The following is a 131,952-nucleotide window of genomic DNA, read 5'->3' as shown; positions in this document are numbered from 1 at the left end:
GAACCCCAGCTGGTGACTAGAGAATCACCAGAACGAGGACAAAATAATTCACCAGCAATAAACTCAAAAATGTATGAAATAAAATCACTAAAACTAAACTTACAGAATTTCAAGAAAAAACGTTTCTTCGCTCTCTGCTTTATTTTTTTTTTTTTCCCAGACAACTTTGTAAACACTGGTTATTATGTGTGTCATCGCTGCTGGACTAAGGGCTTGTCCAGGGTGTACTCTGCCTCTTATCCAAAATTCCCAATAAGAAAGTACCACACACTATATATACTCAGCATGTTATCCTAAACATCTGGGCTCCATAATGATTCAACCTGTGTGAAAAACAGGTTATGGGTCTACTCAGCTAATGCAAACGTGTGTGAGCCAGAATATACGTTTGTCTAAATCGTTTTTTTTCCTCTTTAATTTGAGACTTTAATCTTGAAAATGTGAGATTTTTTGCCGCTTGGAAAATTACCCCCACCCCCCATTTTTCCACATGTGACAATTTGACACCTTCAACACATCCTTCAAAAACAATATGTGCTTTTTTGTGATCTTTAGTGACTTTTTCACTCATGGTTCGGTTTTGGTAAGACTATGATTTCTACCTGTCATAATATCAAACAAATTGTAACATGGCAAACATGGTCCCATATCTGATCTATTGACTCTTTGCAACAAGCTTCGCTGCCATTTTCGACCATCTGTCTTTTACCATCTATTGAGGCAACTTCAACCAATCAGCTCACTGAATCATCAAAGAGGAAACACAATTACAAGTAGAGGTTAGCGAGTCATTAGTCATATGATTTTTGTTGTATTGGTCAGAAAATATGCAGATAAAACCCCCAAAATATGCTTCTTACTATTGTGACTCCTACAACATCCGGAGTGCCTCCTCACACGATGCTAATTGGCTCAAAGCACGTAGCTCGATGCCTAGCAGGATGGATTTGTGGGAGTTAATGATTTTGCATATCTCGTGAGAGTCCAAGTCCCTTGCAAAGTAAAAAAAGTCCTGTCCTGACCAAATGCATTTATGTACGCAGCCACACGAGGGAACCACTTACACAAACACCAAATAGCGTGATTGCTATATTGTGTACCAATAGTATCGTTTGCTCTTTGTTTGATATCTGTTTATATACACTGCACATCATTTTCACATGAACATTTTTTAAAAAGGGTGTTTTGAAGCATTCCAGCCTCACAACACATTAACAAGACTAACACAGTAAGATGATTTATGAACTAAACCATACCTCAAAAAATAAACAAGTAGACCACAGTTGTAGTTGAAACAAGGCTTAATGTGCAAAGCTCTGTAAGAGGCTCTCAGAGTATCAGTATTTTTTCATGTTCTGGTTCAGACCCTTTTCAGCAGCTGCTGTCCAGGCCTTCTGCTCTCAGCTGAAGACTATGCTGCCCATGTCTTAGCTCTTGTCAGATGTTGTGCAACACTCAGCAGCAGCTGGCAGAGCCACGCAGCCCCAACAGAGACGTTCTCAATGATGATTTATTAGTTCAGAAGAAACACGAGGACACGATCGCTGTTAGATCACGTTTTCTCTCTGTCTCCATGTGTCTGTCTACCGGTAGATTTACTGCTGCTAGTGCAGCTCCAGGACAGCAACAGAGTTGCTAGCTTATGTCTTCATCACAGACAGGAAGGAAGGAGGAAATTGAACGAGGTGAGTACTGAGCATTATGTGAATGGGAAAAAAAAATCCTTTTATCGCCGAAGAGGCTGAACACAGAATAGAAGAAGAGGACAGAAAGTGATGATGTGTAAATGTACGACTTCATAAACAGTATCAGTACAAAGAGAGGAGAACGGCAAACAACAAGGTCAACAAAAAATGATGCAAATATCAAAAATACGCTGTGAACAGATCTCTGATAATAACAGCAGAGAGGCACTAATGCAGCAGCAGGGCTCCAGGCCAGAGGGAGTGCTAAGTGGGATAAGCTGAATAAGTCTTACTTTCCACATGGGAGAAGCTGATCCACTCCAGACTGTTCTTTTCCATTACAGACATAGTGAGTTGTGGCATTGGTGCACTTAAAAAAGTTGAAGCGACCACTCAGGCCAACCAACCATAGTGTAGCATTCCTCTTTCTGCACAGTCCTGCAGCTGCATCTGTAACACAGAGAACAAGAAACAAATCGATCGATCACTAATACATGATCCACCTACAACAAAAGGGCTGTAATATTCATTACACCTCTGGTGCAATGGCACCAAGGTCCTCACACAAAAATGACAAAATAATGATGATGATCTCAGGGTATATAGACAGTCAAAGTACACAGACAGGAGTGAAGTAGACCATCACTGCACATTCATTTCCATTCACTGTTCAATAAGGCTTAAAAACACCTTGCTTATGGTTAGAAAAAAGTCATGCTTTGGGCATATTCTGAGAATCTAATCAGAAATATTAAGACTATGATTAATAAAAATCCTAGTATGAAACTAAAGTTGTGGTAAAATGAGTGATTCTATGAATCTGTCCTTTAATATGGGTTTCATAAATATAACTACATTATGATATAAATTAGTATTTATTTTTTAAGACTTTAGTATTCCAACTTGTAATTGTAAAATTATGAATCGCCATGATGCTTGTTTGACACAAAAAGCAGAAAAAGGAAGTGCCAAAGCTGTAGTTCCTTGAATGGCCACTTAAAGGTAGGGTAGGAGATTTTGAAAACTCAGGCCCCGTTCACACTGGAGAAAGTCATTCCAGCTAGAGTAGGATTGAGCCCAGACAGCCTTTAAGCTGGATGTGTTCAGACCTATTTTCAAATCTGGCTAGCACACACTTGTGTCCGCACTCAATCCGGCTTCATCCAGCATGTTTGCTGTCCTCCAAACCACTAGGTGGCGCCTCGTAACATACAGACTCCGTTCAGGCCGTGTTAGGACCGTGTGTGCATCGTGCGGAAGTAGTATGTCACTAACAGGAAGTAGCATGTTGCTAGCTGGATTCGCTAGCCACATTTGCGTTCACACCTGAGCCACATTTGAGCCACCTCTCGTGGGTGGATCTAGCCGGATTGAAATCAAACTGGATACTGCCGGATTCGAGGTGTTCACACTAGGCCCGAATCCCACTTCAGCCAGATTTTTTTCCCCAGTGTGAACAGGGTATCAGTGAGAGTCAGCCAGATTTCAAAGTAAACACACGCCCCTTTCTCTCGGAGCTCACCCCGAAGCCACGCCTCCCAATCACATGGACGCGCATTACCTGAAGACAAGCTGCGGTCTGTGACTTCGGCCATCATGCATGTACCTCTCTGGTGTGCGCAGAGCAGGAAGAGAGTGACAACCAGCCAACTCTCCGTGCAGGGTCCAGAGGATTGGCTGATGTTTTTAGCGTTTTTTTATAGCTTCCAAAATGATTCATTCAAACTACTGGTTAAGGTTAGGCATTAAAACAAATAACATCGTACAAGGAGATTTGTTCTCTTCTGCCATCGCCAATTTTGGTTACCATCGTGACAAGTCCAACCCCCATGAACAGACAATGACTAAATATCAACCTCATGTTATGTTTCCCTGGTGAGGATGTATATCGGAGGGGGAGACAGATATAAAGACTTTCTTTCCCATGAATTATTAACAAAAATCCCAGCGCCAACATGTGTATTACTTCCTGCCAGTGTTAGCATACAGTGCACATATAGTGCAGTGTTTATAGCCAGTCAGTGATAAGCAGACATGTTTCCAAACAAACGGTATTTGTAGTTAGCTGCTACTCTGCTAGCTGCTGATCTGGTGGTGTGTGAGGTTCGGCTGCAGCCATCTGTGTTCCAGCTGTGGAATAATATCTCACTCTGTCTCTCCGCTGCTCTCTCACTCTCTCTCTGACCCCTCCCCTGACAGAGGAGAGGCGAGCTGAGCTAAGTGGTGCAGAGATGCTTTATGGCTTGAAAAAAAATCATCTCTGAGGACCCCAGCTCACTGACAACTTATTAACTTTACCCTTGTCGCAAACACAGACACATGAACTCTATTTGTAGTATTTATTGTAACACTGCAGCACTGACTTTCATTGTTGGTAAGATCACTGTTAAAATATTGCCTCAGTAAAAGTTAATATATCTGATATTTATTATGTTTCAGGAAGGACAATTATTCCATTTTATGGTGGGAAATAAGGGAAAATGATGGCAAGGTGAAAGTGTCAAAAAGTGCAGTTCCTCATGTGGCCACTTGAGGCTACGTCACAAGTCAGCCAGTCCTCCTGGTTTTGCTTAATTAAGGATATGACCGATTTGGCTGATAGACAGCTACTGTCTCAAATCTGAGTTTCCTGTGCCTGGCCATCTTAGCTCCGCCCACATTCCACCATGTTTATGAGGGAGTTTGACCAACGCAGCCAGTATGCAGATGGGCAGCCCATCCTCAATGTAAAAATGTAACACGAGGTGGGTATTTTAGTCCAGTGTGTGTCTATTTCTCTATGACAACATTGGATAGCACAGCCATCATTTTGTAGGCATATATGTAACCATGTGTCGTGTCTGGGGGATGTATTATCAACCAAATGTGACATTTTTTCACAAAGACCTGAAGACCTGATGGGTCATGGAAGGTTCTTTCTACATATAGAAAAGGTAATGGTAGTGAAAGGATCTAAAATGTTTCTGAACACTATATTTTTACATCCTTATGTCAGATGGCAGCTGTAATTCAAATCTTGAAGCAGCTGAGAGCCAGACAGGTTCCCTACATAATTTCAACAAATTTTCTCTTAATTGGTTTGTCTGAAAAAATACAGTGTTGTTGTCAGATTGTTTAAAGATGTATGGCTTGGGACCAATCATTTTATGTTTAGTGTTGTGATTGTGGGATGACAGAATCACTCAGAATCTCAGATTACATTGACTTTTCCCTTTGCAGTCAAGAGATTCTGCTAAAAGGTGGGACAATGAAAAACCTGCGACACAGATACAGGGAACAACTGCTCACAGTCTATTAGTGAAATCCCCTTTATGCACATTTTTCCGTAGGTTCACTTAACTATTCAGCAGCCAGAGCTATTTATTTTAAAGGGGGAGAACGGACTGAAGCAGAGCTACAAATGAAGAGTATATTAGATTTTTAAATGTGACACTGATATCTGAAAATACAGTTTCCACTGACCACAAGAAACATAGTTCAAATTTACTCATATGTAATGCAATTAAATCAAATCAGTCACAACATTGTCTTTTTTTTTAAACACGACTTGGGGCAAATGTGATAAAAATGGAGTCAGGCTGGGAGGATGTGACCATGTGACTATTACATTGAGTCACAGCAACATGCTAGAGTTCAACAGGAAAACTGCTGTCAGGCTCCCCCTGTGTATAGCAGACACAATGCCACTGTAGTAGATACTTGTTGCAGCGGGAGTCTCCCCATAAATGATGTTATGTCACTTCATACCTTAAATAACTCGGCTTACCAATAGAAACTGAGTGGGCAACTTCATGCTTCACTTCACAACCTATAAGCTCAAGCATCACTACTAGTTCAATACATTCCAGTGGCAATACTGCCACATTATGCTATATTATGCTACATCTAAATGTAAAAGTCAGCTGCTGGCTATCTCCACCTTAGAATGGCTATAAAGACGCATCCTGACGTACAGCAGCTCATGTGTGTTCCTACATAACAACAGAAGTGTGGTGCAGGTGCTGCAGACCCACTCAGGCTATGGACCATTAGGAGCTTTTATGAGCTGATATGAATCAAAAATGATTTTTAACCTTATTTGAAATGAAAACAAAAACAACTGCAACACTAGCACACCAGCAGATCATGTTGTAATCATGTTCCTCAGCAGCTATAATCCAGACAACTAATGAACCTCACTGTGTGGCATATTTTAATAAACAGACGATTTATTAACATTGACATTTATTTTTATTCTCCTATAAAGCACCCACAGAATCCGACCATAGCCTCAGTTTTTCCACTGCAATCTCCACTTGCCACCTCCACACAATTTCCTGAGTGTAGCCAACGCGTGTCTATTTGTCAGCATCCCCACAGCCTTTAATCTAATAGCATAATGTTTTTAAATAACGCCCTGTTTCAGACAAATGTTTCTGCAGCTACTGGAAAAATGTGGAATATTTATGATGATATGAAGCAAATATTGTTTCTGCATTGTGTGCATTGGCTAATAAGATATCCATATATTGGTTGGGCACATTGCACCTGCCAAATTATGCAGGTATGTAACTAATAAAACCTTTTAACAAAAGTTTGTTTGTATTAGTTTACTCATAGAGTAGGAATTACATGCACTTTGTTGCAATAATACATGGTCATTTCAACCTGCCATTCATTTCCACACTAAGTCTTAGTCAGATGTCTTATACACAAACCTGATACGACCCTACACACACCTGTCCTCTGAGCCGTCCAGCTGATATTTGTCTTCAGTGGTATTCAGTGGATACTGCATCATGTGTTTTTCTACAACAATGTTTCATAATGAATAACCTTTTAAAGAAAGATGGGCTTTTCTTGCAGACAGTCAGTCAGTCTGAGGCGTATGTTTGTTGGAATGCTTTGTGGAAAACCAGAGGTCCTTTTGTTTTCTCAGCAAAGCAGCAGGAAACGTGAGCATCCAGCCAAAGCTATAGGTCAGACTCATTAAGGCAGCACTCAGCCTCCTCAGCTTCTTCTTCATAAAACTGCCGGCCATTCATGTTGCAGGGTCAGGATGTTCCTTTCTTTAAGACACCTTTTTTAGATTAAAAGACCTTTGAAGCTGCTGGTGTGCATGTGTCTGGTGCTCTGTTTACACAAACCATGATTGTTACTTATACCTAACCGAGTACTTTTAATGCCAAAAGCTCCACACGTAGTTTTAATAACCATCTCTAACATCAGCACTTCTAATATCTCAGCCAACCTATTGTACTGAGGATGCTTTCAGTCATTGTTGTTCAGGTTTAGGGAACAAAATTATTTGGTTATGGTTTGGGTTAAAATATAGAATAATACCCAGGGTTACAAGACCCACTCCAAGACCTCACGTTTCTTTTTCTTGCAAGACTGGATTCTCACTGATACTGTATTGGTTTGATGAAAGACAGTGGGCAGTTTTACAAAGCTTACAGTAGAAAAGAGTGTGGCCAAGGTTCAAGTTTAGGCCCACTGACATTCTGTAATCTTGACTTGTATTACCGTATGTATTTATAAAACGTTGTATATTTTTTGTATTTGTCTACAGGGTTGCAGCTTCAGTTTGTAGGTCTGGTAGTCTAAGTTGCATGTATATATAAGAAACCTTTCATGCTCCGCTCTGTCTTTGTTTTGGCTCCTTCGCTTCCCTTGCTTTGCTTTTGTGGAGTCTTCTCAGTGCTGACTGCATTCCTTGCATACTGTAGGCTACATCATGGAAGATTCATTACAAATCATTGTTCTTTGTACATCCAGGTCAGCTGCTTCTTTTTAACCTCCCATAGATTAAAGCACTGGATCATATTCATCTATAACTCCATGTCTGCAGCTGCATTGAGTCCACTGTTTATCTTGCAGCATATAGGAGCAGTAGTTCCATATCAACAAGAGGAAGAGAGTGTTTACTCCTACAATGTTACAGCACAAAGCATTCCAACAGAGGGGACAGTGTAAGAGAAACCTGCACACACACACACACACACACACACACTGTGTGATGGATCGCCTGTTTCCGCCGCATTGGTGATCTGGTCTTAACGCGCGCAGCATGCTACTTACCTGAATGTCCGCGCGCCAGGGCGTGCACGTGGAGTTTAATTTGCAATGGACTTCACCAATCGGCCACCATTCATCATCTTTACAATCATCAGCAGGTAAAGCCCGTCTCTCTCTCACACACACTCAAAGGTCAGCCACTTAACCCGCTTTAATCACAGGCGCCATTAACATCATCACGGTATTATGTGGAAATCAACACCGAGACATAAACTTTCTGTCACTTTCATATTTCACACTAACATGCTTCAATTACCGCGCAGCCCTATCAGCACAGCGGCCGTTCCAAACATCGAAATCAGCGCGCTTTATAACACTTTATAACTTTATAACAACCTATTTTCATTTGAACCATTCAGAGCTTATACCGCGCCAGTTGGTCAGTTTGGAACGTTTTAATGTCTTTAAGCGGCAGCCATTTATCCCCGTGTCTACTTTCTTTCTAAACAAAAATATCTCGCATCTTACAACAATAGCCCAAAAATCAGATTAAAAACGCAGGCAGCAGAAGCAGGATACAGATTTACAGAAAATTACCTTGGCTATTATAATTATTGATATTATTATTGTTATCATATTGTTATATTGTTAATTACTTCATGCCCAAATTTGTACAACGTACAAATAATATAATATAATATAATATAATATAATATAATATAATATAATATAATATAATATATAAAGGGAAACAAGGATATAACCTATTTAGGCCTATTGATGTCACGCGGACTGACAGGCATGAAAGCATTTGTTTTGTTTCATTATATTTTCTATATAACATAAACCTATATATATTATATAGGTTATAATATTTAGACTACTATTATGCGTAATATTAACGGCTATATATTTTATTGTATAAGGCTATTTATAAAAAAGAGGATAAACAAGACATTTGTAACTGAAGGGACTCTGCTGTGTTCTCCCGTTTGTTAAAATATTTCATCTTTCCTTCCCCTGACGGCCCGGTCCATGCACAGCTCTGATTCTGTATTCAATTTTATTTTAAACAGTGAATTAAATGTAAAAAAAATGACGCACACACTGTAACAGCCAAATGTTCGCATACTTCAAAAAAAAAAAAAGGATTATATCAGATTGGACCAGGTCATAGAGTGTATTTAGGATGTATACATTAATGTGCAATGAGCGGCCTCATGTCTTGGCTGGAGAAGACACGCTCTGTTTAATTTCCTGTGAAAAACAAAATGTCTACAATAATAATAAAATACTTCACGTTTTAATGGGGCATGGACTACAGGCCTTAGGCCTCAACACGCACTGCCGCGTGCAGCCGCACAGTCATTACAATAAACTGTGAGCGCACAGAGCCGCGCGCTCCTGAGTATCATCGGTCCTGTGGAGCCAGGCGCGTTCCCGTGCCGCGTTTAAAGCCTTAATCGGAGTTATTTAGTTATTAAGGCACTCTTAGCTGTTATTCATCACGCACTCGGTCTCCGCGCTGGTCCCGTCGCCCCCTGCTTTCTGTCTAAAAACGGTGAAATGGATGAATCGGAAGCCTGATAGTAAGTCCGAGTCATTAGAGGACACTGCTGCTGCTGACGGCACAGACATGAACACCATTTTAAGGTGAAATGTACACATTTAAAATACGTACAATTTCAGGAGATACCAAAGCAGAGGTGATAAAACCATTCAGTATTTCCAGAATTCAGATTTTGGGAGACGTCTTGTTTCATTTCATTGTGAAATAAAATAAAATAAAATAAAATATAAGGTCACTGTCAAGTGCAGCAACAGTGAGTCCTACACTGCTGTGTTGGCTGTGTTCGGGCTGTATTCGGGCTGTGGACCTACCTTCAGTCCTGGGGGTTGTCAGACTGGAGCCAGTGCAGAGCTGAGATCTGTGCAGAGACAGCCTGGACCAAGACTGACAGACCACGGACACACACTCAACTTTTCAACCACAAAACACAGGCACCAAGGACGCTTTGCAGATAAATCAAAGAGTGGAAGTACACAACACACAGCCATGATCCAGACTCACACTGTCGTCAGTACAAACTCCACTGTGTCTGCACGGGTTTGTTTGCTCTGCTTGGAATAAATGCTTCTCTGCAAGTCCTCTTCCAATAGTGAAACATAATGTGTGGACAAGCATCACTGCAGCACCGACACATGGACGCTTCTGTTTGTATCTATTGTGTTCATCCAAAACTATACAAACGAAAAAAATAATGTATTATTATAGATCAATAATTCAAAATAACATAAAACATAACATAAAAAATGAACATTAAACCATAACATACCATTTCATTTAACATATGTTAGTTTTACTTTTTTTAATAAATACATTCTTTTTAATAACTAGAATGAACAATATTAACAAAATATTTATTTTGAAAATAAAAAAACTTTAGTCTCATTGTATTAGAAAATAAATGTGAAAAATAAAACATAAACAGATATATACAGTATGTATGAAGAACATGACGTCCATGGCAGAGATGAAGGGCCACATGCTCCCCTCTGCCCCGAGGACATTTCCCTGATGTCTGCAGGTAATAAATCCCGTTCACAGGAGCCACAAGGAAATGGCAAATACATTAATAACAAATTTAACACAAAGTCTCTTTTTCTTGTTTTTTATACATGATTTTTAAAATGTTCTTTTTATATATTTAATGTATTTATTGCTGCCAGTCTTACCCAGGTGGAGCTTTGTTTTTATATACAGCACATTGACATCACCCAGAATGCTGCCTAATGCAATAGCACAATGTCACAGAATTAAACATACAGTTAATATTTGTTTCACTTGGCGCTATAAGCTCCTCCTGTTTGGGGAATAACAAGTGAGTGTGATTCCTTTCACACAAATGTGTGTTATAAATATTTCACATATTGGATTTCTATTGTATTTTCTGACCAGTATGTGTGTGGAAAGATTTAAGCCTCTCTTGTTATCTGTTAGTCTTATGCTGCCTGTGTGCTGACTCTTACCCTCACTTTCTCTCTGTTTCCATGTGTGCTTGTATCAGCATTCGTGTGTGTGTGTGTGTATGTAAGGGATATCCTCTTGGCCTTGGGAAAAAAAAAATCAGCGTGCGACAGACTGACAGAAAACAGACTGCGGCATAGAGCTTCCTCTCAACTAATGAATTCCTGATCACATTTACACACACACACACACACACACACAACCCTTTTTAGCTGCAAACCAACATATCATAATGAAGTTTCTTTAAAGTCAGTGGAGTGTTAGTCACAGTGCAAAAGGCTCTATTAAATTCACAGACTAACACACACGTTCATACTGTAGTGTAGGCTAGCACGCTTTCTTCATTGCTTTCTTTATTGTATGTCATTTATGTATAAATCTGACGTGTGCGTTGCTACATTTAGTTATGGCTCAGGCAGAATTCAGGAGATGAAAAAAGACAGCTCGTATTTATTTATCATGTGAGGAGGCCATCAGAGGCAGGACCGGTGTGCGGCTCTCCTCTGACCAGCAGGGGGCAGACTAAATTCCTCCTGAAATTCACTGGATGTGAACTGAGAGTTAGAAAAATGCTACTCTGCAGTTTTAGGAGAAGTCTAAGAGTGATGTTTTCTGTCATTAGTGCTTCTGCATGAACTGAAGGTGTGAAGAACTAGTAGCTTTTAGAAGTCTTCTGTGCACCCCTTGTGCATTTGTTCAAGAGATTTAAATATTATGAAGATTATTGTCATATGCAGTTGACAATAATTGGAACCAGTTACCAATCTGGGTCCGAGAGGCAGACACTGCCTCCACCTTTAAGACTAGACTTAAAACTTTTCTGTTTAGTAAGGCGTACGGTTAGCCTTAGACCTAGTGTGTAGCACAGCTATGCTGCTCTAGGCCTACGTTGTCGGGGGGCACAAACATGATCCACTGAGCAGTTTCCCTCTCACCCTCTAACCTCTCCTTTTCTCTCCTTAGTCTGGCTCACACTGGTCTCAAGACCTGGATGATGACCTGCAGTCCGGCCCGTGAAGTCTCTCTTGCTTTACGTTGTCGGGGGGCACAAACATGATCCACTGAGCAGTTACCCTCTCACCCTCTAACCTCTCCTTTTCTCTCCTTAGTCTGGCTCACACTGGTCTCAAGACCTGGATGATGACCTGCAGTCCGGCCCGTGAAGTCTCTCTTGCTCTACGTTGTCGGGGGGCACAAACACGATCCTCTGAACACCCTCTGACCTCTCCTCCACTCTCCTTAGTCTGGATCATACTGGGTAATATCGTCTCATAATCTGTGTTAACTGTCTTCCTTGTAGTTCTGTGCCTCGCTCTCGCTCTCTCTCTTTGCAGGTCTCAAGACCTGCATACTGACCTGCAGTCTCTCCTGTGCTCATCGACTTCACTAGCCCCTGCTGCTCATCTTTACTATCAAATTACTATTCCTACTTATGGACCGACGATATATATAGATATCATTACAATATATCACTGTTTCATCTTGCTGTCATGTTTGCTCTGTACTGTATCATGTTTGTATCATGTTTGCTCCTCTCTCTCTCTCTCTCTCTCTCTTTCTCCTTCATCCTCTCTCTCTCTCTCTCTCTCTCTCTCCCTCATCCTCTCTGACTAGCAGCAGGACTGGTTCCCCCTTAAGTTGACGGGTCCTGCTCAAGGTTTCTTCCTCTTAAAGGGAGTTTTTCCTTGCCACAGTGCTCTTAGGGGGGTTCCTGTGAAGCGCTTTGAGACAATGTCTGATTGTAATATGTGCTATATAAATAAAACTGAATTGAATTGAATTGAATTGAATTGAATTGAATTGCAGTTAAGTTTATCTGTGCAATAAAATTATTTCTTTGTTATTCCCAATAAATGCTGCCACATTAAATACATAAATAAGAAAAATAAAAGAAAGAAACTAAAATAAATTGTTGGAAATGTAGGAAAACTAGTTTGTGTGTAAGGGTATATTAAATGCATCAACTTGCTTTGAATGCAGTATTTTAACTGTGGCAGACGCACATCATGTCATCTGTGTGACATGTACAGTGGCTTTGAGACCATTCATCCATCTATCACAGTGTATAGCTCATCTAAACTACAGCGTGTAGGGCCAGCAGGCATAGACACAGTCACTTGTTGATATGGTGACAGCCACAGGCAGAACAGGGCTGATATGCTGACTTTTGGCGTAGGCTGATACATACTAGTTATTCATGTCATGAAGTCTGTTGGCTGTCTTCCTTGTCGTTTTGTGCCTCTCTCTCTCTGTCTCTCTGCAGGGGTCTCTGCCTCCAGACCTGCATGCTGACCTGCAGTCCGCCCCTGATCATTCCAGTGCTTATTGCCTGCACCGGTCTCTGTTGTTTATCTTTGTTTTATTAGCATAATTAACTTAATATATATCAGGTGCAATGTAAACACATTCGTTTTAATTACCTGCCATGTTTGTCCTCTGATGTTTGCTGCATCTTGACTCTTCTCACTGCCAGCAGGAAGGTTCTCCCTTTAGAGTCGGGTCCTGCTCAAGGATTCTTCCTGTTAAAATGGAGTTTTTTCCTGACACCGTTTGCCGTTCAGCGCTTGCTCAAGGTTCACACTCTGGGTCTCTGAAAAAATACATAGAGAAAATTCTAATTGTAAAAGACGCTGTATAAATAACATTGAATTGGACTGAATTATTTCCTGAACCCACTTTGTCCTGTACTAGTGGGTCATGGGGAGGCAGGAGCCTGCAGGCCGTGTACCCCAGTGGTTTTGAGACCTCTAAAAAAAACAGGCAGAAAAATAAAACACAAACAAAACTATGAAAAAAAGGGACTATTTATTTACAGAACGTAGAAAATGTCCGCTGAAATTCTTTTGGGTATTAAAAAAACCAAACACGGTTCTATATAGTATAAAGGTTGTTGTATAGTATAAAGAATAAAGTACCTTGGGCTCATATTTTAAAATCAATATCTGGCCTATGATGAGTGCGTACAGACTCCGCAGGTGCCTACAGGTTTGAACCCAGAACCTTTCTGTGGTGAATCTTGCTGTGAGGGGACAGCGCTAACGACTGCACCGCATGCCACCCTGCAAACTGTATTAACAGATGGACTGAGCACTACAGAGAGCGTAAGACTCTGTGCCTGCTTGCCTTTCTCATCTCGACCTGTGCAGACACACACACTTTCTTTCAGTGATTGAAAAATCATTCATGTGCTTCCTCAGTGTGCACACTTGTACAGTTGCTAAGGAACAGCAGGATTGTGTCGAGATATATAAAATGGGCTTCAACTACCTTGCACATCACTCCACCTAGCCTCCAACACTGGGTACCATGCATTAATCAAGCGGCAACATCCGGGGCTCCGACTTGAAGCCAGTGTGGAAGTGGTAAAACCTGCAGTTCATGCCACAGCCACTAGGGGCTGGCTCCATTTTAACTCCCATGTTAAAATGGCCGACTTCACAGCAGAAGTAAACATGTTTACAGCCTGGTTCAAAAAACCATTCTGGTCTCAGTTGATAAGTTCCCTTCTAGGGTCAACTGTATTTTTTATAACTCACCCTTGTTAATTATATTCAGACTTAAAATGATGCATAAGTATCGGAGTGAGCTCTTTGAGTGACAGGCGGTTGCCATACCCCAGCTCCACACACGCTCCCCCACTTTGTCCGTATTTGGAGTTTTGCGGCCTGTAACACTGACAGCACCTTTTTTGTCTGTTTAATATTTAGGATTTCTATACACATCTTGTTAGTTCACATATCTTGGTCCATAACATTATGTAAGTGTCTGTAAGTGGCACCTGCAGAGGAACTAAAAGAAAATCTCCAAACAGCTGCAGAGATGTGATTGTGGTTGGAAGGGTGCACCTACTATTAGCACTGTCAGTATTAGCAGTTGGAAACAATTTGAGCCAGCAAATGTATTTAGGATGATCCTGTAATGAGCCTGCTAACTAGATTCCTGGCTCCTGGGTTGAGGAACTACTCACTTCATGTTGGTTTTCACATGTTTGACTCAAAATGTTAATTTTTATTTATTTATTTATTTTATTGTAGGTTTTAAATCTATGTACTGAGTATGACCCAGGGTCACACAGACTCACAGAGACACAGGCACGGTCAACAAGAAGCTTCACAAAAGAACAATGGAATTCCGTACATTTTAATATGATCATTGCATTGCAAAAGAAACCACACAAGCTAATGCTAACGTCAGTGACGGTATGCCCAAATCAATGATTATTTTATTATAAGTTGGAGGACTGATCAAACAGGGTTTTATGTCAGGGCCTGTAACTTGAAAACATATCAAAGAGTCTGCTAATAAAAGTGCTTACAGCAGAACATAAGTTTAAATGCAGAGATGTGAAAGTACCAGGATTATGTTTCTGTTTGAAGTCGCCTCACACACACACAGTATGTATACGTGCAGAGCCATGAGGCCACACACACACACACACTCAGAATGTTTAAGAGGCTGGTTAGTAGTAAGCTTAATGGTCTACTTACCTAAACTGGTCACACAATAAATCCTGCACTACAAAAACGTCATTTTCAGCTGGAGACACTAAACGCAACATCACCTCAGGCTCATGTTGGAGAATCCCAGCAGATCCCTTCTTCTTCCAGTGATCAGAACAACCTCAGTGGGACAAATGTGTCTTCAATTTACCCTCACTCTCTAACAAAGAGCCTATAGATCTTTTATAGTAAGTGTGAAGTCAAAAGAAAATTCATTTGCTGTTGCATGAATTACATTGTTGTTCTATAACCAGTGTAAACCTCAAAACAGCAGAAAGGGAAATAAATCTATTCTGCTTGTGAAAGTGTCCTTGGTGTGCTTGTGGTCTGGGAGCAAACAGATCCATCACATCCCTTGGGTAAGTAAATGCAGATCATATGGTAACCAAAGCACATACAATGCCAAGACAAAGCCTGGTCAGAAGTCAGCAGTCTGTGGTGTTTGTATCCTCTATGTCACTTCATAAATGCTTGTGTACATACAATTGTGTCCTATTATATAATGTAAAGACACTGAAGTGCAAATTGACTGGAGTTCGTGTATTTTCACACGTATTTCAAAAATGCAGGGTCCAAAACTGTAGTTCCCACTGAGGCCTCTGGGGGGATAGCTCTAAAAAAAAGTCAATCTCCATAGACCGCATGTTAAATGTCTAGAGAAACAGTTATGGTCTTAAGTTTGGATGAATTTCTATATTACTCTGCATTACGTTACATTGGAGGGACTGTTTCAGTTGCTGCATGGTTCTAAGATGGCTCAGCATTATAAGTGTGTGACAACTAATTGCCTTATCACCGTGGCAACCAAAAAGGGTAATAAGAGATGGGGTAATTTTGTCTCGTGAGATGCATTTAATGTATGCAATCTAAACCTAATGCCTTCAGTAAAGGATAGAATGAACCAATGAGGACATGAATCCAGTGTCTTGGGTGAATATCTGGAGGTTGTAAAAAATTAACCAATTATGTCATTCATGTGTGAAGATATGTACATTTTTGTTGATTGTAGATTCAATAGACACAATGATTAAAAAGAATAACAAAACTCAAGTTAACTGATTGTAAAAATAACAAAAACTGTTTTAATGTTTAAATTGTAGCTTTGATTCTCTCACACCAGATATATGAGGTCATCACTTGGAGCTTTTCCAAGAACCTTCACACAGCTCCCACATATGCTGAGCACTTGTTGGCTGCTTTTCCTCCAGTCTCATTCCAAAGCATCTCAGCGAAGATTAAATCAGGTGAATGTGGAGCCCCGGGTCTGATGTTCAAACAGGTGTGTTTTTGGCTCATTATCCTGATGAGAAATAACTGCTGGTCCCACTGAGATGGAACCAGATGTTGTGGTAGCCATTGTGCATTAATAGCCAAAAGTGTCATCACTGCTCCACAGCTCCACCTTCATGCTTTACAATCCAACAGAATGCATTCACCATCCCTGAGCCTCTGGTCTAGCATCCCATCCCTGCATGTTCTACCCAGTAGCCTTATCAAGACTAACAGGACAATGTGTCATGCAACTTTATTTATTTTCACCTATTTATTCATGTCTATTTGAAGTAAATCTCTTCAAATAGACATGTTTACTATTATATTGTCTTTGTGTATCCACTGATTCATATATGGACCCGAGAGACAGGCAGACAGACCTTAGACATAATATGTAAGTGTGCATCTCTGACATGGAGGTCTGCACGAAGCACTGCACACACACACACACATACACACGCACAGGGGGATGCATCAATTACATCCTGACTAAAATTCATTTAACCTTTTGTTTCTTGAGCCAGAGACACGGGGCCAGGGCCAGAGGGCCAACCAGGACACAACAAACACACACACATGCATACCAACAAAAGCATACACACAGACACACACAGGCCTGCGGTACACGTTAAATGAATTAACAGCGGTCCAGAACCTAGTCTGGACATCGTCACCGAGGCATCTGGTCAGGACTGCTTCTCTCTGCTGATGTCTCTCTTATTTGTCTCTTGTTTACCCTGCATTCTACAGATAAGAGGTCTGTCTAGAAGTCTTTAAACAAGCAGAACCGATGCTGCCTCATAAACATGTATTTTTTAATTCTATAAAACAAAAACAGTAGAAACATTTCCTTTCTTAGATTACCGGTATTCCAATGTGAATATTACCTTCTTTATTGTTACAGCTACCTATTAATATTCTACTGACCGTACAATAATGTCGAATCAATAGGGAAAATAATATCTGATCATTTATATATCATGACTCATTGTTACTCCTTATAGTAAACCACTGTAAATTTCAACATTGATTTTGAACTAGAGAGTATCACAAGTTAAATCTGAGTAGGTAACTAAGCAGCTATCTTTGTGTGTTTGTGTGTAGTGTATTTTCTGGATACATTCCCTCATATTCTCTGAGAAGTCTGTCTAGAGATGATTTCATCGTTTCTGCAGTTTCTTTGGCTGCTTTGACTTTCATAACTGCTGGCGTCTAAGCTTTCTGTCTGCTGCTGTTACAATAATGAGAAAGTAAAACTATTGAGACCATGTTAAGATTTATTTCTATTGTCATATGATTGTACCTCCTGGTATTTTTATGCACATGGGTAATTTAAGCCCTGCTACTGCTGCTGCCCTTTTTTCTTACAGTGTAAAACATGTTATTATGCAATACTGTTTTCTTCATATAAAATAAATAAATTAAAAAAATGATACATTTGTTCATTAACAATATCTCCCTGATATGCCACACAATTACATTTATGCTAAAGAAACATATGATCATATCGCCCAATCATAGGATGGAAAAAGCCTAAAAGATATAAAAATTACTTAAATTTGAACTCTCAAAATAATGTAGCCGACTGTTAGTACCATTGTATTGCAAAAGTGAGGCCATATATGACAGCACTGGTCTTTGATACCCCTAAAAGGACGCTACAACAGCAGTGACAGGAGGTGCTGCTGTTATCACATCTGTTCTCCTTTCATTAGGTTTAGCTATAAAATTAACTTGGTACGGTTTACAAAAACAACCATAGTTTAGGTCTTGTTTACCATGGAAACCAATATCTACAATATGATCAGCTGTCTTAAAAGGAGCACCTGTCATGGTCTCATGGTCTTTAGTCCTACCTCTAAAACATGTCTACTGACCTCCTGCCTCATATATGTGTGACCCTAATTTGAACTGCACATGTGCAGAAGTGAAGTTAAAGGCAGAAGCTTCCTGCCTGTACAGTCGTTTCATTCAAATGCATCCAATGCAAAACTTCAGCCAAATGAAGAACATTTGAAATATACACAAACTGGGCCTTTAAAAAATTGCACATCACAGACTGAACACAATGAGGTCCTTTCACTCATGACCACATGTACGCTCCGTATATCACACACTAAAATAGACACTGTGACATAGAGACCATATGTATATACTTTTGGATTTCTGAGGTAATGTAGTTATACATTTCTTTTTTTTATAATAAGACAGATAACAGTTTCATGGATATATAAATATAGAGTATGACCTATGAATATGATAGAACTAAATATGGACAGGTTAAAATCGGAGGCGGCCAGCCAACCGTAATATTTACATGTTAACAATAAGGCTTAATATAGAGAAACGCAGTGGGGATTTGGGGTCAGTATACTGTATTTATAAGTAGAGAGGGTCTGTGCCAAGTGTTGGTGCCAAAGTGAGAAGTCACTCTCTTTGTCATGCACACACACACACACATACACTCACACACGGTGCCCAGTGGCAGCTTAAAGTGTTTAAGTGTGTATTTGTCTCAGAGCCAGTTTCCTTCCATTAGAAAGACAAGGCAGCTGGCAGTCAAAGCGTGTCGTACGGGGAGCACAGTCACCCAAGGGTCTTAGGAAACATGTGCCATGGTTAAAAAAGTTCCCATTCTTCTGGATATTTTGTTGTTCATCTCTGTTATGGGGCCCAGATGAGCTGCTGATCTCATTGTTCCTGATTGATGATTATAGCCTCTGACCAGCTCCTCATACAGACACTGATAATGTGTGATAATGGATTCTTCCTAATCCCATCAAGCCTCCAAGAGCTCTGCAGGTACAACACACTGTCTGTGCCGCAGAAAAACAGTGTGCACCTGCAACACAGTCTCATCCCATTAGGTGGAAATAGTCAAGTAATGTCATCTGTTTTATGCACTCAAATATGCATCGAATGCACAAATCATTTACACAAATCTGACATTTTAATGGAAAAAAAACGTCCAAACATCTACATTAGGAGGTAGGAGGGCCTGAGGATGACTCCAGCTAGCAACAAGCATGGTGGTTCGGATCCACCCTTTGGCACCATTGCTTTGTTTTCGTGAAGTGTTTTATGAGTGTTACAATTGTCACGTCTATCTAATTTTTATACTTGCGGCTTGGAGTTATTAGAATCCAACCAGTTAAGGTTACGTGTTAATGTTGTAGGTTGTCATGCTGGCTGCAATTAAAATAGTTCATAGCTATACAGTATTAAATTACATCAACATTTCACAAAAAATCAAATCAAATTAATAAACCTGCTGAAGGCACAAAACACAGTTACAACTGAAATGCAACTCTATTGTATCAAATGAAAAAAAAACAGCATCAACCAATCATTCACCAGTGTACCTCCACTGCACATCATTTTGGAAGTGTTTTGTTGATACTAGTCTGGTTGTTGCTCTGCCTATGTCACATGCTTTGTTTCTCTGATGTCTGTGTATATCTATTCAAATGCACCCAGGGGCAGTTTTCTCGGTGTCTGTTGGTGCTGCCCCCTGCAGATAGATCCACCTCCAATCCACAGGGACCACACTGATTAATTGTATAGAACAGTAAAAATAACCGGGATGGCTGGTCAGGCTACCAGCACACATGATTTGTCTTAATTTCATGTCTGTAATGATAGCAACACATGCGTGTAACAGGCAGTACTGTGTAGGACCTGGTGGTTTCTGTATCATTAAAGTCAGCACTAAAGCATGTAAGAAAACAGAAAGAAGGGGTTGTGGTATAGTATAGCACACAAGGCAGACTGTGCTTACTACCAGTGGCGGTTCTACATCGAATTACTCCCGGGGCGAGACCCCCCCTGACAAAAATATTTCACTGTAACAAATAGGACTGCATTTTATACATAAATATAATTCTTTGTTAGCAATGATAGTGGTTTCAGATTTTAATAAGCAGCATAAAGGTTGTAATGTGTAACACTTTGGGCAACTAGTGATTTTGAAACCTGTGTGACGGTCCAGGCTGTGGGCATCAATTGAAGAGAGGCTGAATGTTTGATAAATATGGATGAAAAATAATGATTCCCACTTTTTACCCTGTATTTAACTCATAAACCAGCTGACAGTAGCAGTATTCTTACTTTAGTTTACCTTTAATCAGCTCGTCATTGATGGACGGACTTATGTTAGCAGACAGTAGCTAACTTGTTCGCTAACCAACGAGCCAGAGCAGCGCATCATGGATGGACGTTATAAAAACACAACGCGCAGCATCAGTCCAGCGTCAGGCTACAGTCCTCTGTCTCTCTGCCTGCAGCTCTGCTCTGAGTGTCTGTGCAGTTTGTTGACATGGTCCAAAACTGGTATTGCGTATGAACTAATAGACTTAAAAAATAAAATGTTTCTGTAAAATGTTTGTCATCCCAAAAAAATAAATAAAAAATGGCTGCTGCAGGCGATGACTGCTTGGCACCAGGGCATCTCTGCACCACAACTCTCAGCACCTGGCAGTCCAAGATTAAGCTCCACAAAAAGCAAGCATCAGCTTTTTGCTGGTAAATGAAGAGAAGGAGGCAGCATGGAGGGAGGGGAGACACTCTTCATTGATCTACATTTTACGATGAAAGCTGTCTTAAAATCTCCTTGGCTTTTCAGGGTGGGGATGGGGCATGAATTCATTCAGATCTGAAGTATATTTAGTAGTAGAAGTTACAGTATGACTATGAGTCCAAACCTCTGGTATTTTGAGTGACGTATGCCCTGTGATCTCAGCTTTATGGAGCAATAACAGTAAATCCTCTTCGCAAATCGCAACAAATACATAAGTGTGTGTACGTAATACACACAGTGTTTTGATAACTTTGTGTGTGTGTGTGTGAGTGTGTGTCCGCGCAGAGGATAAGAAACGTTATCTGAACTCTTTCCACAGTGAGGTCACTGAAACACACAGGACCCGTGTGTTAGTGTGTGTTAGTGTGTGATGGAATAATTGAACGCACACAGAGTCAGAGTCTGGTTCCCATGGTGTTAGTAGTAGCGGTGCAGCGCAGCGGTGAGATATGTGTGTGTGTGACGGAGAGGTGCCAGTGTTATCAGTAGAGCAGTAGGAAGGTTATGCTACACTAACAGGAATGTCTCTCATCAGCCCTGACACAGTCCAGCTGCCTCTCTTTCCCCTGCTGTCTGCACACACACACACAGAAGTTTAGAAGTTCTAAATACATTTCAATATGTCTTCCTCCTGATCATGACCCATATTCAAATGTGTTGTTATTTTGAATCTGTTAATTGAATCTGTAAGTATTGTATTAAGAATATGTTTGCTAGTCTTTCTACAGGATATGTTTTAGTTAAGTTTATCATTTGTTTAAATTATGTTTACATCTCCTGAGCGTATTCATTGCAAATACGGAAACCGGGAAAATTGGAAACCATTAAAACCAGTTGGAGAGGTGGGGGGTGCTGATCCCCTGGCTGATATATGAAATCATTTTTTAGCATTAAATATTAATAATCTGTGACAATTTTTATTTATCTGCACAACCATTTTTTACATACATTTTGGATTTTTTTAAAACGACAAACAAGAGGTCGTCACACTCACACAACTACATAGCAAGAAGTGAAAGAAGCGGTGTGTGAATGGAGTTGTAGTAGGTGTACTGCTGCGACATCTGTGCCACCTGTGACTTAAAGTCACCCCAATAATTATCCATAACTTCACATCTTGATATAATTAAAACAAGTGTGTTACATATAAACTCTTCCATGGTCATGAAAAAGGAAGTCAAACCACACGTGTTTGTACCAGACTGTAAACGTGTTTATTACTGCTGGACATTTCAACATAGGGTCTATGGGGATTGACTTAATTTTGGAGCCAGCCCCTAGAGGCTGCAAAGGGAACTGCATTTCCCACACTTCCACAGCAGCTTCTGTTCACATCCACTGTGAAGCCTTCGCTTGCCACTTGATTATAGCTCAAATGATGCTCATTGAATTGATGAGCATTGGTGGCCAGCTCTCTACCTAAAGTCACCTGACTGCCTCACTCACATCCTTCTCTGTTTATCGGCTGGCAGTTAGACACTAGGTGCTGCCAAAAGCCTCCACACTGAGACTCACAGCTGCTATCCTGGAAACCTATGGGTGTTCATCCATTTGTGGGTGGCCGTGGCTAGTGGTAGAGCGGGTTTCCACTAACTAACTGCAAGGCTTGTGGTTCCAGTTCAGAGTGAATGTGAGAACCTTGAGTATGGTAGAAAAGTGCTGTATATGACATTTATGATGTTATACTGTGTCTGGAGTACAGCATAAATGAGCATTTGAGGCTCATCCATGCTCATGTGCTCAGCGTATCAAATACATGACTGCTACCTTCTGCAATTAACAAGACAACACATTAGTATACCTTTCAATATTTACCCACTCACAGGTCTGTTAAATGCGTTCATGTGTGTGCCCGGCTGGGTGGTGGTGGAGGCGGGGGAGGGGGCACTTACCTGTTTTAGATCCATGAAGATGATGGCATCCATCAAACCAAACACAGGAAACTGATTTGGCTTAACAGCGTAATCACTGGCGCCAGACGTGGCACCGAGGGCGTGTGTCTTTGAGTGTGTACATGTGTGTGTGTGTGTGTGTGTGGAACTTGGCGAACAAGGGAAAAGGCTTTGTTTAGGTGTGAACAGTTCTTTTAGGAGCAGATTGTTGTTGTAGAATTTTAACATGTTTGTTCTGAGCTGTTCGGATTTGAAATATTTTTTGAAAATATTATTGCCTAAAACCAGTGAAACCATGGCACTCTCCTGTCTGTGCCCCCTCTCAGTAAAGCCCCATTTAAATGACATTTCGTTGGCATTACCGCGTCATTCCTAGCAACTACTTCGTTAGGGCAGGTCATGTGACCTGTTGTCATCTGTTATCTAATAACAGGCAAGATAACAGGCTTGTTTAGACTACAACAGGGAGAAAGAGAGAGCGTGTGTGTCCCTGTGTGTGTGTCCCTGTGTGTGTGTGTGTGTGTGTGTGTTTATGTGTGTGTGTGCCTTTGATAATTTGCTGTGGCTCCAGTCTGACACCTTTAAATGGTTGTCATCAGAAACCATATGTTACACACACACACACACACACACACACTTAGCAGTGTTTAGCTGTAATAGGCCTCTCAGCAGTAATCTGTCTACAGCTAAATCCTCTTCACTTTAAATAGCTGGGGACCCCAAAGAGCCAGGAATTAACCATGTCTCTATCTTGTTTCTTTACTTTTTCCTAGCTCAATATGTAAAGAGAATAAATTGTAATTTATGGGCAATTGTATGGGCAACCTGATTTTGTATTGATAATTATAATAATAACAATAACAGAGAGAGCTCAAACATCTTGTGTTTGGTATATCACAATTAGAGAGCAAAAATCACAACAAACAGTCTTATACGTGTTACCAGTGCTGGAAACAAAGACATTTTACCGTCTTTGCAAACCACTCTTTCCCTCTCTGCACATCAGCAGTTGAAGTTGGTCATTTGCGTGCATACAACCTGATTTAAATGTATTTTTATAATATATTCTTTACCGTTTATCATAGAGCCCCCTGTCTGCATGCTTTAGATGCAACAGTCTTAATAACAGTCCTCATCCGTTCACTTCTACATGCAAAATTCTATCGTCATGTTCAAGCTGCATATTTGTGCAAACTGGATCGCATTAGTTATTCTTAGAAAAATGAAACAATGACTGTATCTTTATTGATACTGAAATATAAAAGGGCCATCACAGCCACAATCAGCCTGTGCAGGCATCTGCATGTCAAGCCAGTGTGAGCCTTTGTGATTACATCCTGCAGGACTCTGACGGAGGCGGAGCTCAGCTGTGGTTGGCTGCTGACCACCTTATTTATTCCGACAGCCAATAATATGCAAACACAAGACTATTAATAGATCGCAGACTAAAGATAATACAGTTATCAAATTTTCCAGGGGCCACACCACGGACACTGAATCTGCCAAGCCACTAAGTTTATTTCAGGCATCTGTCAGACACCCCACTGAATTTTAAAGCTTTACTTATAAATTTCTATTATAAAATAAAGGTGGCCCGTGTGTGTTAATATGGGAGTGTGTGTGTTTACAGGGTCACCGGGGCCATTTGAGGTCAGAGTGTTAAAACAGGCAGACAGAAAGTTTGTGATCTTTGACCCTGGCTTGTGCCTAGGTCAAAAAGTGTAGATCCTTCCTTCGTAACACACACACACACACACACACACACACACACACACACACACACACACCTCCTTTCTTAATGGTTAAGTCGTGTGGTCTATTCTGGGTTATGTCTCTGGTATAAATAGATTCACCTTTGCCCCATGCCATGAAAAAATACAAGCATTCACAATACTCACATGCACACAAAAACACACACACACACACACACACACACACACACACACACACACACACACACACACACACACACACACACACACACACACACACACTTTAGAATTAAGTGGACTCATAGCATATACTTTTCTGAAGATGTCTTACCACTCCACTGAGTGGGTTCATCAGTCCTGCAGAGCTGATAAAATAATATAACATGGCATAGATTTTACCTCAGTTTTGTGAATCCTTAAAACAGCCCAGGAAATGATGAGAAAATGTCTTTGCTACACTATCTTGATACATGATATAATGCATCATATGATATTTAACATAATCATTTGAAGTGAACTGTTTCTACACACATAGAGGAAGACATTTTGTTTTTGTGCTTTATGGGTACATTTTCTCTGTAAGCCTCTTACCTGTGGGCACAATTTGTGTGAGTGTTCTTTGTGGGATGGTGTCTGTGTCTGACTGGTTATAACTCGTTGCCTTCATCGGTTGGGTTAATCAGGTTGAGATGACTGTGATTTCTGACGGATAGTTAGCACTAGTATGTCTTTGTAATCATTTAGGGGCAGTACAGGGTCAGGGGCAGTACAGGATCAATTAAACAATGCAAATACATGCACAGTAAGGAATCTAACTTCATATAAAATTACCACAGAGAATAATGCTGATACTGCCACAAGCTAAACGATAGCGATGTCCAGCTGGTGACCTTACCTATACTAACAACACAATTGCCCATGTTATATTTACCTAGTTATTAAACAGTTAACAATACAGCTAATCACATTTCTCCCAGTTCAGATTAACAACAAGTATTTCATGACAATTTCTTTGTACAGTTTTACCATCTTACTGCTAAATTAAAGCTGCAGGGCCCAACTTGCTGTCTGCGGGAGCCACTGCAGTCTCCTCTCTGGGTTTCTGTAAAGCACCCAGGGACTATTTTGCTTGTAAACGTTGCTATATGAATTTAATTGAATTGAATTTCACTCTTAGGTCAAATCCACCAAAATTAGGAGCTAGCATTTGGCCTAATTGAAATAGCCCAGCCTTTTTTAGAGTGCTGTCTCACTCTAGTTTGTGGGGTCAAGCATCGCTTCTGTGGCTAATGTTAATTAGCAACCAAAGTTAAAAGTCAATCATCACAAGTAGTAATGGCCTAACTCGTGGTTTATTTTTGGGTAGACGTAAATATACATGCAGGTTATTTATCCTAAGCAAGATGGGCCATTATCAAAGTAAACGTAAAAAAAAAAAAAAAACAACAAGCAAGCGGTCCATACAGAAAGTTGACAGGAGACTTGTATTCTTGGGTTTTGTTGATTTGCACATATGTCCTTAAAATGAATTGAACTCTCTAAGAAGAAGAAGAAGAAGATAAACTAATGAGAAGCAGTATCAGGGCAACAGAGGCTGGAGATGAGGAAGGGTGGGAGCAGATTAGCAGACAGGAGGGGGCCTGTTTGTTAAATGACAGCAGATTGAGAGATTACATCAGCTGCAACTTCATTAGTGTAGGCATCACCTGCAGTAGCCTGAGGTGCACACACAACACACTCACAGATGACTATCTCAAATAGCTTGTGGCTAAAGCAATTTCACTTCACTGGTGTACTCACAGTTTTTTGTTTCTAAAAACCTAAATGTCCATTTGATTTCTTTTTTTTAATTTACATTTGTATTTCATTCATTTTCATTTCAGCAGTGACTGACTGGTGAACCATCCCGGGCTCTTCTACCACATGCAGAGTGCTTTTTTTATCTAAATGAGATGGTCACATCTGGAGGGCCTTGAGCACACACTCTGGTGTGTGTGTGTTATCAGTGGGTGAACACGGCTGGTGCCAGTGATAAATGATAATGCTTACACACATTGTGTAGTCTTCTTTCATGTCCAACTTTTGGGTACAAAAACAGAGCTTAAAAAAGCTTCCAGCTACCAGATAACTAATGCTGTTATCAAACTGATACGTACTGCATGTACCAACCTCCAGACTGGCAGCAGACACAAGCTCCTTTTTCCAGTAAGACTACAATGTTAACATTCTTAAAATCTAAAACCTTTCTATACTTTTGGTAAAAAATCTACATTTTTATTTATTTAAACAAAACATAATTTAGTACACTGTCTTTTTTATTTCATTTTATTTATTTGTGTTTGTTTTTAAAGTACCGTACAATACAGAATCATCGAAGTGGTGTAGTAGGTAGTGTATATATATATACATATACAACCTCAGTTGGTCAACAGCGTAGGTGTTTTCACATTTTGTTTTATTTATTTTTTGTATTTTGCAAAATTGAATCCAAAGAAAAAACAAAAACAAACACAAATACTGATGCAATACTAATTTTGTTTGATTTTGATAATGATAATTTGACATCTGTCCAGAGACTGCATATGAAAAATAGCCTTCTTGCTAACTTGGATATTTATTGAAATGTTGATTAATATGCATGGTCCCTGACAATAAATAAATAATTCACCAGCAATAACTTGAAGTAAGGGTTTTATGTACCATTGTGCAGGAATTTTGTTTGTTTGTAGTTCATTGAGGTTTTTGGTCATTCTCTTATGCACAGCCCTCTTAAAGTCCCACCACAGCATTTCAGTTGTGTTGATGTCTGGACTTTAACTAGACCATTCCAAGACCTTGATTCTTTTATTTTTGTCATTGTTTTTGTCGTTGTCCTTCTGATGGAGATTAGCTGCTGTACTTTGGATCATTGTTCTGTTGTATGACCCGGTTTCCACCAAGCATTAACTGTAATACTCTGGTATACAGAGAAGTTCATGGTGGACTCAGTGGCCCTCATGCAACAACATTCTCTTAAATTTCTCATATTTTCTCTAACTTTTTGTTAAGGGACAAAAGGATAACATTAGTGAATCCCATATGTCTATGGGTATGAACAAAATACAAGAAACGAACAAAACGAACAAAAATAAGAGAAAATGTGTTTTTATATGGTTCCTTGTATGGGGCCCATTGACTGCAAGGTGTCCTGGTCCTGTGTCTGCAAAACAAGTCCAAACCATCAGCCCTCCACCACCATGTTTGACAGTGTGTATGAGGAGTTTCAGCTGAAATGCTGTTTGGTTTTCAGCAGACATGGTGGTGAGTATTTCAAGACCACATTTGGACACACCTACCTTTGTTCCATTCAATAAGAGCCACCAAAAATGTGTGTATGTATAAAAATGTACATGAAGCTAGTAATTGAGTAGACAGAGAGATCCTGTCAGTGTGTCATAGTCAAAGCAAACGCTCACTGCTGTCACTCAGGAATAGTGTTTCTTCTGATTTGCTTCCATGCTGACACACAGTTACAAGTTTTTCACCTGGAAACAGTGAAATGTTAAGTGTAACTGAAATAACAACTGACCTGCAACCACGAAACCAGATTCTGAATGTTCATATGTCTCTATTTCTCACTCTGTCTTTCAGCTGCCTTTCTGATGTTTCAGCAAGTAATAAAGCTGCTTTCCTCTCCACAAAATATGCCACTCACTTTGTGTGTGTGTGTGTGTGTGTGCGTGTGATAAATTACCACCTGGATTTGGTATCCAGAGTAGTCAGACTCCCTTATGACAAAGACTTCCTGCTACTACAGCAACACTGATACACTGCCTAACACACACGCACACACACACCAATTCTCATTTAGACTCCCATATGGTAAGTCCATACACACTCAATCATATACCTATACATGTAAATACACACTCAACTGTAGAAAGCACAAATTGTAGTAGTATGAAACATGTGCACTCTCTCTGTCACACACACACACACACTTTAAGCTATAAAGACACACATTTAGATGAAAGCAGTGTAATGTAGTGTTTTTATCTCCGTGCCTCAGTAGGAGGGGGGGGGGGGGGGACTAGCTAGGATTGGCTATTGCTTACACACACTCCACAGTGCAGTTGACGAGTTGTGTGGCAGATATATGGGCTGGAATGTGGCCATAAAAAATAGTGCGGAATCACCCTGAGCTTTTCCACGCACAGAAAGGAGCTGTGGAGGGGGAAATGGACAGCATGGGGCGAGTAGGGTGAGCAGAAATGGCCAGAGAGGTGGTGTTGAAGAGCTGTTAGGGTGGTCTGTGTGCATCTGTGAAAAGCAAACTGTAATTGAAGCTTGATAGAGAAGGGGTGTTTTTGTCATGAGATATTTGTGTTACAGCCACAGTTTTTGTTTGCATTTATTCCATTAAAAGTCACACAGTAGAATAGAAAATACAATGTTTTTTTGTGTATCCACAAAGGAAGACTTGCAACACATACAAGTGCCTTGAGCATACTTTCACCAACCATATAAAATCCTCTACTAAACACCAAAGTGTTGGAACGAATAAAGCTGCTTGGAGGAGCGGTGAAATGTCTTCTGAAAATCTCGTAAATCCAGTAGCCTCTTGAATTTCCTGTAAATTGTTTGTCTTCGAAAAGAAACTGGCTGCTGCAGACAGTGACTCCACCAGCTGTCCCTGCCTGCTACCAGGCAGCTGTGCACCGCTCACCTCACTGACTGGCAGTGCATGATTGTGCTATCAGCCATGGAGACCAAATGGATGATCAAATATGTAAGTACAGTAGTTTTTGCTAAAGCAGCAGTCCACCAAATACAAAACACGGAATTCTGCTATTCGTTTTCTCATGCTAACAATTTTTTAATGATACAAAACTCCTTTAAAATGAACCATCATCCATGGCCCTAAGGAGAATCCTCTTGTTTTAGCCTGTGATTCTCAGTACTGGCCTGGTTTAAATAAAGACATGATATGCATAACCACACTGCACATGTGCAAATAGAATGGACGGCTAAATGGATTTCTTACCAAAATAACAATGTAACCAATACAGGAAGAAGATGTGTTGGTCATCATCATGCGGTTCAGAATGCTTCCTGTATGTCATCGTTATGCTGCACAGTTTAGCACAGCCCCCACCTTTATGTGCCTATGTATATCTGAGTGTGTGTGTGTGTGTGCTCTTCTAGGTTGATTATCCAGACAGGACATAAAAGCTGGGTGGCCTTCTATTGGCCTGGTGTCTCCTCCACTCAAGATCAGGGGCCTCGGTCACCTGATTCTCATAAAAACAACTTTATTAGCTACTCTGTGGACAACTAGGTGTGTGTGTATGTGTGTGTGCACTTTGGTGTAGGACCATGCCAGTCTTTATTTTATTGTTGTAGCCCTTTATTATGAGCATTTTCTAAAGCGTGCTGTTTTTCATTGGACGTGTGTTTCCAGACAGTAATAAAGCAAGTGTCATCTGAAGGTAAAAATGTCTTTACCTAGTGGACACACTCCAAAGTGGGCCCAAACCTGTCATCATGGAGAGGGCCACAGGAGATAATTGCACACTCTTTCAGGTAGGTTCTTCTTGCAAGCATTTATAGTCTTGCATATTACCCATAAAGGCTGACAGAATCAGCTGTGTACCCCTGTGGGTATAAAGACCAGTCAGGCACACATTTTGTTCTAGGTCTCTGTTCGGACCAATGTCCCGGCCTCTGCTACACAGTAGTGTGATGCTACCACCACAATGCTACATATAGGAATGGTATTAGCAGTGAGGAGAGTACTGATTGGAGTTCTACTTAAAAGGCATCAGTTTTTTTTTGTCCTTTACATGCAATTTTGAAAATGATAAAGAGGTTGTAGAGTGGCCCTTTTTCTTCTGGTCTATCAGACCAGACCCCAATATATGTTCTGCTGAGGTGCTTGTCTAACTGGCAGGTTCACTTCTGCGGCTTTGTAGGTACTACTATGCTGAAAACTATGATGGTAGTGTGTAATTGCATTACATCATTGTGTTACCTACAGTTCATGTAGTTCATGTAGTTCATGTTCAAAAGTTATACCCCCTCTCGTGTAAAAACAGAAATCATCTGGGTCTCAGGATTAGGCAAACACAACCTCTGACGAAGAGCGACATGTAACTTTTTTCACTGTGCCATTATTAATTTAGCAAAAATGAAAACAAAGACAGGATAATTCGGCTTATAGTCAAACCTCAGATTCAGTAGAGACAATGCGGTTTTCATTCTGGCTGCTGAACACTAGCAGCTCTATACCCTCCACAGGGTACTAGAAGGTTCACTGGAGTTAGCCCAACCAGTGCAGTACATGTGGTTTGTGGATTTGGAGATGGCGTTCAGTAGTAACAAACTGGACAATCAATAGCTTCCACCTTTAGCAGCAATAACTTGAAGTAATGGTTTCCTGTATGATAACGTCTCATTCTTCTGCACAACTTTGCTTCTATTAATTGAGGTTTTTGGGCATTCCCAGGGTGCCCAGGTCCCAAGGCTGAACAAACAAAAACCACGAGAGAAATAAAAGCAACAAGTACCAAATAAAAGGTAAATTAAAGCAATACATAAACAAACCATGCCATAAATGCCATAGAAGTGAACACAGGTATTAATGCAGATGAACTGACAAAGACAAAGCACAGCACAAGACTTAAATACAAAGAGGGCAACAAGGTCCAGCTGAGAACAACGAGGGCGAGGCAAGCAATCAAGAAGGCGGGAAACACCAAAGTAAAACACACACAGATACACAAGGACAACAGACTTTCAAAATAAAACAGAAAAATACAAATACAAACAACCAGGACAACCAAAGATTTAAACTAAAACTAAATAAACACAGGATCATGACAGTACCCTTCAAACAAACTGTACTTGTTCAGTCTTTTTCTGGGACGTCCACTCCTGTGAAGACTGACAGCTGTCTTGAATGTTTCCACTTGTGATTAATCTTTCTCTCTGTAGAACGTTGAACTCTAAATAGTTTGAAATGGTTTTATAAGTCTCTCCAGATTGATGTGCAGCAACAGCTGCTTCTCTAACACCATTTTTTATGTCTTTCTCTCTTGTCATTGTGTTAACACACACCTGAATGTTCCAGAGCAGCAAACTGACAAAACCTCTGTTTTTATAGAGGTCTGTACACCTGCTGATCAGTTCATCAAGGACTGCAAAACACTGCATGTTGTTCTTCTTCATTGTACCAATACCCACTATGATATCAGAGGGGGTACTAACGTTTGATCACAGCTGTACTTTTAAGGTAAGGGGATTTATTGTAGTTGGTGGCTAGCTTTGTTTTACTAGTTACGTTTAGTCATAGAAACCTTTGGTCGTTTTAAAGTTCATATATGAGCCTCTTTTCACGTTCTCCTGGTGATGATGAGCCTGAAAGAGAAAAGCATTATTGTTCCTGTTCTTGCATTTTGAGAATTCAACGAGCTGATACCATGGCTGAGATACTTCCATTTCACTGGATTATGAACCTTTGTAAGCATACAAGACCACTTGACTGCTGCAACCTTAGCCTGTTTGTCTTTGCCTTGGCAAGCCTCTTGATAATGTGTGCATGCACTTCCAAAAACATCTGTAGCAGCCTTCTATGCTTCAAGAGTGAGAATGTAGCGATCAGCTGTGGATGGTCAGTGTAAAGAATGAGCCACAAGTGATGATTTAAATAAAGGAAAGATTGGACCTACAGTGCCAAGTCATACATTTTAACTAACAAGTATGGTGCAACAGGATTTCTCACATTTATCTTTTCCTCCTGTATCTCTTCTGATCTCAGCAGTCAGCGAGAGGTCAGTGTGAGGATGACTCAGTCCTGCCAGAAGACAAAAGTTCTATGTGAACGTGTGAACAAGGATTAGATTATTAGATTAGAACGAGTACAGAGATTAAATAATTTATGTTGGAAGCTGTGATTCTGTGTTTGATAAATAAGCTATTTAAAATATAGGTGGCTATAATAGCTTAGCATTGACAAATTCAAATACTATAAAACATAGTGTAAATGTGAAATTACATCAATGTCAGCAGTGTTATCTTTTCTCACAGAGACATTTGGGAGGAGAATGAGGACAGTAGGAGTAAAGGCGTATAGTATTAATCATACAAATGAATGTCCTTCCTCCTACACACAGATGCCAAAAGAGAATTAGGAAACATGGGAAATAAAATGGTCTGAGTTACAGATAAAATATTTGTGATGCAATGTGTGATTTGGATGAATTCCTGGGAAAGCTGACAAAAACAAACAAAAAAAATGTTTTTTTCTTTTTTTCTCCCTAAAATATTTCAAATCCTCTGTCAGCAGAAAGAGGAGCACATAGCACATTGTGTGGGAAGACAAACTGCACTTTCATTCTACACACATGGGTAGCTATGATAGCAATCACTGCCATGCAGCACAGACCTGTCAGTTTGCTGCATGCACAGTGGAAATCACGAAGGCAACTGCAGCAGCTACTGTCCTGGTAGCAAGGAATGGCTTGAATTATGCTCAGATTTATCTCCATGTGCAAAATATGGCCGCTCTTTGAGGCTACAGAGCTGAGAAAGGAATGCACAGGAGAACCATGGGAACACATTCTACAGTGTTCCTAAAAAACAACAACAAATCTTATGCTTGTAACAAGCAGATATGATGTGAAGTTATATTACACTGTAAGGGAATTTTTCTTTTCCCAAAAACAATATAGTGTGTAATAAAATGCACACTCCAAATGGGATCAAAAAATCCATGTGCTTAAAATGTTGCAGAATGTTCCAGCTTTAAGGCATGTTACCTTGAAGTGCAAAAAAAATGTTTCTAGCACCAAGCTTAGCATTGTTGCAGAACATGTCCACACTTATGAAGAAACAGTATTCCCTGTACTCTCTCAGCAGGATAATGCTTCAGGAATTGTTTGAGGAACACCACAAGCAGTTCAAGGAGCTGGCCTAGTCTCCAAAATCCCCAGATAAAGTTCCCTATGGCATTTTAAATTAACAGTGGAAATGTGACTAAAAAAGGTGGATCAAAGTTTAGCTTCATTTTTGAATGCGGTGTTGATGGACCACACTGTTCCCCGATGCAACACAGAAACGGAGGAGCAGCTCAGCTGGAAAAAATTACAACAAATTGCGGACAGGGGTGAGAGTTTCAGGAACATCTCAGGAAACATAAAATTGGCTTTCTCTGTTTCCAAATTGGAAAGTGGCTTTCATAGTTTCTGACCATGGGCACATCTTGTGTCCTCTGCTGTTAGAACGAAAACCACCAAAGTGCGTTAATGCCAGGGGTGCATAGTGTCTTTTTTGTGAGGGACACAGCTGTAGTTCAACTCTTGTTTTTTAATAAAATGAAGCTAATCTTAGGTGTGACTATTCTATTATTGATATGAGGAAATGGCAGTGTGATTTACAAAGGTGACCTCTACCTAACCCAGTCACTAATACCAGCTGACACTAACTCTGGCTATTTCTCTGTCCTAATTGGCTATTCAAACACTTTGTTGTCCAGTCAGATTTAGGGGCGGGATGATGGTGACACACAGACAAACTGGCAGCACAATTACAATAATAACACTACTACTACCACAACTACTACCACTTCTTGTGTGTGTGTGTGTGTGTGTGTGACACAGAGACAGAGAGCAGCTTTAAGCTATTACCAGGCTTTTGGAGATCTATTTTTCTCCCACTCCAAGACCCTGACCCTGAGTGGTGTCTCCACACTGACACACACATCCTGTGTTCTTGCAGCACTGAGAAAACGGCACTCACTTTTTAATTGCATATGAAATGTAAGAAAGCACAACACCATCTAACTTTATCCATAAATCAGACATAATTGCTAGTCATAAAAACTCAGCCAAGTGCTCTGGGTTCGTGTTAGCTAACATTTTATTTATATTTGTATATGCTTAGAAAGAACACTTGGATTTTTGAATTGAAAGCAGTGTGTGGTATAAAGCTGGATCCATACTCCACGAGAACAGAGGAAAAAATGACGTCATTTTTCTCTCGGACCGCCCGTTGTGCAGCTCTCTCGGACACATGGCCCGGGCAGAACTTTTTCTCTCAAGGCTGTGCGTCAACCATGCTGTGATTGGTCGGAATTTATTGTGGGCGTGATGAATGTGGAGAAGGAGTACAGCGACGATGGACAACTTAGATGAGCAGCTGGCAAACAGCTCCTGGAAGGAGAAACACGTGTATTATTGCACAGTCATCCACACGTTCACAGAATTAAATTCACACAGACCAGAGGTCTGCTACAGTCAGCTACACTGATCTTCTATCTATTGTCATGCTGTACGCCCTCTTCCCTGAACATTATCAGCTCGTTAGGCCAGGTAACCACGACAGTGCTCACAGTCGTGGTTTGCCAGTTTGCTATATACTGACTATTTTTTTGTACTCTTACCACCCGTGTAGCGAGGAGCAAGTTCTCTGTTCTTGTGGAGTATGGAACAGCATTAAAGGTAGGATAGTAGATTTCATTTTGATGCACTTTTTGTTAAATTAGTGTAACTTCTCTTTACAATCCGATAGCAACCAATTAGTTCAGCAGTTTCACTTTAAAACGAAGAATACGAATCATCTGTGGAATCTATAAAACACTAAAAACATCAGCCAATCCCACGAGGCGCCCCTGCACGTAGAGTTGGCTGGTTGTCACTCTCTTCCTGCTCTGCGCGCACCAGAGAGGTACGTGCATGACGGCCGAAGTCACAGACTGGTTGGGAGGTGTGGCTTCGGGGTGAGCTCCGAGAGAACGGGACGTGTGTTTACTTTCAAAATCTGGCTGACTCTCACTGAGTTTTCAAAATCTCCTACCCTACCTTTAGGAGTCACTGAGGTCATTGGTGGAGACAGGGCCCTAACACCATAATGACCTGCTAAGCCTCATGCTCGCTGCCCATCATCCCTCTATCTTACTATGAAGAGGATTTTGGTGTGTGAGTTACTGAGTGAGTGATCTGTGTAACTGACACATGTTTCCAAGACCATCTCCAAGATGAAGATAGAGCTGAGAAATGAAGGAGGGCTCTGTTCCACTGCAACCACACTGCTTAGCTTCTAAGCATTAGTTTTTTGTGAGATTATCAGAGAGTTGAGCATAATACACTTCACACTTAACGATGGTTGACTTAGATCACTCAGTCCAGAATGGGACTGTTTTTCCTATTGTTCTCATTGGTTGCCTCATAGCACTGCTCTGACTGGGTGGTTCATATCCCTGCCATCATTGGTTGTTTCTTAGCCTGGCTCTTCTGGGGTTGCTTTAATAGCCTTGCTTTAAATGGTTGGTACATAGTTCTAAGTGGTTGTTTCTTACTCCTTTTTCGATTGGTTGTCTCTTAACCTTGCTCTGATTGGTTTGTTCATAGCCCTGCTCTGATTGGTTGGTTCCTAAACCCGCTGTGACTAGTGTTTTCTTAGTCCTTGGTTGGTTGCTTGTCCTGCTCTAATTGGTTTGTCTGTTTCCTTGTTCTAATCCAGCTGCAACGTCGAAGAGTTAAAGAACTGATTTCCTCATCTTGTGGTAATGATACTTTCTTTACTTTGCTCTGATTTGTTAGTTTGATTGCGCGTTATGTTTTTTTTAGCCTGCTCTGAGTGGTTGTTTCTTAGATCTGGTTTGATTAGTTAGTTTGTAAACCTGTAAACCAAGTGATGTCCAAGCTTATTGTGGTTAATTGTGGCTTTTGCATATTTTGCAATGGTCAGAACCACCCTATCTAGTCTGTCCCTATATAGCTCCAAAGTAACACTGTGTACTGTTAGGCTTGGTTACAGCTGGCATGGAGTTTTGGGAAGCATGGCCTTTCCTGTTTCCTAGTTTTGACATCCATTGATAGGATATCAATGTATAACCATGAGCTGGGCAGTATCTACTGTATGTTGATAACTATAGGATGGCATGTCTGCTGTTTGAAGAAGATGAAGCTTGTATTGAAGCATTTTTTTCAAACAGAAGCGGGTCTGCACCTCCTGGGATTTAGAAAACATATCAATATTTCATGGGCACAGGATGTATCTGGTGCCCACTTGTGGCCTTGTCTATGCTGTGCAGTTCAGATGTGTTGTTTGTGGTAGGAAATAGACCTCATACAACCACTTCTTACCTAACCACATAGTTTTAATGACTAAGGCAGGGATCCCACTTGTTTAGGTTTACCCCTGAGTCCAACATAGGCGATATTACCATGGTGCTGTATTTTTGTTATGTCCCCAGCTTGAACTCAGACACAATTGGAGCATTTCCAATGCACTTTGGGAATGGAAAGCACTTTAGAGCACCAAGGATCATAGACTTCATGTAAAAATCATTTATGTACAGTACAGTATGTGTGTGTGATGAACTCGAGCCTCTACATAAGTTTTAAACATTCTATCAAAAACCCTTCGCAAAGGTTTTATCCCTCTCTTTGTGTACACATATAATATTTAATGCATACTATAATGCAGATGAATCCCTAATAAAACTATATTGCTCTGCTTCCATTGTTGGAGCAGTCACTTTTATAAAGATGACTGAAATGCAGACTGACTGCTCTGACAACACACACACACACACACTAGTTAATGACAGATATGTACAGTACATTTGCCATTAAATGTTTTTTGTTTCATGGTTTCAGTTGTGGTATTTTATTTTGAAAATCATCTGGAATCTCTGTTTCCGTGTCTAACTTCCTGCCTGCTCCATCTGGTTAGTGCAGATTGATCCAACTTGGCCATGTCTGAGCTCCAAAATAGACTTAGGGTGTATCTTCAGTGGAGCAGAGCAGAGGGCTGTTTCTGGGACACGTTTGTAGCACGCCACAGTGCATCTGGTGCGACATGCCTTGAATAGCACGGCAGCGAAAATGAACTGTGCCTGGCACGGTGCAACACATGGTGCAAACACATACAATGGAACTCAGCAGTAAACCTATAAGGACTAGTTTAGAAGACAGTGGACACAATGTGTGTCTAATGAGACACCATTTCCCCTTAAAGTAATAGCATTACTTTTGGTGATTTTTATGTCAACCTCAGGGTCAGATTATGTCATCCACACAAATGATGTTTTTCCCTGGTGATCCAAAAACAACTATCTATGATAAAAGTCTATGTGACAGTATGTGTTATATTAACAAATGAGAGACATGGACAAGTGTTTGCTCGTGTTCCTATTTTCTAGTAGAGGAAGCTATATTCTTCTTGAAAGTTTGAATTCAACAAAATACTCATGTGGAAATCCGTAGAATCATGTGCTGTGTGTGTCCCTCTATTGGTCTACATGGCAGGTGGAGCGCTAACTTGCTGTAATGCACTGATATATTCTCCCAGGGGACAAGGCCACGTTCAGCAAGTACTTGTGTGTCTTTCAGTGTCTGCAGGCTACATGTTAATAACGAACACTAACGAAGAGAAATGATCCTTTTAGCTTCAAGCTCTCTGTATGGGCAACACAAAGACACACACACTTGACATGTTGCTTGTCAGCATGAATGGCTTCTCAGTGACATTTAAGGTCTCTCTCTGTCAAAGACATAAGAGACTTGGACACTAATCACTGAGGGAGTACTGCTCCACAGCACAATAGGCTGCAGTGTGTGCATGTGTGTGTGTGTGATGGTGGTCTGGCGATTCTTTCATGGCTTAATGAGGTAAGCAACAACAGGCCTGAGGCCATGCTGGAGACAGGACACACACACACACAGTCTCGGAGGCTGGTGGGCTAAACATAGTTGCTATTTGAGTTGTCAAACTTCTTGGAGTGAATCATAGGGTCAAACAGAGTTAACCTCACTGGCTCAGGGAGGACAGCCCTGATCAGTCTTTTTACTTCTTTTATCATCTTTACATATCATGCTATGTTATCACATTAGAAATCACCACAGTACTACCAAAGCTAAAGAGTAAAACTTGTGGCAACCTTGAAGCAACAGTGAAGTGATGTTCACAATAGGTCATGAAGCACTTCATTGAAGGAGAGCATAACAGGGGACACAATATCCAGGGTGAAAGTCTGGAATAAGGTTGTTGCTGTGTTTTAACTCTAAGGACCAGTGCAGCCATTGCACATATAACTGTGAGTCTTGTTAACCCATATTTAATTGCAATTAATGCTAGCCATGGACAAAAATGTATATAGTTGACTTTGTCCAGGAAAAGTTGAAAAATGTAAAATGAATTTCTTTCTATATTTTTTTTTAACATATAATTAAGCATTAAAAATTGCAGTTTGTGCCACCACTGTTTTGTCCACAAAAGAAGAAAAACTGAAAAAAAACCAGTGACATTAAAATGAACTTTTAGTGTCAACTTAATGTGTGTTAACTTCACAAGTCTCTCTTCTGATTGTCATGACTGCTTTACGCTGCAAATACAACCAAATCATTTTCCTAGTCATGTGCCAATAAAATGGCTTTATAGCCTGTGCTAGTACAGGTGTCATTAGGTGCAGCCCTCCAAGCTAAAGACATTCTAAGAGTCTGGTAACGAAGTCATAGTTTGGCTAACCACGGAAACTTCACTTATTGTACTAAAACAGAATATTTAGCATGAGGGCATGAGTTAACTGAAATATGAAAGTAATCATTTCAGTGTCGAAACTGACAATAGGATAAACTTTCTATATATCTATTAGATTTAAGATCACTTGCCTTTCTGCGGACAGAAGCTGTGGAGGCTGTACTGGTCATCCACACACATACACACATTTTCATGCTGCTGTATGGGGTCATTAGAGGTCATTAGCAGCACTGGCGCTGTCCTGTGCCACGAGGTCAGACTGCTAATTACATTGCCCTTAAGATGAGACAGTACAACACACACACACAGGCCCCATACAGTAGCCCTATACAGCAGGGCAGAATGGATAATGTGATTGTGCTAATGGCTGGACATCAAACATGAAACATGACTCATAAATGGATAAGACCACCAAGGAAGGGGCAAAGAAAGAAAGACAGAACAGGGAAAAGGCGAGTGTAGCTGATCAGGCAAGGATGTAGTAATATGTGCTAATGTTTTACATGTTTCTGCTTGGTGAAGCCATATGATGTTATATAGACTGAGGATCGAAATATGAACCACACATGGATACCTGCATGTGTCTGTCCTTCCTCCCCTTGCCTCACTGAATATGAAAGTGCATTTGTTGTAGATAAATAAATATTCGTCACAAGTATTGAGCTACACAGTGTAATCACACCCCTGGCCTGCTGAGACATGGACTCCTTGAACCCTCTCAAGGTGTTCTGTGGTATCTTGGATCAAAATGCTGGCATCAGACACCCCATTTATTAGAAACAATTTAATAGTACCATAGGTCACAATGCACACCAATGTATGAAAAAAACATATTCTAAATTAAGATACCACTGTTTTATTATTTAACAGTGGAACAGTGATGTTTTATGGAACCAATTCCCTGCTTGTGGTACCTCCAAGTGTGTATGAGACATAGAAGTAGTTCTACCCAAAGATAGAGAGGGAGAGAAGAGCCATGTTAACTAACTGTGGTGGACTGCAGCAATTTATCAGCGTGTCAGGCTGTTTATTGAAAAGACTGCTGCTGGAACAAGAATTATAAACACTGTCTGTACTGTGTGTTAACCACAAGGATATTAATCTATTCTTTTCTGTTCTTCTCCATAGGCAGGCAATATAAGTGGTATGGTTTTACAAAAAACAAACATATAACAGGAAAAGTTGAACCCTTGTTTTCTGGCAGTATGCCCAAGTAAAGTCATGACCTGGTACTAAATAATGTAATCCAGCTTCAGGGACATCTACACACACATTTTTATCACTTCACTTTTCTCTTGGATAAAGCTGTACATACAAGAATAAGACTGTGTTCCTTCTATTTTGGGAGCCATCCATCCTGAAAATGCTTATTCCAGTCACAGTAGCAACAGGGGTATAGCGGTGATGCCCTCCCTGACTCACGTAATGTCCCTCCCTTCCTCCTAGAGGGCTCTCTATGCAAGATGGGGGATGTAATCCCTCCAAGGCGTCCTAGGGCGGCCTCTGGGTCTTCATCCATACAGCTGGTAAACCTCCTAAAGGAGGTACACAAAGGTGCATCAGTTTGAAAGCCAGGTGCTTTCAGTCCATAGGTGATCTAGGGATGTAGAACAGGGCATCTTTGGGGAAAATAGTTCATTTAACAACATTACATTACAGTTGGCTGGAAGAGCACACTACACATTATGCTTAGCTTTTTAAATTCATGCAACATTGATATAACAGTTACAAATTACTTAATTTGTGGCATTTTGGGGTCTGTTTTTTTGTTGTTTTTTTGTCCTATGGATGCAGTTTAACCTCAGCTCTGTAGACCAAACCGGGTTCTGTGTAAGTGGGCACACCATAGCCTTTGGCACGCTGATCTGGTAGACACTACTTTCAAAACTTATTTACCAGCAAAATAAATAACAAACAAAGAAATCCTCCATTGAAAATGTCCATAAGCATCACCTGAATGTTCTTCTTGCTGCTAATGTCACATGTTGCTTACACAGTTTATGGATGAACTCTCTGTGGTGTCAACCACAGGTTTTTGAAAACTTTGACAAGGTATATGTGGATATATGTAGAGTTCACCTACATTCAGTTCATGCAGTTACTCTTAATACAGGCGTCTTAATTCATCGTAATAACGATTCCTAAATTAAAAACACAATTTGTTCTGATGTGTAAGAATGATTTCAGATTCAAAGTGGAACAAATGAATGTTATTGACCCTATTAACGATTTGTACAAAAGGTCAGATTTACTTGTCCTCTCGCCATACTTTTATAGTAAGTATAGTAGAGTAAGACCATACAGAGGAACGACAACAACAGAAAGACATCTGACAATTCCCCTCAATAAAGGTAACAGTGGAAGCAGTAGAATCTGTTCCCAGTCGCTCCATTTCCTCTCTCTCCATTTCTATTTTTTCTAAACTTTGTTTATGGTGAACAGGCCCTGTGCCAGAATATCCAGCAATCAGTCACCTACCTACCCACACATGCTTCTCTAGCTGTGGCATGGCTTTAAAAATGGCTTCCTGCAGTTGGAGGAGAATGTAAACAGAGAGAGGCAGACAGACAGTCAGAGAGAGAAAGAGGGAGATAAGGAGCTCAGGCTGGTTGATTCATTTAGTTTATAATCACTTCATCTCTCTTTGTATTGTTGTCATTTCACTTACATTAATTCTGTATTGTTATATATACTGTAAGTATCAAAGGCAAAGTTCTATGTCCTGTGAATGTAAGTGACACATAATCCTAAACAGTATGCAATGAAAATTTTGAAAGACATAACATGTAATGTGAGCAGAGAAAATTAAAGACAAACCTGAGAATACAACAGGCCCTGCCTCTGTTTTATTTTTTCTGTCTTTCTTTATTAGCTCACCATCACAACACTACATTAGTTCCTCCCCGCAGCATTAACCACTAGTGATGAGCATTCCGACTCAAAGATTCAGCTCTTTCGGCTCGCCTGCCTTAGAAGAGCTGGCTCATGTGGCTCCCAAATGGCTCCTCATATAGTATCACTGTGAGCCCTCTATTTTAGCCCGATTTATCATTTCAACATAGATGGACTGTGTGTTGGTAAGCAATTTTTATTCACTGTTTTTATAAAAGTAAATAACACAGAGAAAATACACATAGCTACTATTACTATTGTTTAACTGATGGGTGGGTGGTTCTGGAAACACTTTTTGTTCCACATTGTCATGACAGCGTCTCAATTTTTTTGTTTGTGGACTGCACATCCACTGGGAGGAGTGCAGTGAACTCATTGTCATATTTGTCTGAACTGCTGAAACAAGGCAGGATGGATCCATGTTTTCATGTTATTTACACCGAATTCTGAGCCAACTGTCTGAATGTGGTGGCATGAATGAGACTCATCAGACCAGTTTTTCTTTGGGATGACTATAAGGCAAGAATGGGCCCCCATTTCCATATGGCTAAAAATGCATGCAGTCTATTTGGGCATGCCCAAAATATCCATCCATGTTCCAAACTATTTAATCCAACTGTGTCAGAGTAGCAACTGTGGGAGCAGCAATTCTTTCAGTCGCTCCCAGCTTTACCTCGAGTTTATTTTCAACATGGCTACAAAGAAATAAACTGCCTTTTGAACCGAAAAAACAACTAAAGAACAAACGACAGAGGGGAAAAAAAACACACATTGCATGTGCGCACACTGTCCTACCATGGCCTGAATGGACTCTGAACTTTCTGAGGTGCCACCTAGCGGTTTGGAGGACACATGGAAGCCCAGTTAATCTGGATTGAGCGCAGACACGTGTGTGTGATTTGAAGATATATCTGAACATATTCAGATTAAAGGCTATGCGGATTCAGTCCCACTCTAGCTGGATTAACTTTCTCCAGTGTGAACGGGGCCAAACAGCAATATTTGGCCGACCTTCTTAATGACACCAAAAGGACTACATCCTGTCCATAACAACTTAAAAACAGGATTGCAGAGATTCTGTGGGAGCACCAATCTCTTATGAAAAGAATTCCACAAGACAAAGGGTGTCTTACTCTGAAAAAAAGGCTGCTTAAAAATAGGTAAAAGAAACAGTAGCACTATTTTTTTAGAATTTGTCATTTCTTACTCTTGGCATGAACATGCATTCTTGGTAACCTAATAGGAATGTTTTTTACAGAAAACAGCACCAGGCGATGATGACACATTGCATTGTCTTTATGTTCTTTAATGTCCATCCTTTTTTGTTTTCTCTCTAATTTAGAAGCCATTAGCAATAGTGAAGTCCTCACTTTTAATAAATTAAACACTTGAGTGAGCTTTCCTGCATGGCACTGTTGTCTGTCTGAATGCAGCCTCTGTTCACAAGTGTTTGCAGAGAGTTTCTGGCTCTCTCTTTGGAAAATCTGCCGTGAAACATAAACAGTTGAAGTGTTTTAGATAGAGCTTTAGGTCAAACTCTCCACGAAATTGAGAAACATCAAATAACCACAGTTTATTTAATTCTGTGTTGGAATATAGACAATTTACAAAGCCCAGAAATGATTAGTGGCGCTGTGGGGCTGATCGGGAAGATTATTCACTGCAATCCCCTCTTCAAACCTAATTAGCAGTCAGTATGCATACAGCATATAAATCAGTGTAGATTAGTGGTGTTTGAATCTTTATACTGTACAGAGTTAGAGTGAATGGAGCATGTACATCATGTTCAGAAGGGTCTGACTTTAGATAATAATGATATCATTTATGAGCAAGGAGAAAATACAAGTCTTTCACACGCACACATAAACTACCTTCACTTGTTAGGTTACTAAAAAAAACAATTTTGTAAGTGTTTGACAAATGATTTGCACAAATATGAAATGTACAGTCCTGTTTCAATAGCTATGTTATTGTGCTTTGTGTCCTACACCAGCCACCAGTTTAACAGTTTAATAACGTTATGTAATTTTTTTTAAATCTAAACCTAACCAAGAAGTTTTACATTTAAATCCAATCAATTTGCCTAAACATGTAGTTTATATGTCAATGCTCAAGCATTTTTCCTGGGACTTTTACACTCCATCTTTATTATAAAAAGCGTCTAACTGTATTGTGAATATGAGAACTACACATGGACATACTGTGTATAAGCAGCATGGCTGAGAGCAGTGCATCCATATGTACATGACGTCACAGACTAAGCCTATAGCTGCATTTTCCAACCAGTGCCAGGAAGTGGTTTGTGTCAACTTACCATATGAGAGCAGAGGCACAGCACTACTGAAATCAACACACACCACTGAACCAGGAATGGCATGCCGTTGGAGACTTTGGTGGTCATAGTGTCACTGCTTTTTTAGTTCTATTTCTGTCTTCACTTATGTATGAGAAAAATGTCTCTGTTTAGCTGCAGGAATCTGATGAGAATAGAGATGATTGGATGATCCTGTACACTTACAGGTGCTTGTATGAACAACTGTGTATAAGGTGAATGGAAACATTCTTGCTCAAGATTAGTGTGGAAACTATGTAAGAGTTTTGCCATCAGGACAGATGACCGCAGAGGATGTTAGGAGCACACTGTCAAATACTGGATGTGTAATTTTCCTGTCCTGCTGCCAAATACCCACTAAAGTCTGCTCATCAATTTCACCTTGTAAAACAGACACAAAGACAGAATGGAGTTGAGGCTCGCAGTGCAGTGCGAGTTGAAGTGATGTTTCACTGGGGTTCATGAGGTGATTTACAAGCTTTTCTTCTGATGATGGGAGAGCTACTGATTACACAGACTCTGAAACAGAGTCCATATGTGAGAGTAAGTAATGTGTTTTTAGTACCTATTGCAACCACCTTCTCCAATGAATCTTATCTTACATCTTGCCTCCCTAACCTAATTCACCCGCCACACCTGCCTCGTTATAGAAATTGCTTTATCTCATCTTGCTGCTTCCTCCTGCCAGCTGATGGTTTCAGAGTCTTAGTTTACAGGTGCTTAGCTCTGAAATATGACACTGGATCCAGATAAGAGAAATTGGGTTAAGAGAACTGATCCAAAAAGAGACCACACCTCATTGTTTGAGCTAGCCCCAAGTGGCTACTTGAGGAAGTGCAGTTTTAGCCCTATGCTGCTTGGAAGGAACAAACTGGTAATTATGTGAAAAGGGCATGTTTAAATATGTGTGAACGTGTTTATTCAGTCACCAAGACATCTGCCGACACCATGTCTCAGAGTAAATGTCTTGGGAGTCCACATTCATGCAAACAAATTAATTATGCACCCAGACTTTCTTCTTTTTCTGCATCCCATTAACCCTTTCATGCATGAATTATGACAGCCTTTTTCAGGAATTTATTTCCTATGTGTTTTTATTACTTTTAGGACATAAAAAACATAGATACAATTGCAAAACTGAAACTGCAACTGGTTGCTTTTGACACAAATGTGCAAAAATCTATTTTACCCCCAATCATGAAATTGACATCTCATAGCCTCTTGTTACCATGGCTGAGAATGGACGCACAAAAACAAAACCCACAGCATGTGCAAAATAAATGCAAAAGCATCACAATGTAGGTTAGTTACACAATAGATGTGGGGGAAATTGGTGGAGTACAATTATTGCTGTTACACACAAAATCTCTCCCCCTCATTTACTTTTTCGGTAGAAGATTGCGGAGTCCATCAATTTAATCAACATCCATGGTTGGGCTAATTACCCTTTTAAATAAGCATTGTCAGGCTTCTGTCTATTAAATTGCAGCTTCTTGCATTCCTGTTGTGGGGTTTGCATTTGTGTGGCTCCTGTCAGCCACCTTACATTGTGGACTTGAAATGTATAAATCTAGCCTTACCGTTAGGTTTCAACTAAACAGGGCAACTACATTCATTGTTATTGCTGTTAGGTCTGTGTTTGTCTTTTAAATGTTCATTATTTTATGTGAATGGTTTTCCGTTAGGTTGTCAATGTTACCACCCCCACACACACGCACATAGGTGAAGGTGACTGTGGGAGTTTATAAATGCTGCCATATGTAGACCAAAAACTCACTGATGACTTCCTGAAGCATATGCTCTAACTCGCACACATTACACACATATATGTGCGTATGTGTGTAGGCCATAATGATGTGAAGATGGTATGACTTGTAATGATCAAATAAACCTGAATCCATGCAGGTGTGTAGACGACATGACTGACGAGTTGTTTTTAGGTAAATGTGGAAAAATGACAGTGTGTGTGTGTGTGTGTGGGCGAGGACAGATCAACTTATGGAAACTGAAAGCTTAGTTTGGACTACTTCTTAATGAGCACCTAATTACCTACACACACACACATACACACAGCCGATGTGATCCATTAATCATAGTGTTGTGGAGATTTGTCTTAATGGCGGCTGTGTTTGAGCTGTGGTGATTTCAGCGTGTCTGTCTGACTGTTATTGTTGGGAAACTCCAATATTCGACTATCGTAAGAATAATAACTGGAATATATGGAACCATCTCAGGTTTATGACTAAGTACATGACTGGGAAAGAGTGTTTTGTCTCAAACTATACACTATACTATAAATGGATGACAAGCACAAATATAAAATACTATTTAAATAGACACAAAAGAGATCTGCTCCAAAGTTGCTTCTTCTTCTTCTAAGGATGGAAAAAAGAAAGACAGTAAGTAAAAAAAAGAAGACCCTAACCCTAACCCTGAAGAAAAGAAGAATAGTAAGATATCAATATCAACAACAACAAAGGGGTTCTTTGATTACACAGATTTTTTTTTTTGCAACAGCAATATAACATGTATAACACAGAATCACAAAAAAACTTTGTCTTTCACTCATCCATCTTAAAATATACTGCTTTTTGCAACAGTAATATAACAAACATACTTATGATTTGTTTTAAATTGTTGTAAATCAATCTATCAATACAGAAAGATGAGTCCCCATCAGCTGTCTAATGAGTGCATTCACACTTTGAGCCTGTGGGGTTTAAAAATGGACAATTCTTCCAGACCACAACAGGGAGATTTCCCTCAAAAAAATCCCCTACAGACAGACAGATGTCATATGAGCAGAGGCAGGATGGTCCAAAATACATTCCCACGCCATTTTCACAATATCTTAATGATTATTCAAAATAATATTATTAATATTAATATTAAAAACAGAAGTAACACACACGCAGTGACCTTCATCTGTTGATGCACCGATTAGCTTCTTTAGCCACTTATGAAACAAAACTGTGAAGTGTGTGTTTTGACCATGTGAGAGTGCCTTTTGGTGTATACAGTGTTTCTTTGTCACACGGTGTGAGTGTCCCCTCTCTGCTTTCACAGCTCTCCGGTTTCAACCTCAGTCCTTCTCAGCGTTTCAGTCCGAGCTCTCAGTTTTACAATGACACTAATCCCTCAGATTAACCGTCTCTTTGGTGTCCAAGGACGAATACCTCTGACCATATGGAGAGGACCTGGGGAAAGTAGAGACACCTCTCTCTGTTAGAAACATGATTCTGCACTGACATGGGAACGACCATCTAAACTAAGTGATCTCATGCTTGAGTGGTTGAGCTGGGTGAGTTATCTTTTTCATTCATCTAAAACAGATATGATACTTACAGTAGCCTACTTACTAACTGGGCTGATCTGTGTTACGGGGAGGTCCGCTGGTGAACCACTACACACTTGTAGTTGATATAAGAAAAACATAATTAACCCACCATTAAGAGGAAAAAACAAACAAGACAGACTGTCCTATCAGCATCGTTTGAAAACTGATTCATTGATGTGGGACCACATTCAGTAAAAGCATCACCACTTGTTGTAAGTCAGGTACTCTTGATTCCCAGTAAAGAAACCAATGATGTCACTGGTTGCCCCAAGGATTGAACGTTAATGAAAGCGCCTCTGGACTGTAATATTGGTTAAGTTATATTAAATAATGACTCAGGCAATGGGTGGTCTAGATCAATCTGAGTCCTGTAGGAAGCACTAGCTGTTTTAGATGTCACAACAGCCTAGAAGTGACGTTTTATGCAGAACTCTCCTTAAAAAGACAACAGAAATCTACATACAAGCTAATTGCTACATAGTAGCTATCAAAAAAGATCCTCATAAAGTGGTTGTTATCTCGTGATCAATGGTTACTGATAGGGTCCAACTAGCACTGGAGTTTTGGGATGGTTAGTAAAATATGTCAGTCATCAACCAGGTGTTGACTTGGCCTTTTGTGATGCACAAAGAAGTCCAGTTCATGGAGGCACCACCTCACTAAACCATTCTAATTCTGTAGTCTATGAAAATAATCAGTCTGGTCTCTGTTAGTTCAAATTGGATTTTCAGGGGGCGGTACCAAGAATAAACTGCCTCTGGACGCAAATACAACCAATCAGAGAATCAAAGCATGTGACAGAACAAATAACACAGGCATGCTTTTTGACGACTGTTGTCAATTTAACTATAATTATAATATTGAAAATCCAAGGTGTTCTAATCTGATTAATGGTTACAATCAGTGTGATAGGGTTTGTACCAAGTAGAACTGGGGAGGGTTCCAGATCCATTTCACTGAGATCATTTTTGCATGTTCACTTGGAATGGCTACCTCACAACGCCCAGGACTTAACGGATCTGTTGATAACGTCTTGATGCCAGATAGCACAGCACACTTAGAACGGTCTCATTAAGCCCATGCATTGATGAGTCAGAGAGTGGGACCTTCACCATGGTAGGCAAGTTATGATAATATCATGGTGTAAAAAGATGGGATACGTCTGTCATTGGGTGATATGTGTCAGGTTCCAGTATCTGACAGTTGGCTCATCCAATCAGCTCAAGCAATCTTTTAAAAGGGGGCATTTCAAAATAGTTTCCGATGATTGTGCTCAGTATTAGCTATGTATAAGTCACTAGGTTTAAATATTTCACAACAACCACTAGATTGTGTGGTCGCAGTTGTGAATTATCATCTTTGGAAACACATAATGTTTACCAGCATTGTGCAATTTCAAAATAAATCTATAAATCTTTTGTATCCTTTCTGTAGCAGTTGGAGTATGATTGTACACAATAGACTAAATAATGATAGCATTAATAGGAAGTGAACATTTTTAGAAATGTTTGTCGTCACATTATTTTGTCATCCTGTTTTATCATGATCAACATTAAGGGCGCATGCTTTGTGGTTCCTTTATTTACGCTTCCAGAACATAATGATTGCAACCCATAGGGTCAGCTGAGCTCAACACATGATGACTATATAGAGCTGTGCTATAGTTGTAATTGAGTCCAGGCAGCAACTACGGCACTTCACTGAAAAGAAACTTCCGCTACTCTGGAATGTACCTGCACGTCATCACACAGTCTGACACACATGCACACACACACACACATGCACGCATAGCTTTACTTTCTCCCTCTCTCTCTATCACATACACACACACATCCCTGCTACTCTGTCAGGTTTATTTATACAGAGAAGGAATGGCCAAGATCAGAGGAGAGGGCACATGGGGGGATACGTTTGTGTGTGTGTGTGTGTGTGTGTGTGTGAAAGAGAAGGAGAGAGGGAACGAGGGAGAAAGAGAGAGAGAGAGATCAGGAGTCTGACCGACTGACCTACAGTCTAATTATGTATCATTATCAGGAGACACAAACCGATCTAAATTACTGCAACAGCTCCCATTCACATAGATGGATTACACAGAGCAAGCCGAACACACACACAACCCCCCCACCCCATTCAACACTTAAACAAATATAAATCATATGCCTTCCTCACAGAGAATTCCTCCACACATTCTACATCCCCCATTCTCTCCTTGGGCCTGTCTCCCAGTAGACTCACAACCTTTAGAATCTTTCACCTTTATGTATATCCAATCAGAGCTTAGAAGCACACTTACACTACACCTCACACCGTTAACCATTTAGAAGATTTTTGGGCCCTTATTTAACTTAAGTATAATTTACACTCTTTAACATGACCGGAGCAACAATTTATTCAGGCAGCACATAAGCAGTATTTACCTGACCAGGAAAAAAAAAATGGCACCATTTTTAAGGATTTCCCTGAGTATTTTACATATTTAATTATTTGAATTTGCCACAGCATGACCCCTCCACCACTCCTCTGCTCTGACAGTGCAGCCCGATTTGTGCACCATTCTATCTGTCATGGTCCATTCAATATCCCCATCTCTATCACAGTGCTGTGGAGGACATACTGTATGTCCCATGGGATGTCGGAGCTGCTCTGTTCTAATAGCATTTCCCCACCCTGTTTCAGAAGCTCATGATAATTAGCATGACACAGAAGACACCATGATGGAAATGCGAGTATAAATTAACTGGACTTTTTTGAATATCACACATGTCACACATATTACACTATTAAATCATTGATCAATACCAAAACAAAATCCTCTAATCCTCAGCATTATCCTGACATGCTGCTAAAAACTGTAACAACCGTTGGCTTAGTGCATTGAGAATTCCCAGTGTATCTCCTGATGATGTATAATGACTTCACTGCTGCTTTCCTGCCAACCCAGCAATTCTCTATTTCAAGTAGTAATAGGCAGATCTGGTGGGGAGCTATTTTTGGCAAAATTGCCCTTGTAGAACCCAAAACAGTGCTAAAAGGACAGCAGATACATTCACTTTTATATAGCTACATGCCTTTGTGTCTGCTACACAGATGAATGTATTGTTGATGGATCCTCTTACAACTAGAAAAAAGAAAGACATAGATGTTTATCAATATATTAACGAGCTCAAGGAAATGACAACATAATTGAAAAATCTGGGTTATTGTAGCTTTTGCTACCATTAGGCTTTATGTATTCGACATAGGCTGCCTGGAATCAGTGGCTCTCTGCACCCATTACTGCAATCCAAAGAGCTGTATTTGTTTTAATGCCTGCACTACATAAATAAAATAAATAAAGTGTGTCTATATGACCAATGCCATTATGTTGGAGTGTTGACTTGTTTAGTAGAGGTCTTTCTCTGGATGCCCATTACCATGCACTGCTGCCTGCATCCTGGCTGCTGACTTCTCTTATTGTGGGAAGCTTGGCGACCGTGTTTTGCTTCAGATACATTTACAACAGCCAACATTAACAGAAAACCAAACCCAGAAGCCATTACCTCTGCTTAGCTCTGTATAATCAAGGAGTGGTGTTGTGGAGCTAAATTGTTGTGCATGTAAGCACACATTAAGTTCTTCCAGTTGTATCCATACAGGAGTTGTGATTTTTTTAGGGGTCCTTCCTAATATGTCAGGGATGTCCTCGGGTATATTTAGTTTGTGTGCAGTTGTCTCCTATGGGATTTTATTGATTCTACTAAAACTGTTTCAAATAAAGTAATCCTTGTATTTAGTGGAGTGAGGCAGAATACAAAACATTATATAATACTTATATAATATCATTTACTTGCTGGGAATACACTTTCAGGATCTATTTTTATTAATAACATGTCATGATTAAAAAAAAGTCTATCTTTGAATTATACCGTCAACAATTTATAAAAAAAAATGTATTTATGTTTTTATGTATGTATTTAACGCATTCTTCTCTTCGCGTCTTCCTCAGATATGAAGACAGGACTCCATTATGTTGACATTTGTTTTTATTCCACCATATTTGTTGCATGTTGATCTATATAAAAAACTGTAGCCTAATTATTTTCCTAATTTGCTACAAACAAACGACAGCATATCGAAATCGGAGTTTCACCGCTCCGCAGCGGACTGAATGGTCTTGCAGAAGCTCCGGGAATGCGATCAGGCTGTCGGTCACAGAGTCAGCTCTCAACCGGGTCCTGATATTTACGAACATAAAGGTTTATTCAGATTAAGTCAAATAATAATAATAATAATAATAATAATAATAATAATAATAATAAAGTGTGCAGTTTTTTTGCCTTTTAATTCATTTAATAAATTCTACTATATTTGACAACGCAATTATACATATACACATACCAACAGCTATAGCTATTTTGTACGCAAAGCTGGCAATAAAATATAAACAAAAACAAGCAACAAACAAGTGTGTACGCGCGCGCGTGTATTTAGAGCGCCTGATCTTAGTAGCTATGAAAAATAAATGCATTGATTAGTCCAGGACATATAACATATAGAATAAAATACATGGCTCACGTCCTTCACGGTGCGTGTTTAAAACTGGAAACATTAAGACCGCCGTTACTAAATTATCACCGCTCCATCCAGATAAAACAGAGAACACACAGCCCGAATCAGGCCTTCCTAAGCTTCGTCTCAGGTATAATGAATACACTTCAAGTGAAATAAAAAGAAGTACAATACAGCAGCACAGCTTTCAGAGTGCAGAAAACGAGAGGTATTTGTATTTAAATATATTTTAAAATTGTAGCTTGCAAATGATCATTTTGATCATCGTTGTGGTGACAGCATACACACATAGAAACAAGTCTCCTCATTTTATTATTGACCTTGTAGTGTGTGTGTGTGTGTGTGTGTGTGTGTGTGTGTGTGTGTGTGTGTGACAGAGAGAGAGAGAGAGAGAGGGAGCCCACAGGTCTACTTAGCAGGCCCATTGACATTAAAGACGGGTAAACAGAGCCTGCACACGGGACCGGAGCAGGGGCGGGGGCTCGCCATTGGCTGATGGAGGCTGTGAGGTCAGTTCCTCCTCCCCGGTAGTAAAGATGACGTAGTAAATCAAACTTTCTCTCTCGCTCTCTCTCTTTCTTACCAACAAGCTGGCTTTACAATACTATCAACTAGCCAGTAGAGACCCAGTACCTGCCCAGACTGGTCCTGCCTTGCCAAACGGCACCGAGGCTGACGGCTGCTGGTGGAGAGGGATGAGGTGACGAGCGGAGGAGAGCAGACGGACACACAGTGAGTTTCCAAAAGAAGAAGAAGAGGAGGAGGTTAATGAGTTCTGCTCTCTTTAATTTAGAAGAAGGAAAACAATGTCTTAGGAGGAGTGTGTGGACAGAGCTGAGCGGGCTTCAGGACTGCAGACGGCTCTGCTGCACGGTCGGGAGCCGCTGGCTTCCCCGGAGATCCCTCAGGATGCAAACATCTGCCCCGAGCAGCGTGTAACCAGCGCGGGCGAGTTCAGTGCTGAGAAGGACCCGTGCGCCCGTGAGTGTGTGTGTGTGAGTGTTTGTGTGTGTGCGCGCGCCTGAGTGCGTGTTTGTGTGTGTCATCATGAGTCTGGTCTCGGGCTTCCCTCACCACCCGGTCATGCACCACCACGACAGCCACTACTCCCTGCATGCGGCGGCGGCGGCCGGTCGGTGTCACGAGGACACCGGAGCCCCTCCGTACTTCACGAGCTGGCTGATAAGCCACGCGGATATGTCTCCCACCGAGTACAGCCTCGCGCCCGGCTACAGCCCAGAGTACCATGGCAACAGCAGCGGCGGGTCCGCCGGTGGCCTGGACCCCCACCATCACCATCACCACCACTACGGACCAGGCGGCTTAGTTCCGGGGCCCGGCACTCTGTCTGTAAACGGGACCACGGTCGGTATGCACCACCATCACCACACACATACTCGGACCGTGAAGCGGAGACCTACAGCCAACCGTAAGGAGAGGCGGCGGACCCAGAGCATCAACTCGGCCTTCGCGGAGCTCAGGGAGTGTATCCCTAACGTCCCGGCCGACACCAAGCTGTCTAAAATCAAGACGCTGCGGCTAGCGACTAGCTACATCTCCTATCTGATGGACATCCTGGACAAGGACGGACAGCACGGAGACACGCAGGCTTTCAAGGCCGAACTAAAGAAGACGGAGGCTCGGGAGGAGCGCAGGAAGAGAGAGGCGGTAAGATGGAAGGAAGGGGCTTTTAATAGACACACGGCCCGGGCTTCTTCACGATAAATACAACCCTTTAGAGCTGAGACGACCATTCTGATCCAAACTGTTACATAATAACATATATGTTTAGAAAAAATAAAACTGCTGCTATTTGCAGCTCGGCAGCCATGTTCCATCATGGGTGTTTGTTGAGAGTTCAGTGAATAAGAAGCTAGCTTTTAATGAAGGGATAAATTACAGTCTATATGTGCAACTACTGCACTCTAAAAACCTTTAAAGAAATCATTTATTATACAGTTGGTCTCACTGAAATGTAGCCTAATTATTCCCTGTTCCTTGAATGGTTTATCTCAGAGATTAATGACTGAAGTCCACATGTTAAACACATTCTCCTCGAAAGGTAGCAGAGGTTGAACAGTTCGTTATCTTATGGAGTAAATTATCCTGACGACATTCACTATGAAAGTAAAAGAAAGTTAATTTTAAGCAGTTTAGTGACCTATATATACAAATGTCTCGAATCCAAAGGCAGAGTTTATAGACACGCTGCTGCTGTAGCCGAACACACGCACACACACTGAGGTGAGCTTTATTTTAATTTAATTCGAATTTTACTTTAGAACTTCCACGTGGCCCACGGAGACCTAAGACCCTGTAAATAAATAAATAAATAAATAAATAAATAAATAGTTGCTTTCGTGCAAACAGCTGAGTCTTAACTAATAACGATGAATTAAACTGTAGATGTTTTCACTGAGAGTCTGGGTCTATAGCACACAAAGTAGCGGTAACTCCGATCCGATTTCTTGATAGGCCTGAAATGACTATAATCGTGCTCACAGACAACACTAGGATGTAAATTAGGAAGCTGTTATTTGGAAGTGTCACGATTATCTAACATGATGCACGCGCAGATCACTTCAGGCCTCCACAAGCAGCTGTATGAAGAGATGTAGAAAGGGAGAGGAGGAAAGGGGGATCAGTCCAGCAGAAATAGGGCAATCTTATACCCCGTGTATTCTGGGGAGGAATTCAAAAAGCCAGCGGAGAGTGAGCAAACACTACATCATAAGTGTGTTTGCGTATATCTCGTAATGTCCACTTGACTCTATAGCCACTCGTCGCTAAAGGAAAAAGAAAAAACTTTCTGAATTAGAGCGGAGCCAGAAAATTGGTTGCCATTCTCAGACAGCTTGGAGCCAGGAGGGGCCAGGTTCAGCCATCCAGGCCCACCACCATTATTCCCTGCAACACTTTTCTTTTTGATGGTTTCATCCTCACAGCCTGCTTTATTATGCACATAGTTCTGGTCAGGGCCCTGCTCATATGTCTTACAGGGGTTTGTTTTCTTGGAATATCCACGTGATTTAAACCCATTTCAACAAAAGCTCAGCTGATGGACAGACGCGCACTCCGTGGACAGCAGTATCAGCCAGCCTCTGTTTTATTTGCGGTGTATCCTCTCTGTGATCAGCAGCTAAAGGTCATAATTGATGGTATTTTTTACAAATAGCACGTCACAAAGCTACTTGCATGTTGTTTTGACACGGACTTAGCTAACATCATTGTCTTACCTTACCTTACCTTAGCAAAGGAATGATGTGAGTGAACAAACAATGATACAGAGCAGGCCAGCAGAGAATGGAGAATAATTATTTCCTGTCTGTTGTCTAACGTGCTGCCTATAGGAAGTGTGGCGCATAATTGAAGCCAGAAAGCATTTTCTCCTCTCAAACTGCAGCCACTAATAGGAGAATGCAGCCCTGTTCATAATTCATGTCTTCATGTCTTCTCTGCTGCAACAGATATGTTACAGGTGGATACAACTATATTTCAAAAACACTTTTAAATGAAACATGGATCTCATGATCCTCGAAGACTTGAGGACTGGAGAGTCACAGAGTGTATGCAAAGAGGTAGATTTAATGCTGCACGGAAGAGTTTGTTTTTGTAAGTCAAGCTGTGCATAGTTTGTTGTACTTCAGTATTCAGAGAAAAGGGGGGTCTCCAGGGTCAGCCTACAGGTTTAACTGTTTCAGGCTCCACTTTGAACGCATACATAACAAGAACATGATATTTTATTATTATTTTATCTCTGCCCCTAAACTTATAGACCAATATTTTGATTAGCAAGAAAAAACTGCTCCATAGTACATCTTAACATTTGGCTGCATTGTTTTATTTTTGAGTGCAATTGAAATTTTAGGTATGCCATAAACAGCCTGCAGTGACGAGGGCCTGCTGCCATTACTGCGAGAAATTAAGCAATTAATCATGCAGTCTATATTTATAACAAAATAATCCCATCGCCTCACAATAGACATCCAATATAAGATCCAGAAGGCCATATGACTATTTGTTTTACATGAACTATTTTTGTGTAAAAGATTACATAGCAAAAACGCATCTTTGCCCCAGCGAATGATATAGGATGATTTTATGTGCTTAGTAAATAATTATGCATGCTGTAAATATTGGTGCTTGTATGCTCGGTGCTGCAGTGACGTTCACTGGAACATAAAGCAATGGAAGCCCATCAAACTCGAATAAGCGGGTGTATTTTATCCAAGCAAGATTTTTAGTGATATGTTCTGTTATTGTTATTATTATTACCATTGTTAATACAATACAAATACTAAAATACTAATATTAGCAAATAGGCCGAATAATATTATATATATATATATATATATATAATATTATTTATATATATATATATATGTATATATTGAATTGAAAGATTTGGATCTTTTGACGCACAGAACCTTTTATTTATGTATTTTTGGCAGTGAAGTGCCGAGCTCTCCTTCCTCTCCTTTTAGTCCCTCTGATTTGGTAATAAAAATAGCACGGCCATTTGACAGCTGAAAGGACTAAATAAATAAGACATTTCGTGAGTGGTACAAAAATAAGCTCAAATTATATTTACGCACAAAAAATCATTCAACAGTAACTTCTGTCTACAGTGAACACAGTGCTCTTCAAATCCAGACACTCTCCCTGTGGATGGAAGGACGGCTGCTGCTTGTTGGTGTGTGAGTCAGGCGACGTACCGACGTTACGTTTTTAGGACTGATGGAAGAGTCACATTAAATATAGTGTCATGGTGTCATCCCAGTACAGCTCACAGTGACCGTCCAAAATCCATTCAAAATGTGTAGCAGGCCTGCGGTCCCTCTGACACTCTCTGCATTATACATTTCATTGAACATCTGTCCTGCGCCTCGCTGTTTGTGCATAAATAGGCCTAAATAAAATACAAGTGAAATACAGAATGTACACTACCTAATATAACAATTATATATAATAATATAATAATAATATGTTTGGAACACATGGCGCACAGATACTACTACTAATAATAAAGCAGACGTCGCCTATATTCAGTGCAATCATTACCAAGTCCTGAAGTAGTCTGCGTAAAGAAGTATTCCAGAAATGTCCTGGAGTATGAACTAATAGCTGCAGTACGCCTGCAGGGGAAATGATAAGAGATTTAATCTGCAGCTCTCAGAGCAGCCTGCTGCACTGCGGGTATCCCAGGTATCCAGCCTCAGCACGGTTCAGGGGCCCTGTACCAAACCATGCTGCGTATTTGTGTAGTTATCTGTTTTCGTTTAAGTAAGAACAATTGTCTTTTCTCCGCAGGTGGAGATCCCAAAGACAACCTCCTCGTCCTCCTCTTCGTCGTCCTCCTCGTCAGCGGGCGATAAGAAGAGTAAAGGCCGGACGGGTTGGCCTCAGCATGTCTGGGCCCTGGAACTCAAACAGTAGCGCCTCCCCTCCCTCCCTTCCTTCTGCAGGTTGACAGCACTCCTTTCCTCCCCCGGCTCCGTCCTCCCATTAGAGACACAAGTTACGGGCTCTGATGAACTGTGCTTAATGGCAGTCATCGTCAATCTGTCTCTCTGGACCTCGAGGCTTCCCACAGCAGTGAACAGTGGACGCTGTGCGCGGTGAGACGGTCTGCTGACATGACTTTGGAATAATGATTGAATAATGAATTCTCCACCATACTCCACACTACATAGCTAATTACCGGTTTTAATTGGAGACACTATCATCTGATCAGTACTTGATGTCCGTGTGGCAGTGAATGTATATATGGCTTGACCTCTGTGGCTCTGTCTGCAGCCGGTGACGTCGCTAATAATTTCCGTTTCATTTGAAACCATTTTAAAGCCCTATTGTAGTGTGAGCAAGATGTATTAAAGAGTGGCCCATATAAGCCCTGATTAATCTTTTTATGAGATATGTTCCTGCCAGATGTTGTCACTAAGCGAAGCTCTTCATACCACTGCGAGGTTGGGAACGGAGTCCGGCTAAGACTTCCTGTCCAGGGAAGGAGTTTTGGGGATAGGCGGAACCATTTTCAGTGTTTCTACTTCATACACAAACACACACACACATACGGGGTGTTTTCTGCTTTATTTAACGGAATATATTTATGTGCAATGTGGGCCGTTAGAAGGATCCAAACGCCACTCTTAACTGACTGACAGCGGACATTTTGCGTATAGCAACAGGACACGGTGTGTGAAGAACTCTCTCTCTCTCTCTCTCTCTCTTTCAATTTTAAGTTGTAAATGTAGTGATGTCACGGCGATGACGCAGTGTCCTTGTGGTGTGAGCCTAAATGATGCTTTATGTGGGATGTAAACAGTGTCTTGATTTAAATAAAACCCCGCCATGGTTACATGGATGGTAAGTTCTGACTCCTGGTGAAAGTGCCTTGGTGTCAAAGACAGACATCACACAGATGTCAGACTTACAGACAAACAGAATATTTTAAAGAGAGTTTTACATTACTAGTGGTCTTTGAATGCATCATGAAGGAAAAAAAAATCTGTAAAAATAAAAATTAAAAAAACAAAATTCTGAAAAAAAGCTATCTAAGCTATTAATGGACCTAACCCTTTTTTGAGAGTTTTAACACCTCTAGGTATTTGGACATATGTAGTTCACAATGACACCAGTTTATTTCATTTATAAAAAACATTATTATTATTTTTTTTAACCATTTCTAACAGTGGTATTCTCCATAATGACGTGCTGGATTTCTCTCTGCTAGTAGCGATACATGTGCCATAGAAGTGCAGGACTTTATATTGCACTGAAACATTTATTTTTTGATTTCAATTGAATTTAACATATTTACAAAAAACAAACACAAAACAATTTGCTTTAAGAGCCAAAAATGACTTTAGAATATAATTATTTGTATCAAATATATTAGATGGCTTTAAGCCACTTTCCTGGTTTGTGTTAAAGCTGGATATTTCTGAAGAACTGTTTGACCTTCTGGTTTCTCTCTCACTCGTAAAGCTGCTGTTATAGTACAGTGTAGTAGTACATATTGTTGCATGTTTGGAGCTCGTCCCATGTTGCTTGGAGGGGTTATTGTGTATCTAGAAATACACAAGTGGCAGGAAGTGATCACATAGAAAACAAGATTATGTCATAATCATTGTGTAAGAACAACATTAGAACGCTAACCCTACCATTGGAATGTAAATGTTGGATGAGACGGAGCAGGCGACAGACCGTGTGTTTAGTAATGTTTGAGGGCACACTGCAGCATGTGTGGTTAGCGTAGGAAATGCTATCATGGTCATGGAATGATGGAAAAACACCTAATCAGTTTTCAGCCACACGTTCCAATTAGGTCAATATAGCTCTCACTTTGTGTGACGGGCACTTAACTTTAGACAGTAGGGAGAGATTCTGCCTGTAGTGAAAACACTTTATGATTCATGACACCAGCAATACAAAATTGGAACCACACACTCTTACCCACTTCAATAAAGCACCAGAGGCACAGTCACTTCAGGGTGACAATTTTATAATGACACTTCTATCTAAAATGATATTTTCAGACCTGTAGTAATGACCCGATGTGCTCTATGTCCTATATTGCTCTGTAATGTAATATTATAGAGAGTTGACAAAATTATGGGCCTAAAAACTTTTTAGATTTTTTTTAAGGATAAGGATCTATTATTATTATTATATTATTATTATTATTATTATTATTATTATTATTATTATTATGTCTTATCTTTGTAAAGACAGATTAAAGGAGGTGTAAATGACAGATAAAGTTGTAAACAGCGGCAAACAGGTCCTTAGTCTTGATTTAAAAGGGTTTCAAGAGGCAGTTTTCTCCATGTTTGTTTCAGATTTTTGGTGTAGAGAAACTAAATGCTTCTGGACCATATCTATTTCTGACTGGCAACAGTCAGTAGACCTGTCCCAGATGATTTGAGAGGTCTAGACGGTTCATCAGTAAACCAGTGTAAAGACCTGGAAACAGAAGGGATGTGATCCACTTTCTTGGCATCTGTGTATTTTTGGTAGTATTTTGTTATTTTTCATAATCTGAGCATGTAGATGTTAAACAGTAGAGGGCCTAGAGTGGAGCCATGTGGAACTACACCTGGTAATCGTGTTGCTGTGCAGAAGGCAGCATTAAACGTTAATGTTTAAATTCAGTCACAAACAGTTACAAACATGCTGCTAATTGCACACTGATTTCCAAATGTGTGGGGGAAAATAGTTCCTACATAAAATTCTTTAAAGTTGCTTCTTCTAAATTGCAGAGATTTTCTTCAATAATGTTTTCTGGCCATTTGCACCATAAGCTATTTATTTCAATTTTATATCAACAAAGAAGTTACATGGAATTAATTAAAAAAATGTGGTTTAAGGTGTTTAAGATTGCAACTTTTTTTAGCTTGGTTTCATGCCATCTGCTGGCACACAAGCAATATTCTGTCAGTCAAGTGAACCGAATGCACTCTTCCCTGCAAAGGCCTGATCACCCTTCCTTTGCAGCCTCTTGTGGTGCCTTTACTGTGGCACACTGTGCATTCTGCTGTGGCTAATGTGCGTGTCCTCAAACATGTCATGTCAGCCAAAATCTTATGTCTTCTGTAACATTCCTCAGGGTCAACATATAATATATGAACATTTCTGGCTTTATTTTTTAACTTCAGCTCACCCCAAATGTCTTTTATTGACATGTTTCCCGGTCTTCATATTGTCATTGCATCTGATGCAGCTGTCAGTCAGCTGTCCATTGATAAGACCTTATCTGGCATCCCAGTCGGTATGTTGATGGAGGGAGACAACAAAAAAAAAAAGAAGAAAGGGGCTTGAGAGGATTTTCTCGTCCTGACAAAGACTAACGCGAGATGTAATGGCCTGGCCTGGGGTGAAGACAGGAGAGCAGATAATTAGTGAGAGAGCTGGCGTCAGACGAAGATGACCCCACTATGACCGGGACACGCAACCACACACACACAGACACACACACACACACACTCCTACATGAGGAAGCTGTATTTCTCTTGCGCAGCTGTAGAGAAGAATAAAGCAAATGATAGCTAAGGCCTAGAGTCTAAAACCTAACCTAAACCTAAAATACCACCTCTGGTAATACTGTTGACGTAGCATTATTTTTAAAGGTCTGTAATTAACTGTTTATAAGTTCAGCAATCAGCTATTTATACACTTTTTGGGTTGCCAGGTTTGAAAAATCTTCCTACAGCGTTTCTTTTTAATTCAATTGAATTGAAATTGTCTCAAGGCACTTTACAGAAACCCAGAGCCTAATCGAGCAAGCAGGGAAGGAGGCGGAGAGGAGGTAGAGGAGGCGAGGAACAAACATGCAGCAAACATCACACATTACAGAGGACAAACCTTATTCACAGAAGTAACTTGCCCAATTGTCATTCAGATAAAATGTCCTGCAGTTCTAAATGTAAATAAATCATTAAACATTTTCTCCAAAATCCATGCAATTATAATGGATCTTGGTTCAGTGGCCTGGGCCATTTGAAGGGTATAGCAATTTTTTGAGTTAATTATTAGTAACATAGCCTTGGGTCATTCTGGGTCTCATTCCATATATATGTGATCAAGATCACTTATATACCAAAGATGGCATTTTGGCATCAACATTCATATTTGTGTTACCTGAAAGTTTCTAAGTACCTGTAAGTCAGTGTCAATTTTAGGATGCCAAGCAGAAATCTCAGTCAGGGAGAGAAATCATCTGATTCTCTATCATCCAGTGTCAACCTGAAGCAGAGGTGTCTGATGGTACAGTGTCCTCTTGAGGCTGGCTCTGAAACCGAGTCGATCCTCATAGACATCCACGTTAAAATTTCCAACTTTACAGCAGACCAGACAGTTCTTTAATTACATGCATATTAAAGGATATTTTTGAGTGACAGGTGGAGGTTATTTGCTTCCTCTCCTCAGCTCTACCCATGTTCTCACCTGATTCAAGAGCTGACAGTGGATCCAGGTTCTGTCAAGGAGAAGACAGACTACTGAGCTTTAAAAACCACTCTGCAAAAAACCAGTGAGTCATGGAAGGTTCATATAAATTTGTTTCCTGTACAGGGAATATCCTGGATAGGTCACTAGTAAAGTACAGGGCTAACACAGAGAAACAACCATTCACTAACAGGAGTGGTCGCATAAGAAAGTGCAAGCTCCACACAGAAAGGTCTAAGACAGGTTTGAACCATAGCCTGTAAAGACATATGTACAAACCTTCTGTGATTGCAGGTCTCTGAGGGGGATTTTGTGTCGGAGGTTCTGACAATTGCTATGTTGAATGTATCCAAACCAATAATTTAGGTCTGCAATTAATTATGCAAAATCTTAAAAAAAAGTTTTCAATAGAAAAACCAGGCAATAGAAAAACTAGGCTGTAAACGTTATGCTAACACGGAGCTCTGTTGGGATGGTCTCTCTTTTGTAGTCTGCCCTCAGAGGCCACATGGGGAACTGCAGTTTTTATGCATGACCTTCATTTGTCAGGCCTAGAGTGGATCAGGCCACCTGTGCCTGTCACATCCATTAAAAATGAATTCAAACTACAGCATAAAGAACAAAAAAAAACCAACAAATTAGTATGAATGTTTGCGAGTAGAAATAAACTAAATGTGTTTAAAGGAACTCCTGGGTCAATGTAGCATGCCTCACACATAATACCAACAATAACAAAAGTGTACAAATAAAAATCAAATGAAACCCAACAGAAGCAACACAAAGATCAGCCTGACAAAGGAAGAAGAGACAGAAGGGAAAAGGTGAAAACACTCCAGTGACGGCTTCGACATGAGAGATGTTTATTCACAAAGCACTGCACTACATTATATAGCAGTACATGTCTTTCTAAAAGAAAGTTACATTTCAGGTTTCATTCATAAACGTAAGGAACCATTTCAAACTATTCTATGCAACACAAGCTAACTGCACATTTCCTGAACTACACTCAAAACACAGTGAGGCATTACATAAAGTATTTAACAGCACATGCCAGTTTCTAGGTTTATAACAACCCCCATCACACACACACACACACACACAGACACTAGCATCACAGAAGCACACACTTATCTTTCTCCTTGTCTCCTGTCTGTCTCTCGGCCGGCCTCTAAGTGCAGTGGACTGGCGAACATGATAGATGACCAGGCTGGAATAGAATTTTTCCCTGTGATAATACAAAAACATCTGGCAGCCATTACTTCATGCAGACCCCTCCCTTCACCCCCACTCACTCCTCCTTCTTCCTCTTCCACCTCCCTACCATCTTGTGCCATTTTTTTTCTACTGCCTCCACCAGGGGGCTCCAGTTTTACCAAGTGAACTGGATTTCCTTTCTTGTACTTTATGGGTTCACTTCACCCTTGAAAAACAAGACAAAACTTGAAGATTGTCCAGATATTTTGACTCACAAGAAGGCGATGGGTGTGATTGTGACAGACAATAATTAGAAAAGTGTGTGATTGTGTTGGGTTGGGAGTGGAAAGGAAAGGACCAGGAGGTATATATGGAGAAGAAAGGAGAGGTGAAGGGAGATGAAAGCAGAGAAGAGGTTGGGCCCTTGGCAGCATTTGAAACAAACCCCCAGGTCACCCTCTTCAACTATGATACAATGCTTTACACACACGCAGGCACACCAACAGACAGATAGGCCTATCCATCAAAAGAAACTATGACAAAATGTGCTTTTTTCTTTAATCAGCCCTTGCAATAAGAGGGAAATGCTGGATTCATTAGCAGCCAAACCAAAGACAGCCTGCCCATTGTTCACTTTTTATAGATGGCAGAAAAAACTGGTGAAAAGGGGAAAAAAGAAAGAAAGAAAGAAAGAAGCAGGAAACAGAGAAAAAAATGGATGTGGAGAATTTATAGCTTCTTACCATATGGGGCTTTCTTTCAATTAGGCTTGCAGAGAGCAATCAGCAGCACAGCAGGTCTTCAGCCTATGGCCTGGGACATGATGTAGGTCATACTGCTTTCTGCCAACACAATTAACACAAGAATCCAGCAGTGATTCTTGTTTTTCATTATTTCTATTCTATATGCAAACAAAAAGATCAGTACTGAATGACTATACAAGAGAACACGATCAGATAAATAAGATTGTATGATTGGTATATACATTTATTCAGAGAAATGATCCAATATGCCACCTCTGTCAGTGGTAAATTGTGTGTTAGGCCTCAGTGTCCATCCACTCAGGTTTTTTTAATCAGTGGGATGATGATGATGGTCATGTGTCACTAAGTATTTAAACAACAGGCATCTGTCAAAGTCTGACCTTCACAACATGTCTTCGTGTCATGTGTGTCATGGTACATCAAAAGATGATTTTAGAAGAACACTAAAGGACACTGCTGCCCATCTGCAGGTGACTAAAGATCATGTGGAAAAGCCAGAGGGGATGATGGGAAAATATTGGATAAATATTGGATAATAATAATTGGATAATAAAAGGAAAATTACATTCCAGTATCTGTGGAGCATGGTTGTGGTAGAATCATAGTTTGGGCCCGTTTTGTTGCATCTGGATCAGGACGGCTTGCCATCATGGTGGAATGATGAATTTTGACTTATACCTGAAAATTCTAAAGGACAATGTGAGCACATCTGTCCATGAGCTGTGTATCTTCCCGTACAATAGCAATGACATTGGCCATGCCAGTGTTCAAATCCAAAGCATGCATCCACTATTGTCCTGCGTGTGACTTAACATGCAGTGTCCAGGTTTAGAACCATATGGTTAAGCTTACATCATCACAGTGTTACTTAGCCTGGTCTCCACGGGGAAGAATTCCATTAACTCACTTTGGGTCATGGACGGGAAAGCAGCGAACCCATTTCAAAGCTCGCTCTTGTTTTCAGGCTTTGAATGAACAGGTCAGCAGGAGCGAATGGTTGTACGATGACCAGTTTCTCAAGGGCTCACGCTACAAACTGCAAGAACACAGATACAAGCAGCTGATTTAACAAACAGAAAACATCATTGTCCACTGACTTTCTACTGGAAATCAGAAGAATGCAACTTACAAACCGCTCTAACATGATGAGACAAAACACAAATGCATCAACCCTGGTGACTTCAGACTTTAGACCTCAGTTAACGTCACTGAATGAAAAATGCAATCCACCCAAGGAAATCCTGTATAAATATTTTTAATAAATTGTATTTAAAACATTTTGTCTGCATTCGACAGAATTACCAGAGAAGAATGAACCACATACCTGAAGTCTTTATAGTGTTTCATCTCCACCTCAATCTCCAATGTGATCATGAAAGCAAGTCCCCCCCCCCCCCATTTTTGATTCCCAGCTTTTTTTCCCCTGCTTATATGAAACGGTTCAACAGGTTTCTTTTTATGTGTCATTTTGCCTTGATGTTCTTAGCACAGCAAGAAGGTTCTTGGTTTGAATCTGGCTGGGGTCTTTCCGTGTGGAGTTCGCATGTTCTACTCAAGCCCGCTTGGATTTTCTCAGGGAACTCCTGCTTCCTCCCACATAACTAATTAATGCATGTTAGGTTAACTGGGGACTTTAAAGTGGACATGGATGTGAGTGGTTGTCTGTCTCTATATTAGCCCTGCGACCTGTTCAGCAGGTAACACGCCTCTCACCCATTGACAGCTGGGGAAGGCTCCAGCCCCGTGGTGACCCAGCAGCACAGGACAAAGCAGGATGCGACATGTTACTACCATGTATCTTGTGACTTCATGCTGTGATGACAAGAAAGGATCACCTACACTCTTATTTAAGCTTGTTATTTGGTACTGCTACTACACAATTTCACAGTATGATCGATTTGTTAGTGTGTACATTTCAGTAGTTAATATATATATTGTATTTTAAACATTTAGTCACTTTTTTAAATGTGAACATTTACCACAGTTCTCTACTGCATCCTCCACGTGAGACACCCTGCAGCAAATGACTGTGTCACTGTGAGTGGTAGCTGCAACAGAATTCATCAATGAACGCAATTCACAATGTGACCAAAAGACACAACGGTTTGTCTGCTGTATATGACTTTTAGAATCATTTTAACTATGAAGTGAGTGGAACCAAACTAAAAATATATATTTGAGCACATTTGGGCCAGTAATTCAGCTTCTACTGAAAGCAATTAATTATAAAAATTAATTTTATATTTTTAAATTTTCAATTTATTACTTCTGATATTTATAATTGACACATTAATTTGCATGTTTGGTGAACATGATCAAATGCAAATGCTATAGAATAATATATATCTGCAGTAGAACTGTTTAAGTACTACACATTTATTAAGCTGAAAATGTCTCGTTTATCTCATCTCATCTATAAACTGCTATAAACAATATATTAATAATTAATTAATAATAATATTATTTTAAATCACTTATTACTGTTAGTCTTAAACAACGTCCTATAAGAGTTTATAATCATGCTAAGCTTCCTGTTTTAAAACCACCAACAATGAACAATAATATTATAAGCAAATTCTAAATGATCTGTGAACATCATCTTTTGCATGTTTAAACTTCAGTTTCCTAAGCGATATTAATTTGTGGTGGTCAAGATAAATACAGTAAAGTGACTGAGCTGAAGTCAAGGTGACTTGGTCCTTTTTAATCCCTAAAACAAACCGCTGAATTAAACGCGATGCTAAAACGGCACAGTGTCTCCAGGAAATTAAATCAGGCATGTTATCACATCTGATGTTTACCAGACAGTGGGCACTACCCTAGGAAAGACTGACTGATAAGGCGTGTGCCTTCCATAACTACAATATGAATTTATAGTGTGGCTAACTATAACATGGTTATTCTGTGGATTATTATAGAAATATCTTTTACACAATAAGAACTACATCAGTCATGGCTGTGTTCTCTCTGATTTACTGCAGTGTGAGCCTGTCGGTCTCCCGGCGATTTATTGGTCGTTAGTTGCCATGTTGGCAGGTCTCACACCTTTATCCTGGGTGGCCCTCTCAAGAGGCACGCTCAAGACTTTGACCAGGAGGCCCATTTACACATCTAACATCTTTGTTTCAATCTTTTTTGAAAGAAATCCACTTTAAAGAGTGTTTATATTGTGTGTATGGTTATTGTTTAGTTAACGTTCTTTTTGTTTCAATGCACTTTAGCACCTTGGGGTCTGTGAAAGGTGCTATACAATAAAGTTTACTTACATGTCTGTTAAATGTTTGCAAAAATAATGCAAAAATATGAACTCTAATTTCTGTGACATTACTGCATTTGTCATCGCTGCATGATGCAACCTTTTCTTTATAAAATCTTACATACCCAAAAATTTTCAAAATAATTGGAGAAAATACTCATTTTCTGGCATCTGCTCATACATTCACTGCAAATATGGAGATTAGTATGCTTCATAATATGCCAAATGTATTTGCTGAAATCGGAAGGAGCATTGCTATATTTTTATTTTATCAAGCATATACATACACCACTGCAGATAAGTTATGGTTATGGTTAACATAAACAACATCATATCATATCATCACAGACATTAACATCATATCATATCATCACATCATACAGAAATTAGTTGAAGTTCAGATTAACATTCTTAACCACAATTTTAAGTTCAGTCCATAAAAAACAGATAATAATAAGTAAGAATTCATGATATCCAAATTTACATTTGACCTACATTTGATTTTAAGCAGGTGAAAAACAGAATACTAACTGGTTCCACAGCCTGGATATCCTGGATGTGAGAACAGCAAAAGGTTCCTGTTTGGCAGCCAGATGAAATAAATCCAGGTATAACTCGGTGTAACAGTGTGCTAGAGGCAACAGAGGTGCACTTAATGTCACTGTGAGGAAACAACAGCTCTCCTGGTCATTTAATTCAAAGGAAATGTGGTCATCTGCAACACCGTGGGTCTGTGACACCCATCCAGCACACTTTATCTGGAAATGAGACTGCTGTAAAGAGATACAAATTATCCAACAACACTGCAAACTAACAACCCCCCCCCCTCCCAGAACACACACACCTTGCAGTAAATCCGGAGACCACCCGGGTCTGGGCAGACCACCAGGCCAACAGGTCCACTGATGCATGTTTTTGATCAGCAGGTCTGGAAACACACATAAAACCTGGTTAAAGGTGGACACACACAAGTATGTCGCCATAACACTGTCACATACACAGCTACACACAGGCAGACACATGGACAATAATGGAGCCCTGGGTTTTATGGTTTCAGATATATCCGGCTAGTGTGTGTGTGTATGTTTGTGTGTGCGAGCCTAACACCATTAGGACTGTGTGTGACATGATGAGAGCTAATGGGCTGACTGATAGAGTGGGGGTGAGCATGTAGATGGGGTTTAGCATGGAGGACATCAGAAAAACTCCCTGGAATAATTCATTAGAGCTCAGCCGCTGCCAGATGCAGACCGCTGACATACTTTTGTACCTCTAAATGGTAAATTAAGTATTATAATATTATTTAAATATTACAATATTATAAATATAATATTTGTAATTAATGTAATACAATGGCATGAATGAGCAGGTGGTGATGCTATAGGCATAAAAGCTTAGCTGCCAAAATCTAAACCATTCTTGAGTGATATATTTTTTTCAAGCCTGTGAACACAGTCATGACAGAATTGGTTTGTTTTGGTAAAGTGCTCCATGACTTCTATATCATTGTCCACTTCCTGCTAGTGTTATGAATTAAAACACAACTAATTAAGGTTAGAAAAAAAACAGGGTGCATGTTATGAGATGAAACTGGAGAAACACAGCTTGTACATTTTGTTGATTGCTTTGTGACAACTCTCTTCAACTTTGTCATAGTTATAACGTATTACTAAAACAAAACAGACTGTAATAATGTAGTAACAGTCCAAGGAAATAGTGCATTGTATTTAATGTATGATGTTCGCTGCATGTTTGTTCCTTCCTCTTTCTTTCTTTCATCCAGCCATTAGCAGGAGGGTTCTTGCCACTGTTACTCTTAAGGGGGTTCCGGCTCTGGTTCTCTGTAAAACACGTTGAGAGATTTTGAAAAATTGAATGAAATTGCATTGAACTGAATTGAATATTGAAGAGAATATGGGTAATTAAAAAACAACTAAGCAAACAAATAAATATATAATTTTATTCACAGTATATTAAAATGACACAAATCATCTTCCACAGGGCAACAGCACTAAACCTAAGAAGCAAAATCAAATTTATAATCAATAAAAAAAAGAACCAATCAATTAACTCAAAAGATTATAGAGAATTCCATAGTTGCATTAATTGTTTTATTTCTTTATGTCCACTAAACTATCAAAATCCTTCTGCACTTATTACAGTATATGCTCTCTGTATGTACAGTGTAGAGTGTCACTGAACCCAACTCAGCCCATGGGATGTAACCGACTTGGAGGTTATTCTGTAGCACAGTAGTCTGTGTTTTGGAAGGTCAGTGAAGTGGTGTGTGGAACAACACTGACACTCAGAGGTGTTGTAGTGCTACTGCAGTGAAGGGATGACATGAATTTGTGGGGGGCTTACACTCAGCATCTCCTCATTTTGTGACTGCTCCTATAGGAGGAAAAAGAAACAGAGGTTATCAATTCACTCAGTTCAATACATTTATTTAATTTAAATAATAAATAAATCAAAATACCTTTTAAAAATCAAACAACTTCTCCGCTGTGTGTCACATCACAATTAAATTGTGTTTAGGTGACAGTGAAACTATTCAATATAGGAAACCTTGAAAAAGAGGGGCCCTATGGCTGGCAGAGTGAAAGACGATTTCCGTCCAGTGGCATTGACTTCATGAAGTGTCATGTAGTGCTTTGAGAGATTTGTAGTCTCATTGTTACAAACTGAAGTACATTGCCACAAGGCTGTGTGTCTTCTTCTTTTTGCTTTGTACACAAATGACTGCACAAGAACAAACCTCAATACCCAGAAATACACAGAGGACATTGAACCTTTTAATCTGTCTGCCAGACTGAAATATACTCAAATGGTGGGACAGGAACTGCCTTATTTAAATGTCACAAAAATGTGAAATGAAGACATTTGTGTTGAGTGAAGTAATGAATGCATATTTCAGCACCTAATTAGTCCTGCTGCCACTACCTGTTGCATTGCAATTAAGAGGTTAATTGAGTTACATTTACAGTTAAGACCCCTTAAATATATGTTAGAAGAGTCAAGTTAAGTGTATTGTTTTGCACTGTGTTACTACATGGAAAGAACATTATTACTACATAAAATTACACCACAAGTTTTTTTTCAAGTCACTAAACTCAAAACTGATCATTCTAAACGCATCAAATGGTGATTTTAAAAGCATCTTGAAACTTAATATATGTTTTATTGGACCCCCTACTGTTTGGGGATTGTGCATTGGTTCCCATTAACGTGCTTAATTTCAAATAGGCCAATCATCTGTCTCCCGCCTGTTAACCTCTAACCTCGCGTCACCAGGCTCTTCGTTAACTTTGGACCGGTTTGGTTGCATTCAGCCATTTAAGTCCAGCTGTTTTGGCTGTTTTGGTGGTATGTGCTGCTCTATGGCTCACATGTCTCTGTTTTAAGCAGCATGCCACTGCAACTGAGAAAAGTAATCTAGGGCATCAGTTAGATGAACAAACTAGAATATAGTGTTATTAAATGATTTGGTTGGATTTATGAAGATTACCACAATTTGTTCATGTTTGTTTGAAATACTAAAAGAAAAATCGGATCAATTACTGTCATTAAAGTCAATTCAATGAGAATGAGAGGCTTCAAATCGACAACTCACGTGTCCGTGAACTCAGATCTCCTGCAATCTTTGAGGTTGAAGTAAGTAATTCAAAATAATCTGCACGAATGTAGTTGTTTATGTACAAGGGTGATAGATAACTAATATTGAGTGGTAAAGGACATATTACGACCTATTTCTGGGTTCAACCATTTACTTCGTTGCCACGTGTTTTGCCATGTGAGTTAGCTAACCCTTGCTATCGCTGCATTTTACACCATAGACCGTATCGAAGTTAGTTGCAGAGGTATGCTTTGGTGCTCCTGACTACCAGTAGTTCAAATTTGTCCTCTGTGATATGTTTTTTTCCAAATGAAAGAAAGGGAGCCATTCTCAGAAGCGGAGAGAATTTCACTGCAAATTGTTGCTGGAAACTCAGATATTGAGTTGTCTGATGAAGAAGATCAAGATGCCGTGTTTGAGCCAGAAGCAGCGGAAGATGATTTAAAGAACTCTGAGGATGAATCTCAGACAGGGCAAGCAGATGCAGAGGAGTCAGATGAGGCAGAACAGTCTACATCTATGGCTAATCGGCGTCCACTGTGGAGCAAGAATTCTAAGTACACCTTGACATTGTATTAAAAAAGAATGACTTTTCTCTAACAATTGAGACTCATTTTAATTCTGTTTTTCCCCCACTTTATTGTTTTTCTTTAGATTGAATTCCAACACAATGATCCTCCCATTATTCAGAGCAGACTACCTTCAGAGTTACAGAAGGAAAGGGCATTGGAGAGCAAGCTGTTCCTTATTTGACAGAATCTGTTCCCCAAGGAGCCCACCTGTACTTTGACAGGTTCTTTACAACAATCAACCTCCTCGACACCCTGATGGCAAAAGGGATGACAGGGACTGGAACCCTTATGAAAAACTGAATTCCAAGGAGTGCAAGATCATAGGGGACAAACCCTTCAAAAATAAAGAAAGAGGGGCATCAGAGATGGTTGTCAGACGAAACCTCCTGAACTTGCTGTCATGTGGTTGGACAACAAGCCAGTTGCCATGGCCTCCTCTGCCTATGGCATTGAACCTCAGGACGCATGAAGAAGATGGTCCAAGAAAGACAAAAGGTTTGTCCAGGTGTCAAGGCCACAGGCAGTTGCTGAGTACAACACCAACATGGGTGGTGTGGACTTGGTTGACCGAATGTTGAGTTTTTACAGGATGGCCTTGCGCACTCGGAAATGGACAGTGCATGCAGTTTTCCACTTTTTTGACCTGGCAATCACCAACTCATGGCTTCAGTACAAGAATGACTGTGAGTTTCTGGGGAAGAAACCACTGAAGTTCCTTGACTTTAAACTGTTCCTTTGGTGAAGACTTGATAACTCGGATCAGGAGTCAAAAGTGACAGCGAAGATGACTACACTCCCCCACGTCAAACTAGACAAGACAAGACACTACAGCGCCATCCATCTTCCAGAGATGATGGACGAAAACACATGCATCAAGGTGTTACAGATCCAGCTGCACGAGCACAACATATGTGATGTGCACAAAGTGCATGGTTTTCCTTTGTGTTTCCAAAAAAGGGAATTGCTTTTTGAAATATCATGCCGAATCAGCACAACAAAACAAAGCAAAAGTGACAATGGACAGTTATATGGATGTTAAACTCCATCTCATGTTGACTTTTGGGGGTTTTCATCGGGACTGACTAGTTGCCATCAAGGTTCTGTTTCAAATGTATAGCGTTCCGATGTCGGCTGTAGTGGACACATGACATCTTAAAAATAAAATCTTATAAAAACAAAAAAATGTTTTCAGTATTTTAATTACCTTTTTGCCATTGCCGTTTATCCGGAGATTTTCTGGAACTGTAGCGCAACGTTTACAATATGAAAATAATCCTTGTGACGGGTTAAGCCTAGTATATACTTCTGTGTCGAATTGACGCTGTGTAGCTACACCATTGTCGTTTCCCCTGTTTAGTGCAATACGACAGTGCCCGGCACCATAAGCCGCATATGTGTGTGTGTGTGTGCGTGCGTGCGTGCGTGTCGAACCCAGGACCTGTTTTCTTGCCACTGTTGCTCTGGGTTTGGGGCTCTGGGGGTTCAGGCTCTGGGTCTCTGTAAAGCGCTTTGAGACAATTTCTGATTGTAAAATGCACTATATAAATACAACTGAATTGAATTGCCCACTGTATACAAACTTAGAGGTATACATGTGAGTTCATGCTCATATCAACTACGTCTGCTATCAACATTCCTTGCTGAGCTCGGCCGGCTCTCACTACGTCTGATGGAAATGTTGAGGATCAAAGGAGGGGTTGCTGGAAAAAAAGATAAGGCTTCTCATGGTGGACGTCTCCAAGGTTTGTATGAAAATTAGTAGAATTATGTTTGTAAAATACTTTAATAATTCTAATTCTCCTTGAATATTGTGGACATCTGCCACATTACATCACTTAGTCAGAACCCCATAGAATTAAAACACATTTGCTTTTCCTAGAATTCATGCAGTTGATGATTTTCTACCCTAAAACAAATCATCTCTCACTTGCTACACTAATTCCACCCATTGTTTCCCCCAGGATGACTGCATACACACAAGGTGAGCTTGCATCCTTCTCTTTTCCTCTTCCTTTTTCTCTGCTCCTCAGTCCTTCCCTCTCTCCTTCTGTTCCTCCTCCCTGATTACCTGCTCCTCCCTAATTGTGTTCACCTGTGTCGTCTCTCCTCTTTTTAAGCCCTGTGCTTTCCCTTTGTCTTTGTCAGTTCTTCCCTTGTGATCCCTTGTGAATCCCTTGTGAATCCTGCCTGCCACCGTCTCGTCGTCGTCGTCCTTCTTCCTCTGTGTTTCCTCATGTTTCTCCCATCATCCTCAGGTTTGGTTTTGTTTTTGACCTCCTTTCTTTTGTGTTTTTTGTATTTTGCATTTTGACTGGCACTGCTGTTCAGTAGCCCTCCTTTTGTTCTCCCGCTCCTCTGGTCATAGTTGTAGCTTAGCTTTAAATAAAGCTCCTTTTTGTTGAACTTTACTTTGTCTGCATCTGGGTCCTGTAAAAAACCTACACCTCACATAACACATGGGAGTGTTTCTGCCAGTGAGAATCATTCTCCGTGAGGGTGCGGAGCCTGGAGATGAGCCAGAAGACATTGGTGTACTAATAGGTGTGGAGGTGCTCAGTGAAGTGAGTGCACTTGCATGTGCTTTGTTGTTTGGACTTATAAATTGTCTGGACTTGAGAGCTACCCACCACAGCTGAAATGCACTTTTGAAGCTTATGGGTTAAGCTTCCTCTTTGGAGATTCTACCATTCTGTTCATACTCTTCAGGGTATAGTTCTGTAGTTCATCGTCTGCTTGTATTAATGCTTAAAGCAGGTCCTGTTCAGTAGACCTTTTCTCTAAGTCACACTTGTTTTAAAGAGTTGGGCTTTTAATTACATTGCCCTACAAGATGTTAACTGCACTTACATTGACATGTGATCTGTAGCATTAACTGCAGTTCTGTTAATTCACATTCAAAATGTAATTTTTGCTGCAAAATAAAAAAGTTAGAATTGCTTTGAATAATGGTTTTTATTATGCCTAAATTTCCATGTAAACGGATAACGTACAGTAAGAGTGTTGTGACTGTGTTATTTGAACACCTTCTATTATTAGAATAAGAAATTAATTTAGGTTGAATAAACTAGCTTGAACTTCATTAGTTGTACTTGTGTCAGTCTTGTTGAAACAACATGCAATGTTTTGTCAGCTTTACAAGTATCATTCTCATTGTTTCAAATGTGTAATTGTGTAAGTGTAATTTTTATCAGACTAATGAGACACGACTAATTGAATTTAATTGATTTGTTTAGATGAAATTAGGTGGCATGATGAAATTACGTTCATCCAACATCTTATTTTTTTTCAGTGTGTTTTTGATCATGTTTTGGTGGCATTTAATGCCCGTTTCGGACTTAATCACTTAGTGACGCGCTTTGTATCACTTATATAGTGTATGTACCGCTAAAATTCTAAAATTGGATTGTATGGATTTTCGAGTGGTACGCACTGATCTTAAAGTACCATCTGTTGCTGTATTAGTAACGTGTTGTTCCAGGCCACTGGTTAAATGTGGTGGTTGTACTGAACACGCCTATGTTAACTACAGTCACAACTTAACATGGGTAGATGACAGAAAAAAGCAGAAAAAATATTAATCTGTTAAGTTTTATTAGCAGTTAAAAAACTGCTAATAGTACACTAGAAGCGGATGTTTTTTGTCCACGAATGACACAAAAGGGTAGTAAATTTGTTTCACCATGTTCTGGTGATGTATTTGAAAATTTTGAATTTGAATTCTAAAATGTGTCTAGAGAGAGTCTTTGTTACAAAAAAATGTGCCATATGCACCAACACAGATAAAATGGTGGCCAAAGTAAAAATTACCCAAATGGACAAAAAATGTCAGCGAAACAACAAAATTTTCCATTGTACTGTTTTATTTATTATGTTTCTTTCACTCTATCTTTTTTTAATAGTATTTTTTTTAAATACAGACCAGAATCAAAGGTCTTTGCATGTTTACAGTTTTCAAATGAAATAATTTCCGCTTTAACATTTATCTACAGTTTTTGTCTGTTTTTAAACAAAGTATAAAATTTAAACCTTTCTAATGAGTTATCCACCTCCTAAAGAACACCTGCCAACAGTTATTTTGATCATGAACTGATACTTGTTTACACTCATCAGCCATACCATTACAAACACTGTTAAGTGTGAGTGAACTACATTGACTATCAGGTTATTAAAGTGGGATGGAAGCAGGAAAATTGAGTGTGTGAATCTGAGCTGCTTTGATATGAGTCAAATTGTGAATGTTGGATAACAGATCATCTCCAAAACAGCAGGTCTTGAGATGTGCAGTGGTTAGGGTCATTGATGTCATAAAGGCCCATTGATAAGCTCAGGGACCAGAAACCTAAACCCAGCCATCCTAAACACTGCTGCACCATTAAATGGGTGGTTTTTATTGTTGTCTGATCAGTACATACAATAAACTTACACTACACTGTACATAACTATATCCTATAATTATGCTGTTTTTTTCAGTTTTCTGTTTGTTTTCTACTTTTTTAGAGAAGGAACCCACAAACCATATCAAGAACATGTGCATGGCTGTGGAATAGTTGAGTTCAAATGAAGAGAAACGTAAAGTTCTGCTTCGTATATGGGGATCGATTCCAAACACCATGTCCAGCACCTGATCTGCCCAGTAGTGTGGAATCCAGCTGGAAGCTCACCAAAAGCTGGGGATCCTCAAAGTCAAAATTGATGCCCAGGAATGATGCCCACCTCATGCTAGAGATGAATAGCAATGAACTTACACCTCTTCAGTACAAAGAATGCACAAATGTGGGGTTTTCTTTCCTTAAAAGAGGGGTTCCTCTTCAGCAGCTCCACAGGACAACCCTCATCCCCTTGTTGGTTTCCACTGAATGTCCAGCTTCTTTGCCAGTATAGACCTGCAGTCTCCAGGCATGAGATGTTTTTACATCACAAGGAGTCCAAACCTTTATCCCATATTTGGCTGGCTTTTTTGGCATGTACTACTTGAATTTGCACCTGCCCCTGAATGGGATGAGCTGTTCATCCACACAGATGTCCTTGTCTGGGTTGAACAGCATCGGCAGACGCTGCACCCACATGTCCCAGACTTTGCAGAAGGCAGCCAGCTTGTCATCACGGCGTTGCGGTCGGGATAGCTTGTCGTCAAAGCGCAATATTCTGCTGATCTGATGAAACCTCTTGCAGGACATTGTAGCCGGGAAAATGCTTCGACCTGATTTTTCAATCCAGAGGCTGAGTGTAGACTCATGTTTTGATCTGTAGGCACCAGACAAAATAAGCAGCCCCACATATGCCTGTAGTTCTTCCATGTCCAAATCTCTCCAGTCTGCGTTTGAACGTCTCCCATTCAAATTTGTCATTTTCATGATGTGCTGCAAGATTTCTGGTGTCAGCAGCAGTGCAAAACTGGACAATGTGTCCCTGATTCTGGCGATGGCAAAGTGCGTGGGTCCAGGGACAAGTCCTGTGGCTGGTGGCACAGAGCGAAGTGTCTTATCATTTGTTGATGACCAAAATATTTTCCCATTTCTGGAAGTCCACCCTACCTCTGCATTACCCACTTCCGTTTCAGCTTCAGACTGGTCTTCTGATAAATCTTCAGAAGATCTGGTCTGCAACTGGTCAGTTTCCCACTCTGAAGTTTCGTCCGTGTCAGTGTCAGGGTCTTCAGAAGTTGTTGAGCTATCCTCGCACTCAGAGTGCATGATTATTCTAGAGCCTCCTGTGTGTTGTAGTGTCTTTCCATCTCGAATGCAAACTCCAAAATGACTCCTCCTGCTCTACTGCTACCTAGATGCAGTACACCTGCATAAACAACCTGAGTGACACCCAAAACAAAGCCTAGCTGTGTTTATTTTATTACTAACTATTCAAAGAGTAAAGACCCTTTGAAGTTGGCACACACACACACACAAAAAGAGGTGCTTACACACAGCACAGAAAAGCTCTTTCACATTCACACACACAACACAGAAGCTCTGTCCCTGTCACACACACACACACACACACCATTATTCAACATTAAAAGTGATGCAAATGTACAAATTCAGGAGCAAGACACCATGGCAGAAAATAGTAAAAATTGTGAATTTTTGCTACATGGTTTGAATGGGAAAAAATAGCGCCAACTAGTGGACAAATATAAAAATTAAAAATTGGAAGCCTGTAGTTTAAAATGATATATCAACATAAAGGACTGCATTATTTTATGTTAAGATAAATGGAGGGTCAAAATGGCAGTTTCAATGGTTTTCAATGGGGCACCTTTTGTCCCGAGGGACGAATGTGTGAGTTTTTGCATAGCACAGCCATTATAGGCTAATTTAAGTAACCAAGGCTAAATTCAAAAATTTGTTAAAAATATATATCCTTTGGCAATTTTGAGCTATGTACCTTCAACACACCTAACATGGCTTGAAAATTAAAAATAAAATAGCACAAAATGTCCCGAGGGTCTCCTGAGGGTTAAGTATGCTTGAGTGCCTGTATTTTGCTGCTGCAATAGTGAAATTTCCCAGCTTGGGATGAATGAAGTATATTCTATTCTATTCTATTCTATTCTATTCTAATCTATTCTATTCTAACTTTATAGTTAGACACAGAGTATTCATTCACCTGCAAATACTAGAATTCTTCAACACATTTCATGTGTGTGCAGCAATGAAAAACGTCCCGTGAAACAATTTTGCACGGAGTTCCAGACATTTTTAGGCTATTTAAACAGGTGTTGCTAAAAATGTGTATCATAACACAAATAAAGACCGGTTTTTGGTGCGAACCAGTATACCTCCAAGCATTAGGGGAAGAGTTTACCTTTGGGGCTGCATCCATCCATCCATCCATCCATCCATCCATCCATCCATCCATCCATCCAACATATTTAGGGCAGCAGTCTAAGCAGAGACGCCCAGACTTTCTTCTCACCGGATACTTCTTCTATCTCTTCCCAGGGCTCTAGACTAACTTTTAGCACTGGCCTAACTGTTTTCCTTAGGTGCACCAGCAGAAACGTTAGGTTCACCACATCACGTTTTGTTTGTTTCTTATTTGCCATACATTTTTGGGCGAGTCAGGCCTTAACTTCACAACTATTTATACAAAAAAAGTTCTTTTCACCTTCTCTCCTCATCTGCAGCTACATTGACTGTGTTTATCTGCCGGGCCTAGCAGGGCCGTAGCCAGAGTTTTAAAAATGCTGAGGTCCAAAAATTGATCTCCGTTTCAGAAAATATGAACAGGCTAAAATAATATATAACCATGTTTAAACAATACTGTCAGACCTTTTGTTCAATCTATTATCATGCTACGAGCAAGTATGTGCCCACCTCTCTGAACATTACCGGCCTGTTATCATTACTCAAAAGAAATATGAGCTGTATAGGCTTTCATTCAACTTTGATTTATTTTCACTATATTGATTTGTTTGCCACTCATACTGAGCTACTCCATGATAGATGTCCGTGAAAGTGGTGTTCTCCCTTTTAACAATTGTCTAAAGTCTTCATAACAGTGGTGTCCAGATGTCACAGTTCTTACATGTTTCAATAAATGTATCTAACAAACTACAAACTGCATGATCCTCATTTCAATCATGAGAGACTCAGCGAACTGAATGAGAAAGATTTATTAAGTACAAAGTTTGAATGTGCATTGGCGTCCTAGACCCCATCGTGAAGACCACATCCGGAAAGGGGGGAAAACGCAAGAGGAGAGGCTGCTGGATCATAAGATCCCCCCCGGGGTCTAGACCTGGTGGTGGTGGAGAGCTGGAGGGCAGGAAAATAGGAGACCTTACTGGCGTGGATCTGGTGGTGCTTGGGGTGGAGGAGGGTTGCCGGGTTCAATCAGAAGACAGCTGGAGAAGAGACGAAGACTTTTAAATTTCGTGCTAAGCTGTGATTGGTCAGGAGAGGGATAGAAAGCGACAGCTCATTGGTGAGGGAGGTGCTTTCTATTAAGCACCTGACTAAGTGAGCGGAAGAGAGGGGGAGCAGAGGAGTGAGGGATAGAGGGAGAAAGATTAGGAAGCGGATAGGGATAAATGGTGAATGATGGGAAATAGAGTCTTCCTGATTGAACTTACGCTGAGAGCTACATTTCAATCAAGTGAAAAACTCTTTCACTTTTTGAGTCAGGGTAAAGTTGCGTAATTACGCACAGCTCTCTGTTACTGTAGAGACTTTGTTGATATAAATACCAGTTGTCTGATGCTGCAAGAAAGGAACAGCGATTACATGACAATAGAAAGCAGCCATGACCTATCACTACTGTATGTAACATGACAACATGACCGAAGTAGAGTTTTACACTGTTCATAAAACAGTCTTCTGCTTCATTTAAAGTAATCCCCCTGTTTAAATTATAATTAACTGTGATACTAACAGAACAGTGCTGGACTTTACTCAAACAGGTCAGCGAGAGAAGCAGCGAACAGTTCCGATAGAAGTCCGTCTGCAGCGTCATCAGTGTGTTTGATGCAGCCACAACAACGTGACTTTGTGACACAGTGACGGTCAGCAGATGTCTGTTTTTCCTCTGAGTCTCTGAACAAACATGTGTTTCAGCTGGAAAACAGCTTTTGATGGAGCTCTGATGCATCTGAGATCATTTATGAGAGGAAGAAGAGGGAAAAGGCGCTGCGCAGCGCGCGGACTCTGTGAGCTTTGGAGGCTCCAGCAACAAAGTGCAGCGATGATCAGAGCTGAACATGAGCTGGACATGAAGAGACACTGTCCGCTATCAGCTCCTCCACTGTCAGCCTGCAGCGCTGCTCCCACACTCAGTTTTACTCTTTTATCCACGCACAGAAAACACAAGTGGAAACATTCAGCCTGTACGGAGGAGGCAGGCTTGGATTGAGTCTCCACGGTTCTCATGATGTGTTCAAGTACCGCCTCCTGCGCTCACTACACCATAACTATACTCTGACTCTGGTTGCGCTGCAATACGAACTGGTCAAACATGGCAGAAGTAGCTCCAGCTCCAGCCGCCGCTCCGGCTAAAGCTCCCAAGAAGAAGGCCTCCAAGCCGAAGAAGTCCGGCCCCAGCCTCGGCGAGCTCATCGTGAAAGCTGTGGCCGCTTCCAAGGAGCGGAGCGGCGTGTCTGCAGCCGCCCTCAAGAAGGCTCTGGCTGCCGGAGGATACGATGTGGAGAAGAACAAGTCCCGCGTCAAGGTCGCCATCAAGAGCCTGGTGGCTAAAGGGACCCTGGTCCAGACCAAGGGGACCGGGGCCTCCGGCTCCTTCAAGATGAACAAGAAGGCTGAGCCCAAGGCCAAGCCCGCAAAGAAAGCCGCTCCCAAAGCCAAGAAGCCCGCAGCCGCTAAGAAACCCGCAGCAGCCAAGAAGGCGGCAGCAAAGAAACCAGCAGCTGCTAAGAAGTCCCCCAAGAAGGCCAAGAAGCCCGCAGCGGCCAAGAAAGTGGCCAAGAGCCCCAAGAAGGCCACCAAGAGCCCCAAAAAACCCGCCAAGAGCCCCAAGAAGGTGGCTCCCAAAAAGGCCCCCGCTGCCAAGAAGAAGGCCCCTACAAAGAAGGCAGCCAAGCCCAAAGCCAAGAAGGCAGCACCCAAGAAGAAGTGAGCTGTGATCACTGCAAACACACAAAGGCTCTTTTAAGAGCCACCACAACATCCACAAAGAGCACATCCTTACTTTAAATGAGTGTAAACACCATATTTTATTTACAGTTTTATTTTTGCATTTTATTGCAGGGTGTTGCATCTAGTGTATAATCGCTGCAATTTGCAGTTTTAATATTGACCACGCTACTTATCCCAATCTATAAAGCAGCATAACTGAGGACCTGCCTTAACTAGCAGCACTTTCATGTGAGAAGCACACTTTACTATATTTCTGTATAAATCAGTTACCTACTGCATGGTAACACTGAGGATGTTGCAACTAATCATTTCATTCAATTACTCAACACCTGCCTGTTATTCATCTATACTGATATTAAAATGAAACTGCAAAGTAGCTACAATATACAAAACAACAACATGTACACAAATATTAATACATAAATAAAATACATAAATATTGTGAAGTATGCTAAAAATCTAAATTTCTTAAATTAAAAAACAGTTGTTCTTATGCTTTATATAGGTTTAATACCCATCAGGAATCCAGGACAGAGCTCTTTATGTGAGTGTGTGTATGTTACTCCAGCACAGCCGCCAGGTAGACGGGAGCGCCGGCACCCACACGCTCTCCATAGTTACCTTTACGCAGCAGCCTGTGGACACGACCCACGGGGAACTGCAGCCCTGCACGGGAGGAGCGGGTCTTGGCCTTAGCTCTGGCTTTGCCACCGGTCTTTCCACGTCCACTCATTTTCAGATCGTGTTTTCTGGTGCGTTAACTCAGAGAAACTGTGTCTGAGGAGGCTGAGCCTCTCCTTTATATGTCTCAGAGCGCGGGGCCCTTCCTCACAGCCAACCAGAGGACTGGTTTCAGCGGAGCAGCAGCAGGGGGGCCGCTCTCCATTTCAGCGGGCGATTTGAACAGACTGTTCTCCAATAAGCAGCGCAGCTTCAGGCGCGAGGCCGCTCCTCTAGGCGGGCTGAGCTCCACGAGGAGCCGCTGACCAATCAGGATCCGGAGGTCTGAAGCAGCGTCACAGCTTCACAGCCGGTCCCACACTTTAAGAGGCGCGCGTCTTCTCTTTCTTTGTACATTTTTCTGTTGCTTAGAGAAAGAAGAAATGGCAAGAACCAAGCAGACCGCCCGTAAATCCACCGGAGGCAAAGCCCCCAGAAAGCAGCTGGCCACCAAGGCTGCCCGTAAGAGCGCCCCAGCCACCGGCGGCGTCAAGAAGCCTCACCGTTACAGGCCCGGTACCGTGGCTCTGAGAGAGATCCGTCGCTACCAGAAATCCACCGAGCTGCTGATCCGCAAGCTGCCCTTCCAGCGCCTGGTCAGAGAGATCGCTCAGGACTTCAAGACCGACCTGCGCTTCCAGAGCTCCGCTGTCATGGCTCTGCAGGAGGCCAGCGAGGCTTACCTGGTCGGCCTGTTCGAGGACACCAATCTGTGCGCCATCCACGCCAAGAGGGTCACCATCATGCCCAAAGACATCCAGCTGGCCCGCCGCATCCGCGGAGAGAGAGCTTAAAGCGTCTGCGGCTCCACAAACAACAACAACGGCTCTTTTAAGAGCCACCTCACTCTGTTTAGGAGCGTGATCCTTATTCTCTGAATGTATTTTTACGTGATTAACACAGTGAGCAAAAATTAGTATACTTTTAGTTCTGCTCGCTGTCAGTTATGATTACTAAATCAACACAAGCATAATCCTTGTTTCTCCTCCACAGTAATTTATATGTACAAAATAATAAGCAGTTTATCTTAGCTTAAAAGTGATTTTAGAACATTCTCAGAGTGACTGAGGAAGGAGCAGACATTTGATCTTAGTGAAGAGTGGGTTTGACCCCGTTGCTAAGTGTGACACATTGTTTTATGAGATGTGATTGGTTGACAGAACAACATGAGAATATGTTCCTAGGAACATATATTAGGGAACATATATTAGGTAATATATAAGCAGCATTGATTGGACAGTGACAGGGGCCGTATGCCCCTATGAAATTCTAAGAACATTCTTTGAATTATGAAGTTTCTAAGAATTCACTCTTATATTTAAGTTTAAGAGGTCTTAATGCGAGAAACTGTCAGGAGCAGAGAGGAGGATTTCTAAGAGGCTTAAGAGTTCCTCAGAGGACAGAGAGGAGAAACCTCCAGACTATGAATGAGTGAGGTTTAAAACGCTGCGGATGCTTTGTTTATTTATATTATACAACATCAGTGATATGCTTTCTATGCTTAGAAAACATGTACAACTGACCTATATGCTTAATGCGGATTGCTCAAGTGCATTACTTGGGACAGCTGTTTAGGGGGTGGTGCACCTCCTGAAAATAATCCATTAGGCTTTAATATGTCGTTATGCTTCATGTAAACTTTGCTCAAAATACGTGCATACAGCCATCACCTGTACGAGCAGATCCCTGTGTATGTGCAGAATCACTGAACGTTGGTGACAGCTGCGCCAGTCGTCCCGCGTTGATATCCTACAGGCTGAATTCCATCCAAACAATTTGTGTTTAGGGTCACATCATCGTTCTTATGTTTTTTTTTTTTCTGTCAACCCACCACGTCTCCTAAACAATGCGTCACGCTTAGCAACGGGGTCAAACACGCCTCCTCACTAAGATGAAACTTTCAGTCTGCTCCATCCGATACTTTAAAGATAAGAGTCCTTACTAAGATTCATATCTTCATATTCAACCACAAACATTGTTCCTGCTCGTTCTACTCTGTAGCGTTTATGAGTTCAGCGTCATTCATAGCTTGGAGAACGTTTCTCTCTGTCGCTCCGTCATGTTCTCCCTGTTCAAGGAACGATTAAACCTCTTAAAAGTCCTCCTCTCCACTCTCAACAGTTTTTTTACCTGAAGACTTAGTCCTAAGTATGAGAGAAAATTCTTAGAAAACGTCATAATTCTTTGAATTTTCTTAGAATTTCACCACTAAGGGAAACTCCTAGTGCTAAGAATCTTTGTGAATACGGCCCCAGCTCACAGAGGCCGCAGAGGAGGATGAAACAGCTTGGGACAAGACAGAACTGGAGAATACACACACATCCTACATGACTTCCATCATCTTCCATGAAGATCAAAATCATGAATGTGTACATATACATACACTGATTACACATGATATTCTGAGCATCCACAGGTGATGTGAATAAGAGCGATCATCTAGTTACCACAGTTATAGTGACAACCAGTGGCCAACTGATGCCATTGCAGCCTTTGAAGACCATGACTGCAGCACTGACACTTTTACAAGTATAAAGAATATACTTAGTATATGTTCAGTAAAGATTAGTTGTAGATGTTCAGTAAAGATTGTGTGGTCATTTTAATGGTTTTTGTTCAATAGTCTACAAACAACATCATCCTTCCTGCTGCAGTTTGAAAGAACAATGCAGGAACATCTTTTAAAGATAGTGGTTCATCAGTCATTTGGGGTCTTCTATGGTCCTTCAGTAATGATTATTCACAGAGGTTTTGTTGTATTTATTCAGAATAATATTATCTGTACTGGCTGTGCCATTTATGAGATGTATTTTCTCTTTTTTCTGTCACTCCAAGTTCTGTTGTGTGTTGGACTTTGTTTTCTCTACTTTCAAAGAACCCTAACCCTAACCCTAACCCGACTATCTGCTAGGTCTGTATGTGGCAAATTCTTCCTGTTATAAATGTGATGCACAAGCTGTTAAACCCTCACAGCTCCTTTAGATGATTAAACACATGTTCTGTCATTACTCTATCTGACTGTACAAAACTCAGCAGTGTCTCCAGACCATAACAGTACAAGTCCAGCATAGAGCGGCTGAGTGAATGTGGTCTGCACTCTGTGGACGAGAGTCATGGTTTCAGAGACACTGTAGAAGGACAACACACCTGCTCTGTGATCCAGGTACACTCCTACCCTGGAGGAAGGAGGCCCTGAGACCACAGTTTTGATGTTGTTGTGCCAAAATAAATAACCATTTGTGTAACAATCTAACGACCAAGATTCATCATTCAGTCCAAATTTCTCTGCTCTGCTGACATTCTTGTATGCAACTGCTACGTAAACTCCTCTTCCTCTCCACTCCACCTCCCAGTAACAACATCCAGTCAGACTCTCTTTACTCAAGACCTGACAACATAAGTCGGAGAATCTGTCTGGATGACTTGGATAAGACTGTTGGTTTCTCATTAATGTTACTTTTCTGTCCCCCTCACATAATATCAGACGTCTGTTTGCTGTGTTTGGATCCAGTGTTAGTTCACGTGAATACTTTAAAAATCCAGCTCTGGTCTGTGGCTCTGGTCCTGACAGTAAAACATCCACTTCAGTCAGTGAGACGTCTGTCCACGTCTGTCTCAGAATGTCCTGTAGTTTGTCTCTGAGCTCTGACACAGCTGCTGTCACGTCCTCAAAGGACCTCAGAGGAGGGATGCTGATGCTGGATGAGTGTGTAGACTCACTGAGTGCTGACAGTGAGTGGTAGTTGTGTAGAAAGTGGTTGTGATCCTCTGTGTGTGAGAGCTGCTCCAGCTCAGCAGCTTTCCTCTTCATCTCAGTGATCTCCTGCTCCAGCTCCTCCTTCTGCTCTTTGACTCGACTCACTTCAGCTTCCTGCTGGGATCTGACCTGCTGCTTCACATCAGAGCTTCTTTTCTGGATCAGACGGATCAGCTCAGTGAAGATCTTCCCACTGTCCTCCACTGTTTTATCAGCAGAGAGACTGATGGCCTCCACCTGCTGTTGGAGCAGCTTCACATCTTTCTCTGCGTCCTGGATTCCCTGCAGGAGCTTTTGAAGACTCACCAGGAGCTGCTTCTGCTTCTCAGCCCTTTCTGCTGCAGCTGGGACTGTTTCATGGTCTTTATGTTCATCCATTGTGCAGAGATAACAGACAGACTGCTGATCAGTGCGACAGAAGATCTTCATCACCTCATCATGACGAGAGCAGATATTCTCCTGGAGCTTCTTGGAGGGCTCCGCCAGCTTGTGTTTCTTCAGTGGAGCTGCATCATAGTGAGGTTGGAGGTGTTTCTCACAGTAAGAAGCCAAACACTGCATGCAGGATTTGAAGGCTTTTCGTTTCCTGTCAGTGCAGATATCACAGGCCACATCTTCGAGTCCAGCATAGCAGGAGCGGACGTGGTAAAGGAGGAAAGGGACTCGGTAAGGGAGGCGCCAAGCGTCACCGTAAAGTCCTCCGTGATAACATCCAGGGAATCACCAAGCCCGCTATCCGCCGCCTGGCTCGCCGTGGTGGAGTGAAGCGTATCTCTGGTCTGATCTACGAGGAGACCCGCGGTGTGTTGAAGGTCTTCCTGGAGAACGTGATCCGTGACGCCGTCACCTACACCGAGCACGCCAAGAGGAAGACTGTGACCGCCATGGATGTGGTGTATGCTCTGAAGAGGCAGGGACGCACTCTGTACGGCTTCGGCGGCTAAACTGTGACAGATCCAACAACACAAAACAAAAGGTCCTTTTAAGGACCACACACTCTGTCAATGAAGAGCTGGGTTCTACAATATGTATTGTGTATATATTACTATTTATTTATACCCCCGACTAACGCTTCTGTCGCTCTCTGCCTTTGTTACATATGTGTGTGCGCGTGTTTTACAGTTAAGCACCTGTAAATATGGTATATATATCATATGATATATATATATAATATATAAATAAGTATATATACTACAGTTCAAAAGTTTTTTTTCAATAAAGATTACATTTACATTTGATTACACAAGTAATCAGACATACAGTCACATTGTTTGAACGGTGTAGTGTAGTGTATATAGGCCATATATTTATATGTATATATATATATATTTACTGTGTTGACACTTGAATAGTGTCACCCCAGTTGTAAACCTGTAATGACCGCCATATCAAACCCAAGTAATCTGCAGCATTAATTAAAATTAAGTAAAAAGTGTAGTGAAATTAAATAGTTTATATAATGATATATATTACTCTTAATTGTTTTATTTCACCTACATTATTCACAAAGCCATGGCTATCAGAGGAGTCACTGAGTCTGCGGTCTGTAGGTCTATTTGCACTTTTGTTTGCAGCTTGACCTAAATGTTTCTTGTGTATTACAGTTTTTTCTGATTGCTTAAGCACATTTCTGTAACTATTGGCTATTTGTGCAAAACTCTACACACAAATAAAAAAACCTTACACCAAATCAGCAAAACATTGTAGATCTCTTGCAAAAGCTAATACATCTTGCTTAACTCTTCAAACCTTTGTAAAAATGGTATTTTTGTACCACACAGTTAACACAAACCATCATATTACTAAGCACACAATGTGCCAACTACACACTGATGGTATTAACTGAAAACACATCTGACTTTTGCTTTCTCTGTGCACAAGGTCTGTCCATGTGAGGTCAAACTTTTGTCATAAATAGTTCTATAAACACACAGGGATTCAAATTTCAAGTATGAATGTTTATTCACACACATCAAAACAAACACAAGAAAACATACAATTTCACTGAAAGAGAGAGAGAGAGAAAATCAGTCTCATTGTCTCTCTGGGTCCGGCCACAGAATTTCATCAACGTTGCATGCAATGTCTTCTAGTCCAAGGCACCGGGGAACATGTCTCCTGGAGTGCCGTATCCAGGCCTGACATGATGCCTGGTCCATATCCTCGCCTGCCTCCTTCCAGATGCTGGATGTCTAGTAATTCTGTGGAGTAACAGTTTCAGTTTTACATGTACAGTATTGTTGTTTTTCTCATTAGAGTATGGTACACCTACAAAACTTAGTGTGAGGGAACTGTACTAACACATTCTCATCAATATGTCCTTATGATGCTTGCTACAGTGTAGCGGCTCAGGCTGAACCCGTCCAGCTTCCCTTAGGGTCATTCCATGGTTGATCACATGATCCACTATTGTAGCTCCGATGACATCAGTAATTCTATTTCTTCTTACCCTTCCTCCTTCCTCTTCACCTCCTCGTCCTCTTCCTCCTGCTTCCTCATGTCCTCATCCTCCTCTAATTCTCTCTCTTCTCAGTCTCCTTCTCCCTCCATTGTTCTCCACACTGAAGCTTACCTGTGGCTTATTTACAGATCTCATGCTGATTGCAAAGTGAACTAATGATGTAAAACAGTTCTCACATGTGACAGTGTAGCCAGACAGTTGGCAAAATAGTGTAAATACCAGCCATAAATGTGTGTAGTTTGACTAGGAGTGTGTTGATCATTTGGAAGTTGTGTGTAAAGCAGTGAGTTGTGTTTAAAGTTCAGCAAAAAGAGTTCTGTGAAGTGGATTATATTTATACATTTGCAAATTGTGTGTTACAAAAGTGCAAATTGAGTGTAAAGCAGTTTTTTTGCTTTTAGTTTTGCAAACTCAGTGAGTGATTTTGCTATAACTATTAATAGTTTTAGAAATTGTGCTATAGGAATCATTGATAGTGTTTAAGCAATCAGAAAAAACTGTATTATTCTCATAATCACGATCAACTAAAAAAGGAATCGTTCTATCATCGTGAAAGTATCGTATTGGCAATTACTTGGAATAGATACTAATTTTCAGTAGCCCTCCCTTATGTGTACAGTGTCCGGAATTGTGTGCAATTAAACAACCACTGATAATTACAAGTTTAACAACAGTGAGTAAGGATGAGCTCTTTGTGGATGTTGTGGTGGCTCTTAAAGAGCCTTTGTGTGTTTGCAGTGATCTCAGCTCACTTCTTCTTGGGTGCTGCCTTCTTGGCTTTGGGTTTAGCTGCGGGCTTGGCTGCCTTCTTTGCTGGGGCCTTCTTCTTGGCAGCAGGGGCCTTTTTGGGAGCCACCTTCTTGGGGCTCTTGGCGGGTTTTTTGGGGCTCTTGGCGGCCTTTTTGGGGCTTTTGGCCACTTTCTTGGCCGCTGCGGGCTTCTTGGCCTTCTTGGGGGACTTCTTAGCAGCTGCTGGTTTCTTTGCTGCCGCCTTCTTGGCTGCTGCGGGTTTCTTAGCGGCTGCGGGCTTCTTGGCTTTAGGAGCGGCTTTCTTTGCGGGCTTGGCCTTGGTCTCAGCCTTCTTGTTCATCTTGAAGGAGCCGGAGGCCCCGGTCCCCTTGGTCTGGACCAGAGTCCCTTTAGCCACCAGACTCTTGATGGCGATCTTGACGCGGGACTTGTTCTTCTCCACATCGTATCCTCCGGCAGCCAGAGCCTTCTTGAGGGCGGCTGCAGACACGCCGCTCCGCTCCTTGGAAGCGGCCACAGCTTTCACGATGAGCTCGCCGACGCTGGGGCCGGACTTCTTCGGCTTGGAGGCCTTCTTCTTGGGAGCTTTGGCCGGAGCGGCGGCTGGAGCTGGAGCTTCTTCTGCCATGTTTAATCAGTTCGTATTTGCAGCTCCACCAGAGTCAGAGTATAGTTATGGTGAAGTGAGCGCAGGAGGCGGTACTTGAACACATCATGAGAACCGTGGAGACTCAATCCAAGCCTGCCTCCTCCGTGCAGGCTGAATGTTTCCACTTGTGTTTTCTGTGCGTGGATAAAAGATTAAAACTGAGTGTGGGAGCAGCGCTGCAGGCTGACAGTGGAGGAGCTGATAGCGGACAGTGTCTCTTCATGTCCAGCTCATGTTCAGCTCTGATCATCGCTGCACTTTGTTGCTGGAGCCTCCAAAGCTCAGAGAGTCCGCGCGCTGCGCAGCGCCTTTTCCCTCTTCTTCCTCTCATAAATGATCTCAGATGCATCAGAGCTCCATCAAAAGCTGTTTTCCAGCTGAAACACATGTTTGTTCAGAGACTCAGAGAAAAAACAAACATCTGCTGACCGTCACTTTGTCACAAAGTCACGTTGTTGTGGCAGCATCAAACACACCGATGACGCTGCAGACGGACTTCTATCGGAGCTGCTTGCTGTCGTATGCCGCAACTGTTTGTCTTCTAATAATGTTAGAATGAACTTAAACTAACAGATGAATGACATGCGGTCACTTTAACTGTAAATGGAAACTATTTCATTACTTTGCTAAATATCGGAATACCCCTTATTCCTGATACACACTTTGCATCCTATAGCCTCGCATCAGTTATTATTTTACTATATTACTGTATACAGTTATCATTTTACTATATCACTGTATACAGTAAAATAATTCACTTCTTGTCTTATCATAAGGTCATGTAACCACTGCGCATTCAAACGGCAGCGGAATCCACAAAAAAGTCCCTAAAGAAGGAGTCGTGCGTAATTACGCACGACTCCATCCCGTGGAAGAAAAAGTGATCTGAGGACAAATTTGGAAATCACGCTGGTTTTATTTTAAAACAATAAATTATCATAATGCATTTGTGTATACTGTCTTTGTCTTTTGTTATTTTGTGACATAGCTCAAGAAAACAATCGATTGAAACATAAGAGTGAGAACAGAGGAATTCTTGTAATTGCTTCACTTGCAATTACAAGCATTGTAAGCTCAACGCTGACAGTTTTGTGATTTTTTTTATGGTGAATATTTATTAAACTACTATATGTACTTTTTGGAGCACAATTTGTTATATTATTTTACTTTTTCATCCCACTTATTGACTTTTATTGTTAATGTTCTTTGGTGTTTACACGGCCGGAGAAGCCGAGCTTGCTCCATACAACATCTGCCTGTTTGCACACTACATAGCGCAGAGTACCAGACACACCGGGTTACACATGTAAAGAAAAAAGAGAAACAAAGCAGCATTATATGGAATGACAGGCCATGTCGGACACTTCTATCTTGATGCACGTGTACCGTTTATTGACAGACAGAACTGTCGGTACCTAGAATTAATTTCGATTTAAAAAAAAAAAATAACACTTGAAAGGTATTATACAAGTACCTGGGAGTAACCACCGACAGTAGACTGAGCCGGCTGACAGCACAGCTGTGTACAAGGCCTGCAGCAGAAAACTGAGGTCCTTCAACGTGTGCAGCAAGAGGCTGGAGATCTTTGTGGCCACAGGCCAGGACTGTTTCTCTTTCCCGCCAGATTTTGCGCAATCCTTTTATTATATAATTGCACATTTATATTTAATGTTTCTATTTTCTGTAAATGTGTTTACAGCGAGGTATGATTAGTATGCCAAGTGCCTGTATATTGCTACTGCAACAGCGAGGAATAAGTAAAGTACTTCTGTACTATCCCATTTTTTTCCTACGGGCATCAATACAAACCACCCATAAAACAAGGTCCCTCTTAAAAACGGACTCGCTCTTTAGAAGAAGTGGGTGGCTCTTAAAAGAGCCGTTGGGTTGTTGTTGAAGTAGCAGCTGTTTACTTGGAGCTGGTGTACTTGGTGACGGCCTTGGTGCCCTCAGACACAGCGTGCTTAGCCAGCTCACCGGGCAGCAGCAGCCTGACGGCGGTCTGGATCTCCCTGGAAGTGATGGTGGAGCGCTTGTTGTAGTGAGCCAGACGAGAGGCCTCGGAGGCGATGCGCTCAAAGATGTCGTTCACGAAGGAGTTCATGATGCTCATGGCCTTGGAGGAGATACCGGTATCAGGGTGCACCTGCTTCAAGACTTTGTACACGTAGATGGCGTAGCTCTCCTTCCTGGTCTTTCTCTTCTTCTTGCCTCCTTTGCCGGCGGTCTTGGTCACGGCCTTCTTGGAGCCCTTCTTGGGCGCAGACTTGGCGGGTTCAGGCATGTTGACTATTCGGGATTTCTCAACAAGGAATGATTGTGAGAGTCGACAACGACTTTTCTTATACAGACTGCATGCAAATACTTCTGTGCAGTCCCCTGTCTGTGATTGGCTCAGCTTGTGACTGGTTGGATGTAGGGGGATGGGTGCGTTGCTCCGGCATCAGTTCTGCTGTAGTCAGGTTTCATTTTCCTCAGAAGAAAAAAGCTTCTGCAAGAAGCAAAGGTTCTTGTACTTTCACCACTAACGTATAATATTGAATCAGTTATCAAATATTTGTGTTTCATTTGTTTCATTGAGTTCTCCTTTTCTACTTGATGATGATTTATGCAGAAGGTGTTTGTGTGGACATGTCCTTGTCCAGTTTACTGGTGTCATTCAGAATGCATTGTTCCATCAATGCTGTAAGTCATCCTGGTTCAGGAGAGAGGTCTTCAACACAGCCAGAGGAAGACTCGTTTCTGTTACAGTCATCCTTCACAGCAGTGTTACTGCGTGAGTCAAAACCAGCCTGATGAAAACACAAGCTGGATGAACTCCTTCAAGATACGTCTGCATATCATTTATTAGTGGATTTATTCTTGGTGTTATTGGTGTTTCTACTAGTAGTGGACAAGTGAGGCTTTGGATGTTGCTCATGTGACTGCACACCTTGTTTCTGTGAATAATCATTACTGAAGGACCATACAAGACCCCAAATCACTATTCAAGTGAGGACATTTGGCTGGTTCTCATTTTATTTGTCAACAAATGTCTTTACAAAGATAGCTGAACATGCTGGTGTGTGTGTGTGTGTGTGTGTGAGAGAGTGTGAGAGAGAGAGAAAGAGATTTTTTTCCTTTGACGACCTTGTGAGGGTGTGTGAGAGTAAGAGAGACAGAGATGTTTTCCTCTTTGATGACCTGTGGAATTGGCACATCAAAAAAAAAAAAACACACATTTTTGTAAATGTTTATTTTAACCTGAAATGTGAATGCAGCAATGTATGCCTGCATACATGTCTCTATATTTCCAAGAGTTTGATTTGAGGCAACTGGACTCAAGAATTGTTTTTTGAAGACGTCTCGCCACTTTCCCGAGCGGCTTCTTCTGGACTAAAGAAGCTGCAGGGGCGGGGAATGAGTGAGTCTGTGTTGGTGTGAACTGTAGTAGGGGAAAAGGTGCAGAAAAGTGCTCAGTATGTTGAAGTTAAAATGAATGCAGTTCTGCCTCTTTTAATGACACCTACACCTTTTTTAATAACAAGGGATTTTTAGTGTTAAAGTACATGTACTGTTTGTGGCAACATGTGAATATTGAATCCTCGCCACCTATATTATTTTTTTTTCTGCAATACAGTATTCTACTGTTTGTAACTTGTTGTAAAAAGGCCACTTACATCCAGAAAACAAAACAAACAAAAAAATTAAATAAATCAAAATACCACCATTGACATACCAGCCTTAGCTAGTTTATTTATTCTGTGCATATGAAAGACAGATTGTGACCTTTACTCAGATCTTTAATCATATAACATAAACGCAGAGAATAAGGATCACATAAGAATTTCATTGTACAGGGAAACCAGTTTCCTCACTGTGCATATGACAATAAACGCTTTAAATCTTGAATCTAGAAAGGGAAAGGTAATGCAGTGTGTCCAGACTTAATTTTCTGTGTATTCTATGTATCCAGTCTCCTTCATCTAAAATACAGTGACCGTGGATAGATTAGAGCATGAAACCAACTGGTTAGCACATTCAGCTGTTAACTGAAAGGCTGGTGGTTTAAGCCCACCCAGGGATATTTAAAGATACATAGTACAGCTTTCATGCTCATTTTCATGTCGTTCATACTGCAGGTCAGAGGCAGGGTACACCCTGGACCGGTCACCATCACAGGGCTCCAAACAACTAAATTTGTAAATTATGCCAGACTTCACTTTTTTAAGTTGGAGTTAAGGAAAAACATCACTGTGGCCATATCATGGCACAGGTTATTGTTTATCATAGCCCTGTTTAAATCCTCTGAAATGATGAAGACGAAGTAGCGATCCATCTTCCTCCAAGCACAGGGAGACTGCGGTCTTTTGGAGTGAAAGGGGCACTCCTGAAGACCTTCTATGACTCTGTGGTGGCATCAGTCAGAGCAGCATCACTGAGAGGGAAAGGAAGAAGCTGGACAGAATCATCAGGAAGTCCAGCTCTGTCCTGGGCTGCTCTCTGGACTCAGTGCAGGAGGTGGGTGACAGGAGGGTCCTGGCAAAACTGACATCCATGCTGGACAATGAGTCCCACCCCCTGCAGGACACCCTGTCAGCCCTGCAGAGCAGCTTCAGTGGCAGACTGATCCACCCTCGGTGTGTGAAGGAGAGATACAGAAGGTCTTTCCTTCCTGCTGCTGTCAGACTGCATAATAAACACTTCTGATAGGTGCAACATTCACACACCACAGTGTACAATAAATTATTTATTTAGTTTTTGATGAACTATGTACAGTTTTCTTACAGTTGTTTTACTGTTTTTTGATTCTATTCTATTCTATATTTTATGATGTATATATCTTTTCTTAACTTATCCTTTGCTGTCTGTATCTGCTGTTGCAAAATTGCAATTTCCCCATTGTGGGACTAATAAAGGTATTCTTAATCTTAATCTACTGACGTGTCAGCGCTGCGGTTTAAAACGCTGCAATGGCGACTGTTGGCCATCGGATGTCACTGTTTTTAGTTAGAACCTACACACTGACAGTTGACATAGTAAAGATAATCACTCTTATTCACATTACCTGTGGATGCTCAGAATGTTATGTGTAATCAGTGTGTGTATTTATCAAGTAATATGTGTATGTATATGTACACGGTGTGTTGAACTTTATGGAAGATAGGGCACCATGCTGCCCAACATCCAGGCCGCGCTGCTGCCCAAGAAGACAGAGAAGCCTGTCAAAGCCAAGTAAACATAGAGACCCAGAACGTTGGAATTAAAGTTCAGAATCTCTTCAATAAGATATTTGGTAAACAATATGATCATTTGTTAATATGTTTACTTTAACCACGACAGGAAACTATTCCATCCATTAAATATGTTACAGGTAGAGGTGCTGCCTGCCAGCAGGGGAGTCAGGACACCATTTGGGGCCCTGTGTCAGTCAAGGGCCTCTGATGACTGACCTTAAACTCCAGCAGTGTTAATGTACAAAGTGTGTTCATGTTGAAGTTATATTATAGTTATATAGGTATTATATTATTTTGAAAATATTTCAAAGATTATTTTTAGTTTCAAAATATTCATTGTTGGTGTCAGATATGATGAACAGTGCTTGGAGCGGCCCCCAGCAGGCTCTAGAATCACCCCAAGTTACAAGACTATGATCATTGTCCTTCCTCATATGAACCAGTTATTTGGCATCATTTCCTCCCCTTCTTGTCATGGGTGTGTCCTTTTAGTTCACAGAGAGCGTTTCACTGCATTATGAACTTTTTTACTGGTGATACGTTGCACTTCTACATTGATTAATTCTTACTAAAAATCAATAACACAGTCAGAGGGCCTGACTTTGTTGGCATCTAAGATGGGTTTTGTGTTTCTTGTCCATCTGTTGGAGAAAACTGGCACAACTGTTATGTCATCTTAATTATGAATACTGTTAATACAAAAGGTTAATGCATTGAGGTTATTAAAAAGAGTCAACTCTGAAGGTTAATGGACTTTGACTTCATATATTCACCAGTTACCTTGCAGACCAATAATTTATATAATCTATTAATCAGATGTATTAAAAAGTATCAAATTCAGTCTTAATTAAATTAATATTTTAATAAAAAGGACTTAGTATGGCTGTGTCAAGGATACTATTTCACTGTGACTCTTTTTATGATTTTTTATGATTTTTTTATGACATTTAGATTTCAAGACATACACATACCATATTTTCTAAAATATAAAACATGTACAAATATGTAATGATATACGTGATATACTTAATATAGTTTAAAGTCAAAACAAGTTTTTAATTCCAAAGATGCGAATGAGTGGATGTCATGGTAACGGTGACTATATATGGCCTGCTGACCCTTCAGACTCCTCTTTGCACCTGACCTCTGAACTGAGCAGAGCTCAAAAAACCTTGTGGTAGCAAAAACCTGAGCTGAGAGCTGATCATCATCGACACCCGGAGGATTATCCACAGAGCACCGGACCTAATTGGAAGCGACTTCTGGACTGCTAACACCTTCAACTACACTTGGAGGATCGACAAAATCCTGTCATGCTAACAGTGAAGCTACAGATACCATTATGCTGCTGTAACATCAAATGTGTTTCTGTGGGAAACAGTGTTTGTGAAATGCATTATAATAATTAGTTTTTTGCAATATAGTGTGATCAGGCAGGGAATTTGTGCAAATTAAAGCAAGACTGTAGTGTAGAATGTGTTCCAGCTGTGTTTAATTAGATTAGTTTATTTTTTTAAAAATTGACCATTAATAGTGTGTGTTACATCTTTCTACTTTTTAGCAGCTGAAAAGATTTCCTTGAAAACAGAAGTCCAGCTGGAGAGGAGTGGTGACCTGTGTGTCAGTGGGCTCTGTAAGTAATCCCCTCAGTAGGACCTGCTAAAGCTAACAGCTCTGACTTTATGCTGATGATGTTTTTTCTTACAGCACCAAAGCAGTCCACTAATTGAGAGAAGTGAGAATACGCCTCCATCCCGTCCTCTCACACACAGGAGTGGAAATCGTCCATGGACAGCCAGTTGTGTGTTTAAACTTGTCAGAATATCAGTTCAAACATTAAAAGGATGCAAGTGGCATGTGACTTATTCCAGTCTTTTTTTGTTTTGTTTTATAAAATAAAAATCTACGGGCTGAATTCAATTGAATTCATTACAGTGTGTTTAGAGGGAGCCATTTAATTGATTAATGCAGTAACTAGTATTAGATGTGAAGACTTGGACATTACTGCTTGATGGAGATGTTAAAAATGTCAATGTCACAAATAAAAAGGTGCATAAAAAGACAACTCACTATTTGTCACTATTATGCTGAATTGGTGGGAGCCTTGAGCTTGTTTCTCATCAAAATCCGGTTTCACAAAGATGTTGGAAATGGAAGCAAACTGTTCAGTGCTTTTTTTTCAGCAATCTCAGGATATTCTGTCTCCAAGTGCCAAAGCAGTTTTGAAGGTTTCATTGCCTCATTTGCTAGCCTGTCACCACATATTACGCAGAGCGGGCTTGGTGTGAGAGTCACATGTTGCAATAAAACCAAATTTTAATTAATTTTCAAATTCAGCATTCTTCTTCTTGTAGGTTGTAGTTGTAGGCTCTTCTTCTGTCAGTATTACATAGGCCCAACCTTAATTGCATCACTATAACCAACAGGTGGTCTTCTAGTGTAAGTTTGTTGTGTGGTTCAGGTCTCCCTCTTTGGACCTGGGATGTCCTCTTCAGCTGCAGTTGAGCAGAGGACATTTTCAGGGACACTTGCCGCCCCACTCACTCTGCTCAGGCAGAAAAAAATCGACAGTTTTCTTGTAGTTCCCAGAAACATTTAGTGCTATTGTTTGTAAGTTTTTTAAAGTTTTACCCAGACCCACCCACTGAGGTCTGTAACCACATATAAACCATGTTTCCCCACCAAACAGTCAGAACTGATGAAGCTGCTTGGATGAGCAGCGAAACGTCTTCTAGAAAACTCTACAAGTCCAGACGCCTTGCTTCAACCTTCTCTACGTAGTTCCCAGAATTTAATAAAATGGGAGGACGAGCCTAGGTTATTAAGCACCTCCTCTGTGGAACCAGCTTCCTATTTCGGTTTGGGAGGCAGACACCGCTGCACCTTTAAGACTGGGCTTCAAAACTTTCTGTAGTATTGTCTCTAGGCTCTATATGCAGACTGTTAGTAGAGATACTGGTATAACCTTTGACATCCTGATGTCCATATTAAATAAACTTTACCATTTAGGAAGCAGCTGGAAGAAGATCATTATTCATCTGGCTGGATGTGTGACAGCTGAGACAATTGATAAACAAATAAAGCCACCAGCCATTGTTTTACTTCAACAATGAGCTGTTGATGGATACCCACTTTTGTCCCTTTGATAATCATTGAACAATGATTTTCAGAAGAAGACACAGCTACTCAACATTTAATTTCAGTTTTAGTCACTCACTAAAGTCTGGATTTAGTTAAAGTCACATTTTACTCTTTCAGTTTAGTTTAGTTTTAGTTAAAATTTAGTCAGTGGAAAATCTTTTAGTTTTAGTCCCAATTTAGTCTTTTTAAGCGATTTGACAGTTTGTTACACTGAAATAGATTTTCTAAATGATTTGGTAGTAAACCCTTCAATGTAAGCATACCTTTAACTGTGTGTAGTCATTTAAACTAAAAAATGAACCACATTAATGTTTGAAAGTAAATCTGAAAGTCTAAGACCTGATAGACAAAGTGCAATATATAACCATATTCCTCTCAAGTTCTTTGAGTGCTGCGGGATGTCTCTGATGTGCGGTGCGCCGCTGGGAACGAGCCCGTGTGTGTGTGTGTGTGTGTGTGTGTGTGTGTGTGTGTGTGTTTTCGGTGACCAGACTGAGAGTTTTCATCTGAATTAAGATGAGTAATTGGTTAGTTAGTAAGCAATCACGGCAGGGAGGATGGCTGGAACCCAGACTGTCCGGCTAGTGAGCGCCGTCTCTCTCGTCATGTTTTTACTCGTCAGTTCACAATGAGCAGAGATTTGGTTTTAATTTGCGTTGTCAGAGCTTCTTAAATTTACGCTCTCGTCACAAATTACTCACGGAATAAAAGGTCGTCAACGAAAAGGTTTCGTTAAAGTTATCGTTGACAAAATTAACACTGCTACTCAAGAATGACTGCAGTACTTTTGTGTTGGTTGCTATAACTGTGGCTAACCAGTAGGATGTCATAGAATTTTTTTACAGCCCGGACGTCTCAAAATCTCTTCTCAAATATTTTGCTTTCATACACATCAAGAGCCTGGTGGCCAGGCAATTTCGTTTAATATTTCAAAATGCTGAATTGCTTGCTTGGGGGTTCAGGCTCTAAACAATTTAACAAATTATATAAACATAAAACTCCAGGAGAACAGCTCTTAATGTTAAGGTGTGTGGCTCTTAAAAGAGCCTTTGGGGGGTTGGTTGCCAGCAGTCTGTGGGTCTCCATGTTTACTTGGCTTTGACGGGCTTCTCGGTCTTCTTGGGCAGCAGCACGGCCTGGATGTTGGGCAGCACGCCGCCCTGAGCGATGGTCACTCCGCCCAGCAGCTTGTTGAGCTCCTCGTCGTTGCGCACAGCCAGCTGCAGGTGACGGGGGATGATACGGGTCTTCTTGTTGTCGCGGGCAGCGTTTCCAGCCAGCTCCAGGATCTCAGCGGTCAGGTACTCCAGCACAGCCGCCAGGTAGACGGGAGCGCCGGCACCCACACGCTCTCCATAGTTACCTTTACGCAGCAGCCTGTGGACACGACCCACGGGGAACTGCAGCCCTGCACGGGAGGAGCGGGTCTTGGCCTTAGCTCTGGCTTTGCCACCGGTCTTTCCACGTCCACTCATTTTCAGATTGTCTTTTCTGGTGTCTTAACTCAAAGAAATTGTGTCTGAGGAAGCTGAGCCTCTCCTTTATATTTCTCAGAGCGCGCAGACGCTTCCTCACAGCCAACCAGAGGACTGGTTTCAGCGGAGCAGCAGCAGGGGGGCCGCTCTCCATTTCAGCGGGCGATTTGAACAGACTGTTCTCCAATAAGCAGCGCAGCTTCAGGCGCGAGGCCGCTCCTCTAGGCGGGCTGAGCTCCACGAGGAGCCGCTGACCAATCAGGATCCGGAGGTCTGAAGCAGCGTCACAGCTTCACAGCCGGTCCCACACTTTAAGAGGCGCGCGTCTTCTCTTTCATTTTACATTTTTCTGTTGCTCAGAGAAAGAAGAAATGGCAAGAACCAAGCAGACCGCCCGTAAATCCACCGGAGGCAAAGCCCCCAGAAAGCAGCTGGCCACCAAGGCTGCCCGTAAGAGCGCCCCGGCCACCGGCGGCGTCAAGAAGCCTCACCGTTACAGGCCCGGTACCGTGGCTCTGAGAGAGATCCGTCGTTACCAGAAATCCACCGAGCTGCTGATCCGCAAGCTGCCCTTCCAGCGCCTGGTCAGAGAGATCGCTCAGGACTTCAAGACCGACCTGCGCTTCCAGAGCTCCGCTGTCATGGCTCTGCAGGAGGCCAGCGAGGCTTACCTGGTCGGCCTGTTTGAGGACACCAACCTGTGCGCCATCCACGCCAAGAGGGTCACCATCATGCCCAAAGACATCCAGCTGGCCCGCCGCATCCGCGGAGAGAGAGCTTAAAGTGTCTGCGGCTCCACAAACAACAACGGCTCTTTTAAGAGCCACCTCACTGACCTATAAAGAGCGTGATCCTTATTTTCTGAATTTATTTTCATATGATTAATAACAGTGAGTGCAAAAATTAGTTTTACTTTTATTTTTAGTAAGTAGATGTAGTAAGTAGTAGATGTTCAATAAAGACTGTGTGTTTATGTTTTTGTTCAAAAGTCTACAAACATCAGCAGAGATCTTTCCTGCTGCAGCCATGTAACTTGATTATGCCGTTTGAAAGAACACTGCAGGAACACCTTTTGAAGATGGTGGTCATTTGGGGTCCTTCAGTAATGATTATTCACAGAAGGTGAAAGTTTTGTTCTATTTATCCAGAATAATGTTTGCTGTACCGTGACTGGCTGTACTGGTTGTGATCCTCTGTGTGAGAGCTGCTGCAGCTGGAATCTGACCTGCTGCTTTACATCAGAGCTTCTTTTCTGGATCAGATGGATCAGCTCAGTGAAGATCTTCTCACTGTCCTCCACTGTTTTATCAGCGAGACTGATGGCCTCCACCTACTGTTGGAGCAGCTTCACATCTCTCTCTGCCTTCTGGATTCCCTGTGGGAGTTGTAGTCTCCTCACCTGGAGCTCCTTCTGCTTCTCAGCCCATTTTGCTGCAGCTGGGACTGTTTCATGGCCATTTCATTCATCCATTGTGCAGAGATAACAGACTGCTGATCAGTGCAACAGCACATCTTCATCACCTCATCATGATGAGAGCAGATGTTCTCCTGGAGCTTCTTGGAGCTGCAGCAGTAAATGAAAGGTACAAAGGAAGGGAAAAGTCTTTTTTTTTGTTTTTTAAAAATACACGGCTATGTGTTAACAGGGTCTGAGCCTCAGGCTGGGGGTGGTACCACAGCTTTGTGTGATACCAGTGCCTAAAACACCACACCCCAAAGACCTCAGCAGCTACAAACCGGTGTTTCTGACATCCCACCTGATGAAGACACTGGAAAAACTATGACTGGGACACCCCCACTCCATGGTGATTTCCTGTGGTGTGGTGAGAGACATCATTGTCACCCTAGAGGCATTTCAGTTTTTTTTCTGTCTTCAATTGCCCCTCTTTCTGCCGTCAGCCGTTAAGCCTCTCACTCCTCATCATTCCTCGCCAGTTCTTCAGCTTACTTCATGTCGTAAAACTCCTGAATTCTCTCGCACTTCACAATTTACACTGACCTTGGACCCGGTGAGACCTAGCAGTTCTGCCTTCCCTTTCCCAGGCACCTGAACCCACTAGTGTATTTTTGTGTAATAAAGTACTTTTTGAGACCTGTGTTTTGGAACTTTTCCTGTTCCTCCATGGACCTGCTGCAGGTTGACTGTTCATTAAACAAGGTTATTTCTGTGGCCACCATTCTGATTGTAGATACAGAATTCGGTGGATGGTAGTGGTGGTCATGCAATGTTGTCGGAGTGTATGTCCACCTTACCTTTAAGATTCTTTTCATCAGCTTCATGATAATCCATGCAGATTATCCATAGCTCCGCAACTTTATGAAGATGAGCATAATGTGACTTGATGTCTTGTGTAAATGCATCCAAACATGTTTGAAACTGCTGTAATTGTTGTGAAATGTAGGCAGATTCAGAATTGTACCTTATTTCTTGCATGTTTTAGCCCCATATAGCACCAGCACCAGTTGGAAATAAAAACTCTAAAAATCTGTTCAAATCTAAAAACATGAATACTCCATGAATTCAGTTGAGAGGTGACAGTGAGGAATGAAGGGCTTCATGTGTAGGCTAATACTAGTTAATGCATTAATCAATCAAATGGCTCTCTTTGCTGGATGACAATCTAAATACACTGTAATGAATTCAATTGCGTTCAGCCCAGGGCTTTCTATTTTGCAAAACAAAAAAAATACTGAAATAAGTCACATGATGACTAAAATATCACACATTGTCTACTTGCATCCCTTCAGTGTTTGTACTGATATTCCCAAGTTTCAACACACACACAGCTGGCTGTTCAGTGAAGGTGTCCACCCCTGTAGCTTGCATATAACAGTGGGAGTGGGCCTGTGAAAAGATTGCCCTAGATTCCATATAAATACACTGTAAATGGTAAATAGTAAACGGTTTTACTATTACAAAACATACAAGTTATTCAACATGAAACATGCAAAGAAAATAAAACCATTTGGCACTGTGACCAACTAAAGTCTATTTTTGAAAGAAATTGTGTATTCGAACAAGCTTCTGTGTGCCTGTCCCAGTTTTAACTAACTCTTCCACCTACAGTGGATACAATTGATTAAACCCTTCAGCTCCCTCACTGGTCTGCTTGTTTCTTTCCTCTCCCATTTCTCAATCATGTTGTCGCTTCATTGTGTTTCTTCTTTCCTTCTCTCTCTCTCTGCCTTGCTCTGTTGTCTGGATGTTATGTATTTTGGTCCCTACGGATAACCGTAGTTACGTTGTACGTAAGCACGTAATTTTTTGAGTGAGGTGTGTTTTTGAGCTCTGCCAAGTTGCCAGGCAGAGGCTAATAAATTGCGTCATTCCTAAGAAATGTTTACTCATTTCCCTCACCTGAAATAACAATAGAAGATATAACACTGGACATTTCATTAATATTTTTTGTCTTCATATGCACACAGGTGCAGAGACCACAATCTCTCCCTGAATGCGGAGAAGACAAAGGAAATTGTTGTAGACTTCAGGAGAGCACACCCCTTTGACCCCACCTGGGTGTGCACATCCCTGAGGACCTCTCCTGGAGTGACAACATCCCTGACCAAGAAGGCACAGCAGCGCCTCTACTTCCTCTGCAAGCTCATAAGGGCCAGAGCCCCTCACTTCATCGTGTGCACCTTCTACAGAGGGGCTGTTTACAGCATCCTGTCCAGCTGCATCACTGTGAGGTATGGAGCCTGCACCACCACCTGCAGGAAGATGCTTCATCGCATAAAGGCCCTCTGCATCACAGGAGACCCACCCTTCACACTGCTTCTTTAGTCTGCTGCCATCAGGAAAGAGACTGCAAAGCCTCTGGGCCAGGACCTTACATTTATTCTTTATATGGAGTTGAAAGGCAATTTCAATTCTCTGTATGGTCAGCACATATAGCACCTACTGTTGTCCAGATGGTGGCGTTGAGTCATGGAAGACATCCCAGTGGAAAACTCCACCTCTGTCTCCCATCACGTCCTCACTAACACAGTAAATTCCGGTGATCGCGCATCTGCCCTCACTGTCGAGAAAACAACTCAACAACAAACATGAGTGGACGTGGTAAAGGAGGAAAGGGACTCGGTAAGGGAGGCGCCAAGCGTCACCGTAAAGTCCTCCGTGATAACATCCAGGGAATCACCAAGCCCGCTATCCGCCGCCTGGCTCGCCGTGGTGGAGTGAAGCGTATCTCTGGTCTGATCTACGAGGAGACCCGCGGTGTGTTGAAGGTCTTCCTGGAGAACGTGATCCGTGACGCCGTCACCTACACCGAGCACGCCAAGAGGAAGACTGTGACCGCCATGGATGTGGTGTATGCTCTGAAGAGGCAGGGACGCACTCTGTACGGCTTCGGCGGCTAAACTGTGACAGATCCAACAACACAAAACAAAAGGTCCTTTTAAGGACCACACACTCTGTCAATGAAGAGCTGGGTTCTACAGTATCGTTGTGTGTGTGTGTGTGTGTGTGTGTGTGTGTGTGTGTGTGTGTGCTTTGGTTCTAACCTCACGTGACCGAAGCAAACCTTGGCACTAGGGGTGGGCGATACTGAAGATTTCAGTATCGATCCGATACCAAGTAAATACAGGACCAGTATCGCCGATACCAATACCGATACCGATACTTTTACTTTGAAGTTTCATGATCATAAAAAAATATTTTTTTGCCTTCTTTTTTGCCTTTAAATAGTTGATCGTGATTAGCAGAATAATAATACACAAGAAGCATTTGTTAAGTAAATCAAGCTGCAAACAAAAGTGCAGAACTGTATAAGTTTTTTTAACCTCACAATCATGTCAGCAATGCTCCTTATGACAGCCATGGCTCTTTGTGAATCATGTAGGTGAAACAGCATGACTAATATACTTTTATAAAAGTCTAACACCTACCTGCATGTAGCCTAAATATGAAGAATAAAGATCCTTCAACAGTTATCACCAAAGCATAATTATATTAATCATACTGAAATACATATCATTATATAAACTTATTTTGGAATTTGAGAAAAACAAGATTTATTTCAGCTGGTGATATGATGACTGTTCAGTCATTCTGCTAAAATTGCATGTCTTATTACTGCACTCAGAAAGACACCATTAATTCATGCTGCAGATTACTGAATCTAAACCTTCACTTTTTAAAATCATCTACCTGGATATTCATGAGTGTTTTGCAGTAAAGCCTTTGTCAGTGACCACTGTCTCTGGTTCATGTTTGGGGATCTGCCTCTTCCTCCTCCCTCCGTTTACACTGCAGCTCGAGGTCTTTGGGCTCTGCTGCTTTATGTTTGTGTAAATGAGTTGTGTTTCCACAGTGGCAGGTCGCTTTCCTGCACACCTCACAGTAGCAGTTTCTTCTTCTCGTCTGTCGCTGTGAAATAACTCCAAACAGCGCTCCTCTTCCTCTCTGCCATCTCCATGACGCTAGCTGCACTTTACAGCCAATCAGGAGCTCCGTCTGCTCCGGTAGAGTGGAGAAGGAGGGGGAGGGGCGGAGTGTGCCTGCGCACTGAGTAGAGTGAGAGAGGAGCGCTGTCTGCACCGCGAGTAAATACGAGTAAAGCTGCTGAAGGTATTAAGAGAAACTTCAACAGAAATATCAATCTCATCATGCTAGTATCGAGTAATTACTGATCCTAACGTTGGTATCGATACTATCGATATTTAGATCGATTCGCCCACCCCTACTTGGCACAGCTATGTGTTATACGTATGTATTATATTATACACGTTAATATACATACATATACAATATACATATCCATGTCCATTTTTTATATACTTTATATTCATATATTGTTCATTGTCATTTATATTTTATTCATGCAATATTTATGATGTTCTTCGTGGATGTTGTGGTCAATATTAAAACTGCAAATTGCAACGCCCTGCAATAAAATGCAAAAATAAAACTGTAAATACAATATGGTGTTTACACTCATTTAAAGTAAGGATGAGCTCTTTGTGGATGTTGTGGTGGCTCTTAAAAGAGCCTTTGTGTGTTTGCAGTGATCACAGCTCACTTCTTCTTGGGTGCTGCCTTCTTGGCTTTGGGCTTAGCTGCGGGCTTGGCTGCCTTCTTTGTAGGGGCCTTCTTCTTGGCAGCGGGGGCCTTTTTGGGAGCCACCTTCTTGGGGCTCTTGGCGGGTTTTTTGGGGCTCTTGGCGGCCTTCTTGGGGCTCTTGGCCACTTTCTTGGCCGCTGCGGGCTTCTTGGCCTTCTTGGGGGACTTCTTAGCAGCTGCTGGTTTCTTTGCTGCCGCCTTCTTGGCTGCTGCGGGTTTCTTAGCGGCTGCGGGCTTCTTGGCTTTAGGAGCGGCTTTCTTTGCGGGCTTGGCCTTGGGCTCAGCCTTCTTGTTCATCTTGAAGGAGCCGGAGGCCCCGGTCCCCTTGGTCTGGACCAGAGTCCCTTTAGCCACCAGGCTCTTGATGGCGATCTTGACGCGGGACTTGTTCTTCTCCACATCGTATCCTCCGGCAGCCAGAGCCTTCTTGAGGGCGGCTGTAGACACGCCGCTCCGCTCCTTGGAAGCGGCCACAGCTTTGACGATGAGCTCGCCGACGCTGGGGCCGGACTTCTTCGGCTTGGAGGCCTTCTTCTTGGGAGCTTTGGCCGGAGCGGCGGCTGGAGCTGGAGCTTCTTCTGCCATGTTTGACCAGTTCGTATTGCAGCGCAACCAGAGTCAGAGTATAGTTATGGTGAAGTGAGCGCTGGAGGCGGTACTTGAACACATCATGAGAACCGTGGAGACTCAATCCAAGCCTGCCTCCTCCGTGCAGGCTGAATGTTTCCACTTGTGTTTTCTGTGCGTGGATAAAAGAGTAAAACTGAGTGTGGGAGCAGCGCTGCAGGCTGACAGTGGAGGAGCTGATAGCGGACAGTGTCTCTTCATGTCCAGCTCATGTTCAGCTCTGATCATCGCTGCACTTTGTTGCTGGAGCCTCCAAAGCTCACAGAGTCCGCGCGCTGCGCAGCGCCTTTTCCCTCTTCTTCCTCTCATAAATGATCTCAGATGCATCAGAGCTCCATCAAAAGCTGTTTTCCAGCTGAAACACATGTTTGTTCAGAGACTCAGAGGAAAAACAGACATCTGCTGACCGTCACTGTGTCACAAAGTCACGTTGTTGTGGCAGCATCAAACACACGCTGCAGACGGACTTCTATCGGAGCTGCTTGCTGTTGTCTTTTGATAAGATAATAAACAAACGGACAGATGAATGACATGCCGTCACTTTAAATGTAAACAGAAACTCTTTCATTATTGGATTTTAGCTAAATATTGGAAACGTCCGTTCTGTTGCACACTTTGCATCCTAGCCTCGCCACAACTATATCACTGTATGCATTAATATAATTGAATCACTTTCTAATTTAACAATTCTTTCTAAGGGCATGTAACTACTGCATCAACATCTACAAAAACATCCCAAAATGAAAGAGTTGTGCGTCATTACGCACAAAAGCGCTGCCTTCGTCTTGTACTTAGAAGGAAATGTGAGGACAAATCACACTGTTTTTATTTCAGAGCAATGAGCTGTCAGAGTGTATTCATAGTGTTTGCTTTAATTGCATGGAAAGAAAGTAACAATGATAATAATTTAACACCGTATGGAATTACATTCAAGCCATATATGTACTGTAAATGTGCACTTCAATTGTAGATTTGTTGTCCTCAATAAATACATGGTCTGATTGGTGACACACCTTCAAGGGCTTCATGAAAATTGGATAGGTACACTGACTTGATGCGGGGGAATCAACGTATTTCTCTTATATGGTGTTGTACTACCCCAGCCACAATGACTGCAGCATTCCTATTAAATAAGATGAAGTGGGTGGGTTGATGTATACTAATAATAATAATAATGCTTTCCCTCCTCAGCAAATAAGCAGCCCTAAAGTAGTGATGTGTCACAAAACAAAGATGTTAAAAAATAAACATAGGAGTAGGTGCACAGTCCTGAAGATATAAATATGGTCTATATACAGTAAGTATGAAAAATATTGCACATATGTTATGAAGTATAAATATATTGCACATGTTGTATATTGTCCATCTGGATATGGAATATTGCACATTACAATCTGTGCATGTAGGAGATCAAGGTGGTTACAGCTTTTGGAAAGAAGCTGTTTCTGACTTGATGCTACAGAGAGACACGATGGAAAGGCAGCTTGTAAGATGAACATCTCATGTCAAGCTGCTGCACTGACAGACTTGATAATTGGTTAATTTTTTTGTAGCACCAAGTTGTTTTGTAATAATTCAATATTGTCATTTTAGTATATAACTGGATTAATTGAGCAAACTGCCACTTGGGAGCAGTTCAGTTCAGCACCACAGACAGAGATTTTGTTAATATATTGTTATATTTCATATAAGTCATTCCCTCCTGTGGCCAACAAACTGTACAACTCTTCCCTCTGACATACGACAATCCAATCTAACACACTGTCTTGTTAATTATACCCACATTAGATATATTGTAGACACTGTCCCATTTTACTTCACACAGTATAGGTTGTATTCTATATGACTTGCTCGAATATAATTAATGTTATTATTGTTCTGGAGTTTTAAGCACCTGGAATGCAAGTAATTTCCCCCTGGGATTAATAAATGTTTTTCATTATACAAACTATACAATACAACTTAGATCAGGAACCGCTCTTTAGAAGATGTGGGTGGCTCTTAAAAGAGCCGTTGGGTTGTTGTTGAAGTAGCAGCTGTTTACTTGGAGCTGGTGTACTTGGTGACGGCCTTGGTGCCCTCAGACACGGCGTGCTTAGCCAGCTCACCGGGCAGCAGCAGCCTGACGGCGGTCTGGATCTCCCTGGAAGTGATGGTGGAGCGCTTGTTGTAGTGAGCCAGACGAGAGGCCTCGGAGGCGATGCGCTCAAAGATGTCGTTCACGAAGGAGTTCATGATGCTCATGGCCTTGGAGGAGATACCGGTATCAGGGTGCACCTGCTTCAAGACTTTGTACACGTAGATGGCGTAGCTCTCCTTCCTGGTCTTTCTCTTCTTCTTGCCTCCTTTGCCGGCGGTCTTGGTCACGGCTTTCTTGGAGCCCTTCTTGGGCGCAGACTTGGCGGGTTCAGGCATGTTGATTATTCGGGATTTCTCAACAAGGAATGATTGTGAGAGTCGACAACGACTTTTCTTATACAGACTGCATGCAAATACTTTTGTGCAGTCCCCTGTCTGTGATTGGCTCAGCTTGTGACTGGTTGGATGTAGGGGGATGGGTGCGTTGCTCCGGCATCAGTTCTGCTGTAGTCAGGTTTCATTTTCCTCAGAAGGAAAAAGCTTCTGCAAGAAGCAAAGGTTCATGTACTTTTACCACTAATGTATAATATTAAATCAGTTATCAAATATTTGTGTTTCATTTGTTTGATTGAGTTCCAATTTTATACTTTATATATATGATTTATACAGAAGGTGTTTGTGTGGACATGTCGTTGTCCAGTTTACTGGTGTCATTCAGAATGCATTGTTCCATCAATGCTGTAAGTCATCCTGGTTCAGGAGAGGACTTCAACACAGCCAGAGGAAGACTCGTTTCTGTTACAGTCATCCTTCACAGCAGTGTTACTGCGTGAGTCAAAACCAGCCTGATGAAAACACAAGCTGGATGAACTCCTTCAAGATACGTCTGCATATCAGTTATTAGTGGATTTATTCATGGTGTTATTGGTGTTTCTACTAGTAGTGGACAAGTGAGGCTTTGGATGTTGCTCATGTGACTGCACACCTTGTTTCTGTGAATAATCATTACTGAAGGACCATACAAGACCCCAAATCACTATTCAAGTGAGGACATTTGGCTGGTTCTCATTTTATTTGTCAACAAATGTCTTTACAAAGATAGCTGAACATGCTGGTGTGTGTGTGTGTGTGTGTGTGTGTGTGTGTGTGTGTGTGTGTGTGTGTGTGTGTGTGTGTGTGTGACGACCTGTGGAATTGGCACATCAAAAAACTTTTAACCTGGAATATGAATGCAGCAGTTCATGCCTGCATACATGTCTCTATATTTCCAAGAGTTTGAATCGAGGCAACTGGACTAGTTTTATATACTCACCACTCTCTCGAATGGACTGAAGAAGCTGCAGGGGCGGGGGATGAGTGAGTCTGTGTTGGTGTGAACTGTAGTAGGGAAAAGGCTCAGAATACTGTTCAGTATGTGTGAGCACCGTTATTATTAATCATATGAAAATAAACAAAACGAAAATAAGGATCACGTTCTTTATAGTTCAGTGAGGTGGCTCTTAAAAGAGCCGTTGTTGTTGTTTGTGGAGCCGCAGACGCTTTAAGCTCTCTCTCCGCGGATGCGGCGGGCCAGCTGGATGTCTTTGGGCATGATGGTGACCCTCTTGGCGTGGATGGCGCACAGGTTGGTGTCCTCGAACAGGCCGACCAGGTAAGCCTCGCTGGCCTCCTGCAGAGCCATGACAGCGGAGCTCTGGAAGCGCAGGTCGGTCTTGAAGTCCTGAGCGATCTCTCTGACCAGGCGCTGGAAGGGCAGCTTGCGGATCAGCAGCTCGGTGGATTTCTGGTAGCGACGGATCTCTCTCAGAGCCACGGTACCGGGCCTGTAACGGTGAGGCTTCTTGACGCCGCCGGTGGCCGGGGCGCTCTTACGGGCAGCCTTGGTGGCCAGCTGCTTTCTGGGGGCTTTGCCTCCGGTGGATTTACGGGCGGTCTGCTTGGTTCTTGCCATTTCTTCTTTCTCTGAGCAACAGAAAAATGTACAAAGAAAGAGAAGACATGCGCCTCTTAAAGTGTGGGCCCGGCTGTGAAGCTGTGACGCTGCTTCAGACCTCCGGATCCTGATTGGTCAGCGGCTCCTCGTGGAGCTCAGCCCGCCTAGAGGAGCGGCCTCGCGCCTGAAGCTGCGCTGCTTATTGGAGAACAGTCTGTTCAAATCGCCCGCTGAAATTGAGAGCGGCCCCCCTGCTGCTGCTCCGCTGAAACCAGTCCTCTGGTTGGCTGTGAGGAAGCGTCTGCGCGCTCTGAGACATATAAAGGAGAGGCTCAGCTTCCTCAGACACAGTTTCTCTGAGTTAACGCACCAGAAAACACGATCTGAAAATGAGTGGACGTGGAAAGACCGGTGGCAAAGCCAGAGCTAAGGCCAAGACCCGCTCCTCCCGTGCAGGGTTGCAGTTCCCCGTGGGTCGTGTCCACAGGCTGCTGCGTAAAGGTAACTATGGAGAGCGTGTGGGTGCCGGCGCTCCCGTCTACCTGGCGGCTGTGCTGGAGTACCTGACCGCTGAGATCCTGGAGCTGGCTGGAAACGCTGCCCGCGACAACAAGAAGACCCGTATCATCCCCCGTCACCTGCAGCTGGCTGTGCGCAACGACGAGGAGCTCAACAAGCTGCTGGGCGGAGTGACCATCGCTCAGGGCGGCGTGCTGCCCAACATCCAGGCCGTGCTGCTGCCCAAGAAGACCGAGAAGCCCGTCAAAGCCAAGTAAACACGGAGACCCACAAACCCCCAAAGGCTCTTTTAAGAGCCATACACTCTCACATAAAGAGCTGATGTCCTGGATTATTTACTTACTTATTGTAAGTAACTGATATGTAGTTAAATTTCTATTAGCAGTACATAAATGAATATTAATCATGTAAATTAACCACATAAAAATAAACATTTACATCTAATAATTTACTTGACCAGTAAGTGTCACACTTGGACCCGAGGTAGTAGGAGGACATCCCAAAGTGGACAGGTTCCAGGGATTCCCAGCAACAGGCGCCAAAACAGCGCGCGCGCACACAGTCATTAAACTCAGCACTGCTGAATGAATCTGACAGAAGACTGACAGAACAACGTTGGTTACTTATTGTAACCCCAGATTCTATGAGTATAGGCGCAGCCCTTTAAGGCTATCGCTAGTGGGTTTCATCCCTTAGCGCCTGTCTGGAGGGACAGCGTCAGATGACAGATATGCCTGTGAGATCGCCTCACACAGCCAGTGTGACAGGCGCTGAGCAGACAAAGGAAGACCCAAAGACTGAACTCTGTAATGCACAAACAGACGCTGCGTGCGGCGCACAGCAGCTGTGCGCGCCACATAACAGGACAACGCGCGCACCGGACAGAGAAGATGAGATGTCCTCTCCTCATCAGAACTGTGAGGAGGAGGGAAAAAACCATCCAACGTTATCACCCTGGATCTGAAAGAGCTAGTGATGCTCTTAGGTATAAAAGTCGGATTAGGACGCAATACAGCTGAACTGCCATCCCCCTGAATCCTGAGGCAGGAGGGGGCCACAGAGAGGGCAGATAAATCACTGACTCTCTTTGCAGATGTTAAAGCCAACAACAAAGCAGCTTTAAGAGACACAAACTTCAGTGAAACTGTATCCAGGGGCTCAAAGCGCGCCCTGGTTAGTGCGCGTAAAACTAACGCCAAATCCCACTGGGGAGCAAAGGAGCGGGACACAGGCCTGTGTCTCCGCACTCCCTTCAAAAAACGCTTTGTTAAAGGATGGCTAAAAACTGTTCTGTCACCAAAACCCTCTTGATAGGCAGACACCGCAGCCACGTAGGCTTTAATTGCACTAAAAGCCAAGCCTCTGTCCAGCAACAGCTGGAGAAAAGACAACACAAGAGGCAGGGGGCAGCTGGAGGAATCCACACTCCTGTCAATGCACCACTGCTGGAAAGCAGACCATTTAGCAGAGTGACTCTAGCACCCTGGATAGTTCCCACAACCTCGCGGGAGAGACCCAGTCTCTCTAGGCCAGACCTGGGCAAAGTATATGGAGCCAAATCGGGGTCATAAGTTTTGTTCACCTGAAAAAATACAATTCATTCAAACACTAAAATTTGATTTTTTTTGAATCAACTTTGAAATTCTTTTGAATAAATAGTTTATTTTCAGGTTTCATTTCAATAATTATTTTCATATTTACCATTTTATTTTTTCAGTTTCAGATTTTTTGTTTTCAGATTCAAATCTTAATTTTTTTACAGTTTCACATCTTGTTTCTTCAGGTTCAAATCTTTTTTTCGCTTTCGTCTCTCCTTTTTTCACCTTTGAGGTTTTGACCCTTTGCCTTCAGGGAACATCGGACGTGTGTCAGTTAAACTCAACATGCGCTATCTATCGTATTGACGTGACTGGCTGCAAAACACTGACACCAGGCAAAGTTGTAGACAGTGTTGCATCAAAAGGGAGAATATGAATAATTTGTGGAAGCGATAAGACGCTAAACACATCATGCAGGCCTCCTGGCGGACCCTGTAAGGAACTATCGGCTGGCTGTCAGTCTCCTCCTGCTCTGTGCACCAGAGAAGTAATGAGCGTCAGTGCTGAGTTACAGCGAGACTCAACTGGTGAAAACACCGAATACGGCGCAATATGGCAGAGAAATTACCAGTGAGTCGGAAAAGCCACAACCAGAAAATGGCTTGATGCAGAAAGATGTGAGACAAGAGTGGTTATCGGTACGACTTCACCTGGCGACGACTGACCGAGCAGCAGCGGCTACATGCTACGCTGCGGTGGCCACGGTACTTCCAAACAGGTAGGCTGATCATGTATGAGTTTTTTATTATTATTATTTTTCATCACTGCGTAGCCAGTTTACTCAGCATTCAGTTACTTGTTGTGCTGAATGTCTTGCCAGTAGGAGAAGAGCGGAGATGTGCGTGTCAGCTTTCACCAGGCTACGTTTGCTAACGTGATGCTAACGTGACGCTTACAGGCTCTGGTCAGCAGCTTTCTGCCTTTTATGCAGGTTTTATTCCATTTACCAGTTTTTCTGAGTTTCTGTTTAATCGGTAAGCAAACGAACTTGACGTGGATACTCTTGTTCTTGTCGATGGTCATTATCACGGTGCTGCTCAACATGCTAGGTGTCTCTGTGTTGTTGTAGCTGTGTCCTCAGCTCTGCTGAGGGAGAGCAGAGCAGCGTCTTCTGTCATAGACCTGCTGCTGTTGTCATTGTTCAGTTTACTGCTGCACTCTTTATGCTGTAATTACTGTACATTGTGTAATTGTGATATTCTCTCCACAGCTCTGTGATCTTATGACCAGACGCTGCACCAGACCAGTCTTCACCTGCCTGAGGACAACACACGATAATAATGATCTCTGATTTTGTTCATATATATGTAATGCATTTTATTTAAATCCAAATACAGTAAACTGTTGCCAACATATCTGGTTTTCATTATTTGTGCAGCTTTTTAAAATAACAAAGACTGAATATTTTCTGTAATAGACAAACACAGTTACAGTTTTCCAGTGAACAGATATTTACTCTCATGTATGATCAACAAAAAAGAACAGAAGCACCAAACATGTTAGAACCTGAAGAGATAACAGGCCAGTTCTAGGTGTGGGACACCTCCCTACTATACAGGACTGTGTGTGTCAGCATGAGGATGCACCAGTCACCAGGTTGTCCACAGCATCATCTGAGCCTGCAGCTCCCTCAGAAACAACAGCTGGCTGCACCTGCTGCAGGAGGACCATGGTGAGGAGGTCAGAGGTCAGACTTGGTTCAGACGGAGCTTCAGCAGCTGATGGGTCTGGTGATGTGAGGTAGCTGATATTCAGCTACCTCACATCACCAGAGGAAATGCACTGAAGATTCATAATAAAGATTCAGTGCTAACTGGCTGTGTAGCATCGCTGCCCTTGTTGGTTTTAGCAAATCTAACCTGCAGTAATTGCCATGTTTGATGATGTTATGTATTTATTCTTGCTGTAACTCAGTACTGTCTACAACTTTGCCTGGTGTCAGTGTTTTGCAGCCAGTCACGTCAATACGATAGATAGCGCATGTTGAGTTTAACTGACACACGTCCGATGTTCCCTGAAGGCACCATGGCCGAGCTAAGGCCTCAGCCCAGAGCGCGCTCTGCCTCAGCATTCATTGTCCTGCTGTCACTCAGCAGTCCACACCCATGCCCCCCCCCCCCCCCCCCCCCCGAAAAAAAGATTTGAACCTGAAAAGTAAATCTGAAGCTGAAAAAAAGATTTGAACCTGAAGAAACAAGATGTGAAACTGTAAAAAATTAAGATTTGAATCTGAAAACAAAAAATCTGAAACTAAAAAAATAAAATGGTAAATATGAAAATAATTATTGAAATGAAACCTGAAAATAAATAATTTATTCAAAAGAATTTCAAAGTTGATTCAGAAAAAAATTTAACTGAAAAAATCAACATCAAAACAAATTTTAGTGTTTGAATGAATTTTTTTTTCAGGTGAACAAAACTTATGACCCCGACTTAAAAGTATGGCCCGCGGGCCACATCCGGCCCGCTTGCACACAATAGAAGAAAAAAAAAGAAGGCATCAAAAGTCAGCTGTCAGCCGGCATTACCGGTAACGTCTTTCCAACCCTCCTTGTCTCTTCCACGCTGCAGTACTGCTTCATCCCATCTACTTTTTGGAGAGACACGGTCGCGCTGTGTACACTTTAAAAATGCTGCGAGACTATACTGAAATGTACGGTAAAGCGTGAAGAAACTCCACGGCGCATTCAGTCACCGCGGTGCTGCAGCCGACATCGTCATCTGCTCTTAAAAAGCTCGGATCTTGTCCAACTTTCAGAACTTTGGGATTTGATCGTTTTTAAAATTAGTTTTAACTCCAATGGTTTACTTCTGTAAAAATATCTTCACATCATCTGCTCTGCTCTGCACTGTGTGGGAGTGTTTTTCAACATACAACCAGCACACACTCAGTGGACCTGGACACACACAGAGGACAGAGGAGTGAGCAGTAAACACATAGACCAGTTCACATCATCAACTCCCTCCGCCACACATTGCTTCTGTGTTTTTTTTCGGCCAATGCGATTTTATAATATATCTATCTTTCCATTCATTCAACTCCGCGCAGCTCTCTCTCTCCCTCCCGTCCGCGTTCACACACACATAAGCGCACACGCACGCGCACACACCGAGAGCAGCTGATCCGCCCGCTCCTCCTTTCAATGCACCATGACTGTTGAAGGAAACCCCGGACCGGCGGATATGTTTACACACCCTAACTCAGCACAGACAGAGCTGGTAACGCAGCAAACATTAGGTGATTTAAGGTGAAACGCGGTTACCGTTGAGATAAACTACGTCATATGCCCATAGTCACATATGAATAATAACACCAAAAGCTGTTTTATTAATCAGTTAGTTGCCTTGTAACTTTAGTAGTTCCATATAGTATTTATGCTATTAATGTATTTATATCACATTATTTATTTTAACCTTTATTTTACCAGAAAATGTCATTTTACAAAACAAGAACAGGCTGATATATGAGGTCAGTGTTGAGTTCATATCGTGAAATAAAAACTTTCAGATTCAGATGTTTTTGTAATCCATTCCTTAGATGACACAGAATCTAAAGATTTCTAAACTAGGCACGAATTAAAGTAAGATTAAATTAAAGTAAGTAAATTTGGTGAGTCATCCAGGAAAAATGAAAAATACTCTGGTCTGTATGAGCAAACTCATTCTACACCCCTGTAATGTATGGAGTTGAGGTGGGGGAAGGTCCAGGCAGGGTTCAAGTAAGCATGTATTTATTCATCTTATCACTCAGAACTAACTGAGGTAATTAAGATTTGACTAACAACTCAAAATTCTTGTAGCTTTAAAACTGTCACAGCTAAGCATACAGGTGTATATTTAACCTTTATAAACCCCAATGACCAACTCTCCGACCGATGTGACACCGAGATGCCCCCTGGTCTGTGTGAAACACTGCTTACAGTGATGAAACAAGAGCATATTTATAAAGGTAGCTACTGTGCCAGTGATCTCCAATTCAATTCATATTATTATTTATGAAAGAAATGTGGCCCTTTGCTTTTCTAATGGAAGTCTATGTGGCCCTCGCAAAAAAAATAATTGCCCACCCCTGCTCTAGGCGCTCCCGTTCAAGCGGCCAGACCCACAGCCGCTGGCCTATTATGGGATAGCTCCTGATCGCTCCTCCTGTCTGTGAGAGCGCGTCCCCGCGCCAGGGCAGTTCCCACGGACTGCCTGATAACATCTGCTGTAGGCAGGGAAACCACGACGCCTTCGTGCGCACTGGCGCCACTAAAATGGCCGACAGCTGCTCCACTCTCACTCTGTCCAGAAACTGAGGGATAAGTGTGACTGGAGGAAACGCATATAGAAGCATCCTGGGCCACGGCCGGTGCGCAAAAGCATTCACTCCCAGTGGAGGATTGTCCCGTGCGCTCAGAGAAAACCACAGAGCGCACAGCGCATTCTCGCGTCTGGAAAACAGATCCACTTGCGCTCTTCCTAACCTGCTCCAGATCTGCCCGGCCAGATCGGGATGGAGACTCCAATCCCCGGAACGAGGACCTCCCCTCGACATCACATCCGCTCCTTTGTTCAGTACACCTGGGACGTACACCGCTCTGATAGAGAGAAGGTATGTGTGCGCCCAGCGCAGCAGCCGTCTGGCTATGTTTAACAACTGGGCGGAGCGCACTCCTCCCTGTCGATTTATATATGCCGCTGCTGCTCTGTTGTCTGTGAATCAGAACATGCTGATTCTGCAGTACATGGGCGAAATGCTGGATCACTTTCCACACGGTGAGAAGCTCCAGCGCATTTATGTGTCCTCCCACCACCAGAGACAGACACGTTCCTCCCCATCCTGACAGAGATGCGTCTGTGAACACTGAGATGTGTGACACTGCCCTTCCCAGAGGCACACCTTCCGACAGGACCTGTCGATTCCTCCAATAAGAAAGATCGGGACTTACGGAGGGAGGCACCGACACCATGCGTCTCCGTTGATGCACGGGATCGATGCGCAAACGGATGAACCATCTCTGCAGTCGTCTCATATGAAGCAGTCCCAGAGGAACTACGGCATGACCCGCTGACATCATGCCCAACAGCTGCATGAAAGCGGAGCGCGCAGTCAGCGCCTCCACTCCCTGCTGTGAGAGCCAAGCTCTCATCACGGCTGTGTTCAGCTCCACCCCCAGATAAATCACCGTCTGAGCAGGGACAGGGGAACTCTTTTCCCAGTTTATCATAAACCCCAGGTTCGACAGGTGGCTCACTAGCCGCTCTGTGTGTGACGCCGCTTCCTCTCTGGACCGAGCCAGCAGCAGCAGGTCGTCCAGGTAAAAAAGCACTCTCATCCCTGACATATGTAGCGGCCGCAGAGCCGCCTCGAGATGGGGAGGAGCGGCGTCAGAAAAGTCATTTATGTGCCGCTGTGCTGACAGACAGGGCTTATGACACAGAGAGGGAGCCTCATCCCCGCTCACTGGTAAGTGAGGAGGAGAGAGACTGTGCAAAGATGAGAGCGTCTGTCTGTGTGTGTGTGTGTGTGTGTGTGTGTGTGTGTGTGTGTGTGTGTGTGTGTGTGTGTGATATGAGCTCCTACTGTATCGTAACCGAAAGGTTAGAGACTGCAGGCTCACACTGTGTGGGAGACATGTGTGCGACAGCCTGAGCTGTAGGATTGCTCTCAACAGGATGTACGTGTTTTATTTCAAAACAGGGAGAAACACTCCCAACATCCTTACAAACAATATCACACATATCCCCCCCGCACCGTCACTGTTTCTTGGGCTGCTTCCTGGGAGGCTGCAGAGGAGGGTTAGACCAAGTGCATGCCGGCCGCCGCTGTCTGTTGCCTCGGGGTGCCGCCGCGGGCACCGGGTGAGACGGCGGTGGAACGCTGAAAGAAGCAGGTAGTGGTTGCTGTGGCTGAGACGCAGCCGTCATAGGTACTGGGGGGCGTCTCTGCCTGGGGCGCGGGTCCCGGCGGTCCCGCCAGTGACCAGAGGAGCGCTGGGCTCGAGCAACATGCTTCTTAATTTTCTCTGCGTCCTCAGAAGCTTTCTGCATGTGATCCACCAACAGTTGAAGGTGAGGACCGAACAGCCCGTCCGAGCTGATGGGACACTCCAATAACTCCTTCTTCACAGCATCGGGAATGGAGGATGACAGGTGCAGCCACATATTCCTCTGAATCAGCTGTTGCCACACTGCGATCCGGGCCGCGCAGACAGCAGTTGATGCACACAGATTCAGGATGGCGCTGGCAAGGTTGCCGAGCTCCAAGGCTTGCTCAGAAAGGTGATCGGAATCCTCCGTCAGCTTAGTGATAGCAAACGCCAGGAGAGAAATGTTGTTGGCTGCCGCTTTAATCTGAAAAGCACACTGATGAGAACGGTCAGTGAAACGTGCGATCAGCTGATCTCTGCCGGAGGGCAGGGCTGGCCGGCGTCCGCTCAGCACGTTGGCCCTGACTCCAAACAGAGATGTGAGGCTGGGGTCGAGGGGAGGGACGGGAGGAAAACCAGAGGCGGTGAGCCCATCTACCTTGGTGATGGGAGAATAGGTAGAGACCGGCGCCTTTATTTTCCCAGGTTCTGCCGCTGCCCCCGACAGATACGGCACAATAGCAGGAAAACGTGGCCAGACAGGGTCCCGTCTAGCCGCGTGTACTGAAGCATAACGCCCTCCCATCTCGTCCCGAGGAATTACTTCCTCGGCCGACGGCACCGTCAGGTTCCTGAGCGCTGCCGCACGCTGAATCATTTGAGGAAGATCCCTGACGAGAGCGCCTATTGCCGGCAAGGGAGAAAGGATTAAAGCGGGGACCTCGGGGACTCCCGAGTGAACCCCAGGCATCTCCTTATCATCATCCAACCCCTCCATCCGGAGAGGGGGATCGACCTGAGGAGAATGTGGTGAAGGTGGGGCAGAGTCGTCCGACTCCGACCCTTCTGCAAAAAGAGCAATAGCGTCCTCTAACGGGTAGTCATCTGCCACGGGAAAAGTTGCGTCCGCTGCAGCGGTGAAAGCATCTGCTCTCCGCCGCCTCTCGTCCTCGGGAAGGAGCTTGCAATAGGGGCACGCTGCCTGTGGAGTTAGCGCCAGGCCGGCGTGCTCCGGGCCAAGGCAGGATTCGCAACAGGCATGCAGATCAAAGCTCATGATGAAGCCGATCTGGCACACCGGGAAGATCCTGATGCCATCCGAGGACTTAGCGGACTCTCTTGCTCGTTCTTGCTGGCTATTGCTCGCCATTGCACGCTCTTAGCTCGCTCTCAGCTTGCTCTTAGTGCTGCAGCTTACGCTGAAGAAAAATAGGAGCCGATTGTCCGGTCTCAGTCCAATTTATACTCGAGGTGAGGCCCACGTAGTAGGTGGGCGGTGATTAAATCTTTCAGTGCTGCGCATGGGCGCGAAGGGATGAACCCACTAGCGATAGCCTTAAAGGGCGAAGCCTATACGAAATAGAACACTCGAGGTAGTAGGTGAGGACACCCCAAAGTGGACAACCCGAGTAAGTTCCAGGGAATCCCAGCAACAGGCGCCAAAATAGAGAACACACACACACACACACACACACACACACAAAGTCATTAAACTCAGCACTGCTGAATGAATATTCAGAGACTGACAGAACAACATGTGGACAACTCCTGTCCAAATGCTTCTGCCAACAACCAGCCACACTGCAAATCACAAAAGCCTGGAAATGAGAAACAACAACCTGCTGCTCAGCTTCTCTTCAGATACCACCAAACAGCTTCTTTCACAGCATTGGTGGTTCAGTGGTAGAATTCTCGCCTGCCACGCGGGAGGCCCGGGTTCGATTCCCGGCCAATGCAGAGATGCTTTTAACATACAATTCAAGACTTGCTCAAACCCCCAGCATAGCATGTATGAAGGAAATACTTTCCTAATTTTTTTTTTTTACACCTATTTTTTTAAAAACTTTTGAATGGTATGGTACATATGAAAATGCCATAATATGTCCTAACCAGCAGAGGGAGCAATGATCATAAAAGAGATAAGATAAGACAAGATAATCCTTTATTAGTCCCCCCCAGGGGAAATTCACAGTGTTACAGCAGCAACAGCACACGTAAGAAGAAAAAATAGAATAAATACAATGAACACAAGGTGAATGAATGTTTGATCAATTAACAGAATAAAGTGACTAACAGAATAATAACAGAACAAAGTGACTTCAGTACTGAACATTGTACAAAACTCTCTGTTGGATGCAAAAAAGTTTCAGTGGTTTGTATGTTATTTTTTATAGCTTGTTAAAACCTGATAACACCCAACTGTTCTGTATTCAGGACACTTCCGTTAGAAACCCTAGTCAAAAAGTCCTTTAGAGATTCCAGTAGTACATTCTAAATAAAACGTCTAATTGATTTTGGAACCGATCCTATTGGATTTTGTCCTATAGGGCCCGATCCTATTGGATTTTGAAAACAAGTCCTATAAGATTTTACGATGATCCTATTGGATTTTAAGAACACATCCTAAAAGAAAATTGAACCAAATCCAATAGGTTTTTCCTTTATTATAAAGTCTTTTAAAAATCCACGACAAATATGATCCTATAGGAAAATACAATTGAAATGATTATTTCTTGTTTCAATCCATTACAGGTAGCCAATCATTAATTGAGTTTATTAACTATATAAAAAGGAGGAGGAAATCTAAATGTTAAGCTTACCTTTACTACACTGGGTCAGGGTCAGGGCTCTTTTGTAGAGGGAAGGGGGAGAAAGTGGGGCACAGCAGGGAGAGAGTTCAGCTTCCTGACAGCCTGGTGGATGAAGCTGTCCTTTTATTTTGAAGTTCATTTTCTGTTTGTATTAGTTCTAGTGTTACTAGTCACTTCCTGTTTTATTTTGTATTTCACTAGTTCACTTGTGTTTCAGGTCTGATGACTTCCCTTTCCTCATGTGTGCACCCTTCCCCCTCCTGTGATTACCTGCTCCGCCCTAATGTGCTTCACCTGTGTCCTATTGTCTTCCCGCCCTCCTGTGTATAAAGCCTGTGTGTTTCCTTCCTCTTGTTGCCAGTTCGTTTTGTGAGTCTTCCATGCGACACAGCCGTCCAAGTAGCCTATCTGCTCTTGTGATTTTCCCTACATGTTTTCAAGTAAGTTTTGGATTTTCTTGTGCTTTGACTTCGCTTGGATTTTGACTACTGTTGCCTTTGCCTTTCTGGATACCTTTGCCTCATGGACTGATTTCTTGTGTACCGAACTCTGGCCTGAATTAAACACTGAGTTTGCTTTCACCTGGACTATGTCCATTTGTGTCTCCCATCTAACTATCCCCTGACAAATTGCAGATATAGACATCAAAGGATAAGTTAAGCAGGTCAGACACACAGTTCTGGGCTCTCACAAACTGTGGTCGGTTTGTGAGGTAGTCCCTGATCCACTCTGACAGCAGGTGATCCACCCCTGTCTGCTCAAGTTTGTCCTTCAGGATCACCGGCTGGATGGTGTTGAAAGCACTGGAAAAATCAAAGAAGGTGATTCTCAAAGTGCTGCCGGGCTTCTCCAGGTGAAAAAGAGCTTGGTGTAGCAGGAAGGTGACAGCATCCTCCACTCCAACATTAGGCCTGTAGGCAAACTGCAGCAGATCCATGGAGGAGCCCACTGTGGAGCGGAGGTGTCTCAGGACCAGTCTCTCCAGTGTCTTCATGAGGTGGGATGTCGAAGCCACTGGTCTGTAGCTGCTGAGGTCTTTGGGGTGCGGTGTTTTAGGCACTGGTACCACACAGGAGGTCTTCCAGAGCTGTGGTACCACCCCCAGCTTGAGGCAAAAAAGACATTTTAAATAAATTAAAGACATGCTCCATAACTCCACACAGCTGGTCTGCACAGGACTTGAGGAGCCTGGAGCTAATGGCATCGGGTCCAGCTGCCTTCCTTGTCTTTGTCTTCCTGAGTTCTCTTCTCACCTGGGCTGCTGTGAAGGACGGGTGGGGGGTGAGAAGGTTGAAGCAAGGCGTCTGGACTTGTAGAGTTTTCTAGAAGACGTTTCGCTGCTCATCCAAGCAGCTTCATCAGTTCTGTTTGGTGGGGAAGCATGGTTTATATGTGGTTACAGACCTATGTGGGTGGGTCTGGGTAAAACTTAAAAAACTTACAAACAATAGCACTAAATGTTTCCATACTTACCTGTGATGTTCTGGCTGACTGGGCCAGGTGTGTCTAACGACTGGCTAACGACTATGAAACTGCCGGAGGGGGACTGGTTGACAGCCCTTTGTTCTTACTGTGAGTATGTGCAAACTTCCTGGGAATGGATGGAATCACTGCATTGTATGTGGTGGAAAGATGATGTCTGAGGCCACCACCTCTGTTAAGGGAAGGTTTTTCCAGCTTAACATAGATGGCATCCTTGACTCCTCTTTCATACCACCTTTCCTCCCTGTCTAAAATGTGAACATTGTTGTCCTCAAAGGAGTGTCCTTTGTCTTTGAGGTGGAGGTGAACAGCTGAGTCTTGTCCTGAGGAGGTGGCTCTCCTGTGCTGAGCCATTCTTCTGTGGAGTGGTTGTTTAGTTTCTCCAATGTACAGATCAGAGCATTCCTCACTGCACTGGACTGCATATATCACATTGCTGTGTTTCTCCCTGGGAATCTTATCCTTCGGGTGAACCAGTCTCTGTCTCAGTGTCTCTGTCTCTTAGAGGTCCTTTATAGGGACCTCTCAGTTGAGGTGCTGGCATGGGTCGACCCTGCGATAAATTTACATGCAGTAGCTCATTAAAGCAAATGAAGAAGCATCAACCCAGTTAAACTTTGTGCTGGCACAGATTTTTACTCAGTTTTGCCTTTAAATTTCCATTTATTCATTTAACCTAGTGCCAAATTGGTTGATTACAGCAAGCATGTAATATTTCCATATCAACATAATCGAAGTGCAGATGTTTAAACAGGCCTTCTGGAGTAGGAATGTATCCTATCAGTGTTTTTATACTATTTTTACACTGATATAGAACTTTATTAACCATAGTCTGTTATAGTTATAGTCTTTTATTATATCTTCTTTATATATTTTCTTCCCCCCTTCCACAGTGATCAACACTGTGGCTTAATTACAATGCAGGTAGAGATCAAATCAACTTGCAGATTTTCCTTCAATGTTTTACTGCATGATTGGTCAAAATACATAGTGCAGTGATAGACAGATTGTATTTTAGTTGCTTTTGGATTTTGTGCTTTAATAAATTTCCCATTTTTGAAAATCCTCTGTCTGCATGTACATTTGGCAATTTAGTCCTACCTCATCAACATAGATTCCTTTAGGAGAACACCGAATTTTTATTCTTAATTTACATAATGCATCTTGACCTAAAACATTTACAGGGGTTTGATCTGAATCGGAATTCTTGTTTTCTCTTCCTCTAGTAGCTACTCTCACTGGAGCTGTCATTGGAATGAGCTGTGTTAGTCTCTAGAATCCCATTGTCTTAACAAGCTTTCCAGAGTGTTTCCTAAGTGTCAAATAACATTGGAATTTGATGATTCTCAATTTCAACTTGAACGATTCGTTCTTCGTCAGCTTCCATGGTTAATATTGGAAGTTGTGTCATGGATTCCCCTAAGGATCATCTGGGCACCCCCAGTAATCATGATTAGGTTCTGACTACAGGTTTATGGGATCGCTATCACAGCGTTGCATCGGCTGGGGCTCACAACCACCATTAGACCAGTCGGGACCAGTTTGCAGCCTCGGGCATCTGTTAGTGAAATGTTCTGGGTCACCACATTCCCAGCATGCTCTGTAAGTGTTTGACCTGTATGGTCTACTCCTCTGGCCCGCCTGGAACTGTCTGGGAGGACACCTCAATGAGTTGTTCTGCTGTGGTGGATACACGTTGACGACGGCAGGTGCCTGTTGTGGGGCTGTAGGCATACACGTGTCTTGTTGTTGCATCACGTTTGTGGCTGCGGCTGTTTGCAGCGGTTGATGTATGACTTCACCCCCCCCCCCCCCCCCCCCCCCCCCCGCTGGGGACCTACAGATATGTTAGCATTAGGAGTTCTCCTGAGGGAACCCTGCTGCACGTCAGCAGGTGAGTCTCGTTCATTTTGATCATCAAAGAGTGAGGCATTTACACCGTTGTCAATGTCAAAGTTTCCATCGAAATGAATCGCGTCAGTTAAGGACGGGTACGTTCCAGCAGTTTCAGCAGTGTTCATTTTCCATTTAGCAGTTTTAGTGCTGGCTTTGTTGTTGCTTTTTAATTCTTTTAACGCTTTAGAGACGCTTTTTCTGTAATTCTGGCCTTCGGTTTTGAACATTTTTATGATTTCAAGCTCTGCCTTCCTTTTCTTCTCCCACTTTTTAGATTTATCTTTAGACTTGTAGTCTTTTATTCTTAGTATCATATCATCACACGCACTCACATCCAATGTGCCCTCCTTTGGCCATGTGGGATCTAAACCTTTTGCGGTTTCTCCCACTTTTCAGACACCTTTTGAATTTCTTTAAGGCGATCAGGATATGTGCTGCCAGTAGTACAGGTGTTATACTCATTTTGGCTGCTTTAGGCTTTTTGTTAAAATATTCAGCACTGTACATTCATACTGGTACATTCATGTCATGCTCTTTACTATGTAAAGGTTTTTATACAATAGTAAATATGTTCTTTAGATACAACTCATGGATTTAAATGCTTAAATTTAGATATTTATCATATATTTGTATTTCATATTTCAATCTGTAACATACAAGAATTTCTGATTCTGATTCATGCTCAGAAGTAGAAAAAAAACTCATGAACATTCACACATCACAAAATGCACTCACACTAACCAGATAACGACAATAGTCAGGGTCAGTCAGTCAGTCAGACATTCAGTCGGTCAACTGGGGTCTCACACACATCTTCTATATTTTTACATGCCAAATCAGATTTATGTATTACTTTAGTTTTGTTTTTTTTTTCTTTTTTAGAGATATTGTCTTATTATGGCAGGGGTGTCCAAACCTTTTTCGGGGAGGGCCAGATTCGATAATGCGAAACTCTCCGAGGGCCAACAGTCTCCGATGTCATTATTTTAAACAATAAAAACTGTGTATGCTGTTTTGTAATATATTACATCTTACACAGCAAACAAAATAACATCTTAGCATTCAGATGAACAGATCAGTACGACGGCGTATTAGGGACCCGGAAGAGGAGGGGGGGGCAATATTCTGAGATTTAAAGTCGTAAATTTACGAGAAAAAAAGTCGTAGATTTACGAGAAAAAAAGTCGTAGATTTACGAGAAAGAAACTCGCAAATTTACGGGAAGACCTCAGATATTCTCTGACATTAGGCTATAAAGTCGCAAATCTGGAGACACGCTGCTTGCTGTCACGGTCGCCGTGGAAAAGCTCATCAAGCTGTGACAATGCTGTGAAGAAGATAGCACCGTTGATAACCTTTCCTGCTTCAACCTCCCGACCATAGTCAGGGAGCCCAGAGGACGAGCTACGTTGCTCGTGGTTAACCCCCACCGTCACAAACAGCTGGAGTACCAGAGCACTTTCCTGTGCTTGCAGGGCGGCAGCTTTGTTCTCATATTCTTTACGCTGTACATATACTTCTTGTTAATAAATCGCTCCTCTCTCAAGCTAACAAGTCATCTTCTCTTCCACTCCTACACAAACACGCTGTCCTGTATCCTGCACACTCACACACAGGTAAGCACACACGTACTCACTGCCTTCCTATTATAAGGCATATAGGCCTACAACTCTCATAACACTAAAACAGTTGCTTTTTATCCAGTTTACACATATGTAAACTGTACACATAAACCGTGTGCATGTATGCATGTATGGAAACGCGACATAATTCCATGACCAGGAAAAACGGATGCAAATTTCTGAGTTTTTTTCTCGTAAATTTACGACTTTTTTTCTCGTAAATCTACGACTTTTTTTCTCGTAAATTTATGACTTTAAATCTCAGAATATTGCCCCCCCCTCCTCTTCCGGGTCAGTATTTTTTTTTCTTACATTGGCCCTAATACGCCGTCGTAGATCAGAAAATGTTATCTGTCTGAATTTACAGCATAAATTTAAAACATTCAGAAACTGTGTGGTTGTGATAACAGAGCAACAGGCAAGTTATTGACTCTACTGTGAAGGTGAGATCTGATCATATGTGGCAGGTCTGGTTTAGGAGCAGCAGACATCAGTAAAATGTCAGGTAGACTAGGTGGGAGTCATTTAGTGCTGATCTCAAAGGGTCTGTAATTTAATGTTTACACAGGTTTGCGTGCATGCCAACGAGACATAAAAACGTGATGACGTGCCTAACGACAGATGTGTACTGAATGACGGAGTCTTTTTGAGAGAAGTGCCGCGTCTCTGTACAGCTGACAGTTTAACAACAGAGAACGTTAACAAGCAAAGACGGACTGCTCATTGCTGCTCCAGTAAAAAGTCACAGTTTATCACACTCTGCTCACACGACACAAACTTAATTCATGGTTTACAAATGTTCGCATTTCTGGAGAGTTGCTTTTATCTAGCCGCCGGTAAAAAGGCCTGAGCAGGCTGCCGGCCAGGACGCAGCCTCCCCGTGCAGCAGGGAGCAATGAGCGTCCCTTTCTCTCTCCATCATGTCGCTTCAACTTCTCTAATGGCTCTAGCATCGCTCCCTGCTGCCCGCTCCTGCCCGCACCGGGCAGCAGGGAGCGACACGATGGACAGGGAGAGGGACGCTCCACTCCACTCCCCTGCGCTCCTGGAGCCCCCCAGTACTCCGGCACGTTCCTCAGAGAGGGACGCTCATTGCTCCCCAGGGTGGTTGCTCTCTGGCTGGGCAGCCCGCTCCCATGCACCCAGTCCATGAATTCTAATAGGGCTACTATACTTCTGTGGCACCACCACAAAAATGAGAAAATGTATGTGCATGTGTATATGTATGTTTCCTTCCTGTTTGGGGAGAAGTGTTTCCTGTGTCATGCCGGTTAGCTGGGTGTGGCTTAGATTTGAAAAAGGGCGAGTGTGAAACGTTTGGGAGAGGGGAGAGATAGTACCCAGAACCAGGAAGGAAAGGAGTCTGGGGTTCTTCAGGGCCCACGGGGGTTTTCTGTGAAAAGGGGACCCCAGCGAAATACACGAGAAGGGACTCTGAACATCTGAGAAGGGGGCTAAACACCAAGCCTTAAGTGAAAATAAAGACTGGGAAGAGAATCACCTCACCACAAAGCCTGGATGGAAACCCCTGGTGTCAAGGGTGGGTGAGGAAGAAGCTTCTAATTCGTTTTTTGCTACAACTTGTATTTTGGACTTTATTTTTGTTACCTTTTGAAAGACTTTGGGATTTATGGGACCTTTCATATGGAATGGACATTGACACCCACAGGATAAGAAAACTGACATTTTCTTTTCTTTTCTTCTCTCTTAGTAGGATGTGCCTTCGGCCTCCTATTGGACTGCCTGTTGTGGTGAAAGTTTTGCGGGAAAGGGGTGGAATTTTGGTTGGGTGAGAAATACTTAAATAGGAAAAAACCTTTGTTTCCTTATGGGAGTGTATTGTTTTGCGGGGCAAGCCCTTTAACAGGACACTGTGGTTCTCAGTGAAATTTAAGTTATCCAAGTTGGTCTTTTCTTTTTATTAAACAATTGAAATTGGTAACGTCCCTAGTTTGTTTTTTGTGGTAACGTTGACTGTAAATGATGGTCGAGTGTTACACTACAACTAATAATAACAATATTTCGTGCGCACGTTATACATAATTCGTGGCCACAATTTATTTTTTTACAGAGGGGCTCCGTAGTTTTGGAGAACTTCACTTGTACAGTACAGACGCTCTCTGATAGCAGGCTGTATGCAGAAGCATGTTTAGTCTCGTAGTGAATTGTGTCGAAGTGCTGAACCGGTGTTGTGCACCTTCGGAGCCCTCTGCGTAGCTGGAACCAACAACCAAGCCCTGCAGCACCGCGTGACGCACCACGATGCAGAGAGAGAGGGATAATGTTCTACTCAGAGAATCATGATGCAAACATTACACAATAAGTTAAAAACAAAAATAAGAATTGCCTGTTGATTTTGTATTATTTATAATTGTATTATATGTTTGGCTGGCGGGCCAAAAATAACACATTTTAAGATAGAAGCCGCGGGCCAACTGCAACCTGCGGTCGGATTTTCTATGGCCCGCGGGCCGTAGTTTGGACACCCCTGTCTTATGGGGAATGCTTGTGTGTACATGACTAGTCCGCTGGCCTCCACTTCTTATTGCCAGATGCGGCTCATTGTCCACTGTGTTTAAGATGCAATGTTTCATGTATATTTTATTTCCTGTGTGACCTTGGAAGACTGATCAGCTACTGATCAGATACTTTACACTGTATCTATGAGGTCTGTTGCTCATAAGGAGCCTTCTCCTCTCCTCCCTTGTGTGTGCAGCATCCTCCTGAAGTCCTATCCTCTCTGTGTGTCTTCCTGGCAGTCTCCCTGGTCTGTGTCTCCTTCTCACCTCCCTCACGTGCTAAGTGCCCTCTGGTGTCTATTGTGGAAACTTGTCCTCCCTGTGTGCCTCCCTGTTGGCTTTACTTCCTCCTGTCTCCCACCTCTGATGATTACCTGTTCCTCCCTTACTGTGTGCACCTGTGTCCTGCCTTCCTCCTCTACTTAGGTCCTGTGCTCCCCTTTGTCTTTGTCTGATCGTTGTTTGTTGTTCTCCTGTGATGTGCTCCAGCCTTCCTTATGATTCTCCGCTGTGTCCTACTTTGTATTCCTCCATGCTCCTTGTCCTCCTGTCCTCCCCAGAATTACCCTTCATCCTCTGGTTGGTTTTGAGTTCTTTCTCCCTTGTGTTTTATTTTGTACTTTATGGACTTTGGTTCAGAAGCTCAGCCTTTGTTTACCTGTTCCTCAGACAGTTAAAGTATTGTTTAGCTTGGAATAAAGCTCCTTTTGTTGTAATCTTCAGTTGTCTGTGCTTGGGTCCTGTAAATTAATTAATACATCACATAACAACATAAACCAAAACTGGACCTTTCCTTGCTACAATTCTTTCAGTCAGTTTAAACCAGAGTTTCACTAGAAATAGTGTCAGTCTTGCATAAGTTAACATCAAAGTAACCTTATAAAAATACACACTAGTGTGGTGGGGTATCTCCCCCTGCTCTAGGTGAAGCTGCTGAGTGCAGCTTTAAGCCAGTCCTACCAACTCTCCTAATCAGGGTAAAGTCATAAGGCACCTGTGAGTGCAGATCTCCCTCTCTGCCTCCTGCTCTGTCCCTGCTGTGGTGCTGAGGGATTTGACATAAGCTTTGTTACATCTTGTGGTGAGTTGGCCTGCAACTGCCTTTGCATACTAATTGTAATACATGTATTTTAATTACTTTGCTCAGTTACAAGTATTCTTTTAATTAATTCCTTTTTCCCTCTTTCAGCAGTTTCATTTGTTACAGTCCGTGCTTGTATTTTTTTTATATATTTTTTTTTTAACATCTTAACTCACGTCTCAGTAATGAACCTGTGTGCCTTATATTCCAAATAAATCTGTTAAGAATTTCCTGGGGTGCAAGTCTCCAGGTGGCGTTGTTGCAACCTTCCCTTCCATGTCCCACGCCACACTACTCAGAACAAGGTAACAGAACACTCAGGTGTGGATTGTTTAACATACGATCCCTCCACTCTAAGTCGCTCTTAGTTAATGATTTAATTATTGATCATCACACTGATATATTTTGTCTCACTGAGACTTGGTTACAGGATGAAGAATATATTGCTTTAAATGAATCAACTCAACTTATATTAACTATCATGTTCCTCGAGGCACAGGCCGGAGGAATGTCGGAGGAGGAGTGGCAGTGATCTACCGCTCCAGTCTTCAGATGAATCCTAAATCTAAGTCTACTCATACTTCTTTTGAGAGTCTCACTCTCAGACTGTCTCGCCAAAGCTGGAAGTCAGAAAAGCCAGTTTTTTCTTGTTGTAGTGTATCGTCCACCTGCTGCTGTTTATTGAGAGTTCCTGCTCGAGTTTTCAGACTTCTTATCAACTTATCGACTGCCTTTAACTTACTCTTAGATTTAGTTGGGTTCTCTCAGTTCTTCAGGCAGGCACACCTTATCACAACATTGTCAGGGATGGCTCTCTCTGCTCTCACCTAGGTGCACTCCCACACAGGGAAATGAGTGTAGATGTATCAAACGATTCTCTTTAACACAAAAATTAAATGTTTTTATGTTGATCAGTTAAAAGAATAGTTAATTAAGTCAGTCACGCATAATTCAGACAGAAAAATACAGTGTTGCTTTAATGAAAAAGTATCATTTCATGTTGACAGTGGACCAAGGACTGACATGCTTGATGACACCTAATCATTTTAAAAATAAACAAACTGATTATATGAGTGGGAGGACACTAAATAGAAAATAAGTTAGTTCTTTTTTTTACCATTAAATGAAATTAAGTCTCTTACTGGGTTTTCAAGATCTCTTACCCTACCTTTAATAGCCAATCAGTTGCTAGGTGATGATGCTTTTAGTTCTGCCCAGTAATGTGTTCCCAGGCTGTGTTCGAAATCACTCCCTAATCCCTATATAGGGCCCTATATAGTGCCTCTGCCATTTTGTAGTGCTGTCCGAAATCTTGAGAAATTATAGACCCCATATTGGGCCCCCTAGTGTTTCCCATAATGCATCAAGAAAAGCAGTGTCCATCCGATGGTCACTACTTTTAGCAGCATGTACATGCATTGCGCGGACCGGCGAGGAGAACGAGTAAGTTATTTATTAATTGATTACGTTCTAAATATGATGGTTTAAAGAATGTAGCATGACCGGTTGTTTTTGCTTTATTAATGTTTTGCCATAAAACGTTTCTTGGGCTATAAAGGCACAAATTATAACTGCTAACAACAGAGTTTGTTTAGCCGACAGAGATCAGCTCATTTAATTTGCGACAGCAATGACATTGTTAACGGTGACAGAAAATCACGGAGGTAGTGTCCGAATGTCTGTAAATGCTTTCACAATGAGTTCACTATATGGTGCCCTACATTGAACTCCCCATATGGGGAGTAGGGAGTGAGTGATTTCGAAGCCCCAGTGTCTTAGTGGTTTGGAGGACAGGTGTGCAGGTGCCTTAGATCAATCAGAGCATGTACAAATAAATAAATAATAATAAAAAAAAAACAGTATATTTTTAGGTCAATATTATGGTGTTTCTTTTTATCTTTAGTTTTTATGTTTCTATTTATATGAATCTATTTTGACCTTAAGGGGTTACACACAATTTTGTCTAAATCTCATTGTACAATGACAATAACGCTTCTATTCCAGTTGTGGCTCCCTACTTACTACATGAGCCAGTGTTTTGAGTGAATTTTTTCTTCTTGGTTATTTTAGTGTATTTTGGGTTTTATTGTTGTTTTGTTGTTTTGAATTTTTCTGTTTCCAGTTTTATTTTGAAAGGCTCTATTCCCTCATGTGTTTGTGTTTGTTTTACTTCCCCTCTTGATGATTGCCTGTTATGTGGAGCTCAGGTAAGGAGATCCAAATGCAGGTAATAGGTCTAAAATAGTCTTTATAAATAAAACAAAAGAACAAAAAACAACCATGAGGGAAAAAAAGGTGCCAGGGAGCAGAGCTGCTGGGATTCGTCTGGCTAGGTTCGACCTGAAGCAAGGGAGGAAAGGGTAAGTTTCAATCTTAGAACAAGACTTAACAATGCGGCTGAGTTCAGGAGACTTACAACGTCACATAACGTGTAGAACTGGCACCGGATCAAGGGATGCCTGCCCCACACTAGTGTGTCT

The 131,952-nt window shown here is 41.9% G+C and overlaps 14 protein-coding genes and 1 non-coding gene across 17 annotated transcripts; 8 read left to right on the top strand and 7 right to left on the bottom strand.

The window, feature by feature from the left end:
• Nucleotides 1–52,872: 52,872 nt before the first annotated feature.
• On the top strand, nt 52,873–58,963 carry hand2 (heart and neural crest derivatives expressed 2). Of its 2 annotated transcripts, XM_028412099.1 has the most exons (3): nt 52,904–52,990; nt 53,084–53,958; nt 57,601–58,963. In XM_028412099.1, exons 2-3 carry the CDS (start codon nt 53,338–53,340, stop codon nt 57,724–57,726), a joined length of 747 nt encoding a protein of 248 aa, XP_028267900.1. In that variant the 5' UTR covers nt 52,904–52,990; nt 53,084–53,337; the 3' UTR covers nt 57,727–58,963. The 2 variants fall into 2 exon arrangements, with proteins under 2 accessions (XP_028267892.1, XP_028267900.1); XM_028412091.1 differs by having other exon boundaries at nt 52,873–53,958.
• A 21,596-nt stretch (nt 58,964–80,559) lies between these two features.
• LOC114439994 (histone H1-like) lies at nt 80,560–81,670 on the top strand. The gene has a single exon (XM_028412216.1). The coding sequence runs from the start codon at nt 80,587–80,589 to the stop codon at nt 81,202–81,204; it is 618 nt and encodes a 205-aa protein (XP_028268017.1). The 5' UTR covers nt 80,560–80,586; the 3' UTR covers nt 81,205–81,670.
• A 654-nt stretch (nt 81,671–82,324) lies between these two features.
• On the top strand, nt 82,325–82,738 carry LOC114440537 (histone H3). The gene has a single exon (XM_028413027.1). It carries the CDS (start codon nt 82,328–82,330, stop codon nt 82,736–82,738), a length of 411 nt encoding a protein of 136 aa, XP_028268828.1. The 5' UTR covers nt 82,325–82,327.
• A 2,040-nt stretch (nt 82,739–84,778) lies between these two features.
• On the bottom strand, nt 84,779–86,316 carry LOC114439411 (tripartite motif-containing protein 16-like). The gene has a single exon (XM_028411342.1). The coding sequence runs from the start codon at nt 86,260–86,262 to the stop codon at nt 84,955–84,957; it is 1,308 nt and encodes a 435-aa protein (XP_028267143.1). The 5' UTR covers nt 86,263–86,316; the 3' UTR covers nt 84,779–84,954.
• On the top strand, nt 86,261–86,800 carry LOC114431725 (histone H4-like). The gene is made up of 2 exons (XM_028399330.1): nt 86,261–86,275; nt 86,328–86,800. Exons 1-2 carry the CDS (start codon nt 86,261–86,263, stop codon nt 86,643–86,645), a joined length of 333 nt encoding a protein of 110 aa, XP_028255131.1. The 3' UTR covers nt 86,646–86,800.
• Nucleotides 86,801–88,788: 1,988 nt separating this feature from the next.
• On the bottom strand, nt 88,789–89,566 carry LOC114440532 (histone H1-like). Its single transcript, XM_028413013.1, has one exon. The coding sequence runs from the start codon at nt 89,538–89,540 to the stop codon at nt 88,911–88,913; it is 630 nt and encodes a 209-aa protein (XP_028268814.1). The 5' UTR covers nt 89,541–89,566; the 3' UTR covers nt 88,789–88,910.
• Nucleotides 89,567–91,470: 1,904 nt separating this feature from the next.
• LOC114440366 (histone H2B 1/2) lies at nt 91,471–91,845 on the bottom strand. Its single transcript, XM_028412796.1, has one exon. The coding sequence runs from the start codon at nt 91,843–91,845 to the stop codon at nt 91,471–91,473; it is 375 nt and encodes a 124-aa protein (XP_028268597.1).
• A 7,130-nt stretch (nt 91,846–98,975) lies between these two features.
• LOC114440245 (histone H2A) lies at nt 98,976–99,408 on the bottom strand. The gene has a single exon (XM_028412580.1). The coding sequence runs from the start codon at nt 99,391–99,393 to the stop codon at nt 99,007–99,009; it is 387 nt and encodes a 128-aa protein (XP_028268381.1). The 5' UTR covers nt 99,394–99,408; the 3' UTR covers nt 98,976–99,006.
• Nucleotides 99,409–99,757: 349 nt separating this feature from the next.
• LOC114440177 (histone H3) lies at nt 99,758–100,175 on the top strand. Its single transcript, XM_028412484.1, has one exon. It carries the CDS (start codon nt 99,765–99,767, stop codon nt 100,173–100,175), a length of 411 nt encoding a protein of 136 aa, XP_028268285.1. The 5' UTR covers nt 99,758–99,764.
• Nucleotides 100,176–103,413: 3,238 nt separating this feature from the next.
• Nucleotides 103,414–103,819, top strand: LOC114440480 (histone H4). The gene has a single exon (XM_028412947.1). It carries the CDS (start codon nt 103,441–103,443, stop codon nt 103,750–103,752), a length of 312 nt encoding a protein of 103 aa, XP_028268748.1. The 5' UTR covers nt 103,414–103,440; the 3' UTR covers nt 103,753–103,819.
• A 1,469-nt stretch (nt 103,820–105,288) lies between these two features.
• On the bottom strand, nt 105,289–106,066 carry LOC114439966 (histone H1-like). Its single transcript, XM_028412184.1, has one exon. It carries the CDS (start codon nt 106,037–106,039, stop codon nt 105,410–105,412), a length of 630 nt encoding a protein of 209 aa, XP_028267985.1. The 5' UTR covers nt 106,040–106,066; the 3' UTR covers nt 105,289–105,409.
• Nucleotides 106,067–108,121: 2,055 nt separating this feature from the next.
• LOC114440354 (histone H2B 1/2) lies at nt 108,122–108,504 on the bottom strand. Its single transcript, XM_028412770.1, has one exon. The coding sequence runs from the start codon at nt 108,494–108,496 to the stop codon at nt 108,122–108,124; it is 375 nt and encodes a 124-aa protein (XP_028268571.1). The 5' UTR covers nt 108,497–108,504.
• Nucleotides 108,505–109,684: 1,180 nt separating this feature from the next.
• Nucleotides 109,685–110,115, bottom strand: LOC114440167 (histone H3). Its single transcript, XM_028412474.1, has one exon. It carries the CDS (start codon nt 110,109–110,111, stop codon nt 109,701–109,703), a length of 411 nt encoding a protein of 136 aa, XP_028268275.1. The 5' UTR covers nt 110,112–110,115; the 3' UTR covers nt 109,685–109,700.
• Nucleotides 110,116–110,482: 367 nt separating this feature from the next.
• LOC114440214 (histone H2A) lies at nt 110,483–110,877 on the top strand. 2 transcript variants are annotated; one of them, XM_028412552.1, is made up of 2 exons: nt 110,483–110,563; nt 110,669–110,877. In XM_028412552.1, the coding sequence occupies exons 1-2, from the start codon at nt 110,483–110,485 to the stop codon at nt 110,867–110,869; spliced, it is 282 nt and encodes a 93-aa protein (XP_028268353.1). In that variant the 3' UTR covers nt 110,870–110,877. The 2 variants fall into 2 exon arrangements, with proteins under 2 accessions (XP_028268353.1, XP_028268346.1); XM_028412545.1 differs by having other exon boundaries at nt 110,483–110,877.
• Nucleotides 110,878–119,947: 9,070 nt separating this feature from the next.
• Nucleotides 119,948–120,018, top strand: trnag-gcc (transfer RNA glycine (anticodon GCC)). The gene has a single exon. It is a non-coding gene; the product is annotated as a tRNA-Gly (tRNA).
• Nucleotides 120,019–131,952: the final 11,934 nt, after the last annotated feature.

Source organism: Parambassis ranga, chromosome 1, assembly GCF_900634625.1.
Source record: "Parambassis ranga chromosome 1, fParRan2.1, whole genome shotgun sequence".
Classification (NCBI taxonomy): domain Eukaryota; kingdom Metazoa; phylum Chordata; class Actinopteri; family Ambassidae; genus Parambassis; species Parambassis ranga.
This window is presented reverse-complemented; position numbering and strand designations above follow the sequence as displayed.

Excerpts from the sequence above, each read along its gene's own strand:
- LOC114439411 (XM_028411342.1), bottom strand. The coding sequence starts at position 86,262 with ATGCAGTGTTTGGCTTCTTACTGTGAGAAACACCTCCAACCTCACTAT.
- LOC114440532 (XM_028413013.1), bottom strand. The coding sequence starts at position 89,540 with ATGGCAGAAGAAGCTCCAGCTCCAGCCGCCGCTCCGGCCAAAGCTCCC.
- LOC114440480 (XM_028412947.1), top strand. The coding sequence starts at position 103,441 with ATGAGTGGACGTGGTAAAGGAGGAAAGGGACTCGGTAAGGGAGGCGCC.
- LOC114440537 (XM_028413027.1), top strand. The coding sequence starts at position 82,328 with ATGGCAAGAACCAAGCAGACCGCCCGTAAATCCACCGGAGGCAAAGCC.
- hand2 (XM_028412091.1), top strand. The coding sequence starts at position 53,338 with ATGAGTCTGGTCTCGGGCTTCCCTCACCACCCGGTCATGCACCACCAC. Across the intron at positions 53,959-57,600 it reads AGCGCAGGAAGAGAGAGGCG|GTGGAGATCCCAAAGACAAC; the intron begins GTAAGATGGAAG and ends TTTTCTCCGCAG.
- LOC114440354 (XM_028412770.1), bottom strand. The coding sequence starts at position 108,496 with ATGCCTGAACCCGCCAAGTCTGCGCCCAAGAAGGGCTCCAAGAAAGCC.
- LOC114439966 (XM_028412184.1), bottom strand. The coding sequence starts at position 106,039 with ATGGCAGAAGAAGCTCCAGCTCCAGCCGCCGCTCCGGCCAAAGCTCCC.
- LOC114440177 (XM_028412484.1), top strand. The coding sequence starts at position 99,765 with ATGGCAAGAACCAAGCAGACCGCCCGTAAATCCACCGGAGGCAAAGCC.
- LOC114439994 (XM_028412216.1), top strand. The coding sequence starts at position 80,587 with ATGGCAGAAGTAGCTCCAGCTCCAGCCGCCGCTCCGGCTAAAGCTCCC.
- LOC114440214 (XM_028412545.1), top strand. The coding sequence starts at position 110,483 with ATGAGTGGACGTGGAAAGACCGGTGGCAAAGCCAGAGCTAAGGCCAAG.
- LOC114440167 (XM_028412474.1), bottom strand. The coding sequence starts at position 110,111 with ATGGCAAGAACCAAGCAGACCGCCCGTAAATCCACCGGAGGCAAAGCC.
- LOC114440245 (XM_028412580.1), bottom strand. The coding sequence starts at position 99,393 with ATGAGTGGACGTGGAAAGACCGGTGGCAAAGCCAGAGCTAAGGCCAAG.
- LOC114440366 (XM_028412796.1), bottom strand. The coding sequence starts at position 91,845 with ATGCCTGAACCCGCCAAGTCTGCGCCCAAGAAGGGCTCCAAGAAGGCC.